Source organism: Numenius arquata, chromosome 11 (assembly GCF_964106895.1).
Source record: "Numenius arquata chromosome 11, bNumArq3.hap1.1, whole genome shotgun sequence".
NCBI classification, from domain to species: domain Eukaryota; kingdom Metazoa; phylum Chordata; class Aves; order Charadriiformes; family Scolopacidae; genus Numenius; species Numenius arquata.
Window position 1 is genome coordinate 38,972,762 of NC_133586.1, and position 113,695 is coordinate 39,086,456.

Here is a 113,695-nt window from a genome sequence, read left to right on the forward strand (position 1 = left end):
CTGGTGCTCTCCCAGCCCCAAAGTCACCTCCAGGCTCACCTTTCCAGCACTTTGCAGCATGGCCTGGTCCCCCCAGCCCGTCTTCTCCCCCACAGGGAGGCTGCTCGGCAAAGACCCCCCCTCCTTGTCCCTGCAGCTCCCACCCCACCCACGCTGCCCCGCTCCCCCTCCACCCTGCAGCCCCCCCCAAGAGCAGCATGGCTGTACAGCTCCCTACATCCTCCAGCTTGCCCCTCCTGCTGTGCCACACAGCACCCCACACCCTCACCAGCACCTCACACCCTGGTGCACACTGCAGGGGGGGCTGTGCCTCCCTCCCCTCCCCAGTGCACCCCCAGACACTCTGAGGAGCACCTCGTGGGCTGCCAGCCACCCCCACAGGGCACCACCAGCACGGCCCGCCTTGGGTGCCCATGCAGAATCTAGGCAGACCCACATGCTCATGCGGGCCCTGGGCACCCTGAGGGACCGCTGCAGGCTGCCGGGACCCCCAGAGACCTCCGGACACCCCTGCACCCACCCACTCGGGCTCTGTGTGTCCCCACGCACACTTGGACACACACACAAGCTACCAGCACGCCCACATCACTCCTGAGCACCCACGCGGGCTGCCAGACATGCTTCTGCACCCCCGAGCACCCACGCCTGATGCCAGCACCCCCGGGGACCTCCGGGCACCCACGCAAGCCCCCAGCACCCCCCAGGCTCCGAGCACCCCCCTACACACCCGGCCACGTACTAGGGCTGCCAGCGACCCCCCGGACCCCTGTCAGGGCCCCCCAAGCTCCCCTGAGCATCCACGGGGGCTGTCAGCACTCCCGGGACCCCGCGCACCCATGCCCTCCTCACCCCCGCATCTCCGGGCACCCCGCGGGCTGCCGCTCTCCTTCCCCGCATCCCTCAGCAACCCCCGCGGGCCGCCAGCCCCCTCCCCATGCACCCCTGAGCAACCCCCGCGTGCTGCCAGCCGGCTGACCCCCCCCCCCTCCCCGCACCCCGCCATTCCCCTCCGAGCCCCGGCCCCGCACCTCGCCGCCGCCGCCGCCGCCCCGCGGCCCCCGCCGGGCCCGCTCCCTCGGCCGCGCCGTCACGTGACGGCCGGCTCAGCTGACCGCGGCCGCCGCGCCTGCGCACTGCCCGGCGGTGAAGGCGCGGGGCGGGGCGAGGGCGCAGTGGGGCGGGGCGAAGGCGTAATGGGGCGGGGCCAGGCGGGGCGGGCGCGGGGTGCTAATGGCGCCGCCTAGCGGGCGCGGCGGTGGCCGCAGGTTGGCCACGAGTGGGGCGAGCGCGGGCAGGGCTGAGCCCTGAACTCCATCAAAGAGGAGCATCCCCATCCCTCCCCAGCGGGGCTATGCCTCGGGCTGGCGGGTGACGGGGGGATGTGCCTGGGGAAGGGTGACCTGAGGGTGTTGACCCACAGCCGGGGGAGTATGAGCCAGCAGTGTGCCCAAGTGGCCAAGAAGGCCAAGAGCATCCTGGCCTGTATCAGGAATAGTGTGGCCAGCAGGGCTAGGGAAACTGTTGTCCCCCTGTACTCAGCACTGGTGAGGCCCCACCTCAAACACTGCGTTCAGTTTTGGGCTCCTCACAAGACGAGACATCGAGGTGCTGGAGCAGGTCCAGAGGACAACGAAGCTGGTGAAGGGTCTGGAGCACAAGTCTCATGAGGAGCGGCTGGGGGAACTGGGGTTGTTCAGCCTGGAGAAAAGGAGGCTGAGGGCAGACCTCTCTACAACTCCCTGAAAAGAGGTTGTAGCCGGGGGGGGGGGTCAGTCTCTTCTTCCAAGGAACAGGCGACAGGACAAGAGGAAACAGCCTCAAGTTGTGCCAGGGGAGGTTTAGGATGGATATAAGGAAAAATTTCTTCACCGAAAGGATTTTCAAATATTGGAACAGGCTGCCCAGGGATGTGGTGGAATCTCCATCCCTGCAGGTATTTAAAAGTCAGGTAGACATGGTGCTGAGGGACATGGTTTAGTGGTGGTTTTGTCAATGGTTGGACTCAATGATCTTAAAGGTCCCTTCCAACCTAGACAACTCAATGATTCTATGGTCACTGGGGATGAGCAACACTCCCAGAGCCCCCCCCCCCGGTGGGGTCTCCCCGCCCTGGGAGCAGGAAGCTGTGTCCCTGTGTCCACAAGCAGTGCCTGCAGATCCCCTCCATGCCCCTTGCACAGGAGCCAGCCTCAGGGCTGCTCGCATTCAGCTCTTCTGGCTGCAGCATCCTCCACTGCTGCTCCCACTCCACTTTCACACCCCCCCAGCTCAAAACCCCATCTCCGCTATTTCAATGGAAATAAATGCCACCCCTCAGGTCACTCCCAGCACCAAGAGGCACCAGCTCCGCTTCCTGGTAAAAAGATTTATTAAGAACCTGCAGTAGCTGCCTGAAAGGAGGATGTCGCCCTGGCACGGGTGCTGTGCGGTGGCAGGGAGCGGGGTGAGAGGATTAGCGCTTCTCCAGGCAAAACAAACCCGGGTCGGACCCAGCAGCAGGACGAGGAGCGAGTGGAGGGCACAGAAAGGTGGTGGCAGCACATCTGCATGGCAGAGGACCTCCCGCCAGGGCAGCCCGGCAGTAGTTAAGGCGTCTAAAGTGCTTGGAGGAAGACCAGCCCTACGGCGGAGCTAAATAACACGAGCAAGGAGGGACAGCAAGGGATGCAGATGGCTGGTGGGTCACCTGCACCTCTGCCCTGCGGGGACCTGGCATAGGGGGGTGACGTTGATACATGCCCTGCCTGGAGCTGCAGGCAGGAAGGATGCTGCCTGCCCACACCTCAGCCCCCAGATACAACCAGGAGATGGGCTGCAGGGTCTCCAGATAGGACCCAGGCCGCTGGTCTTCATGGTCATCTCCCAGTCCATCCCATGTCCAGGATGCTGCTCCACGTTGTGGGGGTGCTTCTGCCGATGCACGGGAAGGATGGTCCCAGTGCAGTGTCCTGCCTCGTCTCAGTCCCAGTGGCAAAATGAGATGAGTGGGACTTGTCCTCGGTCAGGCTGTGCCCCAGCTGCCTGTCATGGCCGTGTGTCCCCGTGGAGCGAGCGCAGCCGGTGTCCGGCCACCTCTCCTGCCGCTGGGAGCAGCACTAGCCGCTTGGTCCCTTGTGAGAGGGAACATCCATTGGGGGTTTGGGTGGTTTCAGTCCTGTTGTGCTTGTGATGTTTGTGGCAGGAGAGACACGAGGAGACGATCTCACCAGTGCCTCATGTTGCCAAGCTGGTCCCACACACAGGACAGGGATGCACCAAAGGCAGACCCAGAGCTGCCATGGGAGGGACAAGGCCACTTTGGGGACACTTCTGCAAAAACAGCCCTGTGCTCTGGCCAGAGGTGGTGGGGGCAAGCAGGGACACCCTCCACAGCTAATGCCGCATCCCTCCAGCCTGCCCCTGCACTCCCCAATGCTCCCTCCTCCCCATGGACTGTTCCAAGAAATACTGCTTTTCCCTGGAATGTTTGTGTCTAAAATTCCCAGGATGGGATTAAGAAAAAAAAAGAAGATAAACTAGCTAAAAAATAACTACCCCCAGGTCGCATTAAAGGCTGGGGTTAGCTCCACAGTCACCCCGTCCAGTGCAGGGGACACCCCGGTGAAGGGGCTGGGGACAGCCGGACAGCTGTAGGGGCCCTTCTGTGTGGAAGCAGGGGAGGGGGGACACTGAGCGGGGGTACAGGGGCTGCCTCCTCCTGGCAACGAGAGGGATGCACCTCAAAGGAATGGGGTGGGACAAGACAGGGTGCAACTGGATGGGATGGGAGAGGGGACCAAAGTGGTGGGGAGAGGAGGGACATCCCCACCCCTCACTGGGACTGCAGGGAGAAGGCCAGCTTGACGCAGGCGAGCTCCTGCCCGCCGCTGCTGACGGTCGCCCGGACACGGTAGTTGCCATTGGTCATCCAGGCAGGCAGCTCCACGTTGGGAAGGTCGAAGTCACTGGCTGGCAGGGAGTAGGAGCCCTGTGGAGAGAGGGGACACATAGGCAAGATGTCAGCCAAACCCCTCATCCCTGCGCCAAAGGGCACGGTGGTACCCGGCGGCGCTGCCGGCACCCCACCAGTGCTGCCAGCATCCCACCGGCCGGGGTTTCAGGCGTACCGCTTTGAAGGGGCAGTGGCAAGGGATGCCGTAGGTGAGCAGGGGCTCCGGGCAGGTCGTGCCGGGCGGGATGAGGTTGTCGAGGATGGTGCAGACGTCATTGTAGGTGCAGCTGCCCAGCTGGTCAATGCAGGGCAGCTGGATCCAGAGATCACCCAGTGCCTTCTCCACCACCAGCACCGCCTGGAGGGAAGGTGTTCAGCACCAGTACAGCCGGCATGGACACCCACAGCTCCTCCAGCCTGTCCCATCCCACCACCCCAGCGGTCTCCCTCAGTTCCTGTTCGTGCAGTTTTTGGGGTGTCCATCGGGCCACCACACGCCCTCCCGCCTCCCCCTCCTGCTTTCGGTTCCTCTCTGCCTGCAGGTTTCTCTTCCTCCAACCTCAGATTGACCCCTGAGCAAACACGTCCCAGCATCCCACACACCTGCTCCTTCCCCTCTCCTCAGTGGCCTGTCCCAAAACCACCCAGCAGTTCCCATCCCGCAGCTCTGCCTCCACACTCCCCCCAGCATGCTCCCTGCCACCCCAAACAGCCTCTGTGGCATTGCTTGAGACAGCCCATGCACCTTGGGTACAGAGACGTGTTTGGTCTCATTCCAAAAAGTCCCCAAAAAGTGGCGCAGGGCAGCCGGGCCAGCCCAGGGCTCCTGCAGCAGTGCCATGGCATGTCCCTGGGAGAGAGCACCCAGGTCTGGCTACTGAAAAACAAGTGCTGCAGTGATTGCCAGGAGCACCCAGGGTGCTTGGAGTTTCATTTCCCTCCCTGAGTCATTATGTCCCCAGGACACCACACAGCTCAGCTCGTTTCTCTCACTGGATCAAGGTTGGGAGCTTCCCACAGGGCTGTCTGCTCCCACCATGGTTGTCCCTATGCCCATCGCCCCATTCTGGCTTACAGAGCCTGGTGCGCTCTGCCCTGCACCACTCCGTGCATCGTTCCCCCAGGGGCTGCCAGTTCCCATACCGACCACTGGGCATTTCCCAGTTGCCACTGGCTCTGGGAAGCTCTGCCCTCCCCTCAACCCATGGAGGCATCTCCAGCATGTACCTTCAGAGGGGAGGCCATGGCCTTGCTGCTGCTGACGGCCGCGCTGACGCGCAGGCTCCCCGGGATGCTGATGGGGTCGGGCGCCACTGAGAGGCTCTTCAGCACCACTGGGTCCTTCCCACCACCACAGTCCTCCCAGGCAAAGCCACCAACCTGCAGCACCGAGGGACAGGAGGAGTTAGAGCCCAGGGGTGAGCCTTGCCCTGGGTTTGCAGGAGGTTTCCCCAGTGCTGGACCCCCAAACCTCCTAACACACACATCTGCTCACAAACATAGCCAGAAAATGACCCCCAGCACCCTATCAAATGCCAAATAAATATTTCCCTCTGCATTTCTTGCACTCCCAGCTCTCCGAGCTTGAGGGCATTGCAGAAACTCTCCATCTAACCACAATTGCCACAACCTCCTTTCATGTACTTCTCACCCAAAGAGGGTTCCCAGGCTGCGATTTCCAAACCGGCCTGGCCTCAGTCTCCAAATGCTTCCTTGGCAGGCAAACAAGGTGAGAAGCATCCTTCAAGCCATTGCCAACAGCACCGAGCAAGGTGTTTGAGAGCAGGTGGGAACCAGGGTGGCTGTGCTGGCCAGGGATGCTGTGCCCTGCAGGTGCTGTGGGGCCAGCACAGGTCCTGACTTCGCCAGGACCAGCCCGGCTGTTGCAAGCCCTCATCCACCAGCTTTGGCCACCTGGTCCCACACAGGAGCAAGAATCGCACTCATGCATCACCATAAATATGGCTTAACGTTTCCATCTCTGCTCATGCTCGGGGGACAGATGAGCCAGGCTCATCCCCTGCCTGATACACCCCAGGAACCTGATCCTCAGTCCAAATGAGCCAGGGAATGCACTGGTGGAGTTTACGGTCCTGAGGGAAATGGGTCAGGAGAAGAATAAAGTCAGAACCCTGAATTTTAGGAAAGCAAAATTCCAGCTCTTCAAGGAGTTAGTCAATAGGACACCCTGAGAAACTGGCCTCGAGGACAAGGGAGCAGAACAGAGCTGGCAGACCGTTAAGGATGCTTTCCACAGGCTCTCAATCCCTAAGTGTACGAAATCAGGAAAGGAGGATAAGAGATCAGCATGGCTGAGTAAAGACCTGCTGGCGAAAGGGTGAGAAAGGGAGAGAGATGCGCAGGCAGTGGGAGCAGGGACAGGTATCCTGGGAAGAGTACAGGGACTCTGCCCAGTTGCATATGGATGACATCAGGAAAGCCAAGGCGCAGCTGGAGCTGAACTTGGCAAAGGATGCAAAGAATAATAATACGGGCTTCTAAAGGTATGTCAGCCAGAAAAGGAAGGTCAAAGATAATGTAACCCCCCTGGTGAGCAAGACTGGCAAATTGGTAACAACGGACGAGGAGAAGGCTGAGGTACTCAACAACTCTTTTGCCTCAGTCTTCACTGGCAACCTCTCTCCCCACACCTCCCGAATGGATAGACCACAAGGCAGGGACTGGGGGAGAAAAGTCCCTCCCACTGTAAGAGAAGATCAGGTTCATGACCACCTGAGGAACCTGAACATAGATAAGTCTATGGGACCTGATGAGATGCATCCCAGAGTCCTGAGGGAATTGGCTGATGTAGTTGCCAAACCACTCTCCAAGATACTTGAAAAGTCAGGACAGTCAGGTGAAGTCCCCAGTGACTGGAAAAAGGGAAACATTGCACCCATTTTGCCCAGAGAGGTGGTAGATGCCCCATTCCTGGAAACATCCCAGGTGAGGTTGGATGGGGGTCTGAGCAACCTGATCTAGTTGAAGATGTCCCTGCTCATTGCAGGGGGGGTGGACTAGGTGACCTTTAAAGGTCCCTTCCAACCTGAACTATTCTATGATAATGAAAATCCACACACAGGGGATGTCACTGGGATGGGGGGACATCATTTGTGTGTCCTGGCTGGGCTGGGAGATATCCCCTGTTTCCTCCAAGTCCCACCAGCCCCCTCGGCCACTGCCAGCAAAGCCACGGGCTGGCAACAGCCTCGGAGCCCTTTGCTCCCACAACCCAAGTTCAAAGGCGGGGGGATGGTGGCACTTGCCTACAACAGCCAGCCTTGAACTTGCCACAAGCCAGCGGTGAGAGCCCAGCCCCAGCTCCTTCCCCGAGCAGGCTCCAGCCTAATTACAGCTCTTTTCCTGGCAGGAGGACGCCTGGGCTGTGCACCCCGAGCGGGTTTGGCCGGGGCGGCCCATGTCCCCATGTCATGGGCCCAGGGCTTTCCGTGCCTGCTCAGCAGCCGCAGAACCGGTGGAAGCTGTATTACCTGGTGCCAGGCAGCAGCCCCAGCGGGCAGCGCTGCCCACGCAGGCGAGGAGCCCGTCCCGACGTCCCTCTCACCAGCCGGGGGAGCAGCTCAGGGCAGGACACGGGGTCCAGGGCAAGCCAGGGCAAGGGGCTGGCTGTGCCCCGACATTTAGCAAGAGCTGGGAGCCCCTCGAGTCTGCGGGGAAACAGTCTCCACGGGAGGTGAACGTCGGTGCGTGGCTGCGTATTGCGGTGCCACAGACCCTCTGCTGCCCCACAGAGCCCCCTCCAGCCTTCCTAACCGGCTTCCCCTTCACTGGAAGATTATAGAGATATTCCCCTCTGCACCGCGTGAGAGTCACGCATCTTAATCATCCGTATCTTAATCAGCGCGTGTTGATGAGCCCGGCCCAGAGCTGTGTGGGAACCAGGAGGCAGCAGCCTGAGCTGGTTTGCCTGAAAATGCTCCCCAACAGGGAGGAATGAAAGCCGAGGTGCTGGGAGGCTGCGGGGAAAGCTCCGCCGAAGGCAGAGAGGCCGCCGGGCTTCAGGGTTCACAATAAAACTGAAATCTCCTCCTCCTCCTCCTCGTCCTCCTCCTCGGGGGCTCAACCCGAACCTGCAGCCCTGCTCCCCCAATTCAGGCAGGTTTGTGGGATCCCACTTCCCACCACCCACCACCCCCCCCCCAACCCAGCCGCAGACACGCAGCCAGAATCAGGCCTTGAACTCGTCCTTCTGGGACAAAAAAAGAAAATTGCTTTGGATCTCTTGCAAAACCCAGCAGGATAGCGAAAGCCTTCCTCCACCCGCTCGGGCTGCTCCCTCCGCCGAGCCCCCCCCCCCCCCCCCACTCCCCAGCCCTCCCAAACAAACACCCCCCTCGGCCCTTTCCCTGCCCAAAGAGGAGCGGGGTGAAGGGTTTGGAGTCTCTCACCTTGCCCAGCCTGCGGGAACCGCTCCGCTCCACCAGCAGCGGCGGCTGCGACCCGCCGAGCGCGGCCGGGCAGAGCTGGAGGGCGCAGAGCGCCAGCGCCAGCCCCGCTGCCAGCATCCCTGCGGCGGCCGGGCAGGAGCTCTGCGGGGAGACGGGAGGGACACCGGGCACCGGAGGAGGAGAAAAACGACGAGTTCGGGGGTGGGGGGGGCGCTTCCTGCAGCCGGGACGAGGGTGGCAGCGGGGAGACTGGGACGCCTTGTGCCGTGGGACTGCACCCTGTTAGCTCCTCGCCCGGCCCATCTCCCGAGTCCCCTCCCTCCCCTTGTGTACGAGCAGAGGTTTTCCCTGCCTCCTTTTTTTTTTTTCTCCCTCTTTTTCCCCTCCCCGGTTTAGTTGTCAAGCGCAGGACTGGAGTCGCAGGGATGCCGGGACGGGAAGCTGCGCTTTCCCAGGCACCCACGCCGGTACTGGGAGAGGGAAGTGTGGGGGGGGGGGGGGGGGGGGGGGGGGGAATGCCCAGCTGCACCCACCACAGCAGGGCACCCACACCACCCAGCTTGGGTGGGTGGGGGTGAGACCAGACCCGCACCCCGCTCTGGCTGGCCCAGGCTTCTGCGGGAGTGCAAAGGGTCGGTGCCCACCCCGGGCAGGCAGCCGGGACCTCCGCGCCCCCCTTCCTCCGCCCCCCCCCCCCCCTCCCTCGGCACAGGGCAAGGCGGCAGCTGGAGAACACAGATAATTTGAGACCCTGAACCCGATGCCGTGTGTGCTGCGAGGGGGGTGTCAACCCGGGTGTCGGGCAGTCCCCAACTGGGCTGTTTGCTGCAGCACCCACCACCCACCTACACACCATTTCAGATTTAACGCCCCTTTTTTCACCCTTCCCCCTTCGGGTGCCCTTTTCCCACCCAGAGCTGCCCTGAGCCCCCCCCGTCACGCTGCAATGACCCCACGGTACCCCACCATGACGGATGGCACAGGAGCATGGGTTCTTCCGTATATTTTGGTGAACAGATAATTTTCCCTTGTGAAAAGCTAGAAGGGGCTGAGCCAACCGAGCACACAGGACATGAGTGTGGCAGGTCTCAGACCTTCCCCCCCACCACAGCACGGTTAGGACCCACGCATGGGACCCTTCCCCACAGGCAGCTCAGCTCTCCCTCACATGCTGATGCTGGCCGGCCTCCTTGTATCGCTCCCGGCCTTGGGAAGGGTTGCCTGGCTTGTCCAAACCCTTGCCTCAGCTCTATTTTTAGCCTTTCATCCTTATTTAGCAGCAAGGCCAGCCAGGAGCGTGCAGGCAGGGCACGGGAGCAGGCAGAGGCCGTGACGGATGCTGCTGCCCACCCTGCGCCGGCAGCGACAACTGCGTCGCTGATCCGCTGGGGAGGCTTAAGGGTAAGGAATAAATAGCCCTGTTCCTCCCACCCGGGAGCGGGGTGGAAAGTTATCCCCCGGGATTAGTTTTCACTTTGAGATCTTGGAGCAGCCGGGGGACAGGGATGGGGACAGGGATGCCCTGGGAGAGGCGGGGGTATGGCCGGAGCATCATGTTTGGGCCCAGAGGGGACCAGAGCCCCTCACCTTGAGCCCCCAGCACCATGTGCTTTCCTGCTTCTCACAAGCAGCATGGGTGAAGTTTTCACTTCCCCATTCCCATCCTTCCCCCCTCCATTTTGCCTTGGGGGAGAAAAGAGAATACAGAACTGTAAGGACAGGTTAACCCACATCTTTCTGTGTGGAAAAACACAGGCAGGGGCAAGAACGACTTGAAATCACTCCTCTACCTCAAGGCAGAAGCATGTGTGACCTAGATCCCTACCAAAGGAGTCTGCAATGGGGTTTTTTGTGCTCTGCCACATGCAAGATCCTCTGCAGTTCAAACAGTTTTCTGAGCTTTCTCACCCATGCAAAGCCTGAGTCACAAGGTCCCAGCAGATCTGGCTAAACATCTTCAATTTGCATTGAAGAAAAGCAGCCGGCGCAGATGGGTGGCAACGTTAATGATATCGTTATATCCCATGTTATAAAAGCAAGCAGATCGCCAAATGATGCACGGGGCCGAAGGGTGCGACCACAGACCACCCTCTCTCCACCGCCCGAGCCACCAGCTCTGCCGGAACCCGCCAGGCATCACCACGGACCAGCTCATCACCCAAAAACCTTCCAGCAAAATCTTCTCCCCCTTTTTTTCCAGACTGGGCTTCTGAAAATAATTAAATTAATAAATAAATAAAAATTACCACGTCTGCACTCACAGGACCACCTTGCACACAGACTGTGCAGGGCCGGGTCCCAGATGGAAATCCCACACGCTGGCACCGACACCGCCTTGTACCCACCCCGTCCTGCCCAGACCTTACCAGCTGTAACTGGAGAGAGCCGAGACTCTTTAACAGCTTGCATAAATACTTCTCTTATCCATAAGCTTTGGCAAACACTTTAAATGACCATTGGTACAAATTAACTCGAGGGTCAGCCAGCTGTTATCCCATTTACTGCAATTCAGCTGAGCATGAGATAAACCCTCCTAGGCTCGCTTTTCCAGGCAAAACCCTTGAGATGTCTCCAGCCGCTGTCGTTCTGCGGAGAAATCACGAGAACACCAAAAAAGACATTGGGGCAGACTTCAAAACAAGCCGAAGCTGCCCCAGGTGGGTCTGCCTCACACCGCCTCCGCTTTACTGTCTTTGCACAGGCAGAAGTCCCCTCGCCGCCACCATCCCTGTCATCTCCAGCCCTCTGCGAGCAGCCTCCGGCAGCCCCAGCCCCACGTGCTCCCCAGATCCCCAGGCTGCTCTGGCTAGGGAGAGGGGATGAGTTGTTGCAGGCAGGGATCCCACCCCTACAATGCCATGGAAAACCCCTTTTTTGCTCAAAAGCGGCTGGACAGAAAAGTTTCTAGCTGTTTAAGCGCTGCGCTGCAAAGGGAGCAAGTTGTTGGGGCAGAGGAAGATGAAGCAGGGGTGAGACGGGAGATGTCTCCAGCAGGGACGCAGCCCGCGTAGCCCGCACAGGGAAGATTGGAGAAACCGAGAAATTGTTAAAACCAAGCTAAAATAAGAGGCAGCAGAGGCAGGGCCTCTGGCAGGCAGCCTCGAAGATGTGCCCGCGGGCTGAAGGAAGGATGTAACGTGATCCGGTGCGGCCCCTTCTCCGAAAGTTAGCGATTTGTAGAAGTGCAGGGTTGTCGCTGCTGTGGCGGCAGCATGGGGTGCGGGGCTGGGGAGCGGGGTGCTGGAGCCAGCCTCGCTGCACACCCCATCCCCAAGCCCCTAGTTTGATGCCTCAGTCTGCTGTGACCAAATCCTCTTGTTTTTTTCTCCACCGTTATCAGGAAAAACCCGACTCAGAGCCCCGCTTTGTGACACAGGGGCATCCCAGTCCACCCCCAGTAAAACCAGAAATTATCACAAGCGCATGTGCGAACTGCTGGAGCTTTGTGCACCAGCAAGAAGTGATGGCAGCTGGACAGGCTCCTCGTCAGCTGCCCACACAGTTGCTTCTCTGTGCAGCCACGGCCCCAGCAATGCAAATTCAGCCTGGAAATACGCATGTGTTTTTGTGCTTGGCCCTGTACGAGCCTTCGGTCTCCAAACTCTGGACCAGGATTTTTAATTAGCCCTGGAGAGGTGGAGACCAGCACCTTGCCGTGACAGAGCTTTTTATCCCACAAAGGATCTACTCAGCCCCAATGAGTAGTCTCAGGCGGGGAAGGAGACTTGCCCCATGTGTGAAGTGCTGGGGGAGATAAGAACAGAGACGCTCTCAGTGGTTTCTGGGCGGTGGGAGCTGATGCCAGGGAAGCTGCTGTGACTCATAAAACTTCACCCAGGTTAAGCAGCACCTTCCCATGAGGACGCAGGCAACTGGTCCCACCAGTCCTGGGGAGACTGGGGGCAGCCATGGGCCTGCCTCCCACCCTCCTATCCAAGTGTTGTATCACAATTTCCCCAGTCCCAGGGCTACCAGGGCAGAAAAAACACCTTCAAGTCACACGTGATGGGGTGACCGTGCACCTTCACTCCCTTGCTGGCCAGAGTGGCGGCGAAACGCCAGGGTGCTGGCAGCCCCGGAGCCGCGGGCTTGGACTTCTCCCAGGGGATATTTGGAAAATGTCAGAATAGAAACTTGTTGACAAAAACTGGCAGTGTTTCCATATGGGCACAGCCTCGTGACCAGGTTGAAACACTCCTATTTCAGCAGTGCTGTGTGGCAACTGTTGATTTTTCAGGGCAGAATGTGTGCTCATTTAGAAATGTCTATTATTTCACAGCATTTAAAAAAAAAAAAAATCATTGAAACCAAAACATTTGGAGGAACCTGCCTTTCCTCCCATTAATTTTTAGACAGAACACTTTCAAATCCCTGTGTTTCCCTACCTCTTCTGGACCCATTTCCAAAATGCAAGTTTTCCTTCTGGAAAAGGGCACCCTGGCTCCAGGCCCAGCATTTGGGGTGTTCGGGATACTCCAAAGAGGGGTTGCAAGGATACAGTCCCCCCAGGCAGTACAGACCACACCAAAGGCCCCCTCCTGCCACCACAGCTACCCCCAGAGCAGAGCTACTGCCAGAAGAAAACACCCCAAAACCATCACCTTTACACAAGTACCCCAACACGAGCTGAAACTGCATGGGGTGACAGCAATTGCCAGGATGGATCCTGACTTGGCCCCTCACATCCCTTCTCCCAGGGTGGTGGGGTGGGTTCAACCAGGGCAACCCCCCCGAGCCAGCTCTTGCTCTGGCTGGACCCCAGCCTCAGTGCAGTGGTTCTGCTCCCCTTTCCCTTCACCCAGGAGCATCCCCCGTGCAGGGGATCCCAGGGGCAGAGCATTCCCTGGGGCGGCGGGGGAGGTCCCACTACCCTGCTTGGGACGAAGCATCCCGAGGCCAGGGCGGGGACACCCCAGGGTGGAGGGGCCCCGGGGCCGGAGCACCCCCGCCGGGCGCCCAGGGCCAGCCCCGGGGGCGGGCAGGCTGCGGCCGGGGGCCCTTCCCGCGGCTCGGGGGTGCAGAGCACCCTCTCCCGGCGCTGCCTGCGAGCAGCTGCGGGGACTTTTTTTTTTTTTTTTAAATTTCTTTTTATTTATTTTTTTATTTTTTTCTGCCTGCCAGCCCCAGCTGGGGCGGCTCGTCCCGTCCCGTCCCGTCCCGTCCCGCCCGGTCCCACCGGGCAGCCGAAGCCTCTCGCCGGGGGATGCCCCGCGGCTGAGCGGGCTCCGGGGCTCCATGGGCTGCACCGGCAGCGCCCTGCGCTGCTGCCCCACCGGCGGCAAGGTAGCGGCTGCGGGGGGGTCGCTGGGCTGGGCTTGGCGTGGGGAGGGGGTTCGCGTGGGGTCGGGGTACGCGTGGGACCCGGTGTGCGTCTTGTCGGGGTTTGCACGGAGTTGGGGTTCGCGTGGGGCTGGGGTCTGTGTGGAGCCCTGCTTGCACTGCTGGGGAAGGAGGTGTGCGGGGGGCACCCGCTGTGGGTCCCCCACAGCTTTGCCCCGGGGAGTGGCGGGGCTGGGCAATGTGGCTGTCCCCGGCTGCGTGTCACCCCACCGGCAGTGTGGTGGGGGAGCCGGCACCGGGCACGGCGGGAGTTGGCAGCCACCTGCCCTCGCTGCACCCTCCTGCACCCCTCCGCGCTCTCCCCCCACATCACGGGGAAGCCCATACTAAAAGGGGTGCAGCATCTGGGGTGAAAACGCCCGTTGGAAATGCTGGTCCCATACAGGACAGGGATGGGTCCCCCCAGACCTCTGCCATCCTCCCACAGCATCCTCCCTTGTCACAAAAGTTGTATCCCGCCTTGTGCCGAAGGTGACACTTTTGCAGGGGAACACTCTGAGTCCCCAGCAGATCTCGGGGCATTGCTCTGGGCTCTTCTGCGAGTTAAGGTCTAGAAATTATCTGCTGCTAATTATTATTATTTTTTTGACCTGCTCGCGCTGCCTCAGCACCCCGCCATTGGTCCGAGGAGTTGTTCGTGGGGTCGGACGTGCTGTGCATACTGGTGTGGGTGGGTTGTGGTGGCCAGAGGGTGGCAGGGGCAGGAGGAGAGTGGGAAAGGCCCCGCGGTGCCGGCATGTCCCCCTGCACGGGCAGCCCTTTCTGGAGGCAGCTGTGGGAGCTCGGCCGCCCGGGGACCATGCGGCCAAAGCACAACCCGCTGCTGGGATGTGTGGGGGGAGCAGGCGGGGAGCTCGCACGGCCCCGCGGCCGGCAAGTGCCTTTATTTACAGCACTTGCAGTGCTTGGCTGCTTCTCCGTATCATGGAAAAAAAAAAAAAAAACAAACCCAAACCATCCCACTCTTCTCTATGTCGTAAGATCAGACATTTCTGGGCCGGTTTGTGACTCTGAGAGCTCGCAAGAAGGGGCACGGGACAGGGAGAAACAGCAGCCCAGAGGCCCCAGGTGTTGAGAGCTGCACATTTACCGAAAGACGGAAATTTAAGTCAGAGTCATTTGCCCGCAGACACCTCCCTTCCTGCACTTGCCCACTCTCAAGCTCTTCTCAGCCTCGTGGCGCTGCTCGCTGCGGTTTGTGCCCCATAAAACAGCCCCGCTGCTGTGAGCAAGTTGCAAATTAATCCCGAAAGCAGCACCGAAAATCCCCTTTATGGCAAAAAGGGGTAAGAGCGGGCTCCTGCCCACATCGAGCCGCTCCTGCCCATGTTCTCGCGTCCAGGGTACCAAAAGGTGGGGTGGGAGACCTTCACCCTCCCACTGCTGATGGGTGGACGTGAAGAGCTGGTCCCTTGGCTCTCAATCCCCAGGGGTGAACCTGGCAGACCCAGGATGCACATCACAGGGCTAGGGACTGTGATGGGGCTGGGGGCTGCAGACGCTTTTGGTGCTGGTCCCAGTTTGGACCAGGTGACCTTGGGGAGCCCTTGCTGGGATGGATGGTGGGCGGACGGCATACCATGCGCCGCTGCGTGCCCTGGGGGAGGCGGCTTGGCAGCCTCGTCCTTCCCGTCACTGGTCTGCGGGGAGATAAGGAGGCATGGACACAGGTGCCACGGCCAGAACCCGGCCCCAAGCTCAGGCACTGTCCCTGGGGGTCCTTACCCCTCCATCTCCATCTCCATCCACCCACTCATGGTCCCCGTTCACCCTTCGGTCATGCTCCCAGCGTGAGAGAGGCCAAGATGCCTTCCCAAAAGATGAGGGCTGAGGCTTGGCCGCCTTCCAGGGCCGAGGTGAATTTATTTTGGAGCTATAGGAACTATATGTAGCAGCCAGAGCCAGGGAAAGGTCAGGACGCAAAACTGGGGGCTGTCAACGGCACGAAGGGTTTGCGTACGGTCTGCGGCGCAGAGCTGACTGTACAAGAGGTGATAGCCATCTTGTAACACAACCATCGCCGGAGGAAAAACAGCAGCAGAGTCGAAGACAGGTCCCACGGTCCTGTGCCAGCGTTGTTCTGGCAGCACCGAACATCTGCTGCGGGTCCTGGGGAGGTTTCAGGGTTGTGGGCCAAATCCTGGCCCCCTTCTCCACAGCCACAAAGTAAAACCTCGTCCCCAGGAGCAGGGTCAGGATTTAAATGCTCGTTTCCTGCCTCTTTGTGATTTTGTTCGCTGACGGTAATGTGTCATGGTTTAATTGCTTAACGTACTTGTAAAACCGGAAAAGAGGAAGAAAAATACTGTACAAAACCCCACCTCACGCTAAAAGCTGAAGCAGAGGCTGCAGCCGCCCCAGCTGCCCACATCTGCCTGCACCGTGCCGGCTGCCTCTGCACGGGTGCTCCCCACCGCTGGCACCTTTCGAGATGCCTGCTGGAAATCCCAATTAATCCGCCTTAAACAGTTTTTCTCCAGACCGTTAGAATTATTTAGCTCTAAGAACGTGGATACTTTTTTTTTTTTTTTTTTATATATATATATATAGAAGGCATTTTTGGCATGAGCCTCCTCAAAGCCAAAGCCAGAGGTTTCCGTGCTGAGCCCTTCCAGGATAAGCAGCGCTGCCGATGGCCTGCACCTGTGGGATGTTTCGGGCTGCATCTTCCCCAGGCCAAAGCTGTTCCAGCTGGAGCAACCCCCCAACCTGCTCCTTTCACACACACAGCGGATCCTGGGATTGTCTTCCAGCTCTCCAACATGCTCCGGGTGATACCAGAGATGTGGGTGCCACATGCTGCTCTGGAAGCGGCAGCGGAAGGTGCCTCTGTATTCCAGTTAGTTTTTAGCCACATTTTTGCTTTTCACCCTGGCTTTTGGTGGTGGAGTTCTCATCCCATAGGACAACTGAGTGCTTAGGAGTAAAATTAGCTCCGGACACTATTTTAATTGCTCCTAGAGGTAGGAAGGGTGCCTCGCTCATAGCCTCAGGGCAGGGATTTAGATTTCTCTGCTGCTGCTGCTTCACTCCCTTTAGCCATGTCCAAGTTCAGTGAAGTTGTCTCAAATCGTCCCCCTTGAGCTGCTGAGGGGCTCCGAGGCCCCGTCCTGCTCGGTTTGGGGCATGGAAGAGAGGTGAAAGTGCCCTGGGTCCATGCTGGGGACATTGTCCATGCTAAGGGGGAACCAAGGATGACCAGCCCTGGGCTCTGTCCTTGGGCATCTCCTTTGCCAGGGAACGGGGACACATGCAGTGGGGGCAGTTTCCTTTGGGCAGGTGAAGTTTGGGGGTCGCTCCTGGAGGAGGTACCAGCATCCCGTTCCCAGCAAGGTGCAGATCATCCAAAACCCTTGGGGGCTGTGTGACCTTGCCGTGCCCCACACAGCCTTTGCTTTGTCGCAGTAAGAGCTGGAAGGGGCTTTTGAGGTTCCTGCAATGCCCTTGGGCTTGCAGAGCCCCGACTGTCTCATCCACCCACCCCCCCACTGGACTCCAAAACCCAGCATGGGATATGGGGTACATTAAATAGCACATCAGCATGAGATGGGCGCAGGGGAGGACAGGCTGGGGACCCTTTGCAGGTAGGGCTGCCGGGGCTTGGTGGCATCCCGGGCCACCCCGCCTTTGCAGGGCGAACTTTGTGGGCATGGAGAGCTAACCCTGAGAGTTCCCACCGCCTGGTGCCTCCTGGCCCCGCTGCCTGGGCTGTGTTCAACGCCGCGGCCGCTCACGCCATAGAAGGGCAGATAAAGCCGTGGCTTCCCAGAGGCTCAGAGTTTTCCTGCTCTCTCTCTCTGGCAACTGCGCTTCTCTCCGGCTTCAGAAGGGGGGCTGCCGGGGAGGCAGGGACGCCTGTTTGCTTTGCCACGCTTTTTTCCCAAGCCAGGCTCCCTAATCTGGTCTGTATTTGGCCGTGCTGCTGTGACGGCAGGGCCAAGCTGGGGTGCAGCCGGCACAGCGGGGTCCCCAGCACCCCACGGGCTGCAGGGCGCGTTTCCTGAGGGACAGGTAGTTTTAGGGGAGGCTGGAGGGTGGTGGCATGTCTGCAGGTGGATTCCCTCGCCCACGGTGCATGCACACCCCTGCCCAGAAGCACAACCGAGTGATGGGCGTTTAGGGGCAAGATTTGCCCTGTACCAACATGAGCCGGCGAGCTTTGCTTCTATCTTTCAGCAACAGATAAGAATATATCCATCTCTTTTTCTTTTTTTTTTTTTTTTTTTCCTTCCTCCCTCCCTCTCCAAGTGACTAAATTAAACCCATGCAGGGCTGGAAGGCATCCCGCAGAGCCGTGTTGCTGAAGGCAGCTCCCGGCTCTGGGTTGTATCAGCCCCGCGGCGGCAGCGGGAGCGTGCGGGAGCGCGCGGGGCCGAGCAGCACATTCCTGCGCTCCTGAGGTCATCGCTTGCGCCGCCGCCAGCCCTCGCCTGCTGCCAGCCCTGCACGGGGTCGGCATCGCCTCTGATTTATGGTTATTTTTCATTTTTCACTCCTGCTCTGGCCCAGCTGTGTAAAGCACTGGCAGCGGGAGGTGTTTGGGGTGCCAGGGACCAGGCTGACCCTGAGCATCCCGGGGCGGCGGGGATGGGGCAGGAGGAGGGTGGCAAGGAAGCGCCATAGCGGGAGCCTCGCCAAGTGCTGCCTGCTCTCCCCCACCAAATGTTTTGCTGCCAGAGGCTATTTTGCACCAGCACTGTGTCAGGGGGGGTTGTGAGCATCCCCCAAATTTTTCCAGCTGGTGGCTGGCAATGCCACATGGCAAAGCGGCCAGGACACAGGGAAACGGCACAAGCTCGGGGCTGCCTGCCAGGTGACACGAGAGCTCACCCATGGGTGCTCAGGGATGGCAGGAGGCCAGGGGGGGACCACTGCTGCTTGAGCACCCGTGTTTTAGCAGGGCTGAAGCGTGCTCAGCACAGGATACCTGGCTGCAGGGTGTCCTCTGCCTGCAGCCACCTGCTCCCCTTGTCCTCCCTCTGCTCCAGCCCCCTCTCTCTCTGCCAGGGACAGCTAAAAGCCCAGCAGCAGAGGGGACCGGCTTCCCAGGAGCTCACGGCCTTGAAGACAGAGAACGGTGAGAAGAAAATGTGTGTCTCCCCCCCTCAGCTGTGCTTTCTCAGTGTGGTATTAAGAAAGCAGTAGGACAGACCCCAGGGGTGAGCCAAGGATGGGGATGATGGCTCCAGCCTCCACATGGCGCTGGTGTGGGCATCCCAGAGACGATGGCATCCCAGAGATGATGGCATCCCATCCTCTCAGGCAGACAGGTCGTCCCCAGGGCAGGAGGCTTAATGAGCTGTGTCCTCTATGAACCTGCCAGCACTATCCCAATTAGTGCTAATTTGCACCAGTGAGATAGGGAAGAGATATTTCTTCAGTGGGAAGAGGACAGGGGCTAAACCCAGGCCACTGCGCTGGCAGGTCGGCTGCCCAGGACACCCAGGCAGCCCTGTTTCAGCCGCGTTTGCATTGCAGCCAATGCCTCCCTATTGCCTGAGGATGGGAAGGAGAAGGCAGCGCTGGGAGAGGAGTGGACCGGGAGCACAAGACTCCTCCAAGGCCAGGAGGAGGAGGAGGAGCGGCTGCGGGATGCCGGCCGGGCACGGACTGCCAGAATCGCCCAGGACACTAACATCCAGGTCGGTGGAAAAAGCGGGTGCTACTGGAGGGCAGTGGCTGGGCAGGGAGCGTGTGGCCGGGCAGGACTTCCCAGGCAGTAATCATGGACCTGGTACACTCTGGGCTGGGCTGTCCCTTTTTTCAGGAGGAGGAAGGGGTTAGGAAGGGATTAGGAAGCCCAGAATGGTGCAGGTCTGGCAATGAGTCACGGGAGGACAGGGGGGGCAGAGCATCCTGCACATTGGGATGGGTAGGGTTTGTCATCTCCTTCCTTCCCAGGTGGAAAAGGAAAAAGACCTGGAGCTGAAGGAGCAGTTTGATGCCCTGAGGAGAGAGCACATGGAGACCCTGCAAGGTGTGTGCCAGGACAGCAGGGCTTCCTGCAGGTCATGGGGACACTGTCCCCCTGCTCCACAGCATCGTGGGGCTCAGGTGGGGCTCACTGCCGTGGTGTCCCCACACTGGTAACGCTCGGCTCTTGTCCCCACTGCAGAGCTCCAGAGAGCACACGAGCAAGAGAAGCTGCTGCTGGCAGAGTCCCACCACAGGTCCCAGGCGGCCTTACAGGTACCTGTGGAGAAACCCCTGGGAAAGGGAGCTGGTGGAAGGGTAGAGGACCATCTGCTGGCTCTGCCATGGTGCCCTGAGCTCTTCAGTGGCCACCTCGGTCTCTGGTGTGCCTGAGGACCACACAGGCTCCTCCAGCCCTGGGGTTATCGGGGCACTGTAGCCCAGCAGTGTCCCTGCTCGGGAAGAAATCCCAGACCCATCCCATCCTACTTCTTCCCCGGCTGCCCTAGGAGACAATCCAGGCACTGAATTCCCAGCTGAAGTCCTTCCAGGAGAGGATGAAGCGGGTGGAGGAGTCGCTCTTGAGCACAGACTACAAGAAGCACATTCAGGTACAAGGTCATGTGGGACCGGTGGCATCTGCAGAGGGGTGTCAGGGAGGTGACCGGCTCCGAGGTGCAAAGCCAGGGGTGCTTCTCTGATGGCGCCTGGGGGGCAGTGGCTGGAGCCGTGGAGGGGCACAGGACAGCTGAAGTGGGGAGCAAAGCCCTGTCTGTCAGAGGTACATGGGCTGTTGGGGTCCCTTGAACACAAGTGATGGGCAAAGCATGGCGCCTTGTTGGTACAAACCCATCCTGGGCCATGAAGGGCCCCAGCCAAGAGCACTGGCCTGCTGGGGTCATGCGTGGGGGGGTAAACCGTGGCAGATGCCCCGAGCACCCACCCCTGTAGCTGCTGCACGCCCTGTGCCCCACAGGAGCACGGGAGCCCCAGCCCCTTCTGGGAGCAGGAGCTGGAGAGCCTACACTTTGTCATCGAGATGAAGAACGAGCACATCCACGGCCTGGACAAGAAGCTGCTGAACCTGGAGACTGTGGTAGGTTGAATGGAGGGGGTCACAGGTGGGCTTTCCTCTTTCCATCTCTCTTCACCCCACCTGAATCCTGTCCAGAAGTTGCAGCTGAAGCGGAGGTGGATGGAGCCCAGTTCCTCTCTTGGAGAAAGAGGGGACATGGATGCAATGCCACCACTCTCCAACCAAGCCCACATTCCCTCAAGATGGAGTGGTGGTGGGTTCAGAGGCACTTTCCAGCTTCCTCCTCACCCTCATCCCCATCCCCTTCCAGGCGGAGAGGAACCTTCTGCTGGAAGAGAAGGTGAAGACTCTCCAGCAGGAGAACGAGGACCTGCAAGTTCGCACTCAAAACCATTTGGACATGGCAAGGTAAGTGCTGGTCCCACGGGAGGCATCTCTGATGGGGGGAGAGGTGGCAGTGGCAGGGGGGGCCATACATGACAGCACCGAGTGCTTTCTGGGGATCGGAGGGGACTGGCGGGCACTTTGCCTGGTGGCTCCAGCAGCGTGTGCCGTTCTCCCACAGGCAGCTGTCGGAGGAGCTCCTGGCCGCCCGTGGGGCGCTGGAGAAGGAGGCACAGCTGCGGGACCAGGCTCGCCGCGAGAAGGAGGAGCTGCTCTACCGGGTGCTCAACGGGGGGGATGGCTCCCCCTTCCCCATCCCTGCCGGCGAGGTGCCCCTCATCGCCACGTAGCACGCTGCCAACCGGCACCGTGTGCTGCTGGGGGGGCTGCTGGGGCTTTCCTCTGGGGGCATGAGCCCAGGGCTGCTCTCATGACTGCCCCCGCTGCCGGGGCAGGCCCCCGGGGTGGCCGAGCCCTGCGGGGTGGCCCTGTCCGACCGGGACGATGGAGCATTTCACAGGACACTTGTGCCTGCCTTTCCCCAGCCTGTGAAGGGCTGCAGGGGGACCCCAGCCACCCCTCCTGTGCCATCCCTGCACCCCTTCCTCTGGTGGGAAGCCATGCGGGATGTTACAGAGGTAAAAGTGGTTGGCCAGGACACACAGATGTGCATTGGGCTGGATCCCACCCAGCGCTTGGCTCTGAGCATCAGTGCTGCCCAGGGGCATGGAGGCGAGGAGGACAAGGTGGTCACAGGGATGGGACAGGGACAAGCACCAGGAGGATGAGGACACTGGGGACATGGTGGTGTTAAGGTCACTTGCTCCCTGAGGAGCATCCCTGAGAAGTGCATGACCAAGCCCAGGGCCGAGTCACAGAGGCTTTCACGGGGCAGCAGCAAAGGGTAGGAGGGATGGGTGCAGCCAGGTGAATCTGCCCCCTCCAGCGCTGCCCCTGCCATAGATCACATCAGCCTGTCCCTTTCTGGGGCTCGGCCTCCTGCTTAGGCTGCTCTGAACTGATGCCACCCATTCCTGCCCTTTCCAGTGAAAGCAGGGCTTCCTCCACCCAGGGCCTGCCTCACTCCCCGAGGAGTGGGACCAGGCAGGGCTCCCACCCATTCCCTCCTCTCCCCATCACCTCCTCCATCTTCATCTCCCTGGGGTCACTCCTCCAGCCCAGGCATGTCCCCGCTCACTGCCACACAGACACCAAGCCCTCCTTGTCCCCTCTGCCCATCAGCAGCACCACCAGCTCCATCCTCTCCCCCAAAGCCAGGCAGAGGCTGCCTGCCCAGAGAAGCACATTCGGGGAGCAGAGCATCCTCCCGAGGGGGAGCAGGCTTCAGCAGCGGCTGCCAGCAGGTCACATCCCTCCCTACTCCGAACCAGCACATCCCCGTTGGAGAAGATGCTGCCAGCACGGCTGCAGGTCAGGGCTAGATGCACACAAGCACTTTCCACTGTGTGGTGGGACTGTCACTGGCCTGTCCCCTCCCCAGGGTATGTATGTGTGTGTGTATGTGTGTGCACCAGGCCAGCGTGCCACTGGCTGTAACAATTACAAGTCTGTAAGAAGCAGCAGCCTTAAGAATCGCGTCAGTGGGTTTGGGGACCGGTGCAGGAGCATCTGACAGCGGGGCCAGGTGCTCCACACCTAGGGCATAGGGGGGGGGAAAACAGGGAAGGGTGGGAGCAGGCACCAGGAAGCCCCAAAGGAGGCCCCTCGATGCCAGTCCCTATTTTCCTTCTCCTTCCCTCGTTTCACTTATTTCAATGGGCTCCCAGCACAGGGCAGACCCTGACCCTCCCAGCAACAGCCGCTTCCGTCCTTTGTGCTGATCCTTGTCGGGAAAACATTGGCTGAAGGAGGCAGCCAGGAAGGCAATCCAGATGCAGGGTCCAGCTCTCACCCAAGGACATCCACAGCATGCCCAGTGTGTCAGACCAGTGTCCTCCCGGAGCACCCACTGCTCCATGCATCCCCCATGGCTCTGGGGAGGGGTGGTGGGGCAGCCTCCAGCTTTGCACTGCAACCTCAAGGACATGGGAGGACATTCCAGGTACTGTAGTATCAAAGCAGGGATTACGGGACAGATTTCTGTCCCAGTAACTCCTGTCTAGCTATAGTTGAAGGGGTCAGGATGGCTGGGCAAAGGGAGATGAGGCTGGCAGGGTCAGGCATCCTGCTCTGGGATGCATTCCCCCCACCCTCCCCCCCAAAGGCAGATCCTGCGTGGGACCCGGAGGAATGTGCCTGGCTCTGGGAAAAAGGAGGGCTGGGAACCGAGGAGGAGGAATAAATGAGTCCAGAAAAGGAGTTGCCCACGGTAAGGAGGAAAAAGTCTGGCACAGGCAGTGCCTTGGCGGTCACAGGGGGACAAGGCAGGTCAGCCCTGCTGGCCTCAGGGTGCCAAGGCAGCATGGAGGGTCAGGGCAGCAGGAGAAGCTTTCACTCTGCTCTGCCATGAGCAGCTGAGTGACAGGGGGAAGTTGGGGGGCTGCAGGGAGAGGTTTCAAAGGCAAAAAACCCCAAACCCACAACAGCAGCAAAAACACCCGTCTGCTTTATTTCCAAACAAAGCTCCTTCAGCAAGGGCTTGCCATGAGGATTCAGGCTGCTCAAGAAGGTTCACCAGACTTGTGAGAAAACTCCTGGAGCTTGTGTCAGGGCTGTGTCCCTCCATGAGATGGGACCCAAGGGGCCCTTTTGCTTCCCCAGGCGCAGGGAGGAGGGAGCCAGGCACTCAGGGACCAGCCTGTCTCCTTTTATTGCCCCAGAGCAGATGGGCACTGCTTAGTCCTGCAGGGCTCCAGGGCCACCTCCCTGGCCATCCTTCCCTGCAGCTCCCAGGTGGCTGACTCTTCAGGCCAGCAGCTCTCAGTGCTGTGCCGGATCCCATAGCCAAAGTAAATGAGGAAACCTGGGAATGAGCAGATAGATTGGGGGAAGGGGAGGTCCTCTCTCTTCCCTCCCTTACCAGCCACAAAGTTCCCACTCCTTTGGGCCACACATCAGAGGATGGAGTGCTCCCACCACCCTTTGACATTAAAGTTCAGCATCTCCATTTGCCCACCACCACTCTGCAGCCAGCGTTAATGCCACGGGCTCTCAAACCACCTGTGCTTCACCAAAGAGGTTGCTGCCAGCTCTGGGACCTGGAGGTTGACTGTGCTTACCAATGGCCATCCAGAGCAGGTACCGCAGCCAGGCAGCCGCGCTGAGCCGGGCCATCAGGATGCTGTTGATGGTGATGCTGAGGAGCGGCAGGAAGGGCAGGCAGGGAACCTGCAGGGACCAAGCACAAGGTAACAGGGTCATGCCTTTGCCCAGAGGCACCAGCCCACGGGCAGGGGTTTTACAGCCCACATGGGTTCTTTGCTGCTCAGCCATCCATCTGTGAGGCTCAGAGCTGGAACTGCAGCCTGTGCTGCAGAGAGATGCCCGTGGAACATGGTTTGGTTGACAGGTCCTGCACAAGGGCAGAATTTAAGGGGGAGACAGTAAACCACTAGCAAAACCAATCCAGGGTGTCAGAACCAGGTTTCTTTTTACTGAAGAGCAGATCTAATTCATGCAGCAGGCACTGGGCTCAGTTGGGGCTGCAGGAGGTACCCCTTTGGCCTGTAAGACACGGTGGGAAGAACCAGGCAGCCCTCACAGTCCCTACAGAAAACCCCATGAGCTGCCTGATGCCTCCAACAGTACTTTGTTCAACTTAGGACGCAGCAAAGGTCTACCTGACCTGAAGCAGAGGGAGAAGGAACACAGCCCCAGTGCAAGATAAGCCTTTCCCCATGGGGCTGCAGCACTTGCCTCCTCTCCATCCCCAAGATCCTTCTCCCTGGGGATGGTCCCTGAGAGCCAGACCGTATGCTCACCATGAAGGATGCTCTCTCCCAGCTCTGAGGCTGCCTCCAGATGAGCAGAGCTGCCACCAGGATCCCCAGGAGAGGCAGAGCCAGCACAGCGATGCACCAGGCACCCCCAGCCTGGAGGCAGGGCAGCCCGGTGGAGCTCACCCAGCTCACAGCACAGATCAGGGCAGCTGCGGAGGGACCACAGCAGCACATCAGGGCAGCACCCATCCCTCTCCCGGGGTGCAGCAGCATCCAAAGCTGCCATGGTGGAAAGGACAAAGGACAACCAGGGGACAGGGCTGGGTAGCTCATCATGGTGGGTTTCCTGGGAAGTGGAGGGAGCAGGAGGTTTCCCAAGGTCCCAGCGGGGGCCAACTGTGCACAGTCAGGAGAGGGCAGGAGGGAGCCAGGAGAAGCCCTGCCTGCATCCTGCTGCTGGCTGGTTTTCAATGAGAAGGAACCTGCCAGCCCGTGGTACAGCAGCAACTTCCCCTGTGTCCCCCATACCAGCTCCTCATAAAGCCCTTCCATTGCTCCAGGACATACCTATGGCTGCCAGAGACCAGGCCACTGTGGTGGAGGAACATGGGGTGGGATGCAGGGGCGGCTGGATGAGATGGTCCCACCAGAGCTGCACTGCTGGGACCTTTCCCACAGGAGTATCCTGAGCGCTGGGTTCAGGCTGATACCTGAGGAACAGATATTGGATTTTAAAGCACATGGAAAGCACACCTGCAGTGCACCAAGGCCAGGCATGGCCAACACCAGCAGCTGGCTGAGCCCCATCCCCTGTCCCCAGCAGTCTCACCTGAGCAGCAGCACACAGCCAGCCACCAGCGAGTAGGCCAGCAATGTGCCAATGGACATCATGTCAACCAGGGCTTTCAGGTCAAAGAGGAGGGCAAGGAGAGCTGCCAGGGATGAGAAGCCCTTTCAGCCTCCCAGCAGAAGCGATCTCCCTCTGGGTGGGGCGATATTGCTCAAACAGCTATTGGCAAGCTAAAGGGTCTGTGTTCTCCTGCTGAAAGAAGACATGCACCAAGCCCTGCTCAAGGTTAAGGGGAAACCCAATCACTCACCCACCTGCCACTATTCCAGACACCAGTGTGGCCACCACCGGGCACTGACGGCAACTAACTTTAGCCAGAGGTTTGAAGAGGAGCCCATCTCGAGCCATAGCATAGAGGATCCGTGGCATGGGGAACATGGAGCCCAGGAGGCTGCAGAAGGGAGAGAAGATGAAGGACAAGGTGGCAGGCACCTAGGAGATACCTATCCTGCTTTTTTCTCCTCCTTGGGTGCCAAGGGAGCTCCTGTTCATCTCTATGGTCCACGACCTTCTAAAGACCATGCTGACAAGACCAGCACCTCCCTCACCATCAGATGAGGGACAGTATCGGGGAAGTGACATCCACAGGTCACTGGAAGCCCTGTGCACACTGAGACACCCCAGTCTGCTCCTACAGTCATGGTGCCACCAAACGCCCAACAACTTCCTCCAACTTTGGGCTAAATGCAGCATACCGAGGGGTTTGGTTGCTCTCCATGATCAGGAGGGGCCAGGCTGGGAGCAACAGGGTTTGTGAGGAACGGCTGAGGGGTTTTGGCCAAGCAGGGCAGTCAGAAGGAAGGGGTTGGGGATAGCTCCTGGACATGTTCCAGCTCCAGAGCTGCCATCAGAGGACTCCCCTCACCTGGTTGTCAGGGCGCACAGTGACCCCACAGCCACAGCATGCTTTACACTGTTCCAGCCAATGTATTCAAAAGCTGCTGGGAGGGGGCTCATGGTGTCTAGGAGGTAGTAGGGCATCATCAGGGTGAGGGCAGCAGATACCCCGAAGTACGCCAGGAAGCAGATGAGGAGGGAGAGGATGATGCCTGTGGGGATGGATCTCTGCGGGTCCCTCACTTCTTCCCCTGGGGAGGACAAGCTCAGCCGTAAAAACAGATGTTCATTTAATGTGCATGGCATGCCAAGAGCCCAGCTCATGCTGGACAGCATATCTCCCCATGAGAGGAGACACAGAGGCCTTCTAGCAAGTACCACTAGACCTCCTGGGCTCCAGGACTATGGGGATTGTCTCTGCTTCAGGATTAGCCCATTCATGCCACACGGACTCTCACAGTTCCTCCTCTGAGCACAGAGGGCAGGAGAGAATGGCTGCGGCACAGAGCCAGCAATGTGCCCATTCCCAGCACAGCCCCACACCAGCTCCCAGGGCTGCAGAGAGAATCGCTGCCACAGCCCCCCTGCCTGCGGGGAAGGATCCCACAAGCACGTCTCCACACCTTGCTTACCTGTGGTAGCGATGCAGTCAAATCCAACAAAGGCATAGAAACAGGTAGAGGCTCCAGCCAAAGTCCCAGTGAAACCATAGGGAATGAAGCCTCCCACCCCAAAGGTACTAGTCATGTTGTCAGCCACAGACTGGTTCCTGGGAGAAGGAGGAAGAGTCAGGCAATGCAGAGGGGTCAGTGCAATGGGGTCCCAGGATGGGGCCAGGCTGAACAGCCTATCCAACCTGCTCATGCCTCCAGCCTCAGCCCAGCAGGGCTTAGGACTTTGTCTTTTCGATGCCAACAGGGCAAGGAGAAATGGGGGAAAGCAGGATTTCCTGGGATAAAGCATTCAGGGGTTGACCCAGCCATTCCCATCCCCATGAATGCAGCACAGGGAGAGATGAGACCCTCATACCCAGCCTCGTGGGTAGCTGCCCATGGCAGGTCATCCTCCCTGAGCTTCCAGTTGCTTAGGTCGCCTTTGATGAAGCCACTCACTGTGACGAAGAGCAGGACAAGCACATTGAGAGCTGTGAAGGCTTTGTTGACTGTGGTGGACTCTTTCACTCCAAAGGAAAGAAGACCTGGGTGTGAAAAGAGACAAACTGGCCAAGTACCCTGGATGACACCAGGCCTGAGATAGACATTACTAGGGAGGGTGGAAAAGGGGGGACAGTGGCAGAGTCAGGAGCATCTACATATTTCCCCCGATCCCCCTTGTATTCCCCATTCTTTGCTCAGGGAAATGGCAAAGCCTCAGAGGTGGTCCACCCCCATCCTGAAGGGCCCATGGTGGGGCGAGGAGCTCATCCTGCATGATAGAGGGTGTCACAGGGGAAGGCATCCTACCTGCCAGCAGGACCACCAGGCCAGCGGCAAAGGCATCTGGGTGCTCTGCCAGCCCCACAGAGCTCATGGCCGCATGAGCGCCCAAAAACCTCCCCATCTTCTTGCCAATTAGCTGGTCAAAGGTAGCGCTCCACGCCCGGGCGACACTGGCAGTACCTGGGGAGAGGTGGCAGCTGGGGCAGCACTGGTGGCCCTGCAGGGTCTGAGAATGACACCCAGCAAAGTCACAGCAAGGCAAGGAGGGATCAAAAGGGCCTCATACCGATGACATAGGACAGCAGCAGATTCCACCCAGCAATGAACGCCCACAGCTCGCCCACCGTCACATAGCTGTAAAGATAGACAGACCCAGCCAGGGGCACACGGGCCCCGAATTCGGCATAGCACAGCCCTGCCAAAGCAGACACCATGGCTGCAATCAGGAAAGAAAGGATGATGCTCGGACCAGAGCTGGTCTTAGCCACTTCCCCTGCCAGGACATAGACGCCAGCCCCCAGCGTGCTGCCCACTCCCAAGGCGACGAGGTCCGAGGTAGAGAGGCAGCGGCAAAGGCTGGAGCTCTCCGAGCTGGCTGGGACTCGCTTTCTGCGGGAAACCATCTTCAAAACAGAGAGCAGGTAGTCCCAGCTTGGCATCTGCAGGACAGGAGAGCAGCAGCCTTGAGGATGCTTCTGCTCCATCAGCTGGATGCTGTCCCCACAGCCTGGGGACGTGACCCAAACCCAGCCTGAACATTTTCCTTGCAGCTCCCACGACCTACACAGTGCTTTCTGGACTCTCCGAAGTGTTGCTTGTTTTCTGCCTCTGCCAGAAAAGCAGCCCATTTTGGGGCTAAAGTAGCTGCTTTCTTCTCTCATCATGGTGAGAAGAGGGGCAATGCATGACTGGGGTTTACTGGGCCCTGTCTCATGCTAGGGTGAGAGGGGACAAGGACGCCTGCTTATCCCCTTTCCAGCCCAGAAAGTCCTGTTGATCCAGCTTCATCCCCAGCAGGGGGATGTTGACAAACAGCTGAGTTTTGGCCCTGCACTGGGCAAGAGGAGGAGGGATGGGGGATCCACTCCAGCAATGCTGAGGTTTGCTCAGGCTACTGATGGGGATGTCAGGCCAGCAGAAAAACCAAGTTGTGTGATACTTGTCGGATCCATGCACCTTCCCCCATCCTTTCCCAGGAGTTCCCAGCACTGGGGAAGAGGGGCTGCATGCCTCCACATCTGTACAGTGCTCCCAGGACCTCTGCGTTACCCCACAGCCAGGCAAAGTCCATGCTGTGTGCTTCAAATCCCATAATCTGCTACTTACAGGGCCAAGGACCCAGCTGGAAACCCTGCCCACCAGCAGCAAGGATCGCAGGGCCATGCAGTCCCTGCTGCAGCATGGAGCCCGGAGAGGACAGGGACCACCCTGGGGCAGCACCCAGCACCCCAATCCACAGGATGGGGCACTGCAAGCCCTCATGGTACAGAGACCCCCAGCCTCTGGGGGCAACCATAATGTCCCCTGGGGGCTGGAGAGCTACTGCTTGAAGCCAGGCCAGCTGGGGCTGCCTTCCCACCACCACCACCACCACCCCCCCAGCAGCACCCATGCACTGCACAGCACCAGTCCCACCCAGGGCATCTTGCTCTGATGATTTTCCCTTCTTCTACTTACTCCAGCCATCCTTTCGGCAAATGGCTCCACCTGCGAGCTGATGGGGAGGGTGAGCACTGGGCAGTCCTGGTTACACTCTCCCCTTAAATCCCTTCTGGGAGCACCCTGTCCCTCCTCCCAGCTGACCACTGCTCCAGGCTGCACAATGGGAAATCTATGCAGAAATATTTTTCCCACAACGCCTTCCAAATCATACACACGAGCCCGCAATGCTAATAGGCTCAGGAGCATTATTGAGGGGGCTTAATTAACATTTCCAAGTCACGTATGCAGGTAGAAGGGGGAACCCCTTCCCCCATCCCCGATCCCTCACACCAGGAGCCCCCATCTCCAATCTATGGAGCAGGTTTTGGAGGAAATCCAAAGAGGAGCAGAAGCATGGCCAGGTCAAGATGCAGGCACCTACAGCTGTGACTGCACCTAGGCTGAGCTGTCCCTGGGGAACACTGAGGGAGATGACCAGGTCCAAGGACTGACCGCAGCAGAAAGGCAGAAGAACACAGACCCAGCTCCCAGAAGCAGAGCCCTGAGGCTGCTTGCACTTCCCCAGTATGTTGCTGCCCACACCTTGTCCCAACCCTATTGCATAGAAGCAATACCCTTAGAGGAGGAAGAAGTGTCCAATCAGCCCAAGCACAGCTTGTAGCGGAGCAGGCAGCAGCATCATCCATCACTGACCCAGCCAGCCTTGCCCTGGGAGAAGTGTTGGGGCTACAGTTTTCAGCCCAGACAACACTCACCTCATCCAGCCCCCATGCTCCCCAGCTCTTACCCTGCTAGGGGGGTGCAGCAGTACAAGGAGATGTTGGTCTTTCTCAACAGGGAATGAAATGAGCACCAGGAACAACCTGGATCCAGTACCTCCCCCGCTAGGGTACAACCCATAGAAACTGAGCAGCAGAGCATGAGTAGGGGCTCAGGTGGGTCCAGGGCTGGGTTTAAACGGGGTCCAGGGCTGGGTGGGTGGGTGGGGGGGTCCCAGCTGAGGCTGCTCAGGGCCAGTAAGGCATATAAGTGCCCTCAGGCCCTAGCACAGCTGCTTTGTGGGACTGCTCCTAGTAGGGAGAGGATGTTGGGGAAGCTGTAGTGTTACCTGGCTGGTCTTTAGCATCCTGGGAGAAGCAGACCGAGGCTGGGAGTTGGTATTTTTGGAGTAAGGATCTAATTTTAATCATGTTATAGGCAGTGTGCATGCTGAGTCTGCTTATGGTATCTGGGGACAAAAGCCATTTAAGTTGTACATAGGCTATGATGTATTTCAGCACATCCTCCAGCCTTCCGGTGCTGTGAAAACTTGTAAGGAGCAGAGGAAGAAGAGGATATCAGCAATGCAGGAACAAAGCAAGGAAGAAGCTAGAGCACTTGAAGCGTGGGGGTGTGCTCTAACCACAAGGTTGTTCTGCCCTATGTCCCCAGTGCACCCTGTGAGCTGCTGGGCTAGTGCCCCTCTGGGGCAGGGGGTCTCAGTACGCCATGGCACAGCCAGGGGCACCGGGAGGAGAACAGGATTGTTGTCTTGCATTGTAGTGCAGGGTGAACAAAGCCGTGCTTGTCACCCACGCAGTCTCACATGAACAAGGTCTCCAGACACCAACGCCAGCCTGAGGGAACATTGTCCCAAGGGAACAACAGGGCAGGAAGGCGCAGCCTGTGTTGGCTGGCCATGAGGGTCATCTCTTCCCAGGGTGCCTCCGGTCTCTTGGGGTGGGGAACAGAACACAACACAGCCCTGTGGCTGCATGCCAGCTGCCAGGTATGTCACACCTAGCCTGGGGTCTCTGCTGCCCAGGACCAGTGTCTCTCAGGACAGGCAGCTGAGCATCTCAGCTGCCTTGCAGCTCTGGAGAGATGCTCCAGACAGTGGGTGCCATCAAAGCTTGGATGCCTGAAGGGTTACCTGCCAGCAGCTTTCAACATTTCAAGGGGACCTCTTGGTGTTATCTGTTCCTGCTGATGTCAGCCAGACCACAGCCACCACTGTCTATGGCTCCTGGGGGGTCCCACTGGCTCCTCCAGCCCTGCCAAAGCTTCTGCGCTGGCTGGGGCAAAGGGTGGTCCTAAAGAGGGAGTGGGGTTAACCTGGGTGGGGAAGGGAATGGCCTCGGGGCGCTGCAGGCATCAGTGCAGCTTTCCAGGAACATCTCAGCCTGCATCTCCACCCACTGCTGTGCTGCAAGGTCTTCTCATCCCTCTGCATTAGGAGGGAAGGTTTCGGGGCGGGAGGGGACAGCGAGCTGCCTGTGCCAGCTCAGCTCCTGTCCCATGGATGGTCCTTGCAGAGCCCTGGTCAGCACCTTCCCCCCAAAGCAGGTCTTGGGGGGGGGGGGGGGGGGCTAAAGCCTTCCCCTCCTTGGCTTTTGCAGAGGGTCTGGGATGGTCAGTTCCCAACCACGTCCAGGGAAGGGGGTGATTTGGTGCAGGTTGAGGTGGCCAGCAGCAGGACGAGTTTGGGAGGCAGCAGGGTACCCCGCACACCAGTCTTCACCAGGAAACCGGGGTGGGGGAGGAAGGGGGTGAAATTTCCGCAGCTGAAACGCAATGACCGTTATCTCTTTGCACCGCGCACGCCACCGCTGCTGGCACGCAGCCCCCGCACACAGCGGCGGGGCTTTTCTTCCAAGTGACCCTCCCCACACACACACACACACACTTCCCCACACCTTTGGCAGGGACAGGGTGCTTCTGTGGGTGGCATCGGGTCCCCCCGAAACCCCGAGGGGGCTGAGGTCTGGGGTGGCGGCGAGGGTGGGAGTGTTGCCTTGACCCCGGTGCCACGGCAGGCGGGGACTGGAGGGCTGGCGAGCGGTGACGTCTCGCCGGGGAGGACGAGCTGCACGCCAAGGACGGCCAGAAGTACGCACCGAGCGCGGCGGTGGCCAGGCTGTTCCCGCGAGCCCACCCGGACAGGCCTCGGTGCCACTCGTAAGTGTCCGCTGGCATGCGGGGGGACCGTGCCGGTGGGTGAGGGGACGCTGCCGCTGTGCAAAGCCACCGCGGTGGCATGGGAGGGGAGGAAAGCCCTGGCCGAGCGGTGAGCCCTGCCAGCGGAGACTCTCTCCAAGGGGTGGCTGCAGGGGAGGGGATCCTTGTTTTTCTTTTTCTGGAAAATCCTCCCTTTTTAACAAAAGCCTAGGGGGCTGCGCTGCCGGTGGGGGGCTTTTTTTGGGGTGGGTGCTGGCGCTGCTGCGGGGCCTGTGGGTGCGTCATGCTGGGATGTGCCTTTGTCCCTGCTGGGGTGGCCGTGGGAGCACCCATCCCTCCACGCAGGGGTCTGGGTGGGGAGGATCCCCCCAGTTCGGTACCCAGCAGGTTTTGCACAGGCAAAGGCACCCTCCGACACCCCAGAGGCGCAGGAGGGGGCAGGGGGACTTTTCAGCGCTGGGGTGGGGCAGGGGGCTTTGGGGACATCCCTGGCCTCGCAGGGAGGATGGATGCTGCTTTTTTTTAACCCGGTGAAGCTCCTTTTCCACCCCACGGGCAGGACGATGGGGTGCTGGGTGTGCCGTGGCCTTTGCCGTGCGTGGCCGTGCTGGGAGAGCCCCAGGAGGCAGAAAAAATATCTGCCGGGCTCCTGGGGTGAAGCCCCTGAGCCCAAAGCCATGGAGGGGCTGGTGGGGTGCATGCTGCGGGGGGGACAGAGGCTTTTTTGGCAAGGGGGGCTTGTTCTGCAAAGGGGACATGCTGTGCACATCATTTAGGGTTTCTCATGGCACTTTCTGCCCAGGGACACACACCTCCCCCCCCTCCCATCCCAAACCTCTCCATCCTTTTTGGGGGGACAGGGACATCCCCGTGCCCGGGCTCTGCAGCCCCCGGCTTTCGCCGCCTGCCCCATGGATGTGGTGTGTTTGTCCGGGCACCCTCCCCACATCGCCTGCTGGCAGGACAAGAGCTGGGGCTGCTCCCCCAGCCTCTGTGGCAGTGTCAGCAGCGTTGGGGGATAGGGACGGGGCGCTGCAGGGACAGGATGGGGACTGGGTGTGGCCGCCACTGCTGAGATGAGTTGGGCGGTCTCAGCCCAGCTGCTGCATGCACGGAGCGAGGCAGGAAGGCTGTGCCACGCAGGGCTTCCTCCGTCCCCTGGAGGGTACACAGCTTCACGTAAGGGCTCCTGAGTGGCATTAAAAGGCTGCATGGGGCTGGGATCCCCTGGCACCCACCCAGCAGCCGGCCGCAGTGCAGCCCCACTGCGCACGGGGCACGCGGGGGGTCTCCCCCGGCCGGGAGCCACGGGGAAGGGCGGCTGAGGCTTGCAGCCTCCCCAGCTGAAATGGGAAGGGGAGGCGATGGCGGCTCTGGTTTTCTGCAAAACTTCCTCCCCTCGGCAAGGGATGCCGGTGGGTGACAGAAGTGCAGGCTTCCTGCGGGGTGACCCAGCTGCACCCACGGCCGCGGGGCTGGGCGTCCCCCTCCATGGCTGCTTCTCGCAGGAATGAGGGGCCAAGCCAGGGCGGGGGGGGGGGGGGGGTGTTCATGTGATTTCCACTACTCTTTCCACGGCATGAAACCGAGCTGGGCTGGGGGTAGGAATCCCCCCGGGGCGGCCCCACTGCGCCTTCAGCTTTCCTGCAACGTGTCGCGGAGGGAGGGCTTTGCCTCATTGCTGGAGCTCAGCTGACGCTCAGCGCTTCATTCATGGCCACACTCCATTTTCCAGCTGTTTCTCTTCCTCCCTCAGCTTTCTTGGAGAAAACCGCGCTGTCTGGGGACTTTCTCTGGGGGGGGGATGGGGAGAGCCGACACCGCAGCGGGTTGCAGCTATAAATGGTGCTGGTGTTAGAAAACAACCTGCGAGTTACCCTGGAAACCCGGCTGCGTTTCCTGGGCTCTGCTGGGTGCGTGGGACTGATGGCGGCCTTGATTCCGTGCACAGAAACTCAGATCAAGCTGGTGGGGCTTCGGGGGGGGCTGCTCAGCCCCAGCACTGTGCAGCAACGGGGCGTCCCCAGCAGCTGCTGGTGCCAGGGATGGTGCCAGGGCTTGAGGGGCTGGAGGGCACAGGGGGTGCATTGCGGGGTGCAGCGAGGAGGGTCAGCCTGGCAGAGGATGCTTAGCCCGTTTCCACATATTCAGCGCTTTCTTCCCCTCCCGGTTTCTCTCGGCGCTGACAGGAAGCTGCACGGGGGCCTGTCTCCACAGGTTCCAGGCCATGGGGTCCCCAACTAGGTGCCAAAGATACCAAAGGACCTCAGTTCTGGTTACCTCGGGGTGGCTGGCGAAGCCCCTCACCCTGAGCATCCCCAGCATCACCCAGCCATCGTCCTCCCGCGGGTACTGCACCCACAGCCATGGCTGGTGCCAGCGCCCAAGGGAGGGGGCTAAGCCTCCCTGAACCAACACAGTCCACGGAGACTCACGTCGGCTTTTCTGTTCCCTCCTGCAGCTCCTTCTTGCCCTCCCTCTGGTGAATTCCAGCTTGGGAAGCCATGGCACCCAAAGGAAAGGTAAGGGTGACCCACACGCTGCAGGGATGGGGTCTGGGGGTGCCGTGGGGGTCCCTGCCACTGGGCAGACCCTGGGGAGCATCTCTGTCATGCAGCAAGGATGATGGTGGTGACGCGGGTAGGATGCGATGCTGCTCGGAGCCTGTTTACATTCCTGCCTCTCCAGCCAGCGCTGTCTGGATGTGGAAAGCGCCGGGGCGGGGAGCTGGGAGAGCGGGGACAGCAAGGAGCAAAAATCCTTTTGGGACCACGGCGGGATGGGGAGGAGAAGAGACATTGCACTGGGAATTTGGGCTTTTGCTGGAAAGAAATCCCGCCTGAGCCTGCCGCAAGGCGGGCAGCCCTGCTTTGGCCTCTCTCCCCCTCCCCAGCCTGGATTTCTCCCCCCCCTCGGAGCTGGGGCTGGTGCAATGTGGCAGCTGGGCGAGCAGGTGCTGCCTGGCGGCCAGGAAAACATCTCAAAAACATCTCGGCGTGGGTGGAAAACCCTGCCCTGGTGGGCAGCTGTGGCTGTTGGGGTGCAGGCTGCCTGCGGGGGTACAGCTTGCCTGCAGCGTGCCAGGCAGGGGAGGAGTCCAAGCCCAGAACCTCCCTTCTCCACTGCTCTCCGCTTTCCGTTCCCTCCAGAAATCAAGTAATTATTGCCTCAAGCCTAATTACCCACGGCTTCCTGCCCAGCCGAGGGGGCGGTTGCCTCTGGGTGGGGAAACTGAGGCACAGCATGGGTGAGCATCACCCCTGTGGGGGTCCAGGACCCCCAGCAGCTGTGCGGTGGGAAAGAGCGAAACCACGCTGGGAATTTTGCTTCCACCCTCCCCGGCTCCAGCCTGGCTTATTTTTAGCTGGGAGGTCCCGGGCAGGCCGGGATGACTCAGAGGCTGGAGGAGGGGAGGCGGGGGGCCCCGGCAGCCGAAGCAGGGACAGAAAGGGGATGGGGGTGTGAGGAGGGCGCAGCAGGCAGGATGCTGTTTCCCCCCACCCCGAGCAATGTTTCTGCACCTCCCTGGGGCAGGGAGCGTGGGGCAATGCACAGCGTTGAGCTCCTGCCTCAGTTTCCCTTGCCCCCACCACGGCAGCTCATGCTTCGATGGCTCAGCGAGCAGGAACACAGCCCCGCTTCTCCTCCCCATTTAACTATGGGCCGACATCTTGTCTCCCCATCACCACCCATGCGACCCCAGCACCTTCCAGCCACCTTCATCCCCTCCTGCCGCCTCCGGGCACCTCCTTTGCCCTGCAACTCCTTATTTATGTCTCTGCAAGGCATGTGTGTGGGCAGGAGCTCCCAGCTCACCAGGAGGGTCTGGGAGCTGCCGGGAAGCGGGGCTAAATCCAGCTCTCCAGATGAATCACCTGCAATATGATCTGTCCCTACTCTCACCCGGCTCCCTCGAAGGGCAGTGTCTCCTCTTGCCAGACCTGGTCCCCACCACGTGGGACACCAGTGCCAGCAGCTCCTCCCGAGAGGGCCTGTGGGATATCCCCAGCCTGGACTGGTTTCTGGCTGGAAAACGGGGGTACAGAGGCCAGCTGTGTGAGATGCATAGTGGAGCTGTTGTGCTGCAGTGTTGGGATGGGAGCGATGGGTACGGAGTTGCCCTGTGTCCATCCCCTTGGGTTCATTCCTGAAGGCACTTGCTGGGTCAGGGATGCTGACACTGGTGCTGCCCACCTGATGCCCATCTTCTCTGGGGACACGTCGGCTTCAGATCATAGAATCATAGATGCCCACACTGGCAACAGCCCTGGGTACTCATACAGCTCTTGGGAATTTTAAACAAGCCCTGCAGCAGATCCAGAGAGAGCAAGCAAACCCTGAGAGGTGTATGCACCCACCTGGCACATGGTACAAGCAAAGCCAAGGGAGGATGCTCAAGAGTTTCCCAGGGTGCTGACACAGCTGAGAGCCCTGGCTCAGCTTTCTGCTTCACAGCCCGCAATGATTTTGTGCCTGTAAATGTGTCTCCTTGCTTGGAGTCCACGCAGAGCTTGAGCATCCTCAGCATCTGGAGGGTTTCCCTGCTCACAACAGGCGGTAGGAAAAGGACTTCCTTCATTGCTTCCCATAACTCCCTTCCGCCCAGCTGTGTTGCAGAGGGATTGCCCTGGTCCTTCCATGCCTTCCCCAGCCTTCAGGGCGTCCAACCCTCCCCTGGGGTCTCCCCTTTTCCTGCTCAACCCCCCCAGGATGGAGCTGGGAACGCACGTATGCTCAAGAAACCACCTCCTTTCAAACCACCAGTTCTTGCTGGTGCGGCAGAGAGGGTTGTATCCAGCTTAAACACGGGGCACATGCAGCAAACGGAGAGCGATGCCAGCGGGATACGGGAGGGAAGGCTGCGTACTCCAGTGAGCCTGCGTGCAAACAGTTTGCACAGTGGGGAGAGCAAACAGGAAAGAAAACAACTGAGGAGAAGAACAAGCGTTTATGTTTGAGGCCAAGCTTTGCCTTTGGGCAACTCGAGCAGGAGTGGATCTCACCCCAATCCTGCTCAGCTTCAACTTCCCCTTCCCCCATCCCACCGGGGGCTACTCCTTCCCTTTTTCCCCTTTCACCTTCTCCCCTCCTTTTCCCCTAGGTCTACAGGGGGTCGGTGAAGGAATTCCCAGGCTTTGATGCCAGCCAGGATGCAGAGGCCTTGTACAATGCCATGAAGGGATTTGGTATGGATGCACCTCTGGACTGTTATCCTGGGATCACCCTGATGTCCTCTGTTCCTTCAGTTGACCCTTGCATGACTGGACATCCTGTATTGCCTCCCCTCTCAGCTGCTTGTCTGCTTTAGCAGCATGCCAGGAACTCTCCTGGCTCCCCTTCCCTCCCTGGAGCCAGCTCAGCTCTGCTGCTCCTCCCAGCCTCAAGTTGGAAGCAGCTTTGGGCACGGCAGGATGACTATGATGAGCCCAGCCATGGCGGGTAAGACCCAGACGTGGGACTAAATGTGACTCCCGGCTCTCCCTGCAGGCAGCGACAAGGAGGCCATCCTTGACCTTATCACATCCAGAAGCAACAAGCAGCGAGTGGAGATCTGCCAAGCCTACAAGTCCCTCTACGGGAAGGTAACAGCAGAAACACTCCCTAGCCCGTGCCCCGACTGCAGATGTAGGTGGACATGGCTGCCACCAACCAGCCCACACAGGGACCCACCGCCCACTCAGAGATGCTGTGGAGCAAAGTGTCCCCCAGCCCCTCTCTCCTTCTCCACCAGGACCTCATCGCAGATCTCAAGTATGAGCTGACAGGGAAGTTTGAGCGGCTGATCGTGAGCCTGATGCGGCCCCCAGCTTACAGCGATGCCAAAGAGATCAAAGATGCCATTGCGGTAAGGGGTGGGCAGGCCCACCTGGGCTCCCTTGAGGACACCATGGCTGTCCCCACTGCTCATGGGGCTGCATCTCTTCTCATAGGGCATTGGCACAGATGAGAAGTGCCTCATTGAGATACTCGCCTCCCGCACCAACCAGGAGATCCACGACCTGGTGGCCGCCTACAAAGACGGTGAGGATTGGGGAAGGGCAGGGGCTGTCCTGTGTCCCTTGGGCCAGGACAAGGGGCAGAGGTGAGGGGATCCAGCTCTCCAGGCCCTGACCTCTCCCTCATCCACCAGCTTACGAGAGAGACCTGGAGGCTGACATCGTTGGAGACACATCGGGCCACTTCAAGAAGATGCTTGTTGTTCTGCTTCAGGTATGTCCATCTGTCCAGTGTCTATAGGTGGTGGGTGCCTGTGCCCAGAAGGGCTAAGCCCATCTCTGTCCTACAGGGCACCAGGGAAGAAGATGATGTTGTGAGCGAGGACCTGGTGGAGCAGGATGCCAAGGTGAGGCTTGGCAGGCCACTGGTAGAGGTGGCATCCAGGCAGGAGGGGTCTGGTGGCACTGGGACCATCAGGACCTAGGCCTGCAAAAGGCAGTGGGGCACCAAGGGTGCCTGTGCTTGAGCAGAGCCCCACGTGAGCAGCACCCTAACTTGGGCTCTGTCTCCTTCCCCATCCCACAAGGACCTGCTAGAAGCTGGTGAGCTGAAATGGGGCACGGACGAGGCCCAGTTCATCTACATCCTTGGCCGGCGAAGCAAGCAGCACCTCCGCCTGGGTGAGCATCTCCTGCAAGCTCAGGGTTGGGCTTGAAGGTATCTTGGCAGCTTCTCCAGGCATCATCTCGCTCTCATCCCACAGTCTTTGACGAGTACCTGAAGATTTCTGGGAAGCCGATCGAGAGGAGCATCCGGGGAGAGCTCTCCGGAGACTTTGAGAAGCTGATGCTGGCTGTGGGTAAGTCAGCCCCTGCGTTGGGGGAGCTGCAAAAACACACCGCTGGCCTTGCCAGGGTGGGAGGGCTCAACGCAAGAGCCAGCAGGGTCGGGGTTGTGGCTGTATCTGGTTTCAGGGAGGCCCCTTCAGCGCAAGTGGGGATGCTGAATGTGGTGCCCAAGGGGCATGGGTGCTCAGGGGCTGGGGGCACTGGTGAAGCTGGGTGCCAGCATCTCTCACCGTGCCTCAATTTCCCCACAGTGAAGTGCGTCAGAAGCACGGCAGAGTATTTTGCTGAAAGGCTCTACAAGGCCATGAAGGTGAGTGGATTGCCCCTTCTCCAGGGGGTCCCCCACAGCATAGTGGGGAGCTGGCCAGAGGAGGGGTCCCCTTGCCACAGGGTGCTGCTGGAGGGCGGTGATGCAGGTCCATGAAGACAGGACCTATGTGACCTGGGGTCTCCGCTCTTCCCTCCAAAGGAGTTATTCCTTCAGACCCGAGGTTGGGTAGAAATCTGACAGAGGGTCCCAAGTGTGATGGGCTGAGCAGGGCTGCTTGGCCACCTCAGGCTTGATGTGGGGGCTCCTCCATTGCAGGGGCTGGGCACAAGAGACAACACGCTGATCCGCATCATGGTGTCCCGCAGCGAGATCGACATGCTGGACATCCGTGAAGTGTTCAGGACCAAATATGAGAAATCTCTCTACAACATGATAAAGGTAAGTGCTGGGGGTCCCTGGTCACCCTCCTCACAGATGCTAGTGCTGGCTCCCTCGTGATGCCAGTGCCTGTGAGAGGACTGAGATCCCTCACCAGCCACCTTGTGCCGGGTGTCCATCTCTGAGGACATGGCTCACGGAGACCCCTCTCCATGCGTCCACCCATGGCACTATCTTCACCCTCCCTGCTGCAGAGTTCTCCATCTCTATCTGTCTTTGCAGGAGGACACCTCCGGGGAGTACAAGAAGGCCCTGCTGAAGCTGTGTGGAGGGGACGATGAGTAAGACCGCCTGTCACCCTCTGACTGTCCCTTTCTATCCCCTTGGTGCTGGGTACAAACCACCAGGTCCGAGCCTGGTGGAGCACCTGGACCGGCAGCACCCCCAGTGACAGCAGTTTGGCACGGGGGGCTCTGCAGCCCCTCTGCATGGCCAACCATGATGCCATGGTCCCTTCTTGGCACGTGGCAGCCCTGCAGGGCAGAGACAAACACCTGGAGGGGAGGATGCTCCGGTGGGGGCGGTTAGGATTCATCACCCGCTTCCCCCAATTCCCACCCAGCCCCACAGCAAGCACCGGGCTCCTGCCCCTGTGCCTGGCACCCAGAGGGTACAAAACGTCCCTCATGGAGGGGCATGACAAGGCGCGGGACCCCCACAGCTCACTGTCCCCTGTCCTTGCCCTCCCATTGCAGTGCCGCAGGTGAGTTCTTCCCCGAGGCGGCGCAGGTGGCCTATCGGATGTGGGAGCTTAGCGCGGTGGCCAAAGTAGAGGTCAGCACCCCCCAGTCCCCCCCCGTACCCCCTGTCTGCTCCCCGCCAGCTTGGGACCTCTGGCTGCTCCTCTCTGCCGCAGGGCACGGCCAGCCCCGCATCTCTGCTCTGTCTCTCACTCTATGGCTTCTCTCGACGCCATTCTCTCCGGTTTTGGGGCACAAAGTTGGTGGGACGTAACCCTGGCAGAGCTGGCCACCCCCCCGCGGGCTCCACTAACCCTTGGGGCAGCAGACCCTGCATGTCTGCAGTGCATCACACACAGCCCTGGCTCCGGTGCCCACCGGAGACCTCCTGCTCCCTGGGGCAGCCCACCCCGAAGCCAGGGCACTGCATGCAGCTGGAGACACCCACAAAAGGGGGCTTTGGGGATGTGCAGAAAAGGCACCCTGAGCCCTCCATGCCCATGGAGGATGGAGATGTGCTGGGAGCTGTACGGATACAGGAGCACAGAACTACAGGGCAGGAGCGGGCACCCTTTCAGTGACTCCTCTTCTGGCTCTCAGCTGATGTGGCCAACCCTGGCTAAGGTGTCCCAGAGCTAGGGCAGGCGGGTGTAACACCTAGCATGACACCGAGACTCCAGGGACCCTCTGTTGCCGTCTTCTCCCCTCTCTCTGCTGGCCTGGCTGTGGTTTGCCTCTCAGTGGAAGGGGTGACAGTGGTAGGGACATCCTCACTGAGCCCCAGGTGCTTGCACTAACACACGACCTGCTTTGGCCTCAGCTTGCCGAGTGGCACCTTCCCTCCCTCTCTCCATCCCTCCCTCCATCCCACCCAGCTCGGGGATGAACCCAAACCCCTCTGTTGCTTCCACAGCTGCGAGGAACCGTGCAGCCCGCGGGAAGCTTCTACGATGATGGGGATGCGCAGGTGCTGAGGAAGGCGATGAAGGGCCTGGGTAAGTGAGGACCACATGCCCAACCCCTTCCTGATGCTCCTCAACAGCTCCTGGGGCAGAAAACCCACCCTGAGCTATGCAGGGCTGCCTGAAAGCCCTGGGGAGGGGGAAAAGAGCCAGTTTTGGAGCCACGGGGGCTCCCTCTTCCCCATCTGCCTTTTAGAGGGGGGACAGCGATGTGCCAGCAGTTAGGGGTGACATGGTGTGGCTCTGCTGGCCCCCTCGGCTCTCCCCAGCATGACTGCTGTCATTGCAGGCACTGACGAAGGGGCCATCATCGAAGTGCTGACACAGAGGAGCAACGCCCAGAGGCAGCAGATCCTAAAGGCTTACAAGGCTCACTACGGCAGGGTACTGCCAGCCCCCTCCCACCCTGCTCCCTCCTTCTGCCTGCATCCTGCCCCCTCCCACATGGAGATCTGCCCCTCGCCAAAAGAAACCCTGCCCAGGGAGCACTGGGCAGCCAGGGCACCCCAATTTGCTCTGTTGTGACTCCCCGTAGGAAGACCAAGTTGTCAATCAGACTCCTGTTGTGGGTGCACCACCAGCCTGAGGGAAGGGCATCCCTTCCCCTTCGCTTGTCCCATCCTCAGCCCCACACAGAGGACTCCAGAGCCAGGATCTGCCCAGAGCCACCCCCCAAAACGACACCTTAAACCACCCCAAGGGTCTTCCCAGATGTCTCCCACCTCCACACTCTCCTCCCCTGTTTTCTCCCCGATGTTGCCTTGGCTGGTCCGTCCCTGCGGAAGGAGCTAGAGACTGAACCCCAAAATGTTCTTGCAGGATCTGATGGCAGACCTGAAGTCCGAGCTGTCAGGCAGCCTGGCAAAGCTGATCCTGGGGCTGATGCTGACACCGGCGCAGTACGATGCCAAGCAGCTGAGGAAGGCCGTGGAGGTAACTGCCACACTGGTTGTACCGGCTTCAGCACGTGAGGACCAGGGGGTTTTCTCTCTGGTTGTACCCACACTGCTGGTGGCCCAGGGCTGTGAGTGCACCCCAGCTTTACACCCCTCCAAGCTCTCGTCTCCTATATGGAAGGAAAGCAGAGCAGAAAGCACCAGGAAAAAGACCTGGTTTGTACTCAAGACCCACCAGGAGCCCAGTTTGGCCTCTTTGCAACCCAGCATGTACACAAAGCCTTTCAAGGAGGCCTCCCATGGTTTTACAGAGCACCCCCACATCGCAGCAGGAGCAGTGCCCTGGTGCAGGCAGGCACAGGAGAGCCAGGGTAGGGGCAAACCAGTAGTGTGTAGCATTACCCACCAGTCACACCAGTTGGGACCCCACCGGCAGCACTCTTGGACGTGGTCACGCTGGTTCCTACTAGCCCATGGGGCCATTTGCTGGACATGGATTTTGGGCATGTGGTAGCCCTGGGGTTAGAGCAGCTCCTTCTTGCCTGGCACTGGTGGGGTGATGCCACCACATCCCCCATCCAGCACCGGCACCCTCAGCACCCCATCATGCTGCTCTCTTCCAGGGGGCCGGCACAGATGAGAGTGTCCTCATCGAAATCATGGCCACGCGAAACAACCAGGAGATCGCAGCTATCAATGACGCTTATCAGGAAGGTACGGCATGGGAGGGATGTGGGGAGCACCCAGGTCCTGGGCATGGATCAAGTTTAATGCTGGACGAGGCCCTTTCTAGAGCCTGGGGTACAACTGTCTCTGGGTTGGGTCCATGGTTGGTGCTCTAAAGGTCCACTAGTCCTTCCAGGCCAGAGCAGCTCTTCCCCAGGTCCAACACCTTATTAAAGAGCAGCTGAATCCTTGGATGAGGCTGGCAGGAGTCTTCAAATCCATCCTGTGCTTTCTAACGCTTCCAGACCACGCACTTCTCTTTCCCTTCCATCCATGCCCCCTTCTCCCTGGGGAACGAGTGCTGCAAGCTCCAGGTTAAATCCCCAGCCTCTTCTCTCCCAGAGACCCCCTGGTTTTAAATAGACGGCTCTGTGGCTGGTCACCCCCAGCAGAGTGCAGGTCCTGGCCTCTCTCCATGTCACGGTGACATGCCACCAGCTCTGCCACCAATCTCTGCTTCCCTGAGGGCTCTTTTGCAATGACCCCTTTCCTTCGGGAGTACCTGGAGCAAGAGGCTGTGCTTGCGCCCAGGGCTTTAGAGCTTCTGGACTGATCCCTGGGCCTAAAGATAGCAGATGGAGGCATCCGCTCCAGCCATGCGGAGGCTGGAATATAGTCACCACCGTCCGTGGAGATCCAGGGGCACAACAGGCACTGGTGGGTGGGAAGCAGAGCTGCAGGAGGGTGCAGGCCTTAGCTGTAACCTTTCTCCACAGCCTACCACAAGCGCCTGGAAGATGACCTGAGCTCTGACACATCGGGACATTTCAAGAGAATTCTCGTCTCCCTGGCTCTGGTAAGGGCAGCTCCCTTGCTGGAGATTGTCTCCTCCCTGGTGGAGGTCTGTGAGGATGTGGCTATGGAAAAAACGTCACCACCTGGCCGGGAGCTCTGCTGGACCCTGTCTTCCGCCCCCTTGCTTGGGGCTCTCCTGGGAGATGTCCTCTCCCCAGCTCCACGATTTTTGTGTTTAACCACAGGGTAACCGCGATGAAGGACCAGAGAACCTCACGCAGGCGCACGAAGATGCCAAGGTAAGAGCAGCACTGGCAGTGCCGTTACAGGCTGTGTGTAATAAAAATGAGGATGTTGCACCCTCTGGTCTGGAAATGGCACCCTCAGGGAAAAATCCTGGGGCAGGATCTCTGTACGGTAGAGAGGGAGATGTCAGGTGAAGTGACACCCTTGGAGGTAAAGCCCCCAGGCCTGGTTTCTGCAGCCTTGGGCTCTTCTGCTCCATGGGAAGCTGCAAACCATGAGAGCAGCACTGGGGGCCAGCCCCGGGCAGCTCCCAACCATGGACTGCACCACTTCTTGGCCAGAGCTGCCACTTTGGGGTCCGGTAACACACACTGATGCTGAAATTTAGCACTTGAGCTTCAAAGGCAGCTTCGGGCTGGTCTGCAGGAGTTTGTGTTGTGCAGGGGGCAGCCCTGAAGCCGAGGCTGCTTTTCACCCTGCCAGTGCACTGGGGATGAAAGCCCCAGCCCCCAAACCATTGCCTCATCTTTACCGGGCTGTGTTGAGCCAGGACTGGAGGGAGAAGGCTGAGAAATGGTGCAGGGGGGGGTGCTGGGGCCTCAATTGCCTGGCTCAGCTCCCGGTCCCAGGAGACCCGTGACCCTCGGGCTGTGCGCCTTAGCCTCTTTGCTCCTTGGGGCCAAGCCTCTTCTGAAAGGGGCTGGGAAAGCTCGGTGCGGGGCCAAACCCCAGCTCCCGCTTGGCTGTCCCACCCCAGCACCGCTTGCTCCAAGGCCTGTCGGCAGCAGCAGACGCGCAGCTCTCCCAGCGGGGCCGCTGCCGGCAGAGGGAGCGGATGCTGCGCTGCCTGCACCCCGCCGCATGCCCTGCCGCTCGCCTCCACCTGCTGCAGAGAAAGAGAGAGCCAGGGGTGACAAACACAAGGACGAGCCAGCCGGGTGGCAGCTGGCCTGGCACCACGCTGCATTTTGTCAGCAAAGCTGCCCTTCCCCTCCTCTCGCTGCTGGTGCCCAGCAGAGGTGGGCAGGATGCTGGGGACCAGGCAAGGATGCCCCCAGAAGAGCAACAGGCTGGTACCTAAACCCCCGGGGTGGGGGGATTAATTTTGCTTGGCCAAAGATCGCACCCCCCCACTCCATCCCAGTTAGTGATGTAGAGGCCAAACTGGAGGAGGACATAGGTCCTAAGATCCTCCCCATCTGTGGGGAAGCAGGGGAGCTGGAGACAAGTCATTTTAGGGGATTTTGCTAAACTTCCCTCACTTTGTCAGGAAAGGATAAAGGTTGAGCAGCACCTTCTGACCCTCTTGTCTTCCTGTCTCTCTCTTTCTCTCCACCAGGTTGTTGCTGAGACCCTGGTGAGTGCCTGCCCCTTCACTCTTCAGCCTTCTGCATGTTTGAGGGAATGCTGGGGTCCTTGGATGCGGGGCTGGGGCTGGGGGGAGCAGCCCCATGCCCTGGGACTCCTTTGGCCATGCAGGCTGTGCTTGCTTGCTCGGGGCTTCAGGATCCTTGCATGAGGATGGGGTGGCAAGGGGACAGATAGGACCTGCATGAGGATGTTTCCCTGCAGCACTGGGCTGGGAGGGGGGAAGGCAGGAGAGAGGGAAAGCCACCTTCCTGCCCTTGGGAAGGCTGGGGACCAACCCTGCTCACTGCCTGCATGAAAGACCCATGTTCCTGGCCGCATGGAACCCAGGGTTGACTTCCCTGGCTCACCAAAAGTGGGAATTGGGGAAAGGGAGACTTTCTACTGCAATAGCCTGAGGTTTGATGAGTACAGCCCCCCCACTGAGCCTCACAGCAGGGGTGGCAGCCGTCTGAGCCATGGGCATCACTGCTGCAGCCCAGGGTGGAGGGTGGCTCCTGTGTCTGGCAGCTCTGAATTTCCCGTTCAATATTGGTCACTCCCAAAACATTGTCCCCCAAGGACAAAAAAAAAAGAAAAAAAGTCTTAACCATGAGCATTGCAAAGCTTTTTTTCATAAAAACTCAAAAACATCTTTTCTCAGAGGTAATGTGTGGGTGTGCAGCTGCGCACCTTCACACCCATGCACAGAAAAAGCCTTTTTTGGCTGAAAGAAGCTATTTTCCTGCTCATAAGAGGCCACCGCCTTTGCAAGAGGGTGTTCAGGATTGGCTGTCCCAGGAAGAGCTGTTTGACATCTTTAGCCCTCTCTGCTACGTCTGTCCCCCTGCCTCTCTCTTCACTCTTGGTTGCTCTTTCAGAAACTTGCTGATGTCTCCAGCAACGACTCCAGTGACTCCCTGGAGACCCGCTTCCTCAGCATCCTCTGCACCCGCAGCTACCCCCACCTCCGCAGAGGTAGGACCATGTTTACTCTCGGGCAGCCTCTGGGGTGGCCCTGTTTCCCCAGTGGTGGGAGCAGATGGCATTTGGGGTGGCTGGCTGAGGTCACCCAAGCCTGCCCTGGTCCCATCTGGCCCAGAAATCTCTGTGGTTGAGGTTTAGGTCTCCTGAGTGCCCAAGGCTGGGATGGAGTGGCTCGGTGGTGACCTTCTCCTCTCCCCCATTCCCAGTGTTTCAGGAGTTCATCAAAATGACCAACCATGATGTGGAGCATGCCATCAGGAAGCGGATGTCAGGAGACGTGAGGGACGCCTTCTTGGCCATCGGTCAGTGCCTGGCGGGTGAATCCTCAGGGCTGGGATCCCCAGAAGGCAGGAAGCCCCTTCGCCTGCCTCTGCCAAGGCAACATGAGGGCAGATTCCTGCTGCCTTTGGGCCATGAAGACTCCCAGTGTGGCATGGGACTGGGCCATTTATAGGTCCCATGGGGCCAAGCTGGCACATTGTACCAAGGAGGGTTTGCAGCTGACCCAACCAATGGGTGGCACAACTCCTTGCTGCGACATGTCCCCTGGGTGCCATGAGCCAGGAGCCCACTTTCTCTCCTCTTTGTGTGTTGCAGTCCGGAGTGTGAAGAACAAGCCGGCCTTCTTTGCTGACAAGCTCTACAAGTCCATGAAGGTGCAGACGGGCTCTCCTGGGGGTGGGCTGCGGGAGGCGGCTATGGTGGGAAGACACCTTTTGGGACTCTCTGATTTAACCCCACAGCAGCGATGGGATTTGGCCCCTGAGGAAGCAGGGCAGGGCTGAGCTCAAACCAATACTGCATCAGCTTTCTGGGGTTAGCAGGGGATGGGACAGGCTTGTGTCTTGCCGGCAGCAAGCCCAGAACATGTCCAAGGAGAGATCATAGAATTATAGAATGGTTTGGGTCAGAAGGGACCTTTAAAGGTCACCTACTCCAACACCCCTGCAATGAGCAGGGACATCTTCAACTAGATCAGGTTGCTCAGAGCCCTGTCCAACCTGACCTTGAATGTTTCCATGGATGGAGCATCTACCACCTCTCTGGCCAACCCGGGCCAGTGTTTCACCACCCTCACTGTAAAAAGCTTCTTCCTTATATCTAGTCTGAATCTACTTTCTTTTAGTTTAAAACCATTACTCCTTGTCCTACTGCAACAGGTCGTGCTAAAAAGTCTGTCCCCATATTTCTTATAAGCCCCCTTTAAGTACTGAAAGGATGCTATAAAGTTTCCCCAGCACCTTGTCTTCTCCAGGCTGAATAACCCCAGCTCCTTCAGCCTGTTCTCACAGCAGAGGTGCTCCATCCCTCTGATCACGTTTGTGGCCTCCTCTGGACCCAGTTCCCAGCTTGGCCTGTGCTGGAGATTTATAAACCCCCAGTCCCTCAGGGATTATTTGTTCAAGCTCCCCTTTTGCAGGGCGCCGGCACGGATGAGAGGACCCTCACTCGGATCATGATTTCCCGGAGCGAGATTGACCTGCTCAACATCCGCGGCGAGTTCATAGACTTGTTCGACAAATCCCTGTACCACATGATCGAGGTGAGGGGACCTGGGCATCCCTCCCCGGCTTGTCACCTTGTCTGGCTGAGCCCTGGCCAATGAGCCCTGCAGGGACCCGAGCTGTGAGCACTGCCACGAGTGACATAAGGGGCTGAGCATCACCTGGGGAGGGGGAACCTGCCCCAAACAGCCCTGGTGTGGGCAGGTCTGGCTGTAGAGAGGATGTGCTGACGTCTTTCACTGCTGTGTGGATGCCTGTGGGGTGGCCAAGGGCATGGAGTATTCCCAGTGCCCTGAACTGGGCTTCCACAGGGTAGGCATCGGCCAGCAGCTCGCTGACATGAGTCTCCCTCTTGCAGAAGGACACCTCCGGCGACTACCGCAAGGCTCTGCTGGCCCTGTGCGGGGGGGAGGACTAGGCGGCGGCGGGAGCCCCTTCTTGGTGTCTGAGCCAGCACACATGCACCCACCGCCTTGATGTCACTGCAGCTTCGGGGGCTTCGGGGGACGCTCGGTTCCCTGCAGAGGACGACCCACTTCGCGCTGGAAAGCAGCACCACATTGCAAGCCGGGGGGAGTCTCGGGGAGGGGAGCAGAGGGGTCTGGGTAAGGGGTTTACTGTCTGTCTCGGTGCAAAATAATTCATACCCAAACATGCCACTAACCCAGGAATTTACCCAGATGGAAAAGACAATTTTAAATCTCATAAATAAAACCTTACTGTTGCTGACCCTGCGGCCAAGAGAGTCGATTTATTGGGGCGGGTTTTGGTGAGACGGAGCCTGTGCTGAGGAGTCTCAGTGTCTCCTTGCTCTTGCAGGAGCCCTGCCCCAGCCCCAGGGAGAGCCCTGGAGACCCCAAAGCCCCTCTGAGCAGCACCGCAGGGTCCTCCGGTGCTAAGAAAGGGGCTGGAAATGCATCTGGGGCTAAACGGCAGTACTGTGATCTCACTGAGAGCTTCTCTTCATGCCTCTGAAAACCCCCGGCAGGGTTTGTGCCGCTGTGTGAATGATGCTTTTATAAACCAGAGATACAAATCGGACTTGATGGCATTCACCCGTCCTTGCATGCGGTTTCCTGTGCTTTCAAGCTGCTGAAGAAGCAGTCGAAAGGCACATGCCATAGAGGCTACACCCCCAAACAGTTTATGTTTGCACTTCCCCCCAGCGCCCAGGAGAAAAGAACTGGAATTTCCAAAAGTGGGAAATTCCAGCACTTTCAATTGTTTCCAAGTCAGAACAACAAGTCTTGAATACCCAAGTCTTCCTCAGAACAGCTGGGTGAGGAAAGCTTCACCTTCAAAATATCAAAGCAGTGTTAGGAATAATAACACAATATTATTATAACACTTCAAAACCAGCTGAGGTCGAGAAGCAGCAACATGTAGAGACAAACCAGGGAAGCTGAGACAACCCAGCTGGTTGTTATTCCACTGAAAATTCCCTTGATGCCTTCCTGTAAAACATCCCCTTGTAACAAAAATCACCTCTCTTGGGGGGAAACAGCCTGGCTAAAGCTTTTGCAGCCTCTCCCATAGAGATCTGGGCTCCTCCGTCTTGTCCCTGTGTGTAAGTAGGAACGGGCATCCCTGTCCAGGCAGTGTCTGGGGGGGCTGAATGCACCCCAGCCCAAAGCAGCCTATGGGTCACCTGTTTGGCCAGGAACCTGTTGGGCAAAGGCTTTGAGCAGATGCAGAAGATGTTTTGAAGGGAGGATATAACCCAAACCTTCACCTGCCTGTCTCTTCCTGTGGCTCAGCGCTGCGGCTCTCAGCTTCACAGCGGAGGTGTGAGGCTGCCGGAGAGCTGGTCCTGGCATGGCACCCACAGGGAGCAGAGCCAGACCCACCCAGGGCAACGTCCCTGCAGCCGGGCACGGTGCTCTCAGGGACCCAGCTGCAATGTCCAAGGAAGTTTTGGGGCTCAGGGGTCAGGCCCCGGCCTGGCATCCTTGGGAGAGCTGGATTTGGGGCAGCAGAGCTCTGGTCCTCCAGAGCAGGGGGGTGAATCTGTTCAGCATTAGCACAGGGCCTCCACACGCGAGCCGCCATACCGAGATGTTGCCAAACATCCTTCTTGTTGCCAAAACAGAGGCTCCTGGGGTGCGTACAGGGGGTGCATTCCCCAGGCACAGGCATAAACACTCCAGGGAAGTTTCTGACTGTACCAGGATTCATAAGCCTGTGACCAGTGATTCCCGGCTGCCTTGAGCAGCACAGGACCATAAGTGAGACCAGGCAGCGTCTCGGGGCCAGTCCCCAGCCTGGCTTGGGACGATGCCACCACCAGGAAGCCCGTCTGACCCCAACACATCAGTCCCAAGGCCAGGAATTTCCCTGGCACCCACTGCCAACTGCTCCTACGATGAGAGCAAGATACCAGAGTCAAACAGTGTTTGGGGACAGGGAGGGAGAGCGGGATGGGATTTCCTCCTTGGAGCAACTCCCTCTCCTGGAAAGTCCTGCTGCCGAAAAGCCTTCGTCTTGCCCCAGCTCCATAGTAATCTGTCTCCCACAGTGGTTGCTACAGCTGGAGCAGAAAACAGCCAGCGGCATTTAAATTGTTGCACCAGGCCCAGAGAAATAAGATGTTCTGGTTAAAAACAGCCAGAAGGACACAGGAGGTGCTGGGCAGGGGTGTTACTTTAGAAGGACTCCAAGCAAACCAAGACGAGCAGCACCAAGCAAACCAGGGACCAGCAGCACCAAGACAGGCTGTGGACCCTGGGACACAGGGAAGCACAGAGGAGTGGAAGAAACCCAATGAGAAGCTCAGAGAAGTGGCAGCCAGGTGGTGATGTGACCTGTCACCTTGTCAAAGGATTTGGGACGGAGTGAGTGCAACCTGTGGTGAAAGAAGGAACATCAAGTCTAGGAAGGGAAAAGAATATGTTTGGCCTAAGCCAAGCCTGGGAAGGAAGAACACTTGTTTTGTTTAATGCCCAAATTACTCACTAGCAATCTGTGTTAACTGACAATACATTAAATAAAAATTCCCCACGTGAGGACTGTTTTGCCCATGAAAGCCTCTATATGTAGGCATGTCATCGTCCCTTCAAAGTAGGTTTATCCCTGTAGCATCCCAAGCTCTACAGAAAACACCCTTCATAGCACCGCTCTCCAGGAACACCTCCGCTCCATCCGCCAACTTCAGCCAGCCTGATTCGAGGGCAATCAGTCACAGATCTCATGCCTTGCCTCTGTGATCAACCAGAAGGCAAGCGGTTCAAAGGCAAGAGAAGGGGAGGACAAAACGATGGGCGCTAAAAAGGGGAAGAATTAGAAAGGCTGTAAGCAGGGCAAGGGCTGGAGACAAGTCCATGCTGGCCACCCACGGAAGCTTCAGCCTTCAGGGTTGGCAGAGGGAAGCTGCTGCCAGGGTCTGGGATTTACACACCAGCACCCGGCTGTTTTGTACATTGACCGCCAATGCCGGGGGCAAGGACTCACTTCCAGGCAAAGCCAACACCAGATTTCACAGGTTGCGACATCCAAAAAACCCCGCGAACCCGCATTTGGTGTGCAAAGGGTTGGACCTCTCCCTCTGAGTCAGCTCTGGGGTCCACTGCAGATCCTCTTTACCACCAGACCCTGGGAAGAGACATATCTGGTGCAGAGACACACAGGATGTCGGTCTTGGTCCTTGGCCCAAGGCTGCAACATCTGAAAGCCACTTCCATCGCACCCACCATCCTCCACTTCCCCCAGAGGGGAGAAACCCAGCCTTGAGTCTTGGGAACCAGCAGAGGTTTCTTCAGCTCTTCTTCTTCCCAAGCCCAAGGAGGAAGAAGCAGCCTTGCCCCTCACATCCATGTGCCGCTCACAGGGCAGCTCATTCCCCACAGTGAGATAAGGCTGGGGAAATGGCTGAGCTTGCTGAGGCCGCTTTCCCCACGCCACCACCCCTGGAGTTGGCTTTCCAGGACATGATGACAATCCCTTTTCTCAGGCACTGCAACTGGCTGAGACGCGGCCTGGGAAGAGAGGAAGAGGGGAAAATCCCTTTTGCGCCTGTTGTTGATCCTGCAAATCTGGACTCTGAATAATCCAAAGCTTAAGGCACACAAGGAAATCCTTTGAGCGCTCCCAGACCCAGTTCCCACAGCTCTCGGCATATCCAGTGTAGCGCTGCACCAGCTCCCACCATAACCCATCCCCTGTTGACTGTGGAGGAGAGAGGGGGAGGATGGCGAGGCTTTGGAGGAAGGCGGGAGGTGGTGATCTCCTCCTGCAAAGCGGGTGACGCTGAGCCTTGCCTCACACGCCAGAGGCAGAGAGAGAAGGGAGCTCTCATTCAGCGAGAGGGTAAACTCAGCAACGTGAAAGCAGTCCGGCATCCCTGGAAAGCCACGGTGTGACTCCGAGCCCCTGCGAAGGCAGGGCGCTGTGGGAGGTCTGGCGGTAGCCAGATCCCTCCCCAGCATCTCCTTTCTCCATCCCTCTGCTGACCCCGATCCCTTCCACGCTCCCTCCTTCCCTCTCCCGGCAGCCCACTCTCCCAGGCTCCCTTCCCCTGCCCTCCATCCCAGAGCCCTCCCATCCTGCCAGGTTAATTTGAGTTCCTGATTTGCATAGGCAGCAGATCGCAATGTTCTGGAAATCCCCTCCTGCGGCCGGAGCTTCCTCCCACAGCGTCACTGTTGGCCTTCTGCTTCCCTTCGCTGCCATCAGCGCAGCACAAGCGGCAGCCCCCAGCGAAACCTGCTCGTGATGCCGACAGCCCCCCACAGAGCTGAGCCCACCAGTGGCCCTGGGGTGCTGTGCCCTCCATCTCCTCTGCTCCCACCTTGCTCCAGGGCCAGCTCCCTGGCACGGCGACCAGTCACCCCAGTAGGGTTGAAATGTGCCCCGTTCGCCCAGCAGCACTGAGGGCGGGCGGATTTATCAGGTGCCTCGAGCTGCTGATCCACTTCCACAAGGGATTTCCACCACCAGGCAGGCACAAAGCCCACCCTGCTCACCCCTGAGTGGGGTCAACGTGGAGGAAGCCGGGCCTGATTGGAGACAAGCGGGAGCACAGGGGTGGAGAGCTCCTCGTCCCTGCTCCTTCTCACCCCGTTTCCCACAGCAAACATGGAAGCAATCAAGTTGCCTTCACGTGAACGAGCCTCCACAGAAGGTGCCGAAACCCAACCCTCCGTGCCAAAAAACCCCCCCCTCGTATGTAACAGTGTCAGCAATGAACACATCTTCACAGCCACACAGGCGTGCTCATGAATCACAGCTGCCATCAGGTGAGTTTTCTCTCCTGGGAGCACAGTAGGATCAAAGGAATGAGGAAGGACCAACAGAACCAAAAACCTTTGATTTTCATAGAGAAATTAATCCTGGCTCCTCACCCCTCCTGCCAAGCAGCCACGTTCCTACCACCCAAACCAGCCGCACTAAAGCAGGGAGCTTTTCAGTCCTTGCAGTTCACGTCTGGGGAGTGCAGACCAAACCCCCTGCCAGGTACCACCTCGTGCCTGCTGGCGAGGAGCTGGGATCAGCCTCTGTAAAACAGAAACGCTTAAATCCCCGGTGTTTATTCCAGCACCAGCTGGCTCCAGCCTTGGTTCTGACCATCAGTCATTTTGGTGGATGGTTTCCAGAGTCTATCTGCAACCCTGGCACACCATCACCTGTCCAGCTCCACCGGCAGAGCCAGCTCTTCCCCGCTCCCTCGGGAAGATGCATCCCATTCTGACTCCAGAGATGGACAAGAATGGGATGGAAACACGCGTGGGACAGTGACGACGCCTCTCGCAAGACACAGCAGGTTCCCTGGGGAGAAGCATGACATGCTCACGAACTGGGAGAAGCCTCTTAGAAACCAGGCGAGGAGAATGATGTTGTCCAAGTGAATCACAGCCTCCACGACAGCCCCCCCCCCCCCTCTTCCTTTTGCTGACTAATACCTGACAGGGCTCGGCAGCCCCTGGAAGGAACGGCACAGGAGAGCCCTTTAAGCAGTGCCTGGCTCCTTATCAAAACCACATAGAGGCTGTCTGGGACCTCCATCATGGGGAATTCCCCTTCTCCATGCCTAAAAGTAAGCTCAGCCGGGCCGGCCTTCCTGCATTTGGGGATTGCAGCTGGAGAGCGTCTGGCCCAAAGGGCTCTCACCGCCCCGAGCCCCTCCGCGACCCAGCTGGGTGAGTAGAGCGATGCTTTCTTCTGTGCGAGTGTGGCCAAGATGGAGCGAGGTTTGGCTATTTTTTGCAGGCTGAGACATTATCTCATAAACAAGATGCTTTCTGGTTCTGCGGGACTGCGTTTAACTTCGAAGCCAGGTTTTCCGAGGGTTTACAGAACAGCACCGGGCCTCTGGGGCTGAAACAAGCCCTTCAGGGAACGAAAAGGAAAACGTTGCCAGCCCGTGGGGTCCTCCTGTCTCATCCCCGGTTGAGACCTCAGACACAAGGACAGCCAAAGAGCATGCTGGGGTCCCACCACCCCCTGAGCTGTCTCATAACCCAGCCAGGGCGATGTCCTGGCTGGAGGGAAGAGCAGTCAGGGAATGGAGGTTGGTTTTGTTTCTAACTCCTCAAACCATCAAATCGCCAAGAAGCAGTGGGACTGTCTGAACAGAACCAAGTAGGAAGCCAGGACTGGGACAGCTGGAAAGAGCACGATGGCCAGTGAAGGACACGTCCACAGGCCCAGCAGCAGCCACCTAGAGGAGTATGTGTCAGGAGCACAGGCAGAGAGCAAGCAGCATGTCTCCTTACAGCAGGCTTTCTTTGCTTCTGGTTTGTTGGTTTTATATATACATATAAAAATAAAACACCTTCCTTCTGGCAAAACCAACACAAGAAAGAAAATCGGCTAGCTATGGAGCAAGTCTCAAAGAGCTACCTGGAACCAGGTGTTCCCTGGGGTTCTTGCACTGATTGATTGAATGCACAATAATCAAAGCAGCAGCACAGAGGAAAAGGATCCCTAGTAATTAAGTGCTCCAGTTGGGGGGGTGTAATTTCCTTGTGTAACGTTAAGTCAGAGACACAGACTTGGTAGGGAATTCTCCCTGCTCCAGCTACCAAGAAGGAAAGGTGTGGTGAGCCTCAGCGGACCCACAGGAGCACACAAGCCTCCCTCCCACGGCTGAAGGGAGAGCCTGGGATCACCATGCCCCACCTGCCAGAGCAGCCAAGGGCCCGGGGTCTCCTCAGCAGAGCCTCCCCGCACCCCAAACCACAAGCAGCACCGGGAGTACCAGGAAGGTTCCTCCGCCCCCCCCCCCCCTGCAGGAAGGCCGCCGCGGCTGAGCCCTGCCCTCCCCTCGGCCCCGCCATTTTGTCTCTTGATAAGCTGGGGGAGCCCCTGCTGGGTTCGGGCCTGCCGCTCCCCAGCGAGCGGAACCCCCCCTGGACATGGAGCAGACTCGCTCCTTCCGCCCCTCAAGACCCCACTACGCCGGGGGGGGGGGTGTGTGTGTGTGGCGGCGGTCCACAGGACACCCTGCAGCCCCAAGGGACCAAGACACACGCAGCCGCCGTTCCGCCATAACAAGCCACCCTCCTCACCGCCTCCCCCGCCCTCCTTTTTTATACCCTCCGCTCCGCGCCCATTGGCTGCGGCGCCTGTCCGTCAGGCTGGGAATTTCCCAGGGGCGGAACCCCTGTCCCGTCCGTCCTCGTCCCCCCCCCCGCTTCCTCCCGTGTTGGTGGCGGAGCGGAGCGGTACCGGGAACGGCACCGGTACCGGCAGTGGTACCGGCGGTTGCCCCGCCTCGGAGGAGCACTGGCAGGTGAGCTCGGAGCGGTACGGGGGCCTGCCGCCCTTTGGGGACAGGGGCCTTGCCTGGGGCACCGGGGTCTTACCGGGCACCGGGTCGTGCCGCCCCAGTGAGGGGTCCCGGCGGTGGGGAGGGGCTGTTGGAGCTCGGGGCTGTGTGTTGGCTGTATCTGGCCGGTTCTGGAGCTGCTGGTTTTGCTGGGCCTTCGGGGTGAAACCCCGGAGGGGGCCGGGGCCGCTCCGCCCCCCAGGGACCGGCCCGGGTGCCGCGGGTGAGTCGCGACAGTCGTGCCGTGCCTCGATTTCCCCGCTCCCGGGGCAGGGCAGGGGCTGCTGGCTCCCCTCGCCGCTCCCGAAAGGACAGGGTGGTTGCTGGGGAGCCCGGATTCACTGGGAGAGGGAAACGAGAAGGGCTCAGAAGGAAGATGCGGGGGGGGGCGGCCGAGGTTCCAGGGATCCCCCCCAGCTGATGGAGAATCCACATAAAATACGGATCCAGAGGCTGGAATAGCCAGAGTGGGGATGCCAGCATCCCCACCGGAGGTGGTGCCCAGCTTGCCTCCCCATCTCCCCTCCCTCCCCTCCGGGCTGAGCTCCCCCCACCGAGGGCAGAGGAAAGTAAAGCTGCTGCCTGTCAGCCCTGCTTTGGGGTGACAATAGCCCTGGGTGGGACTTGGTGGGGACCCGCAGCCTCTGGGAGACCGGGCTATCGCATTCCCCCCTCTACCAGGGAGGCAAATGCAACATTTCCCCCTTTGGCTCGTTATTTCCATCCACTTGCATGAGTAAGAGCTGTTCTGCTGCCACAAGCTCTTTTGGAGTGCAGATTTCACTGGGAGCACTGGCAAAGGCCGCCGGAGCGTGCCGGAGCTGGGAGACTGGACTTTGGGCGCTGGCGTGAGTTCTGGAGGCAGGAAGGCTCCAGCCAGGCTCGTCCTTGAGACCTGTCTCGGTGGCAAGGCGAAGTAAGCAATAAGTAAAGAGGAGAGGCTTTTTTTGCAGCCTTTGGCATCGTTCCTGGCTCTGCAAGAAATCCCACGACGCCCTTTCGGCCTGACCTAAGCCAAACAGACCTATTTAGCACGGTGCCGTGGGTCGTTGCTTGCCAGCAGCTGGTACAAAACACTCGTGGGTGGAGGAAGCGGAACCATCTACTCCCATGGCATTGCAGATTTTGTTTTGAAGCAACAATTCCTACGCTTTGGGTGACAGAGGTAGCTTTGCTGGTGTAAGTTTGTGGTGCCGCTGTCTTCTGCTGCTTGGTGGTTGCCTGGCTGAAGCATGCCAGGTTGGACGGGAGTCACCTGGGTTGTGCTGGAGCGGCAAGGAAAGGGGTGGCCGTGCCTTGCTCTGCTTTTTGAGTGCTGTGTCAAGCAGCCATGACAGCCACCGAGCTCTGCGGGGGGAAGAAACGGAGCAGACAACGTGAGGCAAGATGTCTTTGTAGAGAAGACAGGGTCTTGCGTAAAACCCCACCGTGCTGCTCAACCCCCACCGCCGGGTCTGGCTGCCTCATCGGAAGCAGGTTGTTTTGTGAAGCCTCTGCAGGAGGTGGGTTTCTCAGGCGAGGGTGGGATTTCTGGCCGGAGCATATCTGTAACATCTGCTGTGTTTCAGATGGGGCTCTCCCCTTTCCCACCCTCTCCGCAGCTGGCAAGGCTGGGAAAAAGAACGCTTCAAGTGGAGGTTCAGACCTTTCCCTTTGAGACCTGACCCTTGCAATGTTTGCTTTCCTTTTCTTTTATTACTCGATGGCCTGTGGTGCCCACAAACTCTCCTTATTATTGCTTCCTCCTAAACCAGCTCTGCTTTTGCTTCCCTGCAAATGAGACCAGCCCAGGAATGGTTGTCCCTGGCTGGGGAGCTGCTGGAGCTTTGGAGAGGAAAAGGAAACCAGGCTGAGGGCTGTGGCATTTTGCTGATTTCCAGTAAAATGATCAAACAAAAAAAAAATCCCTCCATAGTATCTGAGTGACTTATGCTTTTCCTCTGGGGAGGAGGGATGCCGGGGGCCCAGCAGCCCCAGCCCTGGGAAAACGATGCTGGCAGCCTGCAGGGATTTGCTTTTGCCCTGTGCGATCCTGGTGGGGAGGAGAGGAGACTTCCTGGGAATGTACACGCCGGGGTAAGGAAAACCCCCGTTCTCCGAAGGGCTGGGCTGAGCCCCCACCATGGATTGCGGGATGGGAATTGACAGGCTGCCAAGCCCGTGGATTCGGGAGGCTGGTCCCCACCCCGGGGCTCGCTGCTGAAAGCAAACCTCCAGCGGTGCCAGCCCACTCCCAGCACAGGATTCACATCCTCTGCCTTTGTATCTTCAGCTGTTTGGTAATTTTAAAGCAGGAATCATTTCCTTCTCCCGCTTCTGTGTGGCCGCTGTGGCACTGGTGGCCCTGGCAGCGCTGCACGGTGGGGAACAGCCTGGCCATGGCTACATGGTGCCAGCTCGCTCACCAGCCACGGGGTGGCATTTAAATAGCTGCGCTGCTTTCATCTTCTCCTGGGAGTCTCCCCTGCCCTCTCGCTCCTCTCTCCTTTTGCTGAGTTGTCATAAAAATTTACTACTTAAAGGTCTTGGTGCCCTGCTTGCAACCAGCAATGCCCACGGGCCACCGTGGCGTCTGGCAGCCTCTGCCGGCAGCTGGGCACCGAGCCGGTGAGCTTTACCGGGCAGCCATGGTCCGTGGCTGGCCCTCAGCCCCTGGGGCTGTGAAATACCAGCAGATTCGCTTGGAAACTATTGATCGGCAAAAAAATAAGTGTTTTCTGGTGGTTCGGTGGTTTCTTCTGGAGTGTGCGGTAGTTGTGTTTGCTTTGTGTTTCTAACCATCGTTAGGTGCTGGTCTATAGTCCTCTCTCTCCTCCCCCTCTGTTTTTATTGAAACATGAGATTTTTCACTGCAAATCTCACCTTTCAGAACTCTTAAGGAAAAAAAAATATGAAAAAAAAACCCCCCACAACCCAAACCAAAAAAAACCCCACGACTGGGAACAGTCACCTGGTCTAGGGTCCTGTCCCCCAGGGTGACAGCTTAGTGCCAGCAGCTCCTTGCAGAAGTGGGACTGTTCCTCCCTGCCCTGACCCCGGTGATGGGCTCAGATGCTGCAGAAATGCTCCCCTTTTGCTGGATTTTGTTTGCTGGTGAATTTGTGGCTTGTCTGTCCATCTGTCACTTGGAGATAGTTCAGGTCTTCTCAGTTGCTGCTTGGAAACAGCTCCTGCCACCCCTCTGCTGCTGACCGCCTGGTGAGGGTGCAGACCTTGGGTAGAAAAATCCTTGATAAAACCATATGATTTGGGAATAGCAGAGGCGTTTGGTGGCTCCATCCAGCTGGAAGAATATGGGATTGCTGTGAGTGAGCTCTGCCAGTTGGTGAGGTGGTCAGTGCAGCTTGGGTTTGAGTGTTTGGTCCCACCTTACCTTGTGGGCAGGGGTGTGCAGGGGGCAGGAGACCTATGTGTGCTGTGGGGCAGGGTAGAGACCCCTGTTTTGGGGTCTGGAATGTAAGGAAATGGAGGCTGGTATTTCAGGCTGCTGCAAACCTGCATGGGGAAAGGGTCCCATGTGAGAGAACACCTTGTCCTCCCCTTCCCTGACCCAGACCTTGGTTCATCCTGGCAGAGGACATGGACACCCCACGAGATGCTCATTGCAAGATCGCTTTGCCAACCAGCTCCTCCCAGAGCCCCAGGTTTGGATCTAGAGCAGGACGTGGTGACCAGACACCAGTGAGAAACAGGCTCAGGTCCCCCAGCCTGCCTGTGACACTGTCCCTTTCCTCTGCTAGGCTGGCCAGGCTGGTAGCATGGCCACAGGTGATGGTATTTCCCTGCCACGGAGGTCCCTTGGCCATATGCATGCCACCCCGCCACGCTGGGCTCCATCCTGCCCACCAACATGTCTGTTCTGGGAGTTTTTCTCATCCCATGGTGGGGAGTGGTGGTGGGGGAATTTCATACCGCCTGTGATGATGCTGCCCAACACCGGGACCCACAGCATGGAAACTGCCCTGGTGCTCCTGCGGCTTCCTGTCAGCTGCTATGGGCTCCAGAAATAGCTACTGCTTGGCCCACTCTGCAGCTGGGCAGCTCCTGGCCGTCACCACCCCCAGCTGCTTGGGACAGGGTGCCAGGTCCCCATGGGGGGCAGTGGGCAATGGGGGGCTTTGGCAGCACCCGCAGAGGAGGAAGAAGGTGAGACCTACCGACAGATGCATCTCCCAAAAGCAGACCGCTGCTGAGCCCGGGTGTAATTACCTGCTGCCGAGGCAGGCGTTAATTGCTGCTCCGGTTGCGGATGCTGCCAGGTGGCAGTTGTCATCTGGAAAGTCCCTGCCGCTCCCTGGCAGGCAGGTCATCTAACCCGGTGATCAGCCCGGATCGCGCGTGGTGTGAGTATTAGTCTGAGGTCGAGACGGTTTCGGGTATGGCCTTCCCCCCCGTCCTCTTTCAAAGTGCCCCCCTCCTTGGCTCCCCCCTGCTTACAAGCACCCAGCTGCTTTGGATGGGGGGGAAGAGAGCACTTGGGGGTGCTCTGGTGGTGTCCCCCGGCAGCTGGCACTGCGGGCAGCACACCATTCCCAGCTGGCATCGTCCCCAGGGCTGTCTCAGCTGCTGCACTGCCCTGGTTTATAGCAACCTGGCACCAGGGGTATATTTTTGATAAGTTGGGCTGGAATTCACAGCAGCTGCTTTCTCACCCCCAGGAGATGGGCAAAACCTAGGGCCAGGATGCTGCCCGGCCATCCCCAGGCCAGACCTCAGCAAGTGGAGGCCTTGGGTCACCCACAAGTGCAAGGAATTAAAAAAGCAAATAGCTCGCTGCGTGCGGGTGTTTCCTCTCCTCATACTCTGCTCCTGGCTCTCGTTGTTCCCCATGCTCTGATTTGGGAAGCCGTGCCGTTGGCAGCCGGTATTTCTGGCCGAGCCAGATGGCAGAGTGGGTCCCTAGCTGGCTGCCAGGGCTTGTGCCCCCCCCAGGTGCTCCCCAAACTTCCCACCAGCTGCAGGTTGAGGCTTTTGGAGCTGCAGACACCGCCTCTCCCCAGACAGCTCCCCACAACCCTTTCTGCCCTCCAAAAATAACCTGTGGCAGGCGGGATGCCCCAGTGACAGTCCGCAGGTCCACACTGGCGTGGGTGGATGCTTCTGGGCTGTGTCTCTGTCCCTCTGGGGATGCAGGGGCAGGTGGCTGTGACCTCCTCGGGGACTCCCGCACCCCACAGTGGTGAGAGCCAGCCCTGAGCAGGGCTGCTGGTGATGCCTCCTCGCATGACACTTCTTCTCATGGCCATGAGTCACTGTGGCACGTTCACCCCAAGCAGGGCTGGAGGGGGAAGTGCCTTCACCTGGGACACTTCTCCGCTGGCTGGTGAGCAGTGAGGCAGCACTGCCTCCACCAGCACGACACCCTGGACACCCCCCCACGGTTGGGACCAGGAGACCACGGCACTGTCTGGGGTCAGAGGAAGGTGATGCCATGCTCCATTGCCTTGCAGGGATGCCTGGCTGGGAGGTAGGCGACTGAATGGCGGGCATGGAAGGGAGAAGACCCTACCGCATCTATGACCCTGGTGGGGGGACGGAGGAGAATGGACCCACGGCCTTTGAGCGGCTGGTGGAGGAGAACATCCGGCTGAAGGAGAAGATGCAGGGGATCAAGTCCATCGGTAACTGCTGGGGGATAAGGGTTGCCTTCGGGGCAGCCCAGCCTGTGCCCACCGAGCCTGGGGGTTTCTTGCCCTGTTGAGGAAGGGGGCTGTAAGAACCTGGGAGTCTTGACAGTGGGGCAGTAGCAAAGCTCTCCCCATCCTGGGGGCTGAGCAGGATGTCTGGGCTCTTTCACACAGGGGTGCAGAGGGAGCAAGGCTTTTGCTGAACTCCTGGGGTGCTTTTTGGTGGGATAAATGGCTGGAAAAAAGGCAAGTGATGGAGCAAGGTTGGTTTCCCAGAGTCATGCAGTGGCAGGTTGCAGATGCCAAGGTCTGTCCTGCCTTTGACAACAGCCCCTACCTTTGCAGCCCCTGTCGCATCAGGGGCTTTTCCCGGGTGCTGCTCAAAGACCCTGGTGTTGGGCGCTTCCCACAACAGCGGGGACATGCCAGCATTGAAATTCTCCAGCCAAGTCGTGCCACCTCTTTTCCCCTCCTTGGCTGCCTTCCCCCACCCGCCCCTGGTTTTGCTTTCGGTCTCGTGACCCAGCTTCCGCTTTCGAGTCCCGCTTCTGCAGACGAATTTCCACCTGCCTCGTGATTCCCATCGTGTCACCATGCCCCTGCCTGGGACTGGGACCTACTGGTGTGGGAGCAGCCGCTCGGGGTGGAGAGAGGATTTGCATTGCCGGTGCCAGACCCCAAAGCGGGCAGGCTGCACCTGCACCTCTAGGTCCACCACCTAGCCTTAAATTCATCTCTTTGCCATTGGATTTGGCAAAGAAGAGTTGTTTCTGGATGAAGAAGGACCATGCTGGCACTCTTGCCCCCCCCCGAGCAGGGGGCTTGATGCTGGTGGATGGAGCTGCTGGAGGGCAGGCGCTCAGGGAAGGGAGGCTGAGCATCTTTGTTCTCCACCACAGGAGAGCTGCTGGAGGAGTCCCAGGTGGAGGCATCCAAGCTGCGACAGAAGGCAGAGGACCTTGTGAAGGACAATAAAATGCTGATGGCCTCATCTTCTTTGGAGGACCTGGTGGAAACTGGAGGTAAGAGCCTCACTGAGGAAGGATGACCTGATGGCTCGGGACCCTGAGCCTAAGGGGAAGGGAGAGGGTGTGAAGGACTTCATGAAGGTTTCTTGCAGCCCTGTCGTCTCAAAACACTGCTGTCCTCACTTCTCCTGGACGGAGCTTTCTGTCCTGTCCCCATAGCTGGGGTAGAAACCATCCATCGATGCCTGACCTTGCAGGGTGCCTGCTCTCTGTATCCTCACACTGGGCAGGGAGAGGCTCTGCTTTCCAAAATGTTCATTGCTATGTTCTCTCCCCTCTCTGCAGCCGTTGGCCCTGATCCCAGCTCCACACAGGCTGCCCCAGGCAGCACCCAGCCGGACATGGAAAGACGGAAATCTCCTCCAAGTGTGAGTCTGGTGAACGCGAGAGCTGGTGCTGGCATGGCTGGAGGGAGACCCCTCCATCTGGTTAAAGCAAAAGGAGGCAGCCTTTAGTCTCTCGAAATGGGGATAAATCTGAACAGAGGGATCAGCTTCCCCGCTGTGCTCCCATCCCAGCTGTCCCTGTCTCCGCATGGTGGGCATCCTGGGTTGTCATTCGCCAGGGAGACCTGACCTGGCTGCCTCCCCTTGCAGGGATCCTCCTCGGAGTTCGAGATCGTTGCTGTCGAAGCGCAGGGGTTTCCCCAGGAGAGCGGGAGAGCGGTGAGTGCCCTGGTACCTGCAGGATTTGGTGGGCGGCGGGCGGAGAGTCGAGCTGGTTGGCGCAGTGGTGGTGCTGGGGACATGGGAGGGTGTGCAAACAGGCAGCGTAGCCGCTGGCAGGCACAGGCAGGGCTGGGGCACCCGTGTCAAAGTGGCCCTCGGGCAGAGGAGGGATAAAGTACGCTGGGGTGTTCCTAGGAGAGCAGAGCCAGCCCATGTGTGGCCCCCAGGACAGTGCTTATGCTGCAGTGCCCAGGCTCTGCCACCGATGACAGTGAGGGGACCTGGCCAGTCCGAGGGCAGGAGGGAACCACACAGCCCCGTGGCTGGTCCTCCCCGTGTCTCGCTGGGATCGGAGGGCTCGGGAGCAATGGCACGTGTGTCCCAGCTCCTCTCGCCTGGCCAAGGCAGGAAGAGGAGACAGTGTGCAGGCTGCTCTCTGAGGGCAAGGGCTCCCAAGTACCAAGTGACCTGGCTGGGCTGCCTGGGCATGGGGCCAGCAAAGCAGCCCCAGCCAGACTGGGACACTGGTGTCCCCAGATGCCACATAACAGTGACAGGAAGGGCTGTGATGACCTGAGGAGCTGTCAGCAATGCTCTAACGCTCACCTCCTGATGTCCCTCACTGTGTGGGAGGACCAGGTCTCTTCTCCAAGCCCTTTCATTGCTGACAGGGTCTACCCCAGCCAAGGTACCTCCATGCACTCCGTTTGCTGCCACCTTAATGTCCTCCTGGCTGGCAGTGCCCCGTCCTGTCCTACTCCAGCTTTTTGTATCTGCTGGAAGGGAGGGAAGCAGGGATGAAGAGCCCAAGGGGGAGGAACATCAGGACAATGCCAGTAAGGGGACATGCTGTCGTTGCACATCCCCGTTTGCATTGGCCAGAGAGTCTCCAGGAGGGGCTGAGTCTTGCTGGACCCCCCCTGGGGTGCAGCTGTGGGGTGATGGAGAATGGGGTGGCATTCTCCAGAGGACTCAGCTGTGCTGTGCCCCACACACACCCTCCCATGGCAGTTTTGGGGCTGTAAACCCCAGGACTGGGGTGCTGGGGTCACCCTGGGCTCCTTGCCCCAAACGGTGCTGCCTGGGGCATTCCCACGGGCGGCTGGGTGAGTCAGCGGGGCTGGGATCGATGCGGGCAAAGGTGTGCCAGCATGTCTTCACCTCCTCCTGGGTGGCTGTGTTGTGCCTGCAGTGTCTCCTAGGCAATGGAGGAGTTAACCAGCCACACCAGGGGAGGATGAGCCCATTGGGGACACCCCACCTTCATGGGTGGGGGTGTGCCATGACGCTGGTGGGTGCGCCCTGACCTGGGCTCTCCCAGCCACCATTTAAATCCCGTGTATCACCTTCTTGACTGCCACCTGCCAAAGAGCCTGAGTTCCTGGTGCCTGGTGTGCCCTGGTAGGCAGGGGAGCTGCAGAGCCATGCTGGGGGATGGGAGGAAGGAGGAGACGGAGGCTGGGGTAAGACCACTCCTCACATGGCAGACCTCAGCTCCTGGCATGGGCTGGGGATCTGTGGAAAGGACAGTCTCAGGAGCTGGGATTTCTAGTCCTGATGGCAACGGGGAGAGCTCAGGGGAACAAAGGGATGAGGTGTAGAGATGACTCCGTTGCTGTGAGTGAGCTGGGAGTGTGGTCTGCTCAGACTGCCGAAGGGCATGGGGAATCCATGGGCTGGGAGACCTGCTGTAATGTCCTCCTCCACCCAGGGACTCGGTGTCCCATCTCCAGCAGCTGGGAATCAAACCTTTACAAAGCCAACACAATTTTTAGGCATACCGAGGGCTGTTGCGGAGCCTCTCAGTGCTGGCCCAGCTCCACACTGTGGCCCTGGATGGGCAACAAGCTTCACATGTCCCAAGAGGGACCTTTGCACTGCTCCTTGAACCGATCTGATCATGCTTCATCCACTTTCCATCCCCAGGACTTGGAGCAGCCACTGAATGAGGACGCCAACCTGTTGCCTCAGCTGCAGCAGCTGGAGAACACACTGAGTGGCTGTGCCAAGGAGGCCAGCAAGGACCAGGTCTTCGTGCGCATGGGCTACATGGCCTCTGAGCTCAAGCGCCTGGCCTCCAAGGTGCACAAGAATGAGCAGAGAACATCGTTCTTGCAGGTGAGTGAGGGCTGGCCAGGCTCTTCATGGGGGTTTTCCCCCCCCCTTTTTTTTTTTTTCCCCCCCACCAAGCCTGTCCTGTCCACCCTGAGGTGGACACCCACCACTGTGACAGGACAAGGTGGGTGGCCAAGGAGGCTCCTGGGGCTGGCAGCGGTCCTTATGCTGCTGGTGTTTGCTCCCCAGACGCTGTGTGAGACACTGCACAGTGAGAACAAGGAGCTGCGAACTAAGCTGGAGAGGGACCTGGAGCAGAGAAACCAGGCGCTGGAGAAGCTCAGGTGAGCGTGGCTGGTGAGGAGGGGGATGGGGCTGCTCTGGGTGCTTCTTCCCGCTGACCCGTCCCTCCCTGCCCACAGGTGTGAGAACCAGGAGCTCCGGAGGATGGTGACACTGAGCAACCAGGACAGCGGGAAGAGGGAAGCTGCCGAGCAGCAGCAGGTGAGGGAACAGCATCGCCCTCAGAGAGGGCTGGGAAGGAGGCAGGGAGCCCGCTGACACATCAGCAAAGGTGGCCTCATTTTAATCGGGGTCCCCAGTTTGTCCCAGTGTGACCGGCAGGACTTCTCGGGGTCTCAAGGGGATGGGGGAGGCCGTGGGAAGGGGAACTGGCTTGTGTTTAGCCGGCCTCGGGCACAGCCTCCGCAAAAGCCCTGAGGGTCCCCCCCGTGCGCGTCCAGCAGAGTGGGGCTGCAGTGGAGAAGGCACCGGGCAGAGGAGAGCTGGAGGCCAAGGAGAAGAAGGTGAAGATCCTGGAGCACCAGCGCAGGGAGGTGAGGACCAGGCTGGGAGGGAGGCCCTGCCAGGAGCAGGGTGGGAGTGGGTGGTGGGGAGCTGGGATGGCATGGGAGACCGGGGCAGGGCTGTGGAGCCACGGGGAAGCACTGCTGGAGCTGGGATCTCCATCCAGCTGATCCCTGAGGTGCTTTCACAACGGGAGGCTGCTGGGGAACCGCCACGGCTGGCTTGGGACAGGGATTGGGCTCCCATTCAGCCATCCATCTCTCCCCACAGCTGCTGGAGGTGAATAAGCAGTGGGATCAGCACTTCCGAGCCACAAAGCAGAAGTATGAGCAGAAGGTAAGGCTGGGTGCTCAGGGAACACGTATCTGCTGGGCTGGCTGGGAGACTGGCTGTGGGGGAAGGTTTTGGGGCTGCCTGTGCCTCCTTTCCCCCTGGTGTGGATCCTTCCAGGCAGGCCAACATCCCTGTTCCCTCCCGGCAGGTCACGGACCTGCACCAGGAGCTGGCTGAGGCCCGAAGGGCATTGACTGAGATGGAGTCAGAGCGGGAGCAAAAGCAACGTGATTTCGACCGCAAGCTGCTCCTGGCCAAGTCCCGGATTGAAACAGAGGAGGCAAGTCCCATGGGAAGGGTGACAGGGAGCTGGGGAGCTGCTGGCCCCGTCGCCCTGCCCTGGCTGATTCCCCCCTCCCTGGGTCCTGCAGGCAGAGAAGGAGAGGCTGGCCATGGAGGTGAGGGACCTGCAGCAGAGAATGCGGTTCCTGCAGGAGCAGCTGGCTCCCGTCACCAGGCAGCGGGAGTACCAGGAGAAGGAGATCCAGAGGCTGAACAAGGTGGGGGCCAGGACACAACCCCTCCCTGTAAAACATCTGTTATGCTCTCTAGCCTCTTCTCCTCTCTCAAATCCAAAACTGACCCTGATCAACCCCCTCCTACCCAGCTCTTTGCCCAGGTGGGAGTTTCTGTCAGATGATGCCCACCACATCTCCTTAGGCTCCCAGGAAAGGAGGATGGGGGCTCTGTGATCCCTCTTGCCCAGTTATACCTGTTTCCCATGCTGGAGATGTCATGGCCCTCTGGAGATGTCATGGGCACAGCAGCTTGCTCTGACCCTCCCTCCCTTCTCTTCTTCCTCTCCAGGCTCTAGAGGAGGCCCTGAATGTCCAGGCATCCCCACCACCCATCTTTGCCAGCACCATGGAGCCAGCTGGGAAGATGCCGCAGCAGGAGCTGCTGACCCAGAACGAGCTCCTCAAGCAGCAGGTAGGGCAAGATGGTGCGGCTTCTCCTCCTGTAGAGGTGGGAAAGGAGCTACGTGCCCTGGGACCCCCCCAGCAAAGAGCCCAGCATGGCCAGGAGCAGCCCAGCAGCCCTAGCTGGGTGTCTGTGCTGCAGTGGTGGGGAGGGGGGACTGAGCTCAGCATCTACCAGGCCTTCAGCTGGAGTGACCACTGGAGCTGTGGGCCATCATGCCAACCTTCCTGCCTGGAGCTTGATGTAGCTGCTGGGGTCAGGGGAGGAAATGGTGGTGATGGGGAGTGTTTGGGGGAGGTGTCCACTCTTGGCCAGGTGCACCCATACCCTTCCCTCCTGCCAGGTGAAAATTTTCGAGGAGGACTTCCAGCGGGAGCGGAGTGACAGGGAGAGGATGAATGAGGAGAAGGAAGAACTGAAGCAGCAGCTGGAGAAGCTGCAGAAGCAGTTGGTTCTCTCCAACAACCAGGTGAGCAGTGCTGGGCGCCGCGGGCAGCAGCTTGGGAATGCTGTGACCCCCCAGGTACATCAGAGGTGCCGGTCCACAGTGTCATGGCCCCTGTACCCATCTTGGAGCAGGGACAGAAGGGGTGGAGTGGTGGTTTTGCTGCCACTTGTCATCCCCTTTCATTTTCTCCCTGTCCCTCTCCTGGGAGTTTGACACGGGGGGGACATACGGGTGTGGGCATCCCATGGGGCATCACAGCATCAGGGGTGGCAGGGTGGGCACTACACTAACCCCCTCTCGCTCCCAGCTGCGGGCCTCCAAGGATGACTGCCAGAGGGAGAAGGAGGAGAAGGAGAAGCTGAAGAAGCTGCTGAAACAGCACAAACAGGTAGGGGTGGGGGGGAAAAACATTTCCCAGTCTCCTGTTGAGGGGCGACTCTGAGCCGGGCAATGGAGGTGTGGGTGGTGGGCTGCCCTCAAGGCTCTCCCCAGCATCTCCCTGGCTCCCTGCAGGCTTCTGGAGAGAGGCTGCACGCTGAGCCGCTGCCAGGGCCGCTGGGCCCTACCTGTCCCATGTACCCATACCAGTACAGTTCCCCCGTGGCTCACCCCATGTACCATGGCTTCGATGAGTGGCAGCAGATCCGATACCCACCAGCGATGCCAGGCGAGCACACACCAGGACAGAACTTCCACCATTTTTCCCCGGTGAGTGTCTACCTGTGGTGCACAAGGGTCCCATGCCAGCAGGTCCGGGGCTCGCTACCAAGCAAGTGGCTCCTCCGGGGCCACCGAGTTGCCAAGCAGGGAGCTGAGCACGTGTCCTGTTGTCACGTGAATGCTCAGCCCTCTTCCACCCTCTCCTCCTCCTCCTCCTCCTTCTCCTCCTCCTCCTCCTCCTCCTCCTCCTCCTCCTCCTCCTCCCATGCTGACAATTGAACATGGAGCGCAGCCTTGTGATTCCCATGCCCGGTAAATCGCTGTTTCTGTTCCCTCTCCTCCTGCAGCCCGAGTACCCCTGGCGCCCGCCCTGCGCCATGGCTCGCAGCCAGAATGCCCAGGCGGTGGCTGGGGTGAAACCCGTCCCCAAGGACTTGGGTAAGGCTCAGACCCTTGGCGAGGGGAGGGCCCCTCTCTGTCACCCTGGGAGCCCCAGGCGGTTGGCCAGACACTAGGGAGAGGGATGGTGGGGGACCTTGCCAGGCAGTGACCGTTTCCCTTCAGCCCCAACCTCTGATCAGATGAGGGGACAATTCTGCCATGGGATCGGTCCTTACTGCATCCTCCCCGCAGAATTTGAAGACAGAGCCTGAGCCCCTGCATCCCGTGGGGTTATGGCAATCTGTGCTCAGGGGAAGTGGCCACCCCATGGCTGGCATCCCTCCCGCGGGGCTCGTCTGGGCACGAAGAGCCATGCTCACCCCATGCCACCCTTCTTGTGTCTCAGAACAGGCAGGTCCCGGATTGCCCTAACGCCAAGGACCGGCTGAGCTGCGATACCGGTGGAAGAGGAGTAGGGTGTGTGTGTGTGCCCGTGTGTATATATCTAGGAGCTTCCTCCAGCTGCCTCCCCCGGTGCGTGGACGTGTGGTGGACATGGCTGCACCCATGGCCAGGAACGGCTCAGCAGTGCATCCCCCCGGGGAAGGTGCAAAGGAAGGACCCGAGGTGCCATCGAGGTGGTGGCCAGCACAGGGTCAGCCCCCCCCGCGGCCGTCCCCTTCCCCGTGAGGCATCAGGCCTGGTGTCGCTGTAGACCCGAGCCAGGTCTTCAGGGAAGAGGAGACGGCGTTTCCCAGGAGCTGCCACAGTCCAGGGGGCTTCGCTGTGGGTCTCGGGGCAGCTCAACCCCTGGAGCAGTGCATGACAGCGGGGGGGACTCTCCCAGCGGTGGGAGATCCCACGCTTGCAGGCAGGTGGGTGCCTGCCGCAGCCCGGGCTGAGGGTGGTTGGTGTCTTTGTATTTATTGAAGGACTGAAGTGTAGCTGAGTCTCTCTCATTTTTATCCTGAAAGCGGCTTCCTCTGGGAGGGCTGCCAGGGCCACTGGTCCCCATGTGCTCAGGTGTATACCATGGGGCTAGAGTGAGAAATGGAGAACCCAACCCCTGCATGGGCACCCCAGGATCTATTGCCCTAAGTGCATGCCCCCCACCTCCCTCTGGGCGCTGGGCTCAGCCCCTTGCCCTCCTCTCTCCTGCCCCACTGCCTTTGCCAGGGCAGGGAAACCTCTGCTCCCGCTCCTCCCTCAGCCTTTTCCTGCAGGAATGGGCTCGGGGCCAGCCTCTCAAATGCACAGAGCCAATCTTGCTCCAGGAAAACAAGTCTGGAAGGGAGGAAAAAAAACAAAAACAAAACAAAAAAAAAACCCACAAAAAACCACAAACCAACCCTGTTTCTGTAAGCGTGGCTGTCGCATGACAGCAGGAGGAATGATGGCCCAGCCATGCTCATTGCTGGGGGCTGGTCCCTGCTCCCAACCCCTTTTTTGCCCCCTGTGCTCTGCACTGACACACACACCATCATCTCCCCAAACGCTGGGCTGTGGTGGTAAAGCCACAGTTGCAGTTGCCCTGAAAAAAACGCGAGTTTTTCTCTAGCCGGGAGCCATCCCACCCCACTGGTACCCCCAGGCTGGTCTCTGTGCCCCCCACTCTTCCCCCCCCTACCCCTGGCCAAGAAGCGGGGCTGTGTGTTTGCAGAGCCTTTATTTGGTGTTTCTATGGCGGGGGGCGAGGGGCTGGCCATCCCCGGCCGGGAGAGGAGCACGTCTCTGCTCCGGGACCACAGGCAGCTTGAATGCACTGAAGAGCTACTCCGTGCCCAGCAGGATCAGGCCAGGCCCGCCCCACGCCGGGGGCTTTCGGGCCAAGCCTTCATGGAGACGTGGTCTTCTGCACCAGGGGCGACCAGCCCCATCATCCCCCCACTGCCCAGGATGGCAGAGCAGGGGGGGGCACTAGGGGGGCAAGCTGGTGGGACAGGAAGAGATGTCACTGCCAAGGGTGGAAGTGGGACATAGGGTTATTGGGAAACATTCCCCTCCCATCACTGAGGTCTCTGCCACCACGTTGTCCAGCATCCCAGCTCGGGGGTGGCAGGGACAGGAGCAACGGAGGGGACAATGTGCTGGGTCAGGGTTTGACTCCTGCTGCTGGGGAGCATCCCAGGAGGGGACAGACAGGGAGCAGCCCTGCAACAGTGAGGGGGGTGCCAGCTCAGGGGGGAACCACCCCCTAAGCCGGCATCCCCTGCCTCTACTGGCCCTGCTGCTGCCTCATGTAGGTGATGATGTCATTCTTCACGACGGCGATGTTGGCACGGTGGTACCAGCGCATGACAGGCACGCCGTCAGGGCCCACCAGAAACTTCTCAAAGTTCCACTTGATGTCATGATTCCGCAGAGGCTCCCAGAAGAGGTTCTTGGGGTTCCCGAACTCCTCCGCCACCGGGGGACAGGCGTTCTGCAACAGGAAAGCCAGCACATCACTGCCTTGCCCCCCAAAAAAACCAAGCTGGGCACTGTCCCCCCACACCTCCCGCCACCGTGGCACCCACCTTCAGGAAAGTGTAGACCTTCTGCTCCTTGGCCCCATTCACATCTCCTTTCTGGAAGAGCTGGAAGTTGGGGACAAAGCCACCCCCTGGCCGGACGTACCTGCAAGCAGAGGGTGGGCAATATCATGCAACAGGTAGCTCTGCTGCATGGGGGCTCTAGGGGATGCCCCCAAGCCCCATGCTTTTGGGGGCCACAGCCAGTAGGAGCTGCAGCCTACACACCCACCACCTTGCTGGGGACCCCAGCCCAGCCTGGGGGTCTAAGTGCCCCGCAGCCCCCGCCGCAGTACTCACTTCAGCGCAGGGAGGATTTCTGAGTTCTGGCCAGGTTCCTGCTTCCCAAATTGGTTGGAGGGGAAGCCCAGGACGACAAGCCCATAGGGACCCAGCTCATTTTGTAGTGCATTCAGTTCTGCAGGCAAGCAGAGCCAGGGATGGGTTAGCAGGGGACTGGGCTTGTCCCACACCAACACTGACCCCCTTGGAGCATCCCTGGTCATGCCAGGTCCTGGGGAGCAGGTGTTAACCCCTTCCTTCCCTCCTTCCCTCAGCTTCCCGGGGCAGGAAGGACCATGGGGACCTGCCAAGGGCTGCACACCTGGGTGACACTGCCTGCCCTGTCCCCTGGGGTGCCCGTGCCCCGCGTGACCCTTACCGAGGTACTGCAGGGTGAGGCCTCAGTATGTGGCCACGTTGACGAAGAGCACCATCTTCCCCGCGTACTTCCTAAAGGGGATGTACTCGTCCCCATCGATGGTCAGGGCCCCGTAGTCATAGATGGTGCCCTGCACTGAGCCATAGCATTTCACCTGTGGGGTGAAGAGCATCCCATGGGACCAGGTTGGCGACTGCCAGCTGTCCCCACGGCCACCCACGCCAACCCGAGCAGCAGGTTCAGCCCTGGCACTGGCTGAGATGGCAGCTGCCAGCTTTGTGTCTCCTGGCCCAAACGCCGCTGGCAGCAGCCAGGCTCCAGCATGCTAAGGTCGCTGTGGTGGCTTGAGGCATGCACATACGTGTGCACACATGTGCACGCCCAGGCAACAGGGCTGGCTGCAGCTGGAGGGATGTTTACCCGGCCAGGGTCAGGCAGGAAGGCGAGAGGCTGGAAAACAACCAGAGCTGCCGTGGGGACACCATCCCCAGCCTCCCCGGGGCTGCTGGCAGGCAGGACCCCCCCTCCACACCTGTACCCAGACCTCTAGGACAGGGGCAGCCGTGTCCAGGAGCTGCTGTGCCATGGCCAAGGAGGGATCAGGGCTGGATCAGATCCCTGCCGGGAAGGGCCAGGGTGGAGCAGCCTCTGTCTGCGGCACTGCAGGGGTTAACCCAAAGGAGCCCATCTCCTGTTGCCATCAGGGGACCCAAGTGCCACGGAGGGGCTATTTTGGGAGCTGGCAGGAGATAAAAGTCACAGGGGCTCTGGCCTGGGGAGCTCAGTCTCCATGAGGCTGGCAGGATCCTGGTGGCAGGGCTCTGCTTCACCCGGGTGGGGAGACTGGCTGGGGGTGACAGTCACCCCTGCTCTCTGCCTGCTGGGACATGGGGACGTAGTAGCCCCCCGCACCCTCCAAACATGGGTACACCCCCCTGGACACTGTGCACGGAACAAAAGCCCCGTGCTCTGCCCCTATGGGGGTCACTGGGGGGGACAACAAGGCTCTGACCCCCTCTGTCCCCAACCCCAGGACAGCAATTCCCCCGTGGCAAATACTAGCTCACAAAATTCCCCAAATCCTCCCCCTCACCCCCCCTCCGTGATCCAGGCACCCGGGGGTCACAGGGCCACCGTGCCCCACTCCTGCCCCCGCCAGCTCTGCAGCCAGCCTTGGGGACAGGCGGGTCCCCAGGGTGCCACATCCCCCCCCCCACCACCCCTCCGCAAACCCCTGCGGGGGGGGGGGGGTGTGGTGTCTCCCCCCTCCTCTTACCTTCTCCCTCTCCTGGCTCTGCCCCGGCTGGACGAGCCCAGCCAAGAAAAGGGGCAAAATCCAAGCGCTGCGGGACCAGCCCCCCATGGCTGGGGCGGGCGTGGGGTGCGGGCACCCTCCTCACACCCCCGGGGGAAAGCGACACAAGCGACACACCTCTCCCTGTCGCCTTCTGCCACCTCCGAGCCCGGCAGCCGAGAAATAGCTGCTGGGCTGAGCCGGGGGGGGAGCCAATCTGCGGGAGGAAGGACGGGCCGAAGGCTGCGTTAACCGTGTGGTCCCTGGGACGGACACGACGGCGGCGGCGGGGGGGGGCGGGATGCGGGGAGGAGGGGGGTGGCAGTGCCATGCTGGCACCTCGGAAGGGCAGAGACGCGGGGGGCACCCATGGACCGAAGGATTTATGCAAGGCGTTATATGAGCCAGGAACGTGGGGATTCAAAAACCTGCGCGGTGGGAGAGGCGCCAGGCAATGTCCCCCATCCTGCGCAGGGCAGCCAGCCGAGGTGACATCCACCCCCGAGAGGGGTGCTGGGACCCGAGGAGCAGTGACCAAACCGCCCCAGCAGCATCCCCGGGGAGCCTAGGCTGGGGTTCAGTGTCCTCCCTTCCCATGGCTGAGCTGCCCAGGGGTGGGGAAGGGTTAATCAAGCTTCCCTCATTTGCAGTCCAGCAATTTAGGGTGCTCCTAGAAGCTGCCTTAGGTTAGGGTCCCTCCCAGGGGGTGGACTGTGTCAGGGCTGGGAGGGGGGACCATGGCCCCATGGTGACCCCAGCCCCATGGTGACCGCCAGTGTGGCCAAGGGCAGGGCACAGCAGTCCTTTAGCCCTTGGTGTCCCCAGGGGCAGGAGTTTCCAGGGCCCTGTTTGAAAATTTGGGAATGTAAACATTTATTCTGGGCTCTCTCCAAGGGAAATATCCGTGGTGAGGTGTAAATTCCCTGAAATCCCACAAAAAATATTATTTGATGGGAGGATTAACTGGTTTCGGGGGAGCTGTGGTCAGAGTAGGGGCTGGTGTGGGGCAGAGGGCAAGATGGGGTGGCAGCGGGTGAGCCCCCGAGGGGTGGCAAGCGCCAGCTGGAGGTTTGGCTTTGCTAGAAAGCAGGGCCAGCCCTGCCAGGGCACTGTCACTGAGCCGGCTGCTGGAGCTGCTGCTGGGGCCGGGGAAGGGGAGCAGGGCCATGGGCTTGGGGGAGGCTGAGAGCCATCTCCCATCCTGTGTCCTTCGCCGGCAGGAACGCCATGTCCTGGGAAAGGCTGATGTTAGGCTCCGAGTGCAGCCTCGGCTGGCGTGGGAGGGCTGGGGGTTGGATACATCCCCCAAATACCCGGGGAACCCATGGAGGAGGGTCTCTCTGTCATGGGCAGCACTTCCCAAAGCTTTAAACTTTCACTACTGCTACTGGAAAAGTAGCTTAGCCCTGGCATGGGTCCCTAAGCGGAGTGGGGTGCTCCCCCAGCTCCAGGCAAACCCCCAAAATGCTCAGCCACTGCCTAGGGACTGCCGAAAGCCCAACAGAACACATCAACAGCCAGGCTGGCTGCAGGGATGCTCTGGTCACCCCTCACAGATGTGGCCGTGGGCGGCACGAGGCAGCTCCTTGCCAAAACCTGGGAGCCTGTGGGAACCAAAACCAGGGGCTCGACCCTTCCCACCCACTTCCCAGGCTCTGGGGAGATTTGGCGCCACGGAGCCATGGGGCTGCAGCTCCTGGCTGACACGCTGCTTGCACCTTGCTGTGCCCTGCAGCCAACAAGGACTGGTGTGCCTGCCCGGCACGGTGGTGCCACGCTTCCCGGCACAGTGCCACGCTCCCTGGCACAGTGCTGTGCTCCCCAGCCAGCTCACACTGGTGACCCTGGCCAGGGCTTGAGCCACCTCCTGGGACAGAGACAGGACAGAGCCAGAGAGCTGCTCGGGGCTGTGCTACCTGCCCCACTTGTTCTCACCACGGGAACAGCCACACACTTCTAATTATATCCTCTAATAGCCCCCGTGGGTCTTTGGTGGCTTTTCCCATGGTTAACAGGGTCTTGGAGGCCAGGAGGAGGGGGACAGTGTGGCACATGTTGTGGTAGCGCAGAGTAATGTGTTCCTTCCACGTGTCCCTGATCCCCAACACGTGCAGGGAAAGGCTGAGCCACTCCGGAATCGTGTTTTTCTAAAACCAAAATAAAAATAAGGAACCTGTTTCTCTAAGTCCCTTCTCCTTGGTTCCTGGAACTGAATCAGCCTTGGTGGAGGTAGACAATAGGGGAGGATTTAATGAGCCACACTCAGATGCCATCTCTGCCACTGAGCTTCCGTGGGACCCTGGGCATGTCACCCAGTGTCCCTGCTGTGCCTGCCATGCCAGAGGCAGTGTGGGAGAGCTGAGGGTGCCAGGGGCTCCAGCAAGACTGTCCGAGGGCACTGTGCCGCTCCATCCTGCCGGATCAGGGGCCCCCACCCCAAATGGCAGACGTGCCGAGCAGGCTGACCCTCACACGAACCTCCCTCCTCGGTTGTTTTTCCACCACAGCTGGGCTGGAGCCAGCCCCCGCCTGCTGCAGATGTTTGGCAGGAGTCCGGGGGCGGGAGGCCAGGCGCTTCCAGCCCCCCAACCTCCATGCTGCTGCTGCCACTCGCCTCCCTGGCTGTCCCGGAGCCACGGGCTTGAGGGCTGCAGAGACCTCGCACCGGGCTGCAGGGCCATGGTGAGTACAGGGAACGTGAAAACAGAGGTGGAGACCACAAACTGCTGGCTGGGCTTGTCCCAGAGCCAAGCAAGGAACTTTTTCCATGCAGAGTGACAGGGATGGTGCCAGCAGCATGTCAGGGACGATGGTGAGGGGCTCAGGCAGCATCCCCCCCGGCTGGCAGTGGCGCTGCTGTCCCCCTAGCAGCCTGACACGGCATCAGTCCCGGGGCAACCTCTGAACTTTTGTTCTAGGTGTGCAACAGGAAGCAAAGGCAAAACAAGCTCTGCCGCCTCCGCAGCTCACCCTGCCCTGGTTCTGCTCCCGCAGCCGCTGCCCTGGTTCGATGGCAGCCTCCCCGCTGGCCACAGTGCCTGTTGGAGTGGTGACACCCCCCACCGCCCCCGGTGCCCCTGCACCCCCTGGGCTATGGGTGTGGGTGCTCCCCCTTCTGGCATCCCCATCCCTTCCTCTCCAAGGCACAGGTTTTGGTCCTGGCAGAAATGCCCCTGGCCCATTGCCACCCCCAAAGGGGACAGGGGCACACAGTGACAGATGCCGAGCAGGGGAGGGAAGACGGGTGGCTGCTGCTATCCCCTCCAGCATGAAAAGCCCCCTCAAGTGCTCTGGCCCCACGGGGATTTGCTCCTCGCCGAGGCTGGGGAAGGACAAGCCCACTAGCTGTAGCGTTTGTGATGTGCTCCTGGAGACCTCACTGCAGCCTGGGGTGCAGAGGGCGGTTTGGGACCCCATAAGCCTCCCTTTGGGGCCACGGGGCTTGTATTTGGGTCTTGGATCCACAGTTTCTCCAGGCAGCGCTTCCCCTGCAGCACCCAAGACGTTCAGGGTCGTCTCTTGCTCCACAATTGCTGCTGGGGCTCCCCACAACCTTCCAGAGGAGCCACAGGGATGTGCCGTCTGGCAGGGACAAGGCAGCCAAACCGGACACTTGTATCCCCAGGGTGGCTCTGACTGCTGGCCAGAGGTGAGGTGAGAGGCAGCATCCTGCATCACCTCCTCCCTGCGGGGGCCACCAGCATCCATCACCCCCAGCAGCAGCAGCCCCCACGGGCTCCCGCCGTGCTCCGGCACGCCAGCGGGCGCTGGCAGGGAAACATCCCGGCGGATGCTGAATCACCTCGACGCCCGCATCGCGCCTGCCTGCAGCAGCATCACCGCTGCAGGACCCGCTCCCCAACGGGTAGGAAAAGGCTTTTTTTTTTTTTATTCCTCTACAAAACACCACGCAAACGCTGCCTCCAAGCTCCCAGCACTATTCAGGCACCGGGGCCAAGGCCGCGAGGGGGATTTGCTTATCTTGCTCAGTCCTGGAGGAGGAATTTCCAACTAAACAGTGCACGTTAAAGTCATCCCCCCCCATCAACACGCTTTAAAAACATCCTGGCTTCTCCCTGCTCTCCCCTCTACCCCAATTTTGCTCCGTGCGGTTTGTTGTTGCCGTGAGCAAACCCATCTTTCCACAGCTTTGCAATGCCTTTCCTGGAAATGTTTGCCACAGGCTTGAAACTTCCCAGAAGACTCCTGCCATGAAAGGAAACCTCTCGCAGCCCCCAGCTGCCCGTGACAAGGGGGCGCAGGAAGGTGGGAACAGCCAGCGGCAGGGACCGGTGGGAGTTTGCAAGCTTTTCTTGGGATGTTTTGACATAAACCAGGCTTCCTTCTCAAACCGCTCCAGTATTTGTGGCTTCTTCCCTGTTCCTCTTCCAGCAAAGCTGCTCAGCTTTGGTTCCTGGCGTCAAACACCCTGGCTGTCCCCACACCGATGGTGTCCCCCGGGGAAGGGATGCCGGGGTGGAGAAGCTGCTCCCACCCACCACAGCCATAATCTCCTCCAGCTGTGGCCGCTGAAACGTGCCAGCGAGGGAGGGAGAGAGGGGGGACAACAGGAAAATAACTCCGGAGAGAGAGGACAAGCTCGAAACAAGAAATTTGTTTCTGGGCCGGGTGAGGATACGTGTCTGCTCCCTCCCCGGCACAACCGCAGCCGCAGCTCCAGCACAGGCGTTTCCGCTCCCTGGGGACACAGCCCCCAGTGAGGGAGGTGTTTGCCCAAGGTCCCGCTTCTCTGGGAATCGCCTGCCCCTCTGGCCCCAACGCCAAAAGCAAACCCGATGCCGGCTGTCGCCGATTAAGCCGCATGGGGATGGGGCACAGGGTTTCCAACCCCGTGGGGCCGCTTGCTTTCTAGCGGAGAAAATGGGATTTGAAAAATTCCCACCAGCATCACCGTAGCATTTCCCCATGTCCCAGCTTGATTCATCACGTTATTCGTGACCTTTCTTGCCGTGAGTCACCAGGACTCCTGCCACACACCGGAGCCCAGCACGGGGCTGGTGCTGGGGAGTGATGCCGGTCACCCAAGTGGGAGAAAAGGAGCCGCCGCCGTCACGAGAAGGTCCCCGAGGATCCTTCCCACTCGCTGTCTGACAGTCGCTGCCACCATCGCAGCCAGATTCGGCTTTGCAACCCCACAGTGTGGGGCTGGGCTGGCAGTGTGCCTCCCGTCGGGCTGTGGCCAACAGGCTCAAAGGCTGGGCAAGAACCCCAGGGACTTTGAGCCAAAGCAGTGCAGGTCAGCAGCACGGGAAGGGTTTCTGGAGAGGCCGCAAAGTATCTTAGATCCTCCCCATGGGTACCCAGACACCATCCGTAGTGTGGACAGAGTTGCACAACACGCTTGTGTGTAGAATAAAGTCCGTTTATTTCATAGCAAGGGGCAATCTAAGAGCTTACATGGTCCCTTGCCTCTGCCTGGGCACAAACCCCCGCTCCCCCTGCTTTGCCTGCCCAGGCGAGGGGCGCACAGACCCCCGCAATGGGGCCAGCATGCTGGCAGGAGCTGCCCACGCTCTGCCTTATGAGACCTGGAGGAACCGAGCATCTCATAATGTTTTCCTACAGTTTCAGCAGATATCGGATAGAGGAGAAGCCGGTGCCAGCTGCACATCTGCTGTGCGGCCATGACAGGCTCTGCCACCGATGCTTTTAGCCGAGTCTCCAAACACACAACCAGAAGCCACATGCATCTTACTTTTGTCCCTTCTTTCCCAACCACCCCGACAGCTGGGACTCCAAAGAAGGAATAACTTTGCTGGCCATTTCCACTCCTCGCTGCTTGCCTGGGAAGAGATGGGGTCACTAGCGAAGGCGAGACCAGCCTGCGTGCCTCATGGGAGCGAGTCGTTTCTAGCTGGACACGTCTGCAAAGTCACACGTCTCCCCGCTGGTGCCCAGGCCACCATCTCCTCGATGGTCCCCGTGAGCTCAATGGATAAATAGGAGGCAGCGGGTTCACGCGGTGAGAGCCATGTACAGGGGCAGGTGTCTGGATGCTGGGTCACCCCGGCTCCTGCCCATCTCTCCCTAGCTCTCGGGGTGCCCCATCGGGCTCTGCAGGGTCCCCAGCATGGGGTCCCACAGCTGTGGCCTCCTGCCTGGCAAGCCAGCCATCCCTCGCCGCCTCTGCCTCACACGATGCCATTCCGCGTGGGGTGAGTCCGTACCCGGTAGATGATAACGGCAGTGGCCGGGCAGAGCACCAGAGCCGTCATGATGAGAATGGTAGCCAGGATGATCAAGACGATGGCCCAGATGTCCAGGATGTGCTTGGGGAGGGCGGCGGGATCTGCAGGGTCAGGGAGGTCCATCCTGCAAGGGAGAGGCAGAGGGGTGATGGGGCAGCCCCCTCCATCCCTCCCATAGCCAGAACCACCCCCATCGCTCTGAGCACCCCACTGCTTTCTCCAGGGAGACCCCTGTGGCCACGTCCAGCCTTGGCCTCCGGCTGCTTCGAGGGTAAAAGGCTTTGGTAAAGGCTCCTTCAAGAAGCCCCGGGATTTATAGCGTGCTTTGATGCAGCTGGATAAAAGCCCAGGGAAAAAACTTCCCTGCTAATTGCTGTTAAAGGAGCCGACGGAGCAAAGCCACAAGCGGGCATCCCGCTGGTCACTCACCAGGGGGTCATTGGGTGGGAAACGGTGGGACCAGGGGACCCGGAGCCCCCTTCTTTTTGGGGGAGCCCCGCACCCCCCGGACTCCCCCCTCCACCCGGTACCTCTTGCTGAGTCACGGGAGTTAATAGCTTAATTAGCACCCCTCCGTAGGTTCCACAGCTGCCCTCCAGCCTGGCCGGGGCTCGGGCAGCCGGGTGGCACGACCAAGAGCACCGGGCTGAGTCCCCACGTCCCGCCCGCAGCCGCCCCAGGCTCCGGCAGCCGGGGAGGGGGGTTAGGGGGGGTACGACGACCACCGCAGAGGGGAAGAGGCGGCAGCAGCTGCCTGCCCTGCCCGCCCGGCACCTCCCTACCTGCAGAGCTGCCCGGCTCCGGTTCCGGCTCCGTCGAGCGGCGGCAGCGGCAGGATCCTCGCAGGGGGGAGGGAGCCTCTGCCCGGCCCCGCCCGCCCGTCCCGGCCCGCGGGGGGACGGGGAGGAGGGAGAGGAGGGGAAGGGGAAGGGGAAGGGAGGGAGGACCTTTTTTTCTGTACCAGGATAAAGCAAGAGCAGACTCAAGCTCATCCTCCCCCAGGACGAGGTTCCACTGGGGGAGACCATCTGGAGCCAAACCAAAGGTCTCAGGTGCCAGGGAGAGACCGTGGGGATATTTCACAGTGTAACAGCGTAACAAAGGGCTTTTCATAGAATCATAGAATGGTTTGGGTTGGAAGAGGCCTCAAAGACCATCTAGTTCCAACCCCCCTGCCCTGGGCAGGGACATCTCCCACCAGACCAGGTTGCTCAAAGACCCATCCAGCCCGGTTTTGAACACCTCCAGGGATGGGGCATCTACAGCTTCTGTGGGCAACCTGGGCCAGTGTCTCACCACCCTCCCAGGAAAGAATTTCTTCTTAATATCTAATCTAAATCTCTCCTCTTTCAGTTTGAAACCGTTAACCCTTGTCCTGTCGCTCCACTCCCTGATAAAGAGTCCCTCCCCATCTCTCCTGTAGCCCCTTTAGGCACTGGAAGGGGCTATAAGGTCTCCCTGGAGCCTTCTCCAGGCTGAACAACCCCAACTCTCTCGGCCTGTCCTCACGTGCTCCAGCCCTTGGATCATCTTCATGGCCTCCTCCAGACCTGCTCCAACAGGTCTATGTCCTTTTTATGCTGGGGGCTCCAGAGCTGGACGCAGTGCCCTGTCCCCCTCCTCTGCCCAATTCCCCTCCTGCCTCACCAACAGCAGGGCTCACATCCACCCACTTGCTTCTGAGGGCCGGGGCAAGAAGGAAAAGCAAAACACCAAGAGCCTCTATAAAATTCCAGCAGGGAGGCGCCAGCCAGTGTTCCCCAAGGCTTCCGGGCAGGACTGATTTACAGAGAAACGGGCAAAGAGCATCTCCAGGGAGGCAGCAGACCCAGGCACGCCGGGCTGGAAACGACATTTCTGCTGCCCAGTGGAATATTCCACTCCGTCGGCAATGCTGAAGAGCAAAGCCAGCAGCAGCTATTCCCAGCCAGCCCCGGGAAGCAAGGCGGGATGTTCTGATTTTCTTGCTGGGACACAAGCCCGATGTCACCTCCAGTGAGACCCACACGCTGCACCCTTTACTCCTGCTTTTCCCGGGGAAACCTGATGGATTCCCCATGGCGGAAACCACTGCCATGTGCTCTCAGACACCCCTGGCATCTGGGCACTTCCCAGGCATGCAGCTCTCCAGGGAGCAGCGCACAGGCAGCCGGCGGGCAGCATCCTCCCTGCCTCCCCAGCAGCTGCTGCTGTCAGATAAAAAGCACATGGGGGTTTTATCGCGAGCGGCAGCAGATCCTCATGAGCAGGGGTTTCCTCTGGAGCTTCACGAGCAGATGCCAGGGGCTATCACAGGCACAGCATCCAGAAGCCTCACGCTTTCCCTGCTGATCCCACGATGTGGGGATGTTTGTTCTTGTCAGGATCCCGTCTTAGCAACCCTGAGGCTAAAGAGAAACCCCCTTCGGGGGTATGAAGAAGTCTGGGCGCCTTGTGGGTTCTGAGGGGAACATCGGCAGTGAAATAAGCGCGAGTGAAGGCTCAGGGAAGGGAAAGACCACGGCGGAATGCATTAGAGCAGCTCTGGGATGTGTGAAGGGGCCGGGCTGGCGGCCCTGCTCCCCCTCCCAGCCCGGAGGAGCGTCGGGGCGAGCACATGGCCTGAGAGGGGACAGACGGGCGAGCCAGGGCCCCGCTGCGGGCAGGGCCGGGCCGGGCCGGGACACGGCTCCTATTCCCCTACCACAGGCAGCACTCGATCCAACAGCGGCATAGAGTTCAGCCCCAGGCACCGGCGCCGCCCAAGCCCATCGCCCACCAGCCGCCATTACGCGCCGCCACCACCTCCTCCCCATTGCGCCGGGGTCACGTGGGCGGGGCGGCGCGGTGACGTATGACGGCGGCGGCGCGGCGGCTGCCGCCCCCCCTGCCAAGATGGCGTCGCTGCTGCAGTCGGAGCGGGTGCTGTACCTGGTGCGCGGCGAGAAGGAGATGCGGGCGCCGCTGTCGCAGCTGTACTTCTGCCGGTACTGCAGCGAGCTCCGCTCCCTGGAGTGCGTCTCGCACGAGGTAACGGCGGCCCGGCCGCGCCGCGCCCGCAGCCCCCGGTGGGAGGGGGCGGGACGCTGTCCTCTCTGCGCGCAGCGATTGGGGGGTTCACCTGCCGCTCACTCGGTGCCTGCCTTCCTATTGGTTGGTGGTGCGGCTAAGGGGTGGGCACAGCGCCTTGATGGAGCGGGGTGATTGGCAGTGGATGAGGGAAGGGGCGGTGCCTTGGGTTGGATTGGCTATGCATGCTTGTCCGTCGGCGGAATTCGGGCTGTGATTGGTTGAGGCGCGCGTACCAGGGGTGGGGGCTGCTCTGAGAGGCGTCTTTCCCTCATAGAAGATGTTTCCCTACCACAGGGCCCGGCCGGGTGGGAGCGGCCCCTCCAGTGGGGCCCGGCCAGGGTAGCGGGGAACCCCCCACCCTCACTACCTCTTTGTGGGGCCCGGCCGGGACAGCGAGGACCCCCTCTCACCCCCAGCCCTCCGTGGGCTAGGCCCGGGCAGCGAGGCCCCCACCCAACCCTTCCCACACACGCATCCCCATCGGGCCAGCCCGGGGAGGGGCAGGGACACCCACAGGCCCACACCGCCCCACAGGGCCCGGCCTGGGGTGAAGACCGAGCAGGGCCGGGGGCACCCGCGCCCTTCCCGGGCTTGGCTTGGTGCTGTGTCATGGGGGAAGAGCTGCTCTTGGAGGGCCCCCAGGATTTGCTGGGGTTTGCTGTGTGTGTGGCAGCATTTGCTATCAAAGGGACAAAAACCACACCTTCGGTGGGCATCGTACTTATTTTGAGAATTAATTCGGGGCTGAGAGTGTTTGGTGTGAGTCTGTTTCCACCTGAACAACCTGAAATCCCACGTTATGCAGTGGGATTTCAGCTGTGGAGGCTCTGTTCTTTGTCTGGGAATGGCTGAGGTCTTATGCTGTAGATGATTATCGGGCTGAGGCGATGGTCTGCTGCTGTGTGGGGGGCTGCCAGGAGCACTGCTTTTGTGCAGAGCAGAACACGGGCAAGCCTTGATTCCGGGGCTGCTTGTGTGACTTCTCTGGTTGTCATAATAAAATCGATAAAATTGATTTTGTGGAAATCTGGGTGAATTAAGAAATTACAGTAGATTAGAAAAGCCTAAAAAGAATGACCACACAAGCCAGGAAATAGATTTGTCACCAGGCTGCATCCATCATGAATTCTTAATAATGTGACGAATGCAGTCATTGCGCATTTCCATGTTTAACAGTAAATTTGTTTTTATCTTCAGAAAGGAGTCTCCCTCTCTGGAGTCTCTGTCTCTGGAGACGTTCAAAATCCGCCTGGACACGTTCCTGTGCAACCTGCTCTAGGAGGACCTGCTTTGGCAAGGGGGTTGGACTAGATGACCTCCAGAGGTCCCTTCCAACCCCATATCATTCTGTGATTCTCACTGCTGCTGTTTTAATTAACAAAAGTAGTTTGTGACAGCAGACAGATACAAAATGTTTTCTGAAATATATGGATTTCTGACCAGTTAAGTACAAGCGAAGAATAAATTTAGACATAAATGGAAAATAGCTTGTTAAAACCTGCTGCTCAAGCTGAAAAATGAAATTCTGATAACTACAAATGGTCAACACTCAGTTATCCTTTTCCCCTTTACTAGGAGGCGGAGTAGTTTAATCTATCCTGATTTAAGAAAACATCTGACTTACATTATTAAAGTTCAAAATCTGGCTGAGATGGGCTGAAATTTCAGATACCAAAAAATGTCTCAAGTCTTCCCTGACTTCACCCATCTGTTGTCAGACAAAAAGCCTTGTTAAATGATGTGGTAGAGTTTCAGGCTGCTTCCAGCATGCTGTCTAGACAAGTGTCTGCTGGCAAGTGTGGCCTGACCGTGTTGTTCCTCAGGTGGACTCTCACTACTGCCCCAGCTGCCTGGAAAACATGCCTTCAGCTGAAGCCAAGCTGAAAAAGAATAGGTAAGGTTACTCTGGCTCTTTTCATCAAGACTCCATGTTTTAAACAGCTCCTTCCCTAATCAACACCTGACTGTGTGTATCTGAAACTCTCTTCAAAAATTACATTGCTTCTTGTCACCTTTTAGTCAGTTTTGGGGAATAAGTGTCTTTCCATGATGTATCACGTGCTCTTCATGTTCTAGCTTTTTTGATGACCTGCTCTCATAATACAAACATCATCCAGTATTTCTCACTGTTGCCATTCTTATATTGACTCTGAACCCCTCCGGTTTCTGTTGAGGTCTCTTTTGTTCTTTTTCCCTAATGCTGTTGCGTAGGATGAAAAGCTCTGTTAGTTTAATCTTGATTTGCTTGCCGAGAGCATTTTCCTTTGCCTGGGGTCCTTGTCAGAGCACTGTCTTATAGACCTTCCTCTTTACAGATGCGCTAACTGCTTTGATTGCCCCTGCTGCATGCACACCCTTTCCACCCGGGCCACGAGCATTCCTGCTCCGCTCCCTGACGACCCGGCCAAGACTACCATGAAGAAAGCATATTACTTGGCCTGTGGATTTTGCCGCTGGACTTCCCGGGATGTGGGCATGGCAGACAAGTCTGTCGGTAAGTGACAGTCAAAGGCAGAAAAATGAGTAACAGCAGGAGCCCAGTTTGTGTTTTGAAGGTAACAGATAATCAAATTAGTTTCTGGCCATAGGATATATGTAATAACTGTCTAGGTTTTGAGTCACAGTTGGAAATTCACAGGAAAACAGTTTGTTGCTGAAGTCTCTGAAGAGCTGAGATGAGTTAGTGGAACATGTGACCGACTTCCATGCTTGTGTTACTTGACTAGCGAAAAAGCTGTCAAATGAGAGGCTTTTTTAGTTGGTGTGCTCTCCCCACGGTTGAGATCTTGTTTGTGTACCTTCAGAGTCTTTGAAGCCATCAGTCTGACAGCATAAACATCTAATTTGTTTCCCATCACTTTTGTTCACTGAGGCTAATTCCAGAGTTGTTAGTGTTTGTACTTGATTTTTCTCTTCATGGCAGCGCTGGAACAAAGCTTTCATCTATTTCTTGGTGCATAAGACATGCAGAAAATACTGTCGGGCTCCAGAAATAGGGCTGAGTAGACCAAGCAGATCCTCTGACTTCCAGTGTTGATGTAATTGGGAGTTGAAGATGCGGGGTCATGGCAGACAGTAAGAAGAGAGTGTTCTTGTAAACTTACGTACCTGCTGCTAAAGTGACTTCTAGGTGCTGTTCTGAGAACCTCTCAAATAGCATTTGTATAAAAACACAATAAAAAAGCTGGTGAAGCTCCTTCAGCCCAAACCTGCCTGTGAAAAGCTTTCAGAGGTCTGTATTTGTGCAGGCATGCAGGAACTTGAAGAACCACAATGGTAAATGTAGTGAAAACAGGGAATGTCATATTTCACGAGTAAAACCGGGATAGCTGAGTGTTAGATGTGATTTGTGTGTGGAGTCTGGAAATCGTCTCCTGAGGACTTTTGTTTTTTCTCTTTCTTGTGCAGCTAGTGGTGGCTGGCAGGAGCCGGAGAATCCTCACACACAGAGGGTGAGTGAGGGGAAAGGCCACGTTTAGGCTGAGATGCATCAGCCAGAAAGGGCTATTAGAGACTCCAGGCCCTCTCAATCACTTTTTCTGCATCTATGTAATCCTTCAGATACCAGTTCCAGTTCCTAATCTCCACCTTGACTGAACTTAATGGAAGGAAGGCCTCTTAAGGGCTCTCCTGTGGATATCGTAGTATAAAATCTCGTTTTCAGAAGAAACTCAGTTGAAAACATCATATCTTATAGTGCTGTTAAAACAACACCACTGAATATGCTGAGTACGTATGTGAAAAAAAACTGTTTTCCGATCAAGAGTGTAGCTAGGATCTGGAAAACAGAGCTGCCCCTTTACTATCCTTCCCTGTCACCAGTGAGGGCTCTACACTAAATGTGATCAGCCTCAGCTGGGGGAAAAGATGCTCTTTGCTCCACTAATCCAAATTGCTCGGTTTTGGCCACATGGTGTTATTCTGTCCAGAGTGAAATGCGTGAACAAAGTCTCAGTTGCCTAACTGCAAAGTGGGAATGGGACACTGCTCTCCAATAGATATCATTCCCAGAGGAGGGTCAGTTTGTCACCCGCAGCGTGGGTTAAGACACACAGACTTCTTTAATGTATATCCTTCAAAATACAGCTAGTTCTAGGAACAGAGTGAAACAAGCAGTAGGAACCCCAGCTTGTTCACAAAAAAGTACTGCAGCCGATCTGGTCTTTGTTCCTTGCTCACTGGGTGTCTGTTCCTTTTCATCCCTCCAGATTAACAAACTGGTAGAGTATTACCAGCAGTTGGCCCAGAAAGAGAAGATCGAGCGGGACCGGAAGAAGCTGGTGCGGCGCCGGAACTATATGCCCCTGGCCTTCTCGGTGAGCTGGGAGCACAGCGTTCTCAGAGCAGGAAGAGTGATGTACAGCTACCTCAGCTTGGAAAATTAGATAGTTGGTAGCACAATAGGGCTATTCAGCTTTTTTTTTTTTTGCCTTTTTTTTTTTTTGAGAACAACGTGAAGAAAGTGTGCTAGGGCACATGGGTTTCTTTAGGGACAAGTATTTTTACACCCATTATTGTGTATTACATTGCCCCTCTTTCTAATTGTCCTCTCTGATAATGCCAGAAGGGTTTCTATTTGCCATGCAAAGAATATGTTATCCAGCAGAGAAACGCAGTGCAGCTGCAGTCGCGGTACCAGCGGTAGCTCTTTCTCAGGACAGCTGCGTAGCACAGCTCAGTAACAGTTCGGCCGGGATTGTCTGGCACTTTTCTGCATGAAATCTCAACTGAAGTTAACCTTAAGGCTTGGTTGTGGCCTGAATGACTTGTTTATTGTAACTGGCAGGTAAATGCTTACTTTGTTTAGCTGGGTGACTCCGCATATGCTTGCTACTTCTCAATTAACTGTGCTTGCTCTGTGCCCTTGCTTGTGTCTTATGGCTGCATTTTTTGTCTCCGTTGCTACCTGCTGCTATTTTGGGGGCTCTCCACAGCAACACACTATACACGTAGTGGTAAGTCTTTTCACAGTTTCTGCTGGTGTTAAAGCTCTCATGGTGCCAACTGAAGGGCAGTAACATCCTACTCTTTGCCTTGCCTCAGGGCCTCTGGCTTAGATGTGCCTAGAACAAACCCAGGTGAAGGCTAACGAGCTAGAGGGTATCATCTGTTATAAATAATATTTTTTGTTAGCTTACAGACAGAGCAGTGTCTTTGGATAAGTAACGCACACTTGGAAAGCAACCCTTCACAAAGCTTGGTTGAGATGCGGCTGTCTGTCTGCCCCAGGCAAATGGCACTAACGTTAGTCTTCTGCTCTGTGAAGGATCACCAGGGTAGGCTGATGCTCAGATTTCTCATTTGGTCAGAATTCAGGTTTTCCGTCCTGCCCAGAAGGAAGATTTCTGCCTCCAAGCACCCCGTGTACAGTTCCTCTGTAGAAAGCTGAGGAGTACGTCAGCTATTCCTGCCAAACGGTGGTGCCTGGCAAGAGATCTGTAGGTGATGAGGCTTGTTGTAGGTTGGACCTTCCAACTGCTTCTAGTAGTGCTGCAGAGCATTTCAGATGGATGCATACCCACAGCGACCCAGTTCTTTTGGCAGTTGAGCTCTCACCCTGCACTAATTGACATGCAATTGCTCTGAAGAGAAGATCAAGGGAAAAATGTGTCAGTAGTGCAGGCTGGTGATTTAAGGAAAGAGCAAAAGCTTTTAAGCAGAAGCCACATACATCTGTCTCTCCCAGTGCAGTGCGGTGGTAATTGGTTTTCTCTTTACTAACAGTTTGAGCAGAAGGAAAAATCTTGGGAAGCATTGAATACCTTTCCCTTTTTGCTTTCCTTTGCTTGTCTCCCTACGCTTGTCATGCAGCTCGAAGGATGAGTTTGCAGTAGGACTTTTTGTCCCGGCAGGAAACAGACTTGAAGCTGACAGTTCCTTTTTCCCTTGTAGGACAAATATGGCTTGGGAACCAGGCTTCAACGCCAGAGACCCGGAGCACCGATCAGTGCCCTCGCTGGACTCTCGTGAGTCTCAGGGTTGCGGTTGTCCTTGCGGGAAGGATGGGAGGTGTAGGCAAGAGAGCAATAAAGCAACTTTAGAAAGATGGTGAACCATATTAGCAGAGAGCAGTGAAAGGAGCTTTCTTCTTTGGAGCATTAGGGAGATGTCAAATCCTCAGGCACCTCTGGGCAACTGCTCCAGATGTTTTGCTTTCTCCTGGTAGAAACAAGTGACTGCTCACCTCCTTGTGCAGTGACTATTGCCTTGCAATGTCAGCTCTCGCTGCCTTCTGTGTTACAATGCAGTTGCTGCTGTTGCTGTCTGTCAAAACGGGTGTGCTGTATTTTTTGACTGAGTTGTCCTTTACTTTGCTTCAAGGCTGAAAGAAGGAGAGGACCAGAAGGAGATCAAGATTGAGCCGGCTGATGCAGTTGAAGAAGTGGAACCCCTTCCTGAGGATTACTACACAAGACCAATCAATCTGACAGAAGGTAACACTTTAATATTCTGTCACTTTTTTCCCTTACGTTTTATAACAGGGCCAGTGCCTGGGAACTTGTCAGTGGGGTTCCTAATAGCCCAAGGTTTTAGTAATTTTTATGCTTGCATTGAAATGGTGGGACGTTTGTGACTTTTTAAAATGGTAACTTTGAATGCAGCCTGAGCTTCATGTTGTACATGGAAGCTCAGAGCCAAGTACGTCAGGCCTCTTAACGGTTGTTTCATTTTCTTGCTGACTTTAATTTCTCTGCATGTGAAGTGTCAACTTTTGAATGGAGAAAAGAGCTGACGTCCTTTTTCGAATAATAGCAGGAAATAAGGAGGTAGCTGAGCTACTGGGGAGTTGGAACTAAAACTGAACTGTTAAGTAACAATTGCGTGTTACTTTGACATCAGCTTGGAACAACTTGCGTACACCTCCCAGTTATTTAGCTGGCTCATGATTTAATCAGCAAATATTGTAAATTGGTCAATGAAACTCAGGAGTGAATGGGATAAAACAGCAGGTACAGGAAGCGATGTGGACTTCCTGCTGATCCTCCAAGTAGGACAGTTGTTCTTAGTAGTCCTGTGGTCCTACAAAGTCTGCCAATATTAATTAATTCATGAAAGGTTTATAGAAAGGGGGAGATCATCTTGGTCTCCTTTTCTCATGAGACTGTCAGCATTGTGAGAGTATGATGCTGGTAGAGAAGACAACTTTTGTGGTTCCCCGCAGTGAGGGAAGGGCTGCCAGGTGGCTTACTGCCTGTTAGACACTGGGGACAGTGAGGAACCTGGTTTTGGGGAGAAATCCATGGGAGGTTTGGCTGCTGGAGTTCTTTGCCTTGGGAACTATGTAGTCACTAATTCCATGCCCGAGTCCAAGTTATGCAGACTCCTGGCTGAGAAGCTGTGTATTGTACTCGTGCAGCACCCAGCTGTGAGGGTAACAAAGCTATGAAGACTCATTTGCCCTGGGGGGGAAAGAATTTATTTTCTAGCTGATTACAAAATTGCGTTTCCACCCCAGCTGAGCTTTGAATAGAGATCAAGGTCCCTTGTTTCTCCTGGGCTGGCGCTGATGTTGCTCTAGTGTGACCGTGCCCAGTCAGGGCAGCCCTTTATGCAACTCTCACTTTCCATTCATCCACTGCTAGAAACAGTGATACTTGCCAGTGGCTTCTGAATTATTGGGTGTGGGTGAAATTAAGTTTCATAGAGACCGTAGCATGTCCACACACAGTACACAGCGTACTTGCTCTTAGGCCAGTGCACGTGTACGATCAGGCCCTCGAGTTTCAGGGCCTGGGTGAGACATTAATTTGGTCTTGCTTTCTGTTGGGTGCCCAGTGACGACTCTGCGTCAGCGTCTGCTGCAGCCTGACTTCCAGCCGATCTGCGCTTCCCAGCTCTACCCACGTCATAAGCATCTCCTGATCAAACGCTCGCTGCGCTGTCGGGTAGGTAATTAAATACAAAAAAAGCGCTTTTACTAGGCCCACAGAACTTGGATTGTGGGAAATGGGCTGTGTATTTCTTCTGTATTTCTTCTTAAAAGAAACTGCTCAAATGCTTCTGGTTGTTGAAAGTTCTCAACCAAGTTACTAGTAACAGCACTAGGAAATGAGGGAGGCTCTCACATTTCTGATGTGATGAAGGTTGTGAAAGGGAGACAACATTGTCCAAGATGCATAAAGATACAAAGGTGGGTTTGTGTAAGGGTCTGTGTGCCCTCTGTAGCCAAGGAGTCATAGAAGGCTGACAGTACAGTCAGAATTAAAAAAAATTCTGCTATTACTAAAGACAAAAATTAACTCAGCAAACAAAATATTACTGAGAGGCAGTGCTGAATACTGAAGATGCCCTTAGAGTGAAGTCAGAAAGAGGATATTTCACAGAAGAAAAGAAGAGAGCTGGGAAGTGAAGATAGACAAGAATATCCAAGTTCTGCTGTTGGCTTACTACATGGTCTTCAAAAAGCTGCTTGCTTTCTCAGTGCAACAGGGTTATTTATCTAGTTCCCAAAGTAATAGAGCAATATTCTTCTAAGTATTTAAGATGCAGAATGCTTTGAAAACGCAGAATATTTTCTCAGAAATAAATAATGTCAGGCTGAGCCTATATTTGAAGAGCAGCCTGTGAGGAGATCAGCCTTGAGTTCCAGTTATTTGGTTTTTTTAGTGGATTCTGGAGTATAAGTCAAAGGGTTTGCAGGTATTTGTGCCTTCTTCCTGCTGCAGTCAGGGAGCGTCCAATTATTTTTAAGCTGGGTTCCAAATCTCATGTTTCTGAGATTGTGCTGGTATTGCTGAGTATCAGCAATGTGAGATCGCTCCGACATTTTCAGAGTATCAATAACTTGACACAGCGATGGCTACACACATACCCCCCAGGATAGTCTTTGTCTGCACTGTGCTAGAGGCCGGTAATGCCGTGGCTAGTGGTACGGTGCTTGCAGCTCTGATTCTTTTGGTTTGTGACTGCACACTGTCTTTGTGCGCTGACTGAAATATCTTTGTCTCTAGAAATGTGAACATAACCTGAGCAAACCAGAATTTAATCCAACATCTATCAAATTCAAGATCCAGCTGGTTGCTGTGTAAGTAAGATATGGGGGCTGGGGAGAACAACCACCTATCTGTGCTTAGTTAATGCTGTCTCTTTTCATTTCTTTTGTGCTCTCGATTTGACCTCTTGTATGATTGTGTCATCTCAGGATGGCGCAAGCACCTTTATAATATATACAGCTTATCTGTAGTAGGTTTGCTTCGTGATCTTCTAAAAAGTTTAAAGTTTGCTGAAGATTACAGCAGTTTGAAAAAGATACTGCGTGCTGTGCCAGCTCCACACAGTAGCAGGAGTTTCTAGGATTAGGCTTATATAGTAAAAGGGCACTTCATTTTTTCTGTTTAATGTAACCTAATCTCTAATATAGCATCGAACAAGTTAGCTGGATGTCTGTGAAGACATCCCTCTACTACAAGAGGAGGTGACAGACAGCAACACAGTCCGTCATGGCCATTTGCTTTGTTCTTGTTGTAGTAACTATATCCCTGAAGTGAGAATCATGTCTATTCCCAACCTGCGCTACATGAAGGTCAGTACTTTTTTTTTTTTTTTTTTTTTTTTTCCTGAAACGTCTTAGGGTGAGACACAGCCGGGAGGTGTGGATGTAGGATCTTTCTGGAAGATGACACGGTGTGATGATTTTTCCCTGAGGGCGTCGCTCACTCCATGTAGAGAGGGTGCAGGCTTTAAGGGAGTGGTTGGAATAACACTGCATGGACTTGTCACTCTGCATGAGCAGATTACCGTGAAGTGTGATGTTTGGAATCACAAGTACATGCCAATATCTAAAGAACAAAAGGTGTGAAGCTGAGATCTTGGCTAGATTCCAAAGACTTGTATTTCTTCTATTAAGAGAGAGTGCTGCATGGCACTGGCACCTTCCTTACAGACTGGGGGTGTTTGCTAATCATCCCTTGAGTGTATGTGATGCAATTTTGGAAGGTGTTGATCAGTCACGGAAGATGGAGGTGCTAACAGTAACGATGAATTTTAGAGTAATTGCTTCTTGAACTGTGATTTCTGAATCCCCCCAGGAGAGCCAAGTCCTCCTGACTCTGACCAATCCAGTGGAGAACATCACGCATGTCACGCTGCTGGAATGCGAGGAAGGAGACCCTGATAACATCAACAGCACTGCCAAGGTATTGTGCCCTCCTGCTGCGTGACACCAGGCCTCTTCTGAGGCTTTCCACTCCCATTTATCCTTCCACAGGTCACACTTTTCATATGTCCTTTGGTCCCGGCTGACTGTCCTGCATTTTCCTCCTTGGAGCTTAAATGGTTGTCACCAATGTAAACCTCAGCTCATAAAGTGTTTTGAAATTGTGTCTTTTCCTTGAGATCCAGAACCTAAGGGAGAAATAGAGGATTTCACTGGTGGAGTGGTAACCAGGTGGTGCTGGAGCAGAGGAAAACCCAGGATGAATCACTTTTCTGTTAAACTGTAGTAAAGCAGTTCTTAGAAGGGGAGGTCTCTCAGCTGCTCACAGTGTAGGTGGTGATCTGTGCTGAAAGGCGGCTTCTCTCTGTGCTGTTTCAGGTGGCAGTTCCTCCCAAGGAGCTTATTCTGGCTGGCAAAGACGCTGCGGCGGAATATGATGAGCTGGCAGAGCCTCAAGACTTCCAGGATGACCCTGAGTGAGTGTGGTCTGTTTTGTGGGGATCCTGTCCCTTAAATACTTGGCGTTTCAACCAAGTAACTTCCTTTCCTCTCTGTCTTCAGCATGTTTGGTTTGGTTTTGGGTTTTTTTAAGGTTTTCTTGGGGAGAAGTTGGGGGTTTTTTTTGGGGGGGGGGGCTCATATCAGCAATGCAAATCTTTCCGCTTGTGGGCTATTCAGGAGACATTTGTTCCCTTTGAGGCAAGGTGTGCTGTCACAGCGGTTGAGTTATAGGTGGTGGCACTAATTCTCTCCAGGAATACTCTGTGTCATCCTTTCCTTTGCAAGCAAGAGGGCTCATGGTAGCGGTGAGAACTACGCAGTAGGGTCTGTTGGAGTTGCCTCCACCCTTCAGAATGGAGTATGTTCTGCAGCCTCTGAGTAACTCGAGCCATGTACGGTGGCTCTTCCCTGTTTCACCTCTGGGTACAAAACTCCCGCACCCAAAGCAGGAATGTTCTGTTTGAGAGATGTGCCAGCAGATGCCAGTGAAAAGGGGGTACCCACCTTCTGACCGTGGGGCGGGAGGGACTGTGGAGAGCCCCTGGAAAGCAGCAGAGAGTAAGAAACCAGAGCAGCTGTTCTAGCTGGGTGTATTCAGCCATAAACTGAGCATCCCTGTTTACGTGGTCTTGGAATAAATCTCTCGGAACGATTGTTTGAGAACTTGGCTGACCCAGCGTTCTTTTGTTTTCTGCCTTGCAGCGTTATTGCCTTCAGAAAAGCCAACAAGGTAGGAGTTTTCATCAAGGTCACCCCGCAGAAAGAAGAGGGCGAAGTGACCGTGAGCTTTAAGATGAAGCACGAGTTTAAAAACCTGGCTGCTCCCATCCGGCCCAGCGAGGACGGCGAGCACACCTCGGAGGTCATCTGGCTCACCCACCACGTGGAGCTCAGCCTCGGCCCGGTGCTCCCGTAAAGGCTCCCGCCCCGAGGGCTGGCCGCAGGATGGACCGTGCGAGGTGGAGGAGGCGCCTGGTGAAACCTTCCGCGAGAGCTCCTTTTGTGCTGTGTGGCTGTGTGCCGCGGGCCCCCGCCGGGAGGTGGCTGAGGGTGCCGTGGTTTGGGATGGTTTGTTCTCTCTCCCCTTGTTCGTTAAGTGCCCACTAACCACCGCTCCGCTTCCCCCTCGCCGCCACTTTCACTTCCAGCACGTCTTTCAGCACGGAGAAAGGTCTCGCCTTCTCCAGATTTGCACTACACCCTGCCTGAATTTGGCTTTATCAACAGAAAAGAAACCCCCTTTTTTTTTTTTTTTTCCTCTTTTTTTCCTTCATGTCAGCCCCCAAACCCAATATTACATACTCAGTAGCGAAACAAATTCTTTTTGACGCAGCGCTATGCCCTTCCCAAACTAATTATTTTAGGAGGTGGCCGTTGCCTGCTGCGTTATTGGCAAGTTATTGGCAGCCGCACGATGCGCTCTTCCCGTTTCCTGCTTTCCTGATATCTCAGCTGGGGGTGGGACGACTGGGATGTACAACCCCACCGCTCCGGCGCACGCAGTTCATTTAGCCGAGGCGATGGGGTTTCTTTTCCCAAAGGAAATGATGGGGTTTTTGCCTTTAAACTCCAAATATTGTGTGCTGTAGTGGGGGTTGGACCGGCAGCCCAGCCCGACGCAGGTGGAGGTTGGTACCACGGTGCCAGCTGGGAATTCAGGTCCTGGGAATTCGGGGCCTGGGAATTCGGGGCCTGGCAAAGCTCTTGACGGAGGCGGGAATGCTCCTGAGGGTCTTCACGTCAATTAACCTGTGTTAATAGGGGTAGCCATGAAACCTGCCGAGTTTCGGTTGGGTCTGGTCGATAGAAAACTTAGGAGAGGCCGAGTTCTTTTTCCGGTTCGGGGGGAGGGAGGTGTAAACGTAGAGACAGTTATTCATTAATTATCACACACCGTAGCATGAGGTGATTTACCCGGGGTGCAATTAGGCTGCAGTCCGGGCTAAAAATCAGTAATTAAGAGCAGTGTCTAATTACCGCTAACGGCACAGCTTAGGGCGAGGGGGATGAGGTGGCTCTTCCCGCAGAGCCTTCCCCTCGGTGACATTCCTGGTGGGCTTTGCCCTGCTGGGAAAGGGCTCAGTCGCCATCCAGCCCCTCCTGCCGCCCGCGGGTCCCCCGGGCGGGGTGAGGCTCCCCCCCGGAATCCTCCCCGCAGCCCCGGGCCGGGACACGGGACCCCGCAGCCGGTCCCAGCCCGGCCAGGCCACTCGGTGGCCACTCGGTGGCCACTCGGTGTAGGTCCCGCGGGGACGCGCATGAGTTTAGGAATTGTCGTTCGTAGTCGCGTGTCCGGTACCAGCGCCACCGCCTCTCCCCGGGGACCCGCAGCGCTCGCCCACCGACCACCAACTTCCCCCCCCCGCCAGTAGCCAAAAGCGCTGTTACGCTCGCCACACGCTGATGTGAGCTTTCGGGGCCGCTCGGTTCCTCACGGGAAACAAAAAGGTGCGTTGGTTTATGATATTGCGAGCGGGCTAATTGTCTCGGTGAGTGTGTCTGTCCCCCGTCCCCGTCCGTGTGTCCGTTCCCCCCCCGCCCCGGTAGGTGCTGTAGGCGATAGCAGAGGTGTCCCCGCCTCACAGACACCCCCCACCCCCGGTTCCCCGACGGCGGCCGTTGCCTTGCTGCTTGACGTCGTGTAGTGACCTTCAATAAAGCAAACGTGGCTCTCGGATTCTGTGCGCTGCTTCTTACGCCGCGATTCCTTAAAAAATAATACTTAAAAAAGCCAAACCCACCCTTTCCCCTCCCCCGCCGCTCCCGATGGTCTCGTCCGTCCCCGGTGGGTCCGCCCGCCCCGCCCCTTCGCCTCAGCTCTATGGTTCGCTCTGCCTAGAGCGCCCTCCGCCCCCTCTGTGACCCCGCCGCCCTGCCACGCTCCTACTGGCTGGCGGAAGTGGCGTCACTTCCTGCTCCCGCTGCCTGCCGGGAAGGAGGCGGAGCGACGCGGCGGCTTCCGGCGGCTGAGGGGAGCGGAGCGGCGATAGCCGCCATGTCGACGTCCCTGGGCTCTAACACCTACAACCGGCAGAACTGGGAGGACGCGGTGAGCACGGGGGGCGGCGGGGCCTTCCGCTGCTGGGATCGGGCGGGTGGGGTGGGAGGGGCGGCCCCTAGGACCGGAGTGGGACCTGCCCGTGGTCCCCCGGTCCGGGAAGGCGCTGCCGCCGTTACCAGAGTCCTCCTTACGAGCAGTACAGGCTGGAAAAGGGAGCGGGCTGCTGTGGGCGCCCCTCCCCGTGGCGGATTCGGTGTGTCCGGTAGCTGGGGGGCTGTCTCACGGCAGGAGCGGGGCCCACCGTGAGCCCGGGGCCGCGGTCTGTGGAGCTGAGGCCTTTCCTGGGTTGGCACAGTGCAAACAATGGATGCTGAGGGGAGATGTGTGTGTCTGTGTCATCTGTCGCCGTCAGGTCGTTGAATAGCGAAGATCTCAAGAACTTGTTTGTTTGTTTTAAGTTTTAATTAAAACTGGAATAGCGAGCAGGTCATGTTTTTTTTTCATAATACGGGCCTTGCATTGTGGCTCATAGCAATCCCAGCGACTCTTTTGAGTGACTCTTTTTGCAGTCTGATTAGTTTAACCTGGCTGCATTATCACAGACAATGATTCGAATGCAGTTCTGATGATAGAATTTGATGCAAATTCCTGATTTTCTGTCTTCTTCCTCAATTCAGGATTTCCCGATTCTGTGTCAGACATGCCTTGGAGAAAACCCATATATTCGAATGGTATGTGCCTGTTCGACCATACAGTCCTTTCCTCTGTGTTGGCCCTAAAGCTGCAGAGTTTCAGGAACTAAAATATTCAGATGCTGAGGTGCACGTGCACCCCTAATTAGTTGGTTCTGCACAACAGGATTTGGTTCCGGCCATTGGTGGTATGCGATGTCACAGCATTACATACATGATTTAAGAACAAATCAGTCAAAAAGGAGAACAAGATGATACAGTCTAATGTCTAGAGTGCAGGAGGTACTAGAAAAGAGAGCTTCGGTACCGGTAAATTGTGGGACATGGAGAACAGTGAACTGCTGAAACATTAAGTAGCTTAGCACAATTTCTAAAATGTGCAGGATGTGCACCTGTAAAAATAAGTTAAAACTGTCTCATGAAGTCTGTCTGATGGTAATTTAAATCCTTGCTTGTTTACTGTGGTTTCCTCTGTGCAGTATGAGTCAGTCCCCTTGTATTTCTTTTCTCTGCTCAGCCCAGTTGTGTATGACCTACATTTACATAATCTTTCCTTGACTTTTTCATTCCATCAACTGTGTTGAGAGAAATTATGATATTTTTGAGAAACATAAGCCTACGGCCGGAATAGGTGATATTCAGAAACTGCTTATTTTCATGGACTTATTTCATGTAACATCATCGTTGCTTAAAAACAGCTATTAATAATCCATTTCATTCTCGCCTTTCATCTGTGTATGAAATGGAGTTTATAATACTGTGTTTCAATGAATGTTTCTAAAACAAAAATGGATTGAGAGTTTTTCGGGATTTTTTTCTTGTCCTGTTGACCTCCCAAGGTGTAAGCCCAGGACATAGGAGTGGGTGAGTCTAAATGTACCATAATTAGGAAATAACCCATTGTGCTATAACATCAATTATGTGTTTCATGTTTTATGTTCAATTCATGATATTTCATATTTTGTTTTATTGTTTTTGGTTGTATTTCAGACCAAAGAAAAATATGGAAAAGAATGCAAGGTACGTTTGTTTCCTTTTGAAGGAATATTAAATTTCGATGTTAAAAAAATTCTGTCAGCTTCAGAAAATTGCTTATCTGCTTAAAAGCAACTTAAAATGTTTATGTAACTGTATACATTTTTAGGTCAGTCTACTGTGTGCTTCGTTAGACCAAGTTGATTAGTCTTAAACTAGTAAAATTATTGAAGACTGTTTAGACAGACTTAGGATTTGCTCATTTTTATCAGAATTAAGTTTTATTAATATTGTACTATATTTGAAGGCATTTCAGTATTTCAAATGATACTCGTAAGTGGTGCATAAATAACTGGAATTTGGGTCTTGCTCTGAGTATGTTATTTGTGACTACGTGGTGATTTGTGTTAGTTATCTAAGAAATAAACCACGTTTATTTCTAAGTGAGCAAGGCGTGTTTAGTGTTGTCTTGACTGAGAGAAATTCAATGGGTTTTTTGCCCCCTTTATCAATTGTCACCTGAGGTAGAGAGAAGGTATGTGCTGAAATCTTGTTTCCCTTCCTCAAACTGTACATGCAGCAGAAGCAGATGCACCATTCCACCGGATAAGATACAGACCAGTAATCATTTTATGGGCCAAAAGTCTCATAACCTCTCACTGGCCTTGCTGCTGTGCTGGTGACTAATTTACAAATAATTGATAATGTGTCTCTAATAGCTCTATACTGACATCTCCTGGAATGAAGGAGAATTTCTCTTTCCTTTGAGTAAACCTGCTTTCAGCATTCAGGTTATTGTACTAAATAAATGAAAAGCAACAAGAAAAAAACCTTCCTAAAACTCTCTCCTGTCAAAGAAAAGCGACAAGTAGAAACAAATATTTCTTGAGGTCTGAATCTTAGCACTAAGATGAGGAAGTTGTATTTACGATTTAAAGAGATTAAACGTGTTTGGATTTTAAGTTTCTGTTCAAGAACCAGACTGGTAACTTCATTGCTGTGTGATAGCGATAACAAGTGTTGACTTTGTGTGTCTCAGATTTGTGCCAGGCCTTTCACAGTATTTCGCTGGTGCCCTGGTGTTCGTATGCGTTTCAAGAAAACAGAAGTGTGTCAGACGTGCAGCAAGCTGAAGAACGTCTGTCAAACCTGTCTCCTTGACCTGGAATATGGTGCGTACTGAAAAATGTAAACTAAGAGAAGCAGCTGGTCGACTTTGCTCTGAAATAGAAGGTGGTGAAATGTCTTTAGATGTGTGCGTGTAATTGATGTGGTTGTCTCTGGACAGAGGAACAAGTCTTGATGATCACATCTCTTCTGGGGTTCAGGGGCAGCGTGGTATACCTGAGCAGCAGATGAATTATCTCTGGCTAATGCAGGTTGAAATAATTATTACTGCTCTTTCACCTTGTGCTTCATATGAATTTCTTTTTCTCTTGTTTTGTTTTGTTTTGTTCTAGGTTTGCCTATTCAGGTCCGGGATGCAGGACTCTCCCTTAAGGATGAAATGCCGAAGTCTGATGTCAATAAAGAGTATTACACCCAGAACATGGAGCGAGAGGTAAGAAAGTGTAGTTACAATCACGCTCTGCATCTGTGGGTGTGTGTAGGGGAGGAAAGGGGCCAAATTCACTTTTATGAAAAGGAATGACTCAGCTCATCTTAAAATCCTTTGGCTGCTCTGAATCTGTGCATTAGTTTTCAATGATTAGAAAAATCTCATAATTTTCCTTTTAACTGCCGTTCAGATATCCAATTCTGATGGCACCAGACCAGTTGGTGCGCTAGGAAAAGCTACTTCTACCAGTGACATGTTGCTGAAGCTGGCTCGGACCACTCCTTACTATAAACGTAACCGTCCTCACATCTGTTCCTTCTGGGTGAAAGGAGAATGCAAGAGAGGAGAAGAGTGTCCCTACAGGTACAGACACATCTTAGACAGTTAATCTGTTCTCTGCGGTCAGAAACAGCTCCCTTGGGGTTGGGAGAACAGGGAATGCTACAGTGGGCAGAAGACACAACACTGCAACTGGGGTCAGTGTGAAACTCGCAGTCAGTTGTCACGCAGCGACAGTGAACGAGTCTTTCTTGTGGTGAGTTCGTCTGTGAGGAATTAGCTGAAGTGTGCAGTGTTTTGCTGAAGCAGTGACTGCAGCTCTTCTCTTGCGTAGTTCATTTTTTCCGTTCGTGGTGTCAGTCCCCTCAATCAGAGATCTTTGTATTTGAACAAGGGGCCATTTGAAATCCAGCTCTTGTGTTTTGTAGTGCTGAACGCTGAGCTGTCAGAAGTGCCATTCATTCGGAACTTGAGGCAGTTCTGGCTGCAGTGTAACTTCTCCGGGCTATTTTCAATGTGTTTATATGAACAGGGTTAAGCATATAAGCGACCAGAGGCTTTTAGAAGGGAAGGCAGCAGCTATAGTCATTTAAATTTGATGCAGCTGTGACTGGTGTTATGAAATGCTTTGTTTGCTGAACCTTAGACACGAGAAACCTACAGATCCAGATGATCCACTGGCTGATCAGAATATCAAAGATCGTTACTATGGAATTAATGATCCCGTGGCTGATAAACTTCTGAAGAGAGCATCAACCATGCCTCGTCTAGACCCCCCCGATGACAAGACTATTACTACACTGTATGTTGGAGGGCTTGGAGATACTATCACTGAATCGGATCTCAGGTGTGTTGGTAAATTTGTATTACTTTTGCCTTTTTATTTGGTGCTTTGATTACTGCTCATCTCGAAGTGCAGAAATCTCTCTTGCAAGGAAAAAAAATAAATCTGGCTTTCAGTTTTCCTTAATGGGGAACTGGTTGGTGGGCAAGTGCAGAGGAGTGCCAGCTTGTTGGGGAACAGATAAACAGGCACATTTCAACTGCTTTGATTAAAATTTCTCTCTTCAAAGATGAGTCATCCTTCTGAGCTGTTGGGGATACAGTGTTATGCTTTTTACACTGTAGTCCCATAGCCTCTCTCTAGCTGCTGAGAAAAGCTACTGCGGAGTTTTTATTGCTCCATAATTGCCCAGCAGGGCAAGAGACTTGATTTCTAATGGTTAGTCTGAACTGGTGATGGAGAAAAGAAAGGATCTGAGCATATCTGTTGCAGCACATGCTGCTGTGCTATGTACCCTGTGGCTAGGAGAAGTGGGATTTCATAATCATTTTTTTTTTTTCCCCACACAGAAATCACTTCTACCAGTTCGGGGAGATTCGGACAATAACTGTAGTACAGAGGCAACAGTGTGCTTTCATCCAGTTTGCCACCCGGCAAGCTGCAGAAGTGGCTGCCGAGAAATCCTTCAACAAACTCATTGTCAATGGTCGCAGGCTCAATGTCAAATGGGGAAGGTGAGTGCGGGGTGAGGAAGCCTTGAGGATGCTGCCACAAGGTTCTTAATTCAGTTTATGCAGTCTTGACGAGCAGGACTGGATATTAAATTGGAGTAGATACTGACTTGGTAAATATTTGGGGTCCTGTTATGGTTTGGTTTTGTTTCAGCAGTGGGATCTGGGTTGGAGATTGCACAAATTGTGTAAAGGGTTTCCTGGCTGAGGGCTATGGATGAATTTCTCTAGTTTTGCTTCCAATCTAACTATTGGAAACACTGTTTTTACACTTTGTACCATGTATCTCTGATATATCTGTAGACAGTGTCTCTCATATTCTTTCGGCCTGAAGCAACGGATCTAGATTAGATAATCTGAAACTATTGTGGTGTGAATATCTGCTTATCCTGCCTTTTCTCATCCTAGTCCTAAAATGTTTGATTTTTCTTCCAACCTGGATGATTCTATGATTCTATGATTTTAGGTCCCAGGCAGCAAGAGGAAAAGAAAAGGACAAGGAAGGTACTACAGAATCCGGGATAAAGCTGGAGCCAGTTCCAGGACTTCCTGGAGGTGAGGGACTTGTTTTCATCTCTGAAACACTTAGTGTTGACCTGCTTCCATGAGAGAGGCTGGTGTTAAACCTCTGAGAGCAGTAACAGCGTTCAGGACAGTAGAGGCACTTGTGAGCCCAGGGCAGGCAGTTACAGCAGGTTTGCAGCGGGTCCAACTAGGATGGGGGGCAAGGTTTCTCTAGAAGCAAATTCTTGATGAAAAGAGAATTCTTTATGTGATGAGTGAAAAGTTAATGCTGAATTAAAGTTACTTAGATCTGAGATACTGGCATCCCACGCTTTTCAAGGCTTGGTTAATGTTTTCCTAATCCACTGAGTGTTGTATGAAAGCAAAAGCAAAGCTGGTTTCAGGTGAGGAAAAGTGGACTGTTCTGGAGTTTCAGTGCAGTCCTGCTTCTTGTTCTGGTTCGTACGTGCAATAGTAGCAGCAGTTTGCCTTTGTGGAAGAGCTGATTGTGCCTCTGAAGGCAGATATCTCCACGTGTTGTGACTGAGAGATTTTCCATAACCACCACGTACTGTTCCTGCAGCTCTCCCTCCTCCTCCAGCTGCAGAAGAGGAGGCTTCTGCAAATTACTTCAACCTACCCCCAAGTGGCCCTCCAGCCGTGGTTAACATTGCCTTGCCACCACCTCCTGGCATTGCTCCGCCGCCGCCTCCAGGTACTTGTGTTTCCCCCTCAAGGGGGGTGTCTAACTTGGTGTTAGAGGATCTATTCCTCCTTGCTCAGCTGTGCTGAGTTGATTTTCCTCATCCCCGATCATACAGTGTAAACCGATGGCCTAAAACAAGCTGTCAGCACAGTTTAATTAAACTGAGCTGCCGGTTGTGGTATGTATTTATTCACTTGCAAATTCTCAGGCATGTCAGAGATGCCTGGTACTGGGACTGAGACCTGCTCAGTGCTTTTGCTGGCTGCATAAATGCCACGTTAACCTGAACTTCAAAGGGTAATTCTGCAGCTGGTTGAATGCCAGGCTGTGTTTGGCTCTGTGTATATATCTATCCAGAGACCTTTTTTTTTTATGGCGTGTCAGACTCTTGTGGATGTGTTTGCTTTGCTCTACATTTGAGTAGAAAGCACTTAGATTGGCATTACAGACGCCTGCCCAGTCCCCCCACCAACTTTTATCTGTGAGTAAGGATGTGTGTTGGGTAAGGATTTGCCCCCGCTTGTGCTGGAAAGAGGGGAAGGAATTTGGGGATTGGAGGAGCCATGGGAGATGGTCACCTTTCTGAGGCACAGCTGTGAGCCAGCTGTTTTCCGTCGGTAGTTCCAAGCAGCAGTGCGTCTGCGTTGCCTGTTGTGTTGCTTTACCTGAAGCTGCCAACTTTGTTTCTGCAGGTTTTGGACCCCACATGTTCCACGCCATGGGGCCCCCTCCTCCCTTCATGAGAGCCCCAGGCCCCATTCACTACCCATCTCAAGATCCCCAGAGGATGGGTGCCCACGCGGGGAAGCACAGCAGCCCCTAGCACGTCCTGCAACCCTCATCGTTTCATTAAAAGTGATTTTTCTAGTTACCATGGTAGCGCCATATGTTGAGCTGTGGGTGAGCTAGAGAAGCCTTATTTCCCTGCTTGCAGGCACGGGGCAGGCTGAGCTCCGTGTCTCCGCTAGCTGATCGGGTCTTTGATACATCCCAGATCATTCATGTAGTGTTGAGGGGCGTGGAGGGAGGGCGGGGGGGACAGACAGAAGGGCTGTCAGGGGTCTCTGGATCAGGTGTACCAGAATTACAGTGCTCGCCATGTATCCTGTTTGCACACTTTTAAAATAAACTTCTGGAAAAACAAAATCAAACCCTTTTCAAGCCCGTTTGATATCCTCAGTCTGAATGCTGTGGACTACTCTGAAGGTGATGGACACTCGCCCATGTTGCCCAGAGGAGTTGTGGATGCCCCATCCCTGGAGGGTTTCAAGACCAGGTTGGATGGGGCTTTGAGCAACCTGGTCTGGTGGGAGGTGTCCCTGCCCATGGCAGGGGGTTGGAACTCGATGATCTTTGAGGTCCCTTCCAACCCAAACCATTCTACGATTCTATGGTTTAAACGTAATCAGAGACTCCTCTTGTCTGTCAGGTAATGACTTATTACCCTAATGAGGTATTAAACCAAGCTGAAAAACAAGCTCATAGATGTGCCAAACCCATGGCTTTGCCTTAACTAGAGAATTTTCCTCCTTTTTCCTGATGTCTTGCTTAAAAAACAAAGCAAAGCAGAACTTTTTTGATGCTCCACCTCTAATCCTGCCCATCCTGAGCAGGGTAAGTGTTAGTTCTTGTGAGCAGCCACCGGGTAGTGCAGGCGTGACGTGGGGTGACAGCTTAGCAGTGGCCTGTTTGAGCCTGGTGACAGCCCCTCAGTGAGGCTGCAAGCTTTTCTGCAGCATATTTGGAGCGTGATTAAACTATTTGGATTTTTCAACACTTTGCTTAGACCCGGCTTCCTGGAGCAGAGTGTCTGAGGACTTTGATTTTTTTATGTGGCTGCTGCCAAAGCCAAGATGCGGACTTGGCAGTGACAGCGGGTCTGCTTTTAGTTCTCCGTGCTGTCCTGTACGATTTGGGCGCAGGTGGTGAGTTTGTCGAGTCCGAGCCACCCCAGGGGGGTGCTGGAGGACGGGCGGAGGGCTGCTGGGGACATGGGAGGGCTGCAGCGTTGTGCCATTGCTCTGGCCCCGAGTCTCTGCAGCTGGAGCCATGAGCGCTGAGCAGACAGATCTTGAATACAAACAGGCTTTATATTATTGCAATCTATTTATTATTTCCAGTTCTTCAGCTGATGGACAGAGAGGAGTGATGGGTTTGGAACAGGATCATAAATTCTTAATGTTTAAGGAACAGACCTTTTCTCTTTCCGTTTGCTTGTCCCTTCCTGCTTTGGGGGAAGAACAGAGCAATGGAAGTTCCCTGCCTGAATGGGGTGTTGCTTCAGCAGAATCCCTGTGTGGGATTCCCTCTGCATCAGGCTGGCAGCATTGCAAACACGCTTCACAACTGAGGCCATCGTTAACTGCTTTATTACCACAAAATTTACTTGCCCGATTCAACCACGGTGGTGGAAAAAGAAACTTTTATCCTGATGCTCAACTTTTGCAAGATGTAATGTTAAGAACCTGACAAAAGCAATTGTAGAAAGCCTATGTTAAGTTAGAGGTTTTTATTAGCAGGGTGTTCCAGATGTTTTGATGACTGTCCTCTAGGCTGTTGTTAGCTGCATGTCCCACTGTGTGTCACTGCTGAAAACCTCAGTGTAGTGGAATCCTTGCTGCCGGTTTTTGCGTTTAGGGAGAAGCCGGTGCTTGCTCTAGAGTCATGGCTGCGCTGCTTTTCCTTCCCACTGATGGCGAAGTTGCCGGAATACCCCGGCGGTATCTTCAGACCGGCACAATTCTGCAGCGCGGAGGGTCCAGGCAGGGCCTGATCCTTATTGACCAACTGCATGAAGCAAACCTGGCGTTAGTCAATCATAGGGCTTGGGTGTTTAAGCAAGGCATGCAAATAGCAGTAGGACGGGGAAAATAACAGCTGCCAAGTGCTAGCTGGTAGCTTGTGGAAAACGGGGCACAAGTTTCCAACTCCCAGTGTTCCTCTCCCATGTATCCTGGTTGTGCTGTGTTGGTAAACAGGCAGATTCCCAGCTCTTCACTTGTTTCTCTTGTCCAGCCAAGCCCAGGGTGAGTGCTTTTAACGTGCCAGTGCCTCCGGTAACGTGTTTTGCTGCTGCTCTTCAGTTATCGCCTCCTCTCGCTGTCCTGACCGGAATGACAAGACGTAGAGGTGTCCTGAAGGATGGAATTTCTCTGCAAAGGCGGCAGCTGTCACAGCAGGTCTTGTGTGCCGGTGAAGCAGCAGTGAGACAATTTGGTGTCTCCTGCCATTCTCCACGAGCCAGGGAAGAGGACAGGCTGTACGGGATGTTTTGTACGGGAGCTTACGGTGACCTGCTCGGATCAACGAGGAGGACTTGGCTGGCTACCTTAGGTCTAAACGCCCTTGTGACAATGGCTGGCACGAGGGGAATTCAAAATGGTCCCAGACTTGAGCTTGTTCCAGTCCCGTTGGAGAGAACGACAACCCGAGACCACCAGCTTAGCTCTCCCAAAGAACACTCTCCCCTACCCTGCGAAGTATGTTGGAGTCTAGCGAGAAAAGCATCCGCGGCGGTGGGGAAGGGGGCGGCGGGGTCTACAGCTCGTCGCTCTCCGGTAGAATCCGCACCCAGCCTTGGGGCGTTCTGTTGAAGTTGGGTCTGCAGGAGATCACCTCCAGAGCGCTCAGGTTGTCCAGCTCGGTGGTAGGCACCGAGAACAGGTCGCTGACCAGTGCCCTGTCAAACGGGGCAGGAGTCCTGCAGCAGGAGAAGAGGACACTTAGCATGGCAGGAGGAGAGGTTGGGCATGTTGTAAAGGGCTACAAAGATGATCAGGGGACTAGAACATCTTGAGGGACTTGGGTCTTTTTAGTCTGGAGAAGAGAAGACAGAGGGGATCTTATCAATGCTTGTAAGTACTTAAAGGGTGGGTGTCAGGAGGATGGGGCTGGTCTTTTTCAGTGGTGCCCAGTGACAGGACAAGAGGTATCGGGCACAAACTTGAACATAAGAAGTTCCATCTAAACATGAGGAGGAACCTCTTTACTTTGAGGGTGGCAGAGCACTGGAACAGGCTGCCCAGAGAGGTGGTGGAGTCTCCGTCCCTGGAGACATTCAAAACCTACCTGGATGCGTTCCTGTTCAACCTGCTCTAGGTGGGCCTGCTTTGGCAGGAGGGTTGAACTAGATGATCTCCAGAGGTCCCTTCCAACCCCATATCATTCTGTGAAGAAGCAGGTCTGGATTTACTAAGTGAGCCCAGCAGCAGCCTAGCAATGCCTGTAGCAAATGACAACCCTCTTCTTCCTTCCTGGGATGCTGTTAGGGCCTTTGCAAGCCCAGTGAGGTGCTTCTCCTGTACAGAGCCAACCTCAACCCAAGCTTTGGCAGGTACAGAGCAGGGTTTGGTGCCTATGATAGAGAGACCTTTATCATAGTTTCTTCTGATGGTCTCTGCCAACAGCAGAGATGTTTTGCATGGGAAAGGGGTTAGGTTAAGAGAGCAGGTGACGGTGACAAACCCCCTGGTCTTTAGAAAGTGACTCGTCCGCAGCGAATGTGTTCTGCAGAGGGAAGAGGCTGATAGTGCTGACTCCTGATAGCTCTAGCACGTGTGTAGGCAAATGTCTTTCTCCTGGCCCTGGCTCCACTCTGCCTTTTGGGACAGATTCTCTTGAACTATGACTAACAGGAGGAGCAGTGCGGGGGCAAGAACTGTCATCCCTTTCTGGAGAAATGTGGAAAGGGACTGGGGAAGAGAGTGCCAGCCCCCAAAGAGCCAAGAGTGTTGGTTTTGGAGCAGCACATGGAGGCTGAGCTATCAATGAGGCAGAGCTGGGAGTGTTTGCTTTGGGAAGAGCTGCTCAAACATGAGGAATGTGGCACTGTTTTGCAACAGAGGAGAAATAAAGGGGGGAAAGGTAAACGAGAGAGGTTTGTTCCAGAAACTTTCTCCCTTCTGGGGAAAGACAGTCCTTTTCAAAGCTTGGTTTTCATTCTCTCTTAAGGCAGCACACCTTAGCAAGGTGGCCGAAGGTCCTTGCATCACAGCCTGAACGTTTGAAGTCGGGAATAAATCAATCTGCTTTAAGGCAGTTGCTATTGAGATGGTGAACTTGCCCTGTGACCCATGTGGGCCATGCTGGGATTCACCTAGCTTTAGGCAAGACCACTGGCTTCTTGCTAGCCGGTTTGTTCCAAAAAAGCTTGTTTTTCCGCAGTTTGGTATTTGATGAACTGAGAAGTGATTTAAAAGCCAACAGCTTGGAAGATCATGAAAAGCCCAGTTAAAAGCAGATTGGCTCTCTGAGTCTTCATGCCTCAGTGAAGAATTAGAGGAGGTGGCGAGAGGCTTGGTGTTAAATTAGCATCCATCTGTATTAAATAACCATCCAAGCCTTTAAATAGAAAGGCAACATCTGAGAGGGGAAAAATAGTACGGGGTAAAGCATTATTCAGAAACATGCCCTTGCTTCAGTCCCTGTCCATAAATAAATGCCGAGACAGGAAGATGGCTGAATGTTGGAAGAAAAGAGCCCAAGCGTCTGCAGCAGCTCCTTGTTCTCCCCCCTGTGGCATCTCCTCGGATGTTACTGCTCCAGGAAAGCTGGAGATGGCTCAGTGGCTGGGAAGGAGACCCTGAGGGAATCACTAACACAGCCCCTTTGCTTCCCCACTGCTACCCATAGGTTCTTTTCATCCTGTTAACCCTGTCACTTCTCTCTCTCCCTCAGTCCCACTCCAGTGCAAACCAGTGCGCTGCCACGCTTTCACTGGTGTGGGAGGGGAAACGCAAGAGGACACCTCACCAGGCACCGTGGCAAAGCCTCAGGGCTGAGGGAGAGGAGCAAAGGGACAGTGGCAGCATCATCTCTGCTCTGTTGGTTGGGCTGATCTCTGCCCTTTGGGATGCGATTCCCATGCAGAGGGGTTGTAGCCCCACACAACCTCTTCTGCCAAGCGGTCAAAGCCCAGCAGACGTGTCCCCTGTGACTCAAACCCAACCCCGGTGTGGGCTGAGAGAAGCTGCCGTCTGCAGAGGCCCAGAACCATGGTAGATGGTTTGACATGGAACAGTGCTGTGTCCTGGTAGGGAGCTCGCCTATTGGAAGGTGACTTTGGCCAGGTCACCAAGGCTAATGTGCTTTCATCCTCACGAAAGAGGCTTTCAGTGAGGAAGAGAACCAGGACCTCAGTTGGCAGATTCCCTGGGATGGTGTCCAGCTTTAAAGTTCAGTTCTCATTATTCTGCCTTGGGCTGCTGGTGCTTTCCTACCACCAGGTCTCTATCTCCTGGATCCCCAGCAAGCATCTGTCCAGAAAGGAGATTTTCCTTGGTGTTCTCTGCTCCAGGGTCCCAACCTCGACCCCAGTGTGATTTGGAGGTGTGAGGAGGCACAGCAGCCGTGCTCTGTTGGCAGCAGCCACAGGGCTTGGAGCTTGCCAGGCTGAGCCACCAGAAACTCCCCAGCCTGGAGGCTTCGGTCTCAAGCAGGTGTTTGGAAGGAATCTGGTGACCTCTTAGCACTTTGTGGGAAGATTAACCTTACACCCCCACCGCTTCCAGCAGCTGCTTGGGTACCTTAAGGAAATTAGGAGAGAGATTTGGCACTGTTTGTGCCATTCCTCCACCCAGCCCAGAGCTGAGCCCGGCTGGGAACAGCAGTGATTCCTTCTCCAGGAGCACATGCATGAGAATTAGTCCTCCCAGATTTCATGCCCGAGGTTACCCAGTGAGGTCAAGCTACTTAAGGCTGCATAAGCCAGTGGTGGAGCTGAGAGGAGATCTGGGGAGCTGCTGGAGGCAGGGACCTTTGCAGAGGTGCCACAGATGAGCTCCTGATCAGCAAAAGAGCAACCTGAGCCCTTGCTTCTCCCCTGTGGTGTATAAAGAGGGCATGGACCGTTGCGTTTCCCTGTCAGGATGTTAAGTGCTTCTTAAGGCTGAAAGATTTGGCCAAGGGATGGACAGGCTGGTGGTGCCAGCTCCTCAGCCAGCATTACCTGTTGAAGCTTCTGAAGTCCCATGGAGAGGGTCTCATGGGCAGCTGGTTCTTGCCAGGCACAGCATTGTCCTTGTCGCTGAGGAGCGCCTGCCATGGGGAGCGGTAGCCCTTGGGGATGGCGGTGACGTTGAACTTCTCCGGGGGGACTTCTTTGAGGGGGCCTGAGTATCCTGTGTGGGGAAGAGATGGCATGGGCTTCTGTGGCCACAGCTGGGCTGGGGCAACATCCCAAGCAGGGGAGGGGAGGCTGGGAACAGCCACAGAGGACATGCTGCTGGAGGCAGGATTACATATGTATATAGGATAAATATATGTTATATATTTATATGTATAAAAACTCTGGGGGAGGGTTTAGCTGCTCTGGAAGCAGCAGCTCAAAGAGCTCCACATTACTGAGACTACAACAGTGTTGGCTTTGGGGTGTAGGTGACATTTACCTGGGGCCAGAGCGTCGGGGTTGAGGACTTTGCTCATCTGCAAGACTTTCTCTGTCTTCTTGGGCACTTGGGGGGGGCCACCCTGGGGCGATGCTGCCACGTGGAGCTCAGAGTGATAACTCTGCTCACCCCCGGCGTCCTCCCCTGCCTGCAGAGGGGACAGTCAGCGGGTGTGGGGACCTCCCCATGTCCCAGTTGGGACTCAGGAGGCTGTTGAAAGCACCTCAGAGCTTCCTCCACCTACTCACCGTCCACTCGTTTGCCATCCCCTCCAGGTCGCCTTTCTCGGTGTGGTGTGAGCCACCCGGCCCTGGGAGCTGCAGGAGGTGAAGAGAAGGGTTAGTGGGTGCAGAGAGGGACTGTCACCCTTGCTCTTTGATGCTTGCCCATCTCCATGCCCAGCCCACCAAGCCATCCTTCATCTTGGCGTAGCAAGCAGCTGAGCGTGGCTGCCCTGCCAAGAGACCCCCATTCCCTCCAGGAATCACTTCCCTGCAAGGGCTGCAAGAGTCAAGGAAGGGCTGTCCCCCTCAGAGCCAGGGGACGAGCCACAGACCCACCTCCTTGTAGCTGCTGGGATGCTCATAGACGAAGCGCTGCATCCGCTTCTGGCGCTGATGGAAGAGCTGGGAGCCACGGTTATTCCCCAGGGAGAGCTCCTCAATCATCAGGTCCTGTGGGGTGCTCATCTTCTTGCCCAGGTCCAGCTGGGGCACTGGGGAGGCTGGGGGAGAGCAGAGCCACAGCTGAGGCCACTGCAGCACTGGGGAGCCCCTGTCCTCCCGGTCTGTCCCCTCCCCAGGGTCCCTCATGGTTCAGCCTTGCACCCGGAGCTGCATTTCCTTGATGGGGGGAATTGTTGGAGAGTTACCTCAGCTCCAGAGGCTCAAACAGCCTCTCCTGCCCCAGTGCATAGACCCCCCTCCAGCCTTTGACAGGCAATTGCTGCCCCTTGGGGCTGTAGTGCAAGAGGGGATGGAGAAAGCAGGCACAGAGGCCCTGGGGAGTGGGGCCAGTGGCCACAACCAGAGCTGGGTGGCTCCTAGGCAGGGCAGGCAGTGCTGCCCTGGGACCAGTGGCACCCCCCAGTTCCCCCTTACCTTCTTCAGGGCCCGGTTTCATGATGGTCATCACTTGCTTCCGTGCTCCCGGGGCAGCTCTGTGGGAGAGGGACAGATCCCACGCGGCTGGAAGAGAGAGGCAGCCCCAGGGTGACACCAAGCACGGGGACATCTCAGCCCCAGGTGTGCCATGGGGAGAGACCAGGCTTTGGCTGAGCGTCTCCCCTGGCCAGGATCATCCCTGAACACCTCCCCTGGCCAGCCTCATCCCTGAGCATCTCTCCTGGATAGCACCATCCCTGAACACCTCCCCTGGCCAGCATCATCCCCATCCTACTCTCCATTCCCTTCAATACATATAAGAAAATGTCCAAAGCATGCCACCCTTCAGCCCCTGCTTGTCGTCTTTCCTCTCTGCCTTTCTTTAGGGCAAAAAATGTCCCCAGCTCTGTCCTTGCCCACAGCGAGCCAGAGTCCTGGTGTCCTGAGCCCCCTCGGAGTGGCACCCACAGCCCGCAGCCTGCCAGGCGAGCAGGGGCCCTGGCTGCCACCCCACCTGCACCTCTGCCTTAGCAGAGCTATTTTCAGCCACTGGCCCCAAGGGTGCAGAAGACTCAACCCCGACCCTGCTAGGGAGCTGACAAGCCCGGTCAGCGGTGAGATGGGTCCAGGGCTGCTGGGATGGGCTGCTCCTTTGCAGGGAGGTGGCTGGAGATGAGACCATCCCTGGTCTGAGCCCCCCATTGCCCACCCGCAGCAGCACCCTCCGGTGCTGCCGGGGCGTTCGGCTCAGCAAGTGCAAGAAGCGGGGGCGGTGGCTCGGCCCTGTTTGGTGCATTTGGTGTCCCTCAGCTGGGGCTGGTGCTGTGCAGCTTCCCCTAAGAGCCCTGGAGACCAGGGGGTCCCCGTGGGGCTGTGGGTGCCTGGCACACAGCTCCCTGCCAGCTGAGTTCAACATTGACCATCCACATGGTGAGCCTGGGACCTGCACCCATCCTTCCCTCAAACCCCTCCGGGGAGACCATACCCTGACCCCCACGGTGGGGACGTCCCCACCACCGAGACTGGGATGTCCCCAAGCCCCGTGCACCCACCCAGCCGCTGGCCCCAGCGTTGGACCTCACCTCCTCTACCCGGACAGGGGACACCTCAGATGCCAGGGACCGAAGGTGCTCTCCTGCTGTGCTGGGGATGAGGCTGAAGCCAAGGTCCAGCCACCAGTGCTCGGTGGTCCCAGCTGGCCCTCTGCGGCACCCCCAGGCTCCCTGCTGCTCGCCCCGACCCGTGCTGGGCTCCAGCCCAGATGCCAAGGTCCGGCTGTGGGACAGCAGTTATTTCTGGCTGAGAAAGGGGGCGGAGCGGGGCTGACCCTTGGGGACCGGGGACTCTGTCACCCCGGCACGGAGCAGAACTGACCCTTGGGGAACCAGCATTCTGTCGCCCCGGCACAGAGCAGGGCTGACCCTTCGGCACCAGGGTGCTGCCACCCCAGCACAAAGCGGGGCTGACCCTTGGGGACTGGGATGCCGTCGCCCTGGCAGAGCAGAGTTGTCCCTTGGGGATCAGGATGGTGGCCATGCAGCAGCAGCAGGGGGTGACCGTGTGCCATGTGTGCCCAGGCCACCTCGGGGACGGATCGGAGCCAAGCAGGCCAGGCTGGGTAGGATAACAGCAGTTTATTTCTGAGCTGGGTATACAACTGTGTGGTGAAGGCGGGTTGTGGTGGCTGGTGGAGCAAGGTGGGGGGCTGTGTTCTGGGAAGGGCAGGCTGCAGGGCCGGGGAACCCCAGGGGACAGGTATGGGCTGGCTCCAACAGTGTGTCCTGGGGAAAGGGAAGGGGTGACAGGGGCTCCCTGAACGGGGAATGAGCCAGAGCCCCAACAGCCCAAATGCATCCTCCTTTCTCGGTGCTGGTCTCACCGGCACCAACGCTGTGTCCCCTGGGTGGGGGGCTGCGGTCATTGCCGCAGCATCTCCTGGCCCCTCAACCGGCTCCTGCTCAGCCCTGGGTGGGGACAAGTGCTTTGGGGACTCATTGCCCTCCCAGGCACCCACTGCTCTCCCCAGGCTCTGCCACGTAACTGTGTCCACCCTGATGCTCTCCTCTCCCCATCACCCTCCCACCCTCTGACACTGCTGCCCTTGGGGGGGGGGGTCTCTGTCCATCCCCCCAGCCCCTTGCAGGGCTCCCATGGGGACATGTCCCCAAGACACTCTCAGCATCGTCTCCTGCAACAAAACCTCCTTCAAACCCTCTGCAACCTGTACCGCTTCCTTTGCCCCCCTCCCAGCCCCCCACCTCTTCCCACCCTCCCTGGCTGCCAGAGCCCCCACCGGTCCCCGTGTGCCCCTCCATCCCACAGGGGTGGGGACAGGACGGGGTGAGTGTGGGGATGGGGACAGTGACTGGGTACAGTTTGGGGCTGCCCCTCTTTGCCTGGGCAGGGCAGGAGGGCACCTGTAAACAGTCCCCTTGATGTGGCAATAAATAACTTGGGCTCTCTTTTTGGTCACCGCTGAAGGATTTAGGGGGAATTTCTTCGGGAAGCGGTCAAAAGTAAAAAAAAAAAGCAATGAAGAACTGGGGGTGAGAACAAAAAAACTAACTTTTCCTCCCCAAAATCCGGTTTCAATTGAAACCAGCCAGATCTGGAGGCTGGGACAGCCTGGAAGAGGGTACCCAGCTGTGGCACCAACTCAGTGCTGCCCACCCCCGGAAAGCAGAGCTGGGGGACACCCTTGCGCTGGGGACAGGGGGCTCGCAGGGGACCACCGAGCCTGTCCCCATCCT

General features: G+C 57.1%; 10 protein-coding genes across 16 annotated transcripts; 5 read left to right on the plus strand and 5 right to left on the minus strand.

Moving 5' to 3' along the window:
• Positions 1-2,352: 2,352 nt before the first annotated feature.
• On the minus strand, positions 2,353-8,648 carry GM2A (ganglioside GM2 activator). Its single transcript, XM_074156256.1, has 4 exons — positions 8,341-8,648; positions 5,159-5,311; positions 4,107-4,289; positions 2,353-3,967 (listed from the first exon to the last, which is right to left on the minus strand). The coding sequence occupies exons 1-4, from the start codon at positions 8,455-8,457 to the stop codon at positions 3,812-3,814; spliced, it is 609 nt and encodes a 202-aa protein (XP_074012357.1). The 5' UTR covers positions 8,458-8,648; the 3' UTR covers positions 2,353-3,811.
• A 4,704-nt stretch (positions 8,649-13,352) lies between these two features.
• CCDC69 (coiled-coil domain containing 69) lies at positions 13,353-22,595 on the plus strand. The gene is made up of 9 exons (XM_074156755.1): positions 13,353-13,623; positions 18,688-18,757; positions 19,159-19,322; positions 19,582-19,657; positions 19,796-19,869; positions 20,103-20,204; positions 20,570-20,689; positions 20,940-21,037; positions 21,195-22,595. The coding sequence occupies exons 1-9, from the start codon at positions 13,576-13,578 to the stop codon at positions 21,361-21,363; spliced, it is 921 nt and encodes a 306-aa protein (XP_074012856.1). The 5' UTR covers positions 13,353-13,575; the 3' UTR covers positions 21,364-22,595.
• A 1,186-nt stretch (positions 22,596-23,781) lies between these two features.
• On the minus strand, positions 23,782-28,682 carry LOC141470200 (cationic amino acid transporter 2-like). Its single transcript, XM_074156126.1, has 11 exons — positions 28,265-28,682; positions 28,003-28,158; positions 27,569-27,737; positions 27,172-27,308; positions 26,568-26,790; positions 25,957-26,093; positions 25,682-25,784; positions 25,420-25,562; positions 24,895-25,061; positions 24,193-24,301; positions 23,782-23,936 (listed from the first exon to the last, which is right to left on the minus strand). The coding sequence occupies exons 1-11, from the start codon at positions 28,680-28,682 to the stop codon at positions 23,782-23,784; spliced, it is 1,917 nt and encodes a 638-aa protein (XP_074012227.1).
• Positions 28,683-32,473: 3,791 nt separating this feature from the next.
• Positions 32,474-48,894, plus strand: ANXA6 (annexin A6). Of its 4 annotated transcripts, XM_074156751.1 has the most exons (26): positions 32,509-32,577; positions 35,039-35,099; positions 37,679-37,763; positions 38,065-38,159; positions 38,309-38,422; positions 38,508-38,598; positions 38,708-38,787; positions 38,864-38,920; positions 39,101-39,194; positions 39,278-39,373; positions 39,614-39,672; positions 39,949-40,071; positions 40,294-40,352; positions 40,767-40,845; positions 41,665-41,746; positions 42,003-42,097; positions 42,533-42,646; positions 43,233-43,323; positions 44,052-44,131; positions 44,316-44,369; positions 45,656-45,673; positions 46,545-46,641; positions 46,857-46,952; positions 47,248-47,306; positions 48,071-48,193; positions 48,514-48,886. In XM_074156751.1, exons 2-26 carry the CDS (start codon positions 35,082-35,084, stop codon positions 48,571-48,573), a joined length of 2,019 nt encoding a protein of 672 aa, XP_074012852.1. In that variant the 5' UTR covers positions 32,509-32,577; positions 35,039-35,081; the 3' UTR covers positions 48,574-48,886. The 4 variants fall into 4 exon arrangements, with proteins under 4 accessions (XP_074012854.1, XP_074012855.1, XP_074012852.1 ...); XM_074156753.1 differs by lacking the exon at positions 45,656-45,673 and having other exon boundaries at positions 32,474-32,577; positions 44,316-44,384; positions 48,514-48,894; XM_074156754.1 differs by lacking the exon at positions 45,656-45,673 and having other exon boundaries at positions 32,490-32,577.
• Positions 48,895-55,793: 6,899 nt separating this feature from the next.
• TNIP1 (TNFAIP3 interacting protein 1) lies at positions 55,794-69,788 on the plus strand. Of its 3 annotated transcripts, none has more exons than XM_074156386.1 (18): positions 55,794-55,881; positions 61,368-61,538; positions 62,444-62,566; positions 62,858-62,940; positions 63,169-63,237; positions 65,167-65,358; positions 65,545-65,639; positions 65,718-65,799; positions 66,039-66,131; positions 66,373-66,438; positions 66,584-66,715; positions 66,807-66,935; positions 67,243-67,365; positions 67,700-67,825; positions 68,112-68,192; positions 68,318-68,512; positions 68,812-68,902; positions 69,252-69,788. In XM_074156386.1, the coding sequence occupies exons 2-18, from the start codon at positions 61,397-61,399 to the stop codon at positions 69,275-69,277; spliced, it is 1,848 nt and encodes a 615-aa protein (XP_074012487.1). In that variant the 5' UTR covers positions 55,794-55,881; positions 61,368-61,396; the 3' UTR covers positions 69,278-69,788. The 3 variants fall into 3 exon arrangements, with proteins under 3 accessions (XP_074012487.1, XP_074012488.1, XP_074012489.1); XM_074156387.1 differs by having other exon boundaries at positions 55,797-55,881; positions 66,584-66,719; positions 66,811-66,935; XM_074156388.1 differs by having other exon boundaries at positions 55,797-55,881; positions 66,042-66,131.
• A 705-nt stretch (positions 69,789-70,493) lies between these two features.
• On the minus strand, positions 70,494-73,488 carry GPX3 (glutathione peroxidase 3). The gene is made up of 5 exons (XM_074155628.1): positions 73,293-73,488; positions 72,017-72,170; positions 71,656-71,773; positions 71,362-71,461; positions 70,494-71,267 (listed from the first exon to the last, which is right to left on the minus strand). Exons 1-5 carry the CDS (start codon positions 73,377-73,379, stop codon positions 71,061-71,063), a joined length of 666 nt encoding a protein of 221 aa, XP_074011729.1. The 5' UTR covers positions 73,380-73,488; the 3' UTR covers positions 70,494-71,060.
• A 5,190-nt stretch (positions 73,489-78,678) lies between these two features.
• Positions 78,679-80,334, minus strand: SMIM3 (small integral membrane protein 3). Its single transcript, XM_074155523.1, has 2 exons — positions 80,302-80,334; positions 78,679-79,643 (listed from the first exon to the last, which is right to left on the minus strand). Exon 2 carries the CDS (start codon positions 79,640-79,642, stop codon positions 79,463-79,465), a length of 180 nt encoding a protein of 59 aa, XP_074011624.1. The 5' UTR covers position 79,643; positions 80,302-80,334; the 3' UTR covers positions 78,679-79,462.
• Positions 80,335-82,360: 2,026 nt separating this feature from the next.
• On the plus strand, positions 82,361-95,903 carry DCTN4 (dynactin subunit 4). 2 transcript variants are annotated; one of them, XM_074155524.1, is made up of 14 exons: positions 82,394-82,528; positions 84,394-84,464; positions 84,886-85,064; positions 85,979-86,022; positions 86,779-86,886; positions 87,505-87,525; positions 88,463-88,536; positions 88,892-89,004; positions 90,347-90,456; positions 91,522-91,595; positions 92,039-92,093; positions 92,599-92,706; positions 93,105-93,202; positions 93,930-95,903. In XM_074155524.1, exons 1-14 carry the CDS (start codon positions 82,394-82,396, stop codon positions 94,141-94,143), a joined length of 1,404 nt encoding a protein of 467 aa, XP_074011625.1. In that variant the 3' UTR covers positions 94,144-95,903. The 2 variants fall into 2 exon arrangements, with proteins under 2 accessions (XP_074011626.1, XP_074011625.1); XM_074155525.1 differs by lacking the exon at positions 87,505-87,525 and having other exon boundaries at positions 82,361-82,528.
• A 271-nt stretch (positions 95,904-96,174) lies between these two features.
• Positions 96,175-103,593, plus strand: RBM22 (RNA binding motif protein 22). The gene is made up of 11 exons (XM_074155856.1): positions 96,175-96,276; positions 96,906-96,959; positions 97,911-97,940; positions 98,935-99,067; positions 99,356-99,456; positions 99,644-99,816; positions 100,379-100,579; positions 101,086-101,250; positions 101,714-101,802; positions 102,335-102,466; positions 103,150-103,593. The coding sequence occupies exons 1-11, from the start codon at positions 96,223-96,225 to the stop codon at positions 103,278-103,280; spliced, it is 1,263 nt and encodes a 420-aa protein (XP_074011957.1). The 5' UTR covers positions 96,175-96,222; the 3' UTR covers positions 103,281-103,593.
• Positions 103,594-104,547: 954 nt separating this feature from the next.
• Positions 104,548-112,182, minus strand: MYOZ3 (myozenin 3). Its single transcript, XM_074156224.1, has 7 exons — positions 112,028-112,182; positions 110,943-111,029; positions 110,403-110,566; positions 110,091-110,159; positions 109,843-109,990; positions 109,404-109,575; positions 104,548-106,157 (listed from the first exon to the last, which is right to left on the minus strand). Exons 2-7 carry the CDS (start codon positions 110,971-110,973, stop codon positions 105,995-105,997), a joined length of 747 nt encoding a protein of 248 aa, XP_074012325.1. The 5' UTR covers positions 110,974-111,029; positions 112,028-112,182; the 3' UTR covers positions 104,548-105,994.
• Between the last annotated feature and the right edge of the window lie 1,513 nt (positions 112,183-113,695).

Coding starts and splice junctions, on each gene's coding strand:
- ANXA6 (XM_074156752.1), top strand. Junction 38,921..39,100: donor TGGTGGAGCAGGATGCCAAG/GTGAGGCTTGGC, acceptor CCATCCCACAAG/GACCTGCTAGAAGCTGGTGA. Junction 39,374..39,613: donor GAAGCTGATGCTGGCTGTGG/GTAAGTCAGCCC, acceptor ATTTCCCCACAG/TGAAGTGCGTCAGAAGCACG.
- RBM22 (XM_074155856.1), top strand. CDS start 96,223: ATGTCGACGTCCCTGGGCTCTAACACCTACAACCGGCAGAACTGGGAG. Junction 99,817..100,378: donor GGAGAAGAGTGTCCCTACAG/GTACAGACACAT, acceptor GCTGAACCTTAG/ACACGAGAAACCTACAGATC. Junction 101,251..101,713: donor CTCAATGTCAAATGGGGAAG/GTGAGTGCGGGG, acceptor CTATGATTTTAG/GTCCCAGGCAGCAAGAGGAA.
- TNIP1 (XM_074156386.1), top strand. CDS start 61,397: ATGGCGGGCATGGAAGGGAGAAGACCCTACCGCATCTATGACCCTGGT. Junction 65,800..66,038: donor AAGCTGCCGAGCAGCAGCAG/GTGAGGGAACAG, acceptor GTGCGCGTCCAG/CAGAGTGGGGCTGCAGTGGA. Junction 66,439..66,583: donor AGCAGAAGTATGAGCAGAAG/GTAAGGCTGGGT, acceptor CCCTCCCGGCAG/GTCACGGACCTGCACCAGGA.
- DCTN4 (XM_074155524.1), top strand. CDS start 82,394: ATGGCGTCGCTGCTGCAGTCGGAGCGGGTGCTGTACCTGGTGCGCGGC. Junction 87,526..88,462: donor AACACACTATACACGTAGTG/GTAAGTCTTTTC, acceptor TTTCCCTTGTAG/GACAAATATGGCTTGGGAAC. Junction 90,457..91,521: donor AACGCTCGCTGCGCTGTCGG/GTAGGTAATTAA, acceptor CTTTGTCTCTAG/AAATGTGAACATAACCTGAG.
- CCDC69 (XM_074156755.1), top strand. CDS start 13,576: ATGGGCTGCACCGGCAGCGCCCTGCGCTGCTGCCCCACCGGCGGCAAG. Junction 19,323..19,581: donor CCCAGGACACTAACATCCAG/GTCGGTGGAAAA, acceptor CTTCCTTCCCAG/GTGGAAAAGGAAAAAGACCT. Junction 19,870..20,102: donor GGTCCCAGGCGGCCTTACAG/GTACCTGTGGAG, acceptor CGGCTGCCCTAG/GAGACAATCCAGGCACTGAA.
- LOC141470200 (XM_074156126.1), bottom strand. CDS start 28,682: ATGGAGCAGAAGCATCCTCAAGGCTGCTGCTCTCCTGTCCTGCAGATG. Junction 27,738..28,002: donor CCTGGTGGTCCTGCTGGCAG/GTAGGATGCCTT, acceptor TTTCACACCCAG/GTCTTCTTTCCTTTGGAGTG. Junction 27,309..27,568: donor GCAGCTACCCACGAGGCTGG/GTATGAGGGTCT, acceptor TCCTTCTCCCAG/GAACCAGTCTGTGGCTGACA.
- GM2A (XM_074156256.1), bottom strand. CDS start 8,457: ATGCTGGCAGCGGGGCTGGCGCTGGCGCTCTGCGCCCTCCAGCTCTGC. Junction 5,312..8,340: donor GTTCCCGCAGGCTGGGCAAG/GTGAGAGACTCC, acceptor TCGGTGCTGCAG/GTTGGTGGCTTTGCCTGGGA. Junction 3,968..4,106: donor GCCACTGCCCCTTCAAAGCG/GTACGCCTGAAA, acceptor CTCTCTCCACAG/GGCTCCTACTCCCTGCCAGC.
- MYOZ3 (XM_074156224.1), bottom strand. CDS start 110,973: ATGACCATCATGAAACCGGGCCCTGAAGAAG. Junction 110,567..110,942: donor GAAACCGGGCCCTGAAGAAG/GTAAGGGGGAAC, acceptor GCTCTCCCCCAG/CCTCCCCAGTGCCCCAGCTG. Junction 109,991..110,090: donor GGATGGCAAACGAGTGGACG/GTGAGTAGGTGG, acceptor TCCCCTCTGCAG/GCAGGGGAGGACGCCGGGGG.
- SMIM3 (XM_074155523.1), bottom strand. CDS start 79,642: ATGGACCTCCCTGACCCTGCAGATCCCGCCGCCCTCCCCAAGCACATC.